The sequence below is a fragment of the Episyrphus balteatus genome, chromosome 3, assembly GCF_945859705.1.
Source record: "Episyrphus balteatus chromosome 3, idEpiBalt1.1, whole genome shotgun sequence".
NCBI lineage: Eukaryota > Metazoa > Arthropoda > Insecta > Diptera > Syrphidae > Episyrphus > Episyrphus balteatus.
The window spans coordinates 15,158,843-15,303,021 of record NC_079136.1 but is presented as its reverse complement, the minus strand read 5'-3'; the positions used below and the strand labels follow the sequence as shown (position 1 = coordinate 15,303,021).

At 32.1% G+C, this 144,179-nt stretch overlaps 1 protein-coding gene and 1 long non-coding RNA gene across 2 annotated transcripts; both read right to left on the bottom strand.

Annotated features, from left to right (window-relative positions):
- Positions 1-33,700: 33,700 nt before the first annotated feature.
- LOC129914451 (uncharacterized) lies at positions 33,701-99,954 on the bottom strand. The gene is made up of 3 exons (XR_008772185.1): positions 99,910-99,954; positions 34,866-34,953; positions 33,701-33,807 (listed from the first exon to the last, which is right to left on the bottom strand). It is a non-coding gene; the product is annotated as an uncharacterized LOC129914451 (long non-coding RNA).
- An 825-nt stretch (positions 99,955-100,779) lies between these two features.
- LOC129915890 (cAMP-dependent protein kinase catalytic subunit 2-like) lies at positions 100,780-102,095 on the bottom strand. The gene is made up of 4 exons (XM_055995589.1): positions 101,841-102,095; positions 101,551-101,780; positions 101,051-101,494; positions 100,780-100,995 (listed from the first exon to the last, which is right to left on the bottom strand). The coding sequence occupies exons 1-4, from the start codon at positions 102,069-102,071 to the stop codon at positions 100,782-100,784; spliced, it is 1,119 nt and encodes a 372-aa protein (XP_055851564.1). The 5' UTR covers positions 102,072-102,095; the 3' UTR covers positions 100,780-100,781.
- Between the last annotated feature and the right edge of the window lie 42,084 nt (positions 102,096-144,179).

Below are 144,179 nucleotides of genomic sequence, written 5' to 3'. Positions count from 1 at the left end.
ATTTATCTATCATTTAAAAAAAAAATTCAACTCTCTACAACTTACCGTTTAGAAAATAGCCTCTATTTTCAATGTCGTGTTAACCCTATTTAACCTATAAAATCACAAATTTTTTAGCCTAAAACCTTCTACTCTTATTCCGCTTTGTTTAAAAAAAAATAAGCAAAATAAGTTAGCCGGTGTGGCCGAATAGCGAACGTACACAAAACCAAACTTTAATAAATAAAATAGATTACCTTGAAAAAAAAGATGAATTTGTATTCTTTGCCCATGACATATCTTTTTTAAATGGACGGTGTGTTATTGAGATATACCTAACATAAACATGCAAAATGCATACAATGTAAAATGACCATAGCAACGCTATCATAGGCGACTTTTAGTTCTACGCAAAATTTCCAAAACCTTCATTAAAAAATTATTTCCGCGGATAAGGAGCTATAACAATTGAAGTACCTAATAATAAAAATTCTAACTTCCATTGGATTCTTCAAAACAATATCACATTACACTTTAAGACCCTCCATTCAGTGTTACAGCTGTGACTGTTGCTTTTCTGAGATCTTTCTTTTCAAAGAATAAAATCTTGCAAAGTCACGCTTTATTAGCTGAATAGCCAGCAGAACGCTTCTAAGGCGAAGAAAAAAAAAACAAAAAGCGGAATTAGTGTTTCTCATAATTGTCTCTATTGTCTAAGCAACTGACATTGTAATCTGCAGCCACTTCCCCATCATAGAATAGAAAAGACATTTCACATAACACAAAAACTTTCGCCCAAAAGAATCTTCCGCGTGGAAAACTTTTATTCAGGTTGTCCAACGTCATCATCATCATTACCATCAGCAGCAGCATAATCCTGATTCCTGATATACCTACTATTTTTCCATCAACAATAAAACAATGCGTCTCCCAAAAAGTTTGTGATATCATAGCATAGGCTAGAAACACATTAAGGACACTAATAAATGCGCGCTAGGGCTGGATAAAAAGTGCGTCATTATACCGGAAGTTGAAGCAGAAGAAAACAAAGATCCTGCCACAGACGAAAGAGTGGCGAGAATAGCATTTGCGCTCCAGTGGGCCAATGAAATTCAGTTGTCATTGAAATAATGGTTTAATGTTCATTAGATTTTGCATTGTTTTCGATTTCTTCTTAAATAGTCCTTTTGGATGAGGGGGCAATGATGATGCCTCACAGGAATTCCAAAGGCAATAAAAACTTTAACAACTTCACTTAAGTTTTATGAATACAAAAAAAAAGAGTGGCATTCTTCAGCAAAAAAAAAAAAATAAAGAACATCCACCAAACATCAAAATCACCCTTGGCACCTTCTTAATCCTTTTGATTCAAAAAAGCAAAAAAAAAATCCTTTGATTAACCTTAATTTTTCCAGACGGATGCTTCTTCAATTTTTAATCCTTACCTTAAGTCATGCTCCAACAAAAAAAAACAAACCTTTTTTTGAGTGCAATTAAATTCGATAGGGCTCTTCAGTGTTATCTTAAAATTGCACTTTCTTTAACGCGTAGAAATAAAAGAAAAAGGGTTGAGTTAACCTCAGCATTCTTTAGAAGATTCTAAATTAAAAAAAAAAAAGAAATAAAGGATAAAGAAGAGAAAAGTTTTAATTGGCGTGATTTTTAAATGCTAAATACTTTTGGTGGATGATGGCAGTTGGTAGGTAATTTTGGCAGCGGTGTAGAAATTGATTACTGAGATTAAAAGGAGAGTAAGGATAAGGACATTAGATTTTAAGCCTTTTAGATGAGCGGCGGTAACATTTGCAAGGCGGTGTTAAAGTTCTTTTAATTTAAAGGGATATTGTTTTTTAACTTACAAAAAAAATATAGCAAAAACCTGAAGGGCTTAAGAAAAACAAGGTTTCTTCATTTTCTATAAAATTTCAAACGGTGCTTCTGCTGATAAATATGAACATGCAAAATAAATACAGATAATGATTTCACTTTCACCTTTCTGGAGAGCATTATCAATATTTAAGTCGTATAAAGTGGCAATTGTTATCACAGAAGTGGTCAGGATTATTAAACTCTTATTGATTTGACAAACGTATGAATTATGCCAGAAGTCAACGGTCCAGAAACCGTACATGATGGTTCGCAGGTGTATTGAAGATCCTATGCCCTTATGCCTATGGAAATAGTGAAGTCTAGTACCTACAAAAATTATTGCAAAATGTTTTTAAATTTGACTGATACTAAATTCCAAATAAAGTCGATTACAAGACGGGTTTTCATTTTCAAACATTTTTTACTGAGCAAACTCTATAATTTTGTATTTTTATATTTGTATGCAAAATAAGTATACAAAATCAATTATTAGAAATTCGTTTAGTTAAACAATATTTATTAGTTTCTTTGTTATTCAAATAATTTTTCGAAATTGTCACTATAGTAGGTACAAAAAATGACTAATTAATTTTTAATGAAAATCGCTTAAGTTGGCTTTGGAAACACACAGTCAGTTTTGTCTGTCTGTTTATGCATGGTGTTACAGTTTCAAACTTGATTCCTATTGAGTTTTTTACAGGTTCTATAAAAGGGTTCTAGAATTAAGTTTTTAGAATCACTTTCTCACTTTCTTCCAGTTTAATTTCAAGAAAAAGCTTTTATAAAGGGTGTTCCACTTTCCACAGTCACCACAACAGAATACCACTTTTTTTTTACCTTTCCATCATTTTGTTCAACAAAGGTTGCGTTTTGTAGCAGCATTATAAAAAAAAAAAAAACATTTAATTTAGTGTGACTAAAAAAACTGAAATAAAAAAAAAATAAAATAATTTATTTTAACACAGTTTTGAGCGGTTTAAAATGTTTTCCATATATTTTTGATCTTCTTAAAAATAAAAACAGCTGAGTCGTAACGACTTTTTAGACATATGTTTTAATTCATTGGGGTAACCCATCTCAGATGACCCAGAAAAGCATTTTTTTATATTTATTCAGCATTTCAATCCTGGGCTTCTCTTCGGATTAGATACAAAATTTGAAAAATTATATCTCGAAAGCCTATTTACAAAAATTTGTTAAGATATGAGTTACGAGTTGTATGGGCTAACATCTTAACGAAAAGTCAAAATGGTCTCTAAATTTTTTTTTTTTGTTGTAAACTAAGAAAAAGAAATATTCTTATATTTCAAACGTTTTTGGAAAAAAATTTAAGAGTTAGGTAAAAACTAAAAAATGAAAGGTTAACATGAAAAAATTCTGTTTTAAGATTATTCTGTTTCTTAACTTTATTTTATCATTTTTACTTGCTCTATAGGGCAAGTATTGGTTTCGTGTAGAGGTTTTAATCAAAACCAACATTACGATGATGGAGAAGATCAAAAAAGTGCTTTTCGTCATGCCGTCCGTCGGTCTGTGCGTCTGTGCGTCCATCTGTACATCGAGCGAGGGCCTAAACGGATGGATGGATTTACTTGAAACTTGGTACAGATGATTTTTGCGTACCTAATAATAGTTTTTCAATATCTCTTTCTTAACGCATACCTCTCATATACCGTTTTCGAGGTATTTGCAATTTTCTCGAAAACGGCTCTAACGATTTTGATTAAATTTGGTGTACGTTATACTCTTATTGATTCTAACAAAACTGCGTTTTTAGTTTTTCTCAAAAAATTCGGAGAACGGAAATATGACGTTGCCGTTTTTCAAAAATTGACATTTTTTAAGTTCATATATTTGATCAAAGCACAAGTCAATTTTATTCAAAATTTTAAGACATCACTTTAAAGTGTAAAATGTATGAAAAAAATTTTAAAAAAAGTTTTTGAAATTTTTTTTTTTTTTTTATTTTGAATTTTATTTTTTCAACTTTCGATTTTTTAAAAAATTTTTTTTTTCTCGACACTAAACAAAATCTTTAATTTCCAATAGATATTTAAGATAAAGACACTTTGAACTACAAGAGCAAGTACGTGCGACCCAGTCGTGCATTTTTTTTAATTTTACACAGAGAAAATCACCTTAAAATAAGATGATGCTCACTTAAAATCTCACCTTCTTAAAACAAAAGGATTTCCGCTTAAAATTAGTGGAATCCACTGAAATTCTTTTAAATTGAAAATAAACTTCATTTTATTTTTATAAGAATTTTCATCTTATAAAAACAGACCTAAAATCAAAAGCTTTTGTCTTAATTCTATGAGCATACTCAATAGTAAAGGATTTTCTAAAAAAAAAATGAAATCATTTACAATTAATGTGGAAAACATCTTAATATTTGGTTGTTGAAATAACTCAAACAAATTTTTAAATTTAAAAAAAAACGAAAATTTTCCACTTACATTAAGTGGATTTCTCTTTAATTTGGGCATTCAAGAAATAAGGAAGATTTGCTTGTTTAATTTAAGACGTAAGTCATCTTGGCAAAAAACATGCAGAAATTAGCTTAATTAAATACAGAATCCGTTTGTTTTTTAAGTGGTTATTTTTTCTAAATGTACCTAGTTTTTTTAATTTCCTTTTTTTTTAATATGGTCCTATAGAACCTTACTATACATAAAATTACCTTTTTATATCTAGTACCTATGAAAAGAATTTGTACACCATAACATAACGATATTTCTTTGAGCAGCTTTTAAGTTAATACTTCTCAAAAAGAAAACACAATCTACAGCGCATCCTATACATTTAGAATATATCAACGCATAATTCATGCCAATAAGATAGCATACTATTTAGTAAAATGTCGGAAAATCAGTGAAATGCAATCTTCTCATTTCTCAAAGGAGTCACAACCGGATATTTACCATCACACACTGCATCATATGTCAAACAATTTATAACCAAACTATGAACGACGACGGAAGTCGATAAGCAGAAAATTAATCAAAACAAACTGCATTGAGGTCTCCCATATATGAGTATATAGAGTTTGTACTCTCTCTGCCAAGCCTAAGCTATCTAGCTGATTGTTTCGCAACTTTTGCAGAGAACAAACTGCATCAAAAACCATCAAATTGCACACAATTCCATTGCCATACGTCACTACAAATATTCTATAAGCTATATTGTAGAATGAAATGTGTACGAACTAGTCGCATGCACAATTGAATGTCAATTGCCCCAAGGGAATTAAGTCATCATAAATATCCTGCAGGCAAGCATCCCGCGCGCTCCACAGAATAAACTAAACATATGAATGAAGCCAAACATCATCAAATGCTATCAATGAAGGAATGCTGTCAAACGAAAATTGTCGGCATGTCATCCAAATGCAACTCGAGTCGAGGATGAAGACGAAACATATGAAAATGATGATGGCAATGTCATTCTCAAGGGACACCCCTCCGGATGGTTGGGTACTCCCGAAAAATTAGAATCTCTATACGTTTTCGTTGTCACTGTGTCGTGGGTCGTCACGCTTTTCGCGGTGCACATGCCTGGGACTAATTTCTTAAAAAACTTCAAAGAAGGAGCTCAGGTCAATCATGATTATTTTTTCGTAGAAAAAATTATACCAAAGGACACATTATTAATATGCAGAAACAATTTGTTCACTAATTCCAATCCTCCGACCACTACGGTTAAGTTTTTTTTTCATTCTTCTTCTTCGAATTAAATAATCGTTCGATGAGATGACAAAAAAAAAGGAAGGAAGCCATTTTTTTTAATTTTATTGTTTTACACTAATTGAACTGTGAGTAATTATTCTATTCTCCTGGATGAGAGGGCGCTGCAGCTGACGATGTGACGAAGATGTTCTTTTCCTTAAAAAAATGACGATGACATTTTTTGAATATTAATATAATTTCATTTTCATTGATATTCAGATTTTTTTTCGCTACGCCGATTTTTTCGTGTTTGGTTTAAGATAAAATTACTTCGCGTGTTAGCGGGTTATCATACAGTGGTGTGTAAAAAAAAATTTACATTTCAAAGACTTTCTTTGCCTGTAGAAACGCGGTACAAAATTATTTGAGGTTTCTAATTGGGCGCCATTTAAGATTATTATCTTCCTCTTATGTACTTTCCCTCTTCCAATTTCTATCTGTGTATCCGATTGATTTCAATAAATATTGATGAGGGTTGGTAACAGTTTTTTTTTTAATTTTTTTTTACACATCACTGTTTCTATGACCCACCCTTTTCGTTATCTCATACTTCAATAAAGTGTTTTTAATTTTTTTCACAGTTTCTTAATTTTGATGAAAAAGGATGAGATGGAAGATTGGCCGCAAAAGTTCATTAGGGCGGTGCGGTGTGTATTTTTGTTTTTTTTTTATTTTTTATTTTGAAAAAGGAATACAAAAATGTAATTTGTGTTACAAGCCATCAGGATGGCGAAAGAAACACAGGAATTTTTTTTTCTTTTGAAGGACGACGTGGGTGATGTTTTAATTTGTTTCTCTTGTCAAAAGAATATAATTTTTTTGTATGTATATATTTTTTTCGAACTGAGCCTTTTCACAGGAAGGGTTTGTGGTTAAAGGAAGTTACTGAAATGTTTTAATTGCATTTTTGTTTTTTTTTTTCTTTTTTTTCGAAAGAAAAAACAAATACCGTCATCAAAAGACTCTAAAATAGCGTTGGTGTAGTTCATAAATAAATTAAATTGTTTTTTGTATAGGTGTGGGAAAGTATTTTAAGTCTTACAAAGAAAATATATAAGCGATATAAAAAGAATTTTAAAATAAATTGATGTTTTAAAAAGTTTTATGAACTTCTCTTCGCTGAGTCACAGAACTTTTATAGAATAGACAATTATATAAGAAAAAATTGTAAAAATATGTATATTATCTTGAATTTATGCACTAATAGGTTTGTTTTGTTGATGATGTTTTTATATATTATTTATTTTTAGTAATGTTGGATTTGTATTTTCCTTCCGTTACAAAAATTGGTTTGCATTTTTCTTCTAAAAATAAGAATAAAAATAAAAATGCGAATTACAGAATACAGAAAAAAACTTTACAAATTGCTTTATTTTGCTGTGTTCCATAGTATAATATAGAAAACAAAAAGGCCAAAAACAAACATAATCTTAATCAAAAATCTGGTTGATACGTGGACTCCAGTCAAAGCGTCGGAAAAAAGGGGCTAAAACCTTGCGCCCAGAGGCACTGTCAGTTTTTATTTCATGGATCAATAGGGGTATATTTAAAAGGCTTAAACCCAATTTCTCATCACCTGATCATTCTTTTTAGCGGGATTATTAAAAAAAATGCATTTTTTGGGATAATTTGCTTCTAAGCAAATATCTTGGCTCCAGAATGTCGAAGACCAAAAACTAAACATTCAATGTCTTCCTTATAATATTTCCTATCGTTTAAAAGTAATTTCATTGTATTTAAGTGAGTAAATACAAAATGGCGATTAAATACCGTTTGTACAATAATAAGGCAAGAGTTTACTAAACAAAAAAACAATTTCGACTTAATATTATTTACTTTTTATTTGTTTTAACATAAAGAATTTGCATAAAATCGATAGGAAATGTTGTAACGAACAATTAATAACTTTATTTTTTGGCGTATTACATCCTGAAGCCGAGATATTATCAAAAAACTATATTTTTGGGTGTTTTCGCAACGGTTTTACATGCGTTGATTTATCAATTTCTCGGCCATATCTTTGGTGATAAAGAGCTGATTTTTTCTTTAAAATTTAGGACATATAAAGGGCTACAAAATAGGTTAGAAAAATATTAATCATGATATAAGCTTTTTTCGAAATAATGACAAAAATGTGTTTTTTTTAACAACAAGAATTTGACTTTAAATGGCTGCCATTTTGTTTTTACTCACTTAAGTACAATGAAATAACATTTAAACGATAGGAAATATTATAAGGAAGACATTGTATGTTAATTTTTTTAATCTACTTTTAAATATACCCCTATCGACCCATGAAATAAAAACTGACAGTGCCTCTGTGCGCAAGGTCAAATGACGCTTAGCTTAGTAAATGGCTCACCAGTCAGGATTCTTGAGTTAAGCTGGTCACTACGTGGCTATACCCTAAGATAAGGTCTTATGATGCTTTCCAATTCTAAGTCTTCATTTTCTTAATTTTTTAATTATAAAAAAAAAAAGATAAATTAAGGGTGAAATTCAAATCGTTACTCTGTTACTTAAGTAAAAATTTTTCTCTAGCAAAAGTTTGACTAGAATTTTAGAGTCTGTGGTCAAGCATTTACGTCAGGATTTCCTCAGTTGCTATTCATAAGCTAAAATTAAAGAAACGCTTACGTTTTCTTTACGGAACTAGGATCTGAAGTGACCAAACGCTTGCTCTTGCGTTTACTTGACACTGAATTCCGCTCTAAAACCATCTAGATCGAGTAAAGAAAAGATTCGAGTTCTTTTTGGAGCAAATTAAAAAATGATGTTTTCTTTTTCGACATAAACGGTTATTGGTTGTGGCCACAGAACTTTTATTAAAGAACGGTTTTTGAGTATTGAAGTATTTTTCGGATTTCTTCCATTTTCGGTTTATTCGATTTTCAAATATTTTTTATTGGAATTTAACAAAACTAGAGATTTTCTCCTCTAGGTTCATTAGGTAAGCAAGTAAAATTGTAGATACTCAATAAGTGTTGGAAATTGTGAAATTATGTTTTGATTTGTCTTTCAACATCCTCGATAGTATAGTGGTCAGTATCCCCGCCTGTCACGCGGGAGACCGGGGTTCAATTTCCCGTCGGGGAGAGAGATGATACGTAATTTTTTTAATTTTTTTTTTATTTTCCAGAGCACACAAACAGAAAAAAATTATTCTATTTTTTTTATATTTTTCTGACAAGACAACATGAGATTAATTATTATAAGTCTGTAACATAAAAACTACCTTACGTCTTCAAAAAAACTTTTTTCTATCGATTTCAAAAATGAGTTTTTCAAAAAAAACGGTATTTTACTGCAAAGTATAAAATTCCTACTAAACGATTATTATTTTTTTTTTTGCATCAAATCTTACCTACTTTATAGAAACGAAAAAATAAAAATAAATTTTATACAGCCAGTCCTAAGTAAGCAAAATTTTAGTTAATCCCTTACTTTTATAAATAAAAAGGTAAGCTTGAAATATACGACGCATAAAATGCAATTTATTCTCCATGATTGTCTCCACTTCCATTCAAGTATCATCCTTTTTTCCTTCAATTAAAAAGAATACACTTAGTATAAAGGTTTTTATCTTAAGATCTCTGTTCACAGTAGCGTTAACAATTAGCTTTCTCACGCAAGGTTCACATTCCTCTTTTAAAAACTGAGCTCAATCTTAAGGTCATAAGGTAAATCTTACCCATAAACTAAATAAGGGGAAAAAAAGAAATGAAAAACAAAAACAACACAAAAAAAAACTTCGCACAGATAAAGAAACGAATTTTATTTCAATTAACCCAAATAACGCAGCATAAGGACGCGCAGATGAAGAAATAATCCCCCAGGATGAAAATAAAGACGATGGGAATCAATGACCCAGTCACACGACACAACTCCATCCCGGTCCCCAGGACCTAATCATTTTCATTTCCACACAAAGATAATCTAGATTTTATTTGCTCCTTCGCGTGAGTACCTTCAGATTTGGATTCAGAGTTTTGTGTTGTATAGGTACAGCACTAGCAAGCAGAGCGACAATTTAAAATAGCATCTTCATTGGCTCCTTATATTTGGCATGATGGCTGGCACAAGGACCATCAAGGACTCTACACAATCATCGCATCGTATCGGTGTGTTCTATTCTGAGTATATTTTGGTTCCAGATTTCTTTTCATAAGTCTCCCCGAAAATTAGATGAGACCAATGGCGGGTGCCAAGACCAATAAAAACGGAAAAAAGGAAAATAAAATTAATCCCGTTTCGTAATGAAACGTGTGATTTAGTCCTTTTGGTTTTTATTTCTACTTTTTTTTTTGTGTTTGGTTCGTATTCATCTATTCTTTTATTCTATATCCTACCTAGGAGAAGAGATAGCACAAAATGAGCAAACTCGCATACAGCAAATTTTCGGCGTCTACTGTACAAATGATATCCTTTTTATTTGCTACACGGGGTGTTGGCAAGGACAAACCTCCAATTGGGGATTTGATTCGCTGGAAGTAATTGCAAGTAAATGCGAATGCGAAGGATATACCAACACGGTTTGGTGCCAAGGATATAGGTAGCTGACTTGTGAAATAGCATATCGCTTGCTGTGCGAGAGGGTGTATGCGAGTGCCGAATGGGTACATCACAAATATCCGGCTAATCTGGCTTGATTTCATTTCATTAGAATAACTTTTTCGTATTTTTATTGTCTTAGGGTTGAGTCAAAATTTTATTTAGCGTAATAAGTGCTTTCGTGCATTTTGGCTTGAAGGTCTTATAAGACGTTTCATTGTTTTAACGTTATGCTCTAGATCTTGGTCGAAAATTGAAGTGGAATTCTTTTATATCTTTTGATCTAAGTAGATATGTAACCTTTTTTTTTTTTTAATTAAAATGAATTAATTAATGCAATCAGTTTTAAAATTTTACTTGTTGTTATTTTAAATCCTGTATTGTTCAAGATGTGAACGTTTTTTTTTTTTAAGTGTAAAAATTAGTATTGTTAAAACATCTTCATAAATTTTGATAAAATTTCCAATCAACTCTTGAGTTAGAGCTAGCAACCATAAAATTTATGCCAATTGTGCTATCTCATAAAATATGCAAGTTAGAAACTATTAATGTTTAAACATCTTGAATAAATGCTTAAGGGGGGAAATCCCTCTGGACGACACCTTTTTCAATATTTTTTTATGAAAAACTGAAAGCACTTATTCAAATTTGGAAAAAGACAAAAAATTACTGACATTATTAAGTATTGAAAAAAAATTTTTTGAAATGAAAAAATAACAAAATGGCGGCTCTGGAGCCTTTCAAAGTTGACGCCTCTAGTTTACGCCGTGCAATGCACAGGTCCAGGAAATCATCTTAAATCAAAAAGGAAATTTTTTTCCGTTAGATGATATGAGTACGCATTGCATGAACCTAAATTTGTTTTTTTTTAAATGAAAAATAAAAATTAGAAATCAAAAAAACGAAAAAACAATGTTTTTTTTACAAAGAAGTAGTTAAAAAAATATTTACTGTACAAATTTTATTCAACTTTTAGGTTCATGTTGTGGCCAATAAGTTAAGGAGTAATTTGCTTCAAATTTCAAGTCGATAGCTTCATTAGTTTTTGAGTTACATTGCACGGCGCGGAAAAAAACTAGTTTCGAAAAAAATGCGTTTAAAGTTTTCGTTTTCGTACTATGGTAGGTTCGGAGCGCATTGGTTTCGGGACTATCTAGGCACTTTTGAGGCTTAATTTAAGGCTAAGACCACTGAAAATAGTTTCTTTGGTTGATAAATAAATTTACTACGCAAAAAAAAAATAATGCAAAAATAAAAAATTCCAGAGGGATTTCCCCCCTTAAGAAAAAAAAGAAATATCTGTTAAAATTTTTCATATTAATAATCTTTTTTATCAAAAAACAAAACCGACTTTATGGTTTTTTTAATAGTTCCTTTGGCTATAACTGAACGAAATTGAAACATTGCAGCCACCAGCTTTCCAATACAAAAAGAATTATCAAAATTGGTTCACTCAGTCCAAAGATATGAGGTAACAAACATAAAAAAAAAAAAAAATACCGGCGAATTGAATACCTCCTCCTTTTTGAAAGTCGGTAAAAATAAAAGTAACACATACACAAACTGAAAAACGGTTGAGTATTCCTAAGTGTCAAAAATTATACAAGTAGGGGAAGTGGGGGCAAGACCGCCCATTTAGTGTTTAACCGTCTTAAAAACCAATAAAAAACATCTTTTAATTAAAATAAAGTGTTTATTCATTAATTTTAATGTTTTTTGTAGGAAATATCATCATTAGAAAAAAAAAGAAATAAAAAAATACTGAACAAAAGATAATACGTTTTGAAAAATCAGATAACGGGCTCTGTCAACTTCTGTTTCTGTCCATACAACAGTACAAAAACGGTCTTACCCCCATCGGCGGCCTTGCCCTCACTTCCCCTATTTACGTAAAAAAATCAGGTTAAAAAATGGCGGAATTTTATGTAGGTACCTTTTGAGATATACATAAATACATTTATATGGTATACGGGTATACCTTGATCCACGAGCCAATGTCATCAAAAGGTTTGAAGTAAAACGTGTCCAAACATTTTTTCACACTCAATTAACCTTAAAGTCGCCATTTAAAAGAGGAAATTTTTAAAAATTTGTATGCAATTGTACATAAATAATGGATATAGCGCTTTACTGTTCAACTTTAAGTTCAGATGACAAGAAAACATAGTGAGGCTTCTAGAGGACTCAATTAATATAGCTTTTAAAAGGCATTCATTTTAAATATGCAAAATTTTATTAACAGTCTTCAAAACGATGTGGGACTCTGCAGAGAACTTGAATAATGGTAAAATCGAATTTTCTTGAGAAAACTTCTAAAGGAAACTACCAAACAAATGAAAATAATAGTTTGGCATTGAAGTCAAAACACGAGTTTGTTTTAGATTAAACCTCAGATTTTTTACACAATTTTGATTTAGAACCTAGAAGACAATAATTAAGGGCTCTCCCCACACATCATATTTTCGGAAATTTTGATTTAAAGAAGAACTTTTTAGTTTGTTAGTAGTCTTGAATTATATTCCAGCATTCTAATACTTATACGTAAATGTGTGGGTATGATAATTTTTGAATACTTTCGCTATTGTGTTTAGCTTGCGACTTTCCATTTCCATTTTTATTGTGGTTTCAATTCGTGGCTAACACAATGACCATTAAAATTCCTAAACAGTTGGCGGCATGATGGCCGCGACGTCATCGTCATCATCGTCTCGTCAGCGGAAGTTCGCCGAAAAAAAAAAAATAGACAAAAAAAAAAAAACCAAACGAACAACAACAATAAAATCGCCAACCAAATGGTGTTCCGGGTGCGATGCTAATTATACAAAAATGTCTGTACGTATAGAAAAATATATATTTTAATGACGCGAAAGGAGTGAAATTTTAATTAGAACTCATTCCCAGACTCAAAAAGAAGCTAACCAGAGAGAGTCAGCCAACCAGGATACAGGATATGAAGTTGCTCTGTGGTTCAGCAAAAACACAAAAAAAAAGTATCCACATAGAATCAAAAGTGAGAAGACCATCACTAACAAAAAGAAAGACAACAAAAACAAAAAAAAAAAACGCATTTCGAGGCGCGAATAAAAATGTAATTTTTTATTCGCATTATAGTGAAGCGAGCTCTTTGTAGCAAAAAAAAGTTTATTAATGTTAAAATGAAAAAAAAAAAAAAAAAAAACAAATGATGTTTTTGTTTGTGTCCTGTTTTTTATTATTTAGTTCATTTTTATTTAAGGGCATATTTTATAAATTAGGATATGATGTTACAAATTATTGTGTTTGTCTTCATTTTTAATGAATGAGTTGGGATTTGAAAGTGGTTTGAAATTAAATATTTAAAAAATTAAAATTATAAATAGTTTTGAAAGCTAATTTGAAAAAAATGTTTTCTTTTTTAAAAGGATTTATTACAAACTCCTGATATTAGAAAAAAAAAATAATACATATATTACCATTCTAAAATTGTTATTAAAATTTTATTGATTTTCAGTTTGTAACCAAAACAAAAATATATTATTGAAAGGATTAATTCTAAACCGTAAACGCAAAGTAAAAAAAACTATAAATAGGTAGGTATTCTGTGTTATTTATGAGAGTTAATTATGACAATTCTAGATTGTACTTAAATACATTTTTATGTGAGCCACTAAAATAAATTTATCATACAAATCCGCAAGATAAAAAAATACTTTTTATTGATCTAATATTCAATACATATTTAAAAAAAAAAATAAATTGATATTTCTACTTTTGCACCCAACGAAAGCAATGAATGATGACGGATTTATAGTGAAATCTTCAAGGAGTTATGATTCAATTTTAAAGATTTATTACGTATTGATTTTGAATAGCTTAGTCGAACTGTGAGAGAAACTCATATAATAGAAATGGATAGGGAAATTGTATTTTTTTATGACTTAGGTGTAACAATTTCAATGCTCTATGGATAAATTGGAATGGCATTTTTTCGAAAAATTGATTTATTTTCTATTTTTACATTCTTTTATGAAAAAGTTTCGTCTTGAAATACAAAATTATCTCCTTAAAAACTAATCTTAAATTACATTTTTAATTGATAAATAATGAGTTTGCATGAAACTTTTGATGTGATAAAAAATTTCAATTCAAAATTAAAAATAAACTATTAGAGGTACAAAAATCTTTTATAGCTTATTTGAAAGATAATAACCTAAAGCTCAATTCAAATGAAGGATTTTTAAAAATTCCTTCATTTAATAGGGTAAACAGGGGTAAAACGGGAAGATGAAATTTGGACTAAAATCTAAACGCGAAATCGTAGAGAATTGATTTTTTTAAAAATTCCTTCATTTAAAAGGGTAAACAGGGGTAAAACGGAAAGATGAACTTTGGACTAAAATCTAAACGCGAAATCGTAGAGAATTGATTTTTTTTGCTGTAGATAGATGAGATTAATTTAAGAATAACTGCATTTAAGAAAAAATTCTAAACAATTTTGAAACTAAGCTACAACGTTTTGTTTGAACGTTGTACACGTGTTGGGGCTATGACAAAATGATGATTTTGGGTAGGGAATTTTTTTTGACAGTTCTAAAGATGCCAGGTGAAAGATGAGAGAAAAAAAAATTAGGTGTCTCATACGGATATTTTTCCAACGCTCTGCGTTTCGAAATATGAATTTTTGAAAAATACCTTGTTTTTTAGGGGTATTTTTGGGTAATTTTTGATTTTTAGCTTTTTTTTGGAGCGTTCAAAAAATCTCAAACTTATAGGACATGTAGGTTTTGGCCTTATGCATACATGTGCGTTCATATCGTTTAGTAAATTTTGACTCAATAACAGAAGAAACAAGTTTTTAAAAAACACGTTTTTTGACTGTTTTCAACCGATTTTCATCGTTTTTTATTTTTATCTTTTTTTCTTGAATAGATACAGGAATAAAGTATATGGAGTAATGATAGACCATGAACACGACTAAATGTGTGCGAAGTTTCAATCATTTTCGTAAACACAATTTTGAGATAACGGTAAAATAAAATTTTTAAATTCAACAGGTTATAACTTTTGACCAAGAGCAGATAGAAATTTTATTAAACTTTTATGACCATCCTGATACAATTACCTTTCATTTGGTATATCACACATAACAGTAGACTAACTACAAGCTACACAATGTTAAATCAAGAAACTTGCGAAAAACCTTAAAACACAAGTGGAGATCTGTTGCCCCCCGAACAGCCCAGTGTCTCAGTCTGGAAATTCGACATGGTTGACTTTAAAAAATTCTTACCTCTCTTGTCGGCATCTTTGAAATGAGATTGATACGTCATATGAAAGGTAAAATAATAAGCTTTCACATGGTATATATTTTATAGGTTGTCAAAGAAAAAAATTGATTCCATAGCCTGAGAACATAAAAATAAATGTTTTTTTTTTGCTTTTTTTAATGAAATTTGATCGAGTTCAAAAAATTCTAGCTCTTTTTGTAGATGTCTCATAGACCAGTTCGATATATATATTTTGAGCTAAGATAATAAGCTTTCAGATGGAAAAAAATGGAATTAATGACTTGAGAAGATAAAAATTCATGTTTTTTTTTTTGCTTTTTTTTTGGTGAAAATGATTGCTTTCAATAAATTATTTTTATACTTTTTGCGCATTGTAAAAATTTAAAAATGGTTTTATTCTTAAAAAGAAATACTTGGCTTTTAAATTGCATAATTTTTTTTGTAAGCTTTTGAAATAAAAAAATTAATATATTGAGAAAATAAAAAAGGTATTTCTTTTTAGCTTTTTCTTGTAAATTATGATTGTTTGAAAAAAAAAAGCAAACTCTTCAATTGACTCATTTTAAACAAAAACACACAACCTGTTTTCTGACGACGTTATCACGTAAAATCATCGTCCGTAAACCGGCTTTACAGACAACCTCTTTTTTTTTTAACTTTGTCAAACTAACCCTTTTTTTTTTATTTCTTCAGTTTGAGAAATGTTAAAATTGTTCGAAAACTTCGATATTTTTTTTTAAATCCACTGGTTTTATATCAGGGGTCTGTGCAGTTAAGTATTTTTATCTTATCTTAAACTACAACAGCTGCAAAAACGATAAAAAAAAAATTCCAAAAATTGTCACAACAATTCTCGAAAAAACAACCATAAACACCAAGTAAAAAAAAAACTAAGATTAGACACAAATTTACATCAACTTCGTCAAATAAAAAAAAAATGAAAAATATTCACCATTACGACTTGAGCTCTATTAACATAAAAAAAATCAATCAGCTATAAAACATCTTTCCAACAACAACAACAGAAAAAAATAAGCCCCATAAAAAAAACCTCCAACTAAACTTATATTTTCATTACTTCAATCATTCATCATTCTAACGAAAAACCACTTTGAGGACAGCGCAATAAAAATCTAGATAAACATTAAAAAATACAAAAAAAAAAAAAATAAGACTCTATACACTTGAAACGTTATTGTTTCACCCCCAACCCCTGCAATGTCCACAAAAGTAATGTTTATTTCGATGGCACCGGTATTTACCCCAGCGTCAGTCAATCGTTGTTGCCCCGACTCATAAGGACAACTGTCAAAAGAGCAGTAAAATCATTAAAAAATACAACAACAAAATAAACCGCACCCCAGCCTTCGCGACTTGAAATCAAAATATAAAGAAAAAAAAACGAAACATGAAAATCCTAATAACATTTTCGGTAACATGATACTGACACAGAAGGATATTTTCATACAACCCATCATTCACACGGTATATCGTATCGGCATCCCTCGAAGGCTGAGGTCAATTTTCATTGACAAGCTGGACCCCTCTCCTTTTATTCCGTTTCGGTTTGGTTTTAAAATTCGGAGTGAGGAGTTCGGAGATGTAGACAAACAAAAATTCGACTAAAAAAGTCAGATTTTCAAATTTTCCTAGCACTTTGTAAACACCACAAATTGTGATTGTGATTTTTTATTTTTTTAATGGCTTCATCTTGTGTATGTCCTTTCAGTTTCAGGATCGACTGGCGCGGCGCGGGGACAGAACGGAAGAAAATAAAACCAATCGGTACACCGATATGATGCCAGGTGCGTCTGGACGGACTGTACGAAGCATGGGGTACAAATGGGCAGAAGGGTAAAGGGGGCCCTAGTTCCTTCAAGTCGCAGTGGATGCCTCACGCCTCAGATTCTGCTAAAATATGCCCATTTTGTAACCAACAGTAAAATATCTTAAACACCCGTTTTATATCTATCAATGACATTCGGACTTCCCAACAAACAATTTTGCTCCAATAAAGCTTTACAGAAGCAATTTTAGCTTGTGAAAAGCTTTTAAGGAGCAGATTGTTTTGGAGTTGTTTTGTTTTCTTTTTTTGGTAAAAAATTGGTCACAATTGGATTTGTATTCGGGCCTTCATATGACATAATGCGCCCCTGTTCAAATGTTGATGGCGATAGATGATGAGGCGACGAAGAAGGGCGCATCACATACTTTTTTATGACCAGGACCACCATTTAAATTAGAATTTTAATTATTCGACGACAAGGATCGACAATGGAGCGAGTGAAAGATAGATTTTGTGGTTGCACATCCTAGGATAGGGAGATTTTTTTTTTAATTTTATTTTTCCCAAATGGTTAATAATTTTCCGTTTGGTCATATTGAGGGTATTTTTTTTTTAATTCTTCGAGTTTTTTGTTTCGATTTATTTCTTTTGTTAAATAGAAAATTATTTCTGCCGGAAAATTAGCTCAACATGTTTATTTGTATTTTATTGAGTGAAGTGAAACAACAGCAGGTTAATGTAGGTACTGGATTTTTATATTTTAATTTATTTCCTAGGAATTGATATTGTTTTTTTTATTTTTTACTGAGAATTGACAAAATGAAATAGAGGGCACTGAGATAATGGCAATGAGTTTTTTTTTTTTCATTTCATGATAATAATTTGAATAATTTTTAATGACTTTCTTTTTCTTTGATTAGACATTGGGGATGCATTAAAAACTAATTTGGTTATGGTTTAACGAGCCACAGAGTTATTATTTCTTTTTTTCTAAGGAATTTTATTGACATTTCTGCAGAAAAAAAAATAGTAGGTAGTGTATTGTTTTTCTCAAGGGAGTGTTAATGTTGAAATTAGTTCAATTGGTTAAGATGAGAGATATTTCTGACAGAATTGTCAAAAATATTTTTGGCGGCGAGTTCTGTCAAGAATTACAAGGAAATTTGATTTAACTTAAATATTTTTTCCAAATCTTAGTAAACAGAGAGATGATTATAAGAATTTGTGTAAAAAACAGGAATTTAGAATGATGTGTTTCTAAAAGTTTGAAGCAATAACTGGAAATTTTTACAATAATTGATTTCTCAGAAGTAATTTTAAAATTTTGAGTTATAGGCATTTGATGTTTTTTTTAACCTCCATATGAAATTGTGCGTAGATTAAAAAATGAAATTTTCGTTTTGGTGACTTTTTTATATTTTTTATCAGCCTTACCTGCCTTAATGTAATTTAGTAAAAAAAAAAAAACAAGGAAATCTGTTCAATACAATGAAGTTCTTTATTTTGACTTTGTTTTGCTTCAAGGGTCTTATAACATATTTTGACGTGATAACGTCTTATAAATCGATGAACCATGGCAGCCACCACAAAAAAAAAAGACGCCATTTTCTAACGTTACACTCTCGCACTTTCGCAGTGCGGCAAAAAATTTCAATTCAAAATTAAAAATAAACTATTAGAGATACAAACATCTTCTATAGCTTATTTGAATGATATTAACCTAAATCTTAATCCAAATGAAGGATTTTTAAAAATTCCGCCATAGGGCAAACAGGGGTAAAACGGAAAGATGAAATTTGGGCTAAAATCTAAACGCGAAGTCGTAGAGAATTGATTTTTTTTGCTATAGACAGATGAGATTAATTTAAGAATAACTGCATTTAAGAAAAAATTCTAAAAAATTTTGAAACCAAGCTATAACGTTTTGTTTGAACGTTACAAATGTGTTGGGGCTATGACAAAATGATGATTTTGGGTAAAGGAAATTTTTTTTCACAATTCTAAAAACGCCAGGTGAAAGATGAGGGAAAAAAAATTAGGGGTCTGATACAGATTTTTTTCCAACACTCTGCGTTTCGAAATATGAATTTATGAAAAACACCTTGTTTTTTAGGGGTATTTTTGGGTAATTTTTGATTTTGAGCTTTTTTTGGAGTGTTCAGGACATGAAGGTTTTGGTCTTATGCATACATGTGCAAAAACTTGGAAACGTTTAGTGAGTTTTGACTGAATAAAGGAAGAAACAAATTTTTAAAACACACGTTTTTTGACCGTTATTAACCGATTTTCTTCGTTTTTTATTTTAATCTTTTTTTCTTTAATAGATACAGGAATAAAGTATATGGAGTAATGATAGACCATGACTACGACTATATGTGTGCGAAGTTTCAATCATTTTCGTAAACACAATTTTGAGATAACGGTAAAATAAAATTTTAGAATTCAACAGCTTATAACTTTTGACCAAGAGCAGATAGAAATTTTATTAAACTTTTATGAGCATCCTGATACAATTACCTTTCATTTGGTATATCACAAATAACGGTATACTAACTACAAGCTACACAATATTAAATCAAGAAACTTGCGAAAAACCTCAAAACACCAGTGGAGCGAACAGTGGGAAGTACCGTAATCTCAGTCTGGAAATTCGACATGGTTGACTTTAAAAAATTCTAACTTCTCTTGTAGGCATCTTTGAAATGAGATTGATACGTCATATGAAAGGTGAAATAATAAACTTTCACATGGTATATATTTTTTATAGGTTGTCAAACAAAAAAATTGATTCCATAGCCTGAGAACATAAAAATAAATGTTTTTTTTTTTGTTTTTTTTTTTTTAATGAAATTTAATCGTGTTGAAAAAATTCTAGCTCTTTTTGTAGATGTCTTATAGACTAGATCGATATATGTGCCCTTAATTATGAAAGTGGACTAAGTCACTCCTAAAAATGGCATCAAATTAAGCCTAAAAATTATTGTTATTTTAGGGGTAAAGTTTATTTGAAAGCGAAATTGCAGTAAATAAACTTCTTTATTGCTCCTCTAGTGATTTCATAAAAGAAATATAATTAAATCGTTATAAGAAAATTATTATGCAAGTTTTTCTTCAAACAATGCAAAAAGTTCACTTTCATAATCATGGGCACATATATATTTTGAAGTAAGACAATAAGCTTTCAGATGGTATATTTATAGGTTGTTAGGGAAAAAATGGTAGAAGTTAAAAATTCATGTTTTTTTTTTTGCTTTTTTTGATGAAAATGATTGTTTTCAATAAATTATTTTTATACTTTTTGCGCATTGTAAGCATTTAAAAATGGTTTTATTCTTAAGAAGAAATACTTGGCTTTTTGTAAGCTTTTAAAATAAAAAATTAATATAATGAGAAAATAAAAAATTATGATTGTTTGAAATAAGTAAACGCTTCAATTGACTCATTTTTAACAAAAGCACACAACCTTTTTTCTGACGACGTTATCACGTAAAATCATCGTCCGTGAACCGGCTTTACAGACAACCTCTTTTTTATAAACTTTCATAGATCTCTTTTTTTTAAACTATTCCGAAGTTTCGTTTTTACTTACGAAAATATATTATACTTCTATATTCTTTTTGTTTGTTAACTATTTAAATCTCTTTAGTATATCATTAGCCCCCTCCAATTTGAACAAATCACCTTTTTATTTGCCCAAACGCTTAACACCGAAACGCAGTCATTGGGATTAATTGACAGCTTAGTCACTAGCAAACATCCAATTACATCCTTCGGCACGCAAAATCTATATAAATGATCCACCATGTCAATTAGAAGGTATTAAAGTTAATCCCTCACCTCCAACTGACATTATTCTGGATGATGGTAGGTAAGGTATAGCTTATAGGCAGCCAGCTCATGCTGTCAGGTATTAAATTCCTATATAACCCACCTTCACCCTATATTTACCCCACTTCCACTGAATGACTAGAAATTCGATACACTAGGAGTGTAATGATAAATTTACGCAAAGTGAGAGTTGGTATCCTCAGCAAACACACACACAAAAGAGTTATTTTGTCAATGCGTTCCCCATTTTGTATATCCTTTAAAAGATGGCCCAAAGTATCTCAGCCAAAATACCGAGACCGATGTACACCATCGAGACACAATATACTCGCGTCAAACTGTCAGAATGTGAAATGACCAGCTGACGTTGGACTGTATACCTACTGGAGTCATGGACACTACTAGTGACACCTCCCATATAGCTTTTAGACTCTCTATGGAACAGGACTATAGCAGGAACAATTGCGTTAATTTACACACCTATACCGTTGGCTCGGCTGGTAAAAAGCCACCGTTGCCACTGTTGCCACTAATCCAATAAAATGTGTATAATTAAATTTCTCTTCATTTGAATACGTCACTTGTGTTTCCAATTAAAACCTGTTGGATGTTTTTCACAGGACCAAAAAACACGAAAACAACAAAAACACACTCAACGTAAAACGTGGTGGTTCTTTGGACATGGTTCGTATGAGCCAGAGCCACCGTATAGGTTGGCTCATTTGGCTTTGTCCAGTCTTGTTTTTTTATTTTACTTGATCCTTTTGGTGTAGGGGTGGATTCTGATGATGGCGAAGAGGAATCTAATTGATTATCCTGGCGATTTAATGAACCACGTAAATAATTATAAAGCTATTTTTAGTACACCAAATCTACACCGTAGCGTAGGCGGCAGGCGTAATTAAATTTTCATAAAATTTGCGATGTTCTACGTTGCTGATGACGTTCGTCCTTGTCGTATTAAACAATAGGCAGAGTGATTGCTTGTTGTTGTAAAAGGTTTTAAGGAGCTTACGAAAGTAGAAAAGACTGCCTTTTGAGAATGTGAATTGTAATTTGGAGAAAAAAAGGGCACCTTAAAATAAGATGATGCCCACCTTAAATCCCAACCTCTTAAAACAATACAATTTCAGCTTAAAATAGGCGGAATTCGCTTTAATTCTGTTAGTTGCAGTTTATCATACAAAAAAGTAAGAAAAGTAGTATGCAATTACTGATTAGAATTAACAGAATTAAAGCGAATTCCGCTTATTTAAAGCTGAAATCGTATCAGTAGTTGCAGTTTATCATACTTTATTCCAACAGTTAGATAGACTGATGCGCAAGCACTCATCTACTGACCCAACAGTTTTAGATTCGATTCCCAGTGGCCAGTTAATTTTTTTAATTAAATTGTTTGCACATATAATAATAAGACGACTTTCCGCTTACATCAAGTGGATTTCTTTTTAATTTGCGCATTCAAAAAAATAATAAGATTTGTCCGCCTTATTTAGCTGTTTAGTTTATTTAGAAGTCATCTTATTAAAAAAAAAAACCATAAAAATAAGAAGATTTTCCGCTAAATTAAGTGGATTTCTTTTAAATTTGAGCATTCACGAAATTAAGAAGAATTGTCCGCCTAATTTAAGACGGAAGTCATTTTGGAAAAAAACCATAAAAATAAGAAGATTTTCTGCTTAAATTAAGTGGATTTCTTTTAAATTTGTGCATTCACGAAATTAAGAAGAATTGTCCACCTAATTTAAGACGGAAATCATTTTGGCAAAATACCATACAAATATGATGATTTTCCACTTAAATTAAGTGGATTTCTTTTAAATTTGCATACTCAAGAAATTAAGAATATTTGTCCGCCTAGTTTCAGGCGGAAGTCATCTTGGCAAAAAACCATACAAATACATATGATGATTTTCCGCTTAAATTAAAATTTCAACAGAATTAAATTGTTTCCACATTAAAATTAGATGATTTTCCGCTTAAATTAAGTGTATTTCTTTTAAATTTGAGCATTTTTAGAAATTAAGCAAATTTATACTAGCAATATAAGACGAAAGTCATCTGGCAAAAAACCATGCAGAAATCCGCTTAATTTAATACAGAATCCGCTTGATTTAAGGTGTTATTTTTACTCCGTGAAGTAACTTCGATTTTACATAACTTTGACGATATAAGACTTTTTGGAAAGCTATCCTCATGTCCATGTCTTTTGGCAGGATCTTCTTCTAACCCAGGAGTCGTGCATAAAGCTGGGGAGTTGTCTAAATAAGCTAAACTCTTGAACAAAAAAAACTTCTTCAAGGAAAGATAATCGCAACAACCCTTTCATTAAAGGAACTCTTAGATAGAGATCCTCCAGAGTCCTTCAATCACATTTTAGGCAAATGCTGACAAAGACTTTCGATTCCTTCAACAATAACAAAAAAAAAGACTAAATATAAAAATGCTCAGTTTTATTGCCTTTTGCTGTCAACTTTGCTCACTAGGTGGAGTGTAGGTATATAACAAATTTGTGTGAGCAAAACCATGTTCGTCGTCTACCATTTAGCATTCAAATGACTATTATTTGCATATCATCCTTTGGAAATCAAAAAGGATTTTGTTTGAAATTTGTCGATTTGTGACAAAAAGACGATCACACATCGTCATAAACACCTCAACATAAACTAAAAAAAACAGAAACAAAAGGGAGAAAGGAGTTGTTTGTGATATTTAAGCTTTTTCATCCCTTCTTCACATCGAGCACAAATCTCTACAAAATGGAGCCAAAGTAAAAAGTTGGTCATTTGATGGCAACATAAAAGACAATATCTGAAACAATAAATTGTATCTCCCACCTCTTTGAACTTGGCTAGGATACTATAAAGTATTGTTTTACACTGCTACTGGGGGTTGTTATATAGATGATGCTAAGCTGAGATATACCCCAACCCCTTCCAGGATATAGCGTCCTGTGTGAATAGTTTTTCGTTTTAAAACGAATTTTTTTTTATTGTTTTTCTATTTTTGGGCGATTGAAATCGTGCAGGGGCCTTTTTCTGCATATATGTATGTATAACATTGCGATGTGTGAAAATTTTATACACTTTAAATGCTAAACGCTTTTAAGGAATTTCAACATTAGGAGGACCAAAAATTTTTTGATTTTTTTTTTTATATTTGACTTCAAGTTAAGGAATGAGGGATTACTTTGTAGCACATTTGAAGTTGGAGAAAAAAATATAAAAATAGTAGAGTGGGTCAAAAGTGGCTCAAAAAAGATGTGATACCACCCCCAAATTTTTTCCTCATTCGATAGAGCATTGGCTGAATATAGTTACCTTGATTTTCCGCACTTGCGAAATTCACCTTTCAGCCGCCATCTTGGATTTTAGTTTTTGTTGAATATCTCGTTTTCTATTTATCTTACATAAAAGTTGTATAAACAAAAAAGATAGGCAATTAAATTTCGCGTCGAACACTTTTTCGCTATTCTGAATATTAAAAAAGTTACAAGCCATAAAAGTAAAAAAAAAACAAAAAAATGACAATTTGAAAGTTTTGAGCACTTTTTACCAAAATTATGAAAAAACGTTCCGAGAAAAGATTATATACAACTTTTTTTGTATCGCTATAATTAACCCTCTGTCAGCACACGGGTGCGAGTTTGGCAGGACAAAAATAAAAGGTGATCACAAAACAGTGTCTTTATAAGGGTGAAAATTGGGTGGAATTGTGAATGCAATATTCGAATTCCTAAGAAAATTCTACATCAATTTCATACATGATTCTCTATAAAATATTGAGACCGAAAAAAGTTCTAGGGAAATGAAAAAGTATAAACCAAATTCGCAAAAAAGAGGTGTGTCTACAGAGGGTTAATAAGTTATTAATACTTTTTTATTAAAAAATAATCCCAATACATAAAAGACGCGAAATTTAATTGCCTATCTTTTTTGTTTATACAACTTTTATGTTAGATAAATAGAAATCGAGATATTCAACAATATTCAAGATGGCGACCGAAAGGTTAATTTCGCAAGTGCGAAAAATCAGGGTAATGATATTCAGCCAATGCTCTATCGAATGAGCAAAAAAAAATTTGGGGGTGGTACAAACTGCTGGGTCGCCCATATATGAACATCATAAATGCACTGGACTATGATTAGAACGCAGCTAATTTTTGAGCTGACTTAATAATAAGTTTTAGAATGATTTTTTTTATCATAATTCATAATTTTCATAACATTTACCTTCAACTTAAATCCGGGTTGGAAGCAAAAACAGAGTGCAATTTACGAACGTTTTAAAACGAGATTTGATGAATAAATGTACTCAGAAATTATGCCAAAGGAGCCGATTTAGCACTAGAATCAAGAGAACTTTGAAACAGTATCAATTCAGATTGCAATGGATTGGACTACTGGAAAGTGAATTTGAGGTCTATATATGCGGTTGCTCTAGCGGGAAAGGCAACTAGGGTAACGAAAGGCTTTCATTTAACATGATTAAGAAGATCCAAAGTGCAAGTTTTATGATCAAATGAGTAAATTATTGTGAGGTTATTTTAAAACTAACTTGGTACTCATTGACTATTGTAATTTGTTAATTGTAGAGCTGTGATAGAAGGTTGGTTCTCAATATTGTTTGGTTGGTTTGGAATCTTGGAAATTCTAGTTTGTAGCTCTAAACCCTCAAAGGTACCTTAAAGGCACCAAAATATTTAGGATTGTGACCAAATTTTTTAATCTTCAGTATTTACGTTTCAGAAAAATACAAATTCTCACCCTGAAAATAGATTTTATCCATCATGAAAGATAGCGGTACCTCGTTATACAAATGGATTCAAATCCAACCTCAATAACTTAGAATTCATGTTCAAACGTAGGTACTGTTTCTCGCGAGGAGCTGACAACTAAGCCGTTGGGAGTTAGTGGAAAATTGAAAATTCTCTCCATTCCAGGAATACAAACCATTCACTGTAGGTCACTAGGAAAGCACCTTCATTAAACCATGCCTTAAATTTTCGTCGGTTCAAAGAAAAAACTCACTTACTCAGTGGCGTAGCTAACCCTGTGGGGGCCCTGTATCCAAATTATTTTGGGGGCCCCTCCCATCTTTATTTAATTTTTTGAAAAAAAAAAGTTGAAAGCTGGAATTTTTAATCAAGTGTTAATCAACTTTAAAAAAAATAATTATCCCATTTTCAAAAATTTCATAGTAATCCAGTCAAATAAGGGTTTAACCTCGGAAAGAATGCTAGTAGAAATTTTTTTGCTCAATACCTTCGTTTTGGCATTCTATAACATACCTCAAAAGTCTAGAAACATCTCATGTCCGCAAGTCGCGATTTTCAAGGTCAAAGCGCGAAATGGAGATTTTCAAAATTAGCAAAAATAGACGATGGCATTAAATGCACATATGATAAAGATTTCAAGGTATTTTTTAATGCTGATTCCAAAAAGTATTAAATGCTATCGTCTGTTTTTGCTAATTTTGAAAATCTCCATTTTGCACTTTGACCTTGAAAATCGCGAATTGCGGACATGAGATTTTTCTAGACTTTTGAGGTATGTTGTAGAATGCCAAAGCGAAGGTATTGAGCAAAAAAAATTTCTACTAGCATTCATTCCGAGGTTTACCCCTTTTTTCACCTTATTTGACTGTATTTCATTCCAAAATTTTATTTTCAATTTATATTTAAGCTATTTAGTAGGTAAATGCTTTTGTACTAAAAACTTAATTGAATTAGTGGCTTGTTGACTAGTGAATATAATTTTTGAAAAAAAAAAATATTAGCAGCATATGGGTGGTTGGAAAACTCGATATCTTGGCACGATAGAGGCATTCTAGTGCTAGATTTAAATTCAGAATGTCAAAGACCATTAGAAAAGTATAATTGAGTTTCTGTTGAAAATTTTTTCTCGCCAATATCACTATCATTTATGGAAAAATCGATCTTAAAAATCGTTTTTTTTTTTTGTTTTTTCAATTTTTCTCAATATTTTCTGAAATAAAAGTGTAATTTTTCAAATCAAAATTTTTTTTCGGTAACCTTTTTGATTGAAAAATAATATTTTGATAAAACAACATTTAAAATAGGTAAAAAACAAACCCAATAAATCTCATTTTTTAATTTATCTCAATATTTCTGAGGTTATTGATAAAAGTTTTAGATCTTTTTATTATCCCCAAATTTTTTTCAACTTTAGTTCAGACAAATAGACGAACTTGTGAGACAAACTGTTGTGTTAATTTGCGTGTCTTCGAATTGAAAAAAGTGATTACATGTTGAATAACAGTGGGGGAAAAAAACTATCGACGCGAAGAGACATAGACGAGTGCACAAAAAATAATTATCATAATACTTTTAATAATAAAATATTTTAAGTTTATAGATTTTAGTGTATGTTTTTGCATGTGTCTTGTGTTCTGTATCTTTGGGGGCCCCTATATCCCGGGGGCCCTGTTACATGGATACAGCTGATACAGCGGTAGCTACGCCACTGCACTTACTGCTATTGAAATCTTATGTAGTTAGTGAGTTTTTTATCTGGACCGACGCACATAGGAGTATTGTCATCAAAAACCTGGCCATAATTATTTTTCGTGGTTTTTGTTATTATTTTTGTTTATAATGAGTATTCCTACAAGAAAATACAATATAAACCTAGTTTTTGTAATTTTTATTTTTTTTTACCAAAAACTAAAAAAATTGATTAATGGCCTGTACTCCGCTCCGCCTGTCGACATTATTTTTCTCAATTTTTTTTCCTCATCCCTAATACGCAATTCTAAGTTTCTTTTCTCTCTTCCCCAACCTTAATTAAGATCACCCAAAATAAAATACACTAATAACATCAGTAAATTTAATTTAAAAATAAAAAACGTTGCATAAAGTTAGGAGTATTTTCTATCAGAAAGTGAAAAACTAATTGATCCTCAATTCTCTAAAGAGCACCTAAGAGCACCCAATTTTTGTTGCATTATGTTAAAGAATATATAAACTTACTCATAAGTTTCAATTCATCGTAGAATAACGGGGTATACTAAAACAAAACCATTAATGTTCAAATAATAACTTACCAAAAATATCAAGCTTTTATACTAGTTCTAAGCCCGAATTAAAATAGAAAAACCCATATAACATTTTCAAAACTTTATTAATATCGTTAATAAATAACTGAAGAAGAATTCTCCATTTAAATTTTTTTAGATTTCTATCACAACACTTCGATATCGCATATAGAATAACACTTACCAAAATAATTCGCATTCAAGTAAAAATGAGGTAGATGCAACATTTAACTTTGAACTCATTTTTTAACAAGACACGATCGAAAAACAAAAAAATTAGTGCAGAATATTGACACATGTTTATTTTGCACCCACTTTGCCAAACTTTTTGGTGTCAATTTTGATTTTCAGAAATCCGACTTATGACCAGGTTTTTACTGCAAATACTCCTATGTGCGACGATTTGAAATTTAGATCATAATTTTTTTCCATTTTATTTCTCAAGGGGGAAAGAACTTGTAAAACTGATTTTTGTATTTTTCTTGCTGGAAAATTACATCTGCAAGTTCTGTTTTCGATTTTACCACCGAATTCAGAAGAAAAATGTTGCTGAACCACGGATTAAATATTTGTACAACTGGCCCTTACACTTAACGACATTGACAGATATTTCCTACTCGCTGTACAAAAAAAGTTTCCTGATTGGTGTTTATATCTTCGAATTCCTGACATGTATCTACGTAATAATTGAAGAATTGTTTTCTGCTCTCCTCTTGGTACATTTTCCGAAATACGTTTTGCAAGAACCAAGTCGCGCGGTGTGCCTACATATTGAACACGGCCTGGTCATGATATCTCTTTTGGAGCTTAACTGTTATCTGCTCATCAAACTTTTGGAGAGCTATAGACTCAGCGTTTTAATTCGAATATTTACTTTTAGCATATTTTCTTACCTGGCTACGTTTAATTGATTTTTGGTACCAACAATTTAGAGTTTCTTAATGCATTTCAAAACAAGAGACCTTGGATTTACCTAAACAAAAATCTATAACTTGAGCTTGGGATTCAAACTGAAAGATACAAAATACGGTATCATTTCGTCAATATTTACTAATATCATTTTTTGGCAATATTCTCTTTGAAAGATCCTAAGCTCCTCTAAAATGATTTTAACAAATTTGCATGGCTCCAAAGTGCTTCCTTATAATACTCCAGAAATGATTTTTTCGGTGTCCTGGTCACATAGATTTTCGCCAAGGGAGCTAACATCAGCTAATTTTTTTCGATTTTTTGAAATGTGCTTCATTTAAAATCATCACCTCCCCATCTTTCTATTTTTCTCGAAATCTCATACATTGCCGGTATTAAAAGTCAATCACCATTCAACCGTCCTATAAATCGTAAAGCTTCTCAATACCATTGCACGAAACACCGTGCATATAGAGACAAAATCCTGTCCAAATTAAAATTCTCAAAAAAAAAAAAACAAACAAAAAAAAAATACTCACACATTCGGATTTGTTTGACAAAATTGCTGATTTCTTTAAAATTTGTTTGTTCGCAGGACTTCGAGGGCAATGATGGGCAATAAAATGAGAAACATACTGACTACATTCACAGTCGAAAAGCTGGAAAGTTTTTTTTTTTTCCTCTTTTATTCGATAAAACGGAGTTGGGGGAAGGAGGATGTGTTCAAAAGTGTTTAAATTCCAATTGATTTGAAATCGAAACATATATTACACGACGACAACACAACAAACAATGAAACGACTCACAAACGTTTGATTTGATTTTTATTTATTTTTTTCTGTGTGTTCTTTTATCCTTTGTACCTTTTGCATATAAGGATACAAGATGTGGAATTTCTCACTTGAGGCGTTTTTCGGGCGTACGTAAATGGTTGTTTTAAAAAAGGCAGGGCTAAGGGATTTGCTCAACTCGACATACAATCGAATTAAATCAATCGAAAGCGGGTACCGTTATCCATCCCTGCCAAATAAGATAATATTTGCATACAAATAAGCACACGGGGAAAGGACTATTAAATTCGCTCAAATAATTTAATCAAAATATAATCTCTATATCTTTTCAAAGCTATATCGAAGAGGTAGGTATCTATCGGTAGCAGTATAGTGGCGGGCGGAGGCAGTAGAAGCTGGATCCTTGAGGCAACCGAAATACCTTCTTATTCCTTCCGTCGAAATCGGAAGGAAGCTATTGTTCTTGTTCTTCTTCATCTTTGACTTTTTGATGCGTTGTTGTTTCTATACGAAAAATTTTACAGCGCATAGATATTGTGGATAAAAATGTTTATTGGCGATGTACAAACAACTACCGCATCTTGAAAGCATTTTATCCCCAGGATATTGATATTATTCGTTCCAGGAGCTGGATGAGGAGGGTAGGGCGGTTGATGGAAATCGTTTTAGCATACCTTTGTGCATTGTAAAATGAATGCACAATGGGGCTTTCAGGGGTAGACTGTTGGGAAGGAGGACAGGGAAAAATCGACCGTTATTAAAATATTTTAACTTTTATGGTTTTTGCAAAAATACAAAAAATATTAGATATAGCCAAACCGACGAAGGATAAAAGATTTTTTTTTTTGTTTATTTTGTTCCTTTGGGATGTATCCTTAGTTCGAAGAGATGTGATATCATGGGTGTGAGGGATTCTTCTTCACTCATGGATCTATTTAGATTAAAAGCTTGTGAAAACATATTTTCCTTATTGTTGATTTTTTTGTTCGAATAGATGGAAAAATATGTGTCGTTAATTGGAATTTATAGCTTGGAGAATGTGGTTGTAGAGTAAAGTTATTTTCAAGACATTGCCAATATTTTGAATTGGATGAAGAGAGGAAGTCATTTGTTTGTTTATTTTTTTTTTTAGTCCTGGAATACTCATGGGAATTTTTCAAAGTACCTATATCCCCAGGAGGACGAAGAGATATTTATGATTTAACTTTGTGCATTAATTTATCCTGTTTGATTCTATTTAGAAACGTTATTCAGGAAAATATTTCAAAGATTTTCTAGTCTGAGTTTGCAGTCAGTTAGTACTGAATAAAATAATTTTAAGGTACTTACACGCAGTGACAAAATTATAGGGGGCAGTTATATTTGATGCATTTTAACATAGCTATAAACGCATGAGGAGGACAATGCAATCAATTGTCCCAAATCGAATTTGGGACTTTTGTACCATTGATTGCAATAAGGATTAAGATAAATGTGGCTATTTTTTTTTTGTACATAAATGTGTAATTAACCCCAATTTTTTGTTATCCTAAAAAAACAGCTTTTCGTGCTTACACTTTTTTTTGGGAACTCATTCTTAAAAAAAAGAGGTTGTCTGTAAAGCCGGTTTACGGACGATTTTACGTGATAACGTCGTCAGAAAACAGGTTGTGTGCTTTTGTTTAAAATGAGTCAATTGAAGAGTTTACTTATTTCAAACAATCATAATTTACAAGAAAAAGCTACAAAAGAAATACCTTTTTTATTTTCTCAATATATTAATTTTTATTTTATTTTAAAAGCTTACAAAAAAAATTATGCAATTTTAAAGCCAAGTATTTCTTCTTAAGAATAAAACCATTTTTAAATTTTTACAATGCACAAAAAGTATAAAAAAAATTTATTGAAAACAATCATTTTCATCAAAAAAAGCAAAAAAAGCAAAAAAAACATGAATTTGTATTTTCTCACGTCATTAATTCCATTTTTTTCCCTTACAACCTATACAAAATTTTAAACCATCTGAAAGCTTATTGTCTTAGCTCAAAATATATACATCGATCAGGTCTATGAGACATCTACAAAAAGAGCTAGAATTTTTTGAACTCGATCAAATTTCATTAAAAAAAAGCAAAAAAAAACATTTATTTTTATTTTCTCAGGCTATGGAATCAATTTTTTTGTTTGACAACCTATTAAAAATGTTATTGCATGTGAAAGCTTATTGTTTTACCTTTCATATGACGTATCAATCTCATTTCAAAGATGCCTACAAGAGAAGCTAGAATTTTTTAAAGTCAACCATGTCGAATTTCCAGACTGAGATTACGGTACTTCCCACTGTTAGCTCCACTGGTGTTTTGATTTTTTTCGCAAGTTTCTTGATTTAACATTGTGTAGCTTGTAGTTAGTATACCGTTATTTGTGATATACCAAATGAAAGGTAATTGTATCAGGATGCTCATAAAAGTTTAATAAAATTTCTATCTGCTCTTGGTCAAAAGTTATAACCTGTTGAATTTAAAAATTTTATTTTACCGTTATCTCAAAATTGTGTTTACGAAAATGATTGAAACTTCGCACACATATAGTTGTATCTATCAATACTCCATATACTTTATTCCTGTATCTATTAAAGAAAAAAAGATGAAAATAAAAAACGATGAAAATCGGTAAATAACAGTCAAAAAACGTGTGTTTTAAAAATTTGTTTCTTCCTTTATTCAGTCAAAACTCACTAAACGATTCCAATTTTTTGAACATGCATCCATAAAGCCAAAACCTACATGTCCTATATGCTTGAGATTTTTTGAACGCTCCAAAAAAAAGTTAAAAATTAAAAATTACCCAAAAATACCCCTAAAAAACAAGGTGTTTTTCAAAAATTCATATTTCGAAACGCAGAGTGTTGGAAAAAAATCCGTATTAGACGCCTAATTTTTTTTCCCCATCTTTTACCTGGCATCTTTAGAATTGTCACAAAAAAATTCCTTTACCCAAAATCATCATTTTTTCATAGCCCCAACACATGTACAACGTTCAAACAAAACGTTATAGCTTAGTTTCAAAATTTTTTAGAATTTTTTCTTAAATGCAGTTATTTTAAATAATTAATCTCATCTATCTATAGAAAAAAAAATCAATTCTCTACGACTTCGCGTTCAGATTTTAGCCCAAATTTAATCTTTCCATTTTACCCCTGTTTACCCAATTAAATGACGGAATTTTTAAAAATCCTTCATTTGGATTAAGCTTAAGCTTTCAAATATATAAGATTTTTGTATCTCTAATAGTTTATTTTTAATTTTTAATTGAAATTTTTTGCCGCACTGCGAAAGTGCGAGAGTGTAACGTTAGAAAATGGCGTCACTTTTTTGTGGTGGCTGCCATGGTTCATCGATTTATAAGACGTTATCACGTCAAAAATCAGTCGAGAAATAATTTAACACATATTTTGTGAAATTATGTCCCATTAAGTTGGAACAAAGTCCATAATTTAATTACAGACTTATGTCCTTTATCATTATGTCCTTGTGCCCTTAAAAACTAAGGTTTCAGAAGGTGTCATCTCTCCTTTTGGCTCCACTCAGTTTGGTATTGAAATGTCTTATTTCCTTATTTGTATCACTTCTTGAAACTGGCTTAAGTTAATAGCTATAAGGTGGGACTTGCTAAAAAATTGTGATTGAATAAATATTTTGAAGTCAATAAAACTTAAAACTAAAAACTACATGCACTTTTATTATACCTACTGCCGGTTCATTAGCAATGACAAAAAATTAAAAATTATAAACATTTAACCCTTACAAATACATAATGTCAATGAATTTGAAAGAAAAAAAAACAAAAAAAACATTGGTTCAGATGTCAACTTTCGCATAATGTACCTATAGCGATTTTAAAAAAAGGACATTTGAGCATCAATCGAGGGTTATAACAATTCACAAATAACACAAACCTCTAAAGTGAACAACAACAATTTGTAACACTCCATTGAATTGAACATTGACGAAAGTACCTTTTGCTTCTGCTTGCTATACTTACCAGGGATGAAAATTCGCTCCCTATAAAAAAAATCCAGTAAAATAAAAAAAAAAATAAATAAAAATTAAATAATTTTATAAACCAAAACAGTATTAATTTAATAAAAAAAAAAAAACAATAACTTTAAATGATTAAAGGCTTAAAGAAAATTAATATCACATAAACTAATTTTTTTAGTTAATCATAAAAACAAAAAAAAAAAAAAACCATCCCTGGCCTAATATTAGCTCAACACAATGTTTTCAGATTGTGTTGAGGAGGTTGTATTATAGAACCACTTGCACTTTCTAATATTATTTGTTTTTATTTATTTTTCATCCCTTTTAGCTTTCAACTATGACATAGTAAACGTTTAGAAGAGAGAGGGTGTTCGTGTTTCTGCTACAATTTATAGAATTGAGCAGAACAACACGCATAAAAACAAGTGCATTTTTCATCACACAAATTGAATGAATGAATTTCTTTTTTCAATGTGATGTGATAGGATGAGGGTTGACGATTTACTTTGGTTTGGTTGGTAAGTGTAACAGGATTCATCAAATTGAAAAATATAAGTGCTCACTGCTCACCATAAATCATCACCACGATCTGCAACCATTTTTATATATGCAAAAAGTTTTTTGTCTTGTTTTCTATATCCAAAGGGAGTAGATTCATCCCTTCATCCCTTAACTTCTAGTTCGTTTACTTTTACTTTTATATTTTTTTTTTCTTCGTTCTGTGTTGAATGCCTTAGCCACGACATCTAATGATGCCAATTTAATTCGCTAATGTAATGTTATGTCAACCAATATTCATTGTAGGCTAGAGAAATCCCCTTTATCTTCTGGTTTAAAAGCCCCCGAAGACCCTTTATTCTAAGCGAATGAATAAAAATGAGACATTCATACATAAATAACAACTGTGCGAAAAAATCTATGAGATTTTATTTCGTGAAAGTAAATAGGTAACAGTGGCAAAAATAGGAACATTTGTACGGCAATATTAATTTAAAGAAATAACTTTAGCGATTAAGAGATTTTCAAAATCACTATTGCAAGGGGTAAGTTATTGGTGTTATATGCAACAATGTACCTACCTATAAGATAGTTTTTCATCGAATCCCCATACCTTGATAATTTGAAAAATTTTTTTAATATTCATTTTTATCTGTTGAATTATTTAATCTGAAAATATTAAAAAAAAGGTTTTAAATGTTAAATATTTATGAAAAAATAATTACTTTATTAATTTATCAAATACCTAAAACGGCCTGATAGTAAAATTCTGGTTGATACTTTTCGATATAAGCGTTAGCGAAATAAGCAAACTTAGCTCAAATTTTACTATTTCGTATATTTTAGTTCCATTATCCTATAAAATTGAAATTTACTTTTTAAAGCCGATAAATAATATAAAATCAAGCAAAAACGATAAGACTGATTAACAGTTTTTCCGAATGCAAAATTAAAAATAATGATGCTTATTTTTTGGTCTAAAAAAAAATTTTTGTAGTTTTTTCCAAAAGCAAATACAGTAGAATCCGCTTAGAAGAAACACGCTTAAGAGAAAAACCCGCTTATCTAAAACACTTTTCTGATCCAAAAATATTTTTTTCGGTTAAATGGGATTCGTTTAAGTGAAAAACAGGCTTAAGTGAAAGAGGGACTGTGACATTTTGCAGTTTCTCTTAAGCGGGTTGTATTAGAGCGTTAAAAAGAAATAAAAATTTTTTACTTTTATAAATTTCCCACTTTTTCACTTTTTAGGTAATTGTAGTTAAAGCTTAAAGAAGTGTATTTTTCATATAAACCTGTGAAAAAAGATGTTGTCTGCAAAGTTGATGTACCTACGAACGATAACGATTAGGTACGTCATAAGAAAACATTGGTGAAAAATTGCATAATTTTATGAATTGAATAATTATTATCACTGAGTTATCGTTATTTTGTATAATACAAATAAGTTATTTTTTCTTTGAAAAAAGCCAAAAAGTTCTTCAAACTAAATCCGTCATTTTTACCTAATCCAACAAAAACTGTATCATTAAATTACCCCTGGGTAACTCCATTAGTTGTTTTTTGTTCATTTTTCAGTTTTTTTTTGTTAAAATTAGAAAAATAACGAAATAAAAAAGAGGTTGTCTGTAAAGCCGGTTTACGGACGATGATTTTACGTGATAACGTCGTCAGAAAAAAGGTTGTGTGCTTTTGTTTAAAATGAGTCAATTGAAGCGTTTACTTATTTAAAAGCCAAGTATTTCTTCTTAAGAACAAAACCATTTTTAAATTTTTACAATGCGCAAAAAGTATAAAAATAATTTATGGAAAACAATGATTTTCATCAAAAAAAGCAAAAAAAAAAAACATGCATTTTTAACTTCTTACGTCATTAATTCCATTATTTTCCCTAAAAAATTTTATACCGTTACCTCAAAATTGTGTTTACGAAAATGATTGAAACTTCGCACACATATAGTCGTAGTCATGTTCTATCATTACTTCGTATACTTTATTCCTGCAACTATTAAAAAAAAAGGTAAAAATAAAAAACGATGAAAGTCGGTTAAAAACGGTAAAAAAAACGTGTTTTTTAAAAACTTGTTTCTTCCGTTATTCAGTCAAAACTCACTAAATGATTCCAAGTTTTTGCACATGTACGCATAAGGCCAAAACCTACTTGTCCTAAGTTTGAACGCTCCAAAACAAAGCTAAAAATCAAAAATTACCCAAAAATACCCCTTAAAAACAAGGTTTTTTTTCAAAAATTCATATTTCAAAACGCAGAGTGTTGAAAAAAAATCCGCATCAGATTTAAAATTTTTTTTTCTCTCATCTTTCACCTGACATTTTTAGAATTGTCAAAAAAAAATTTCTTTACCCAAAATCATGATTTTGTCATAGCCCCAACACGTGTACAACGTTTAAACAAAACGTTATAGCTTAGTTTCAAATTTTTTTTTAGATTTTTTTCTTAAATACAGTTATTCTTAAATTAATCTCATCTATCTATAGCAGAAAAAATGAATTCTCTACGACTTTGCGTTTAGATTTTAGCCCAAATTTCATCTTTCCGTTTTACCCCTGTTTACCCTATTAAATGACGGAATTTTTAAAAATTCTTCATACGGAGTAAGCTTTAGGTTATTATCTTTCATATAAGCTATATAGAAGATTTTTGTATCTCTAATAGTTTATTTTTAATTTTTAATTGAAATTTTTTGCCGCACTGCGAAAGTGCGAGAGTGTGACGTTAGAAAATGGCGTCACTTTTTTGTGGTGGCTGCCATGGTTCATCGAATTATTATTTGTTTGGCCTTTTTTCTCCAAAATGAAATGTGAAAAATAAACCCGAATTTATTAATTTGTAGGCACTTTTTCCAAAATGTTTGGAAACTAAGCCAGAATGTATTATTTTATTTTTCGATTTTTTTTTTCATAACTGTCTAACATAATTTCCAAAATTTCTTCTTTTTTCCCACATTGCAATTTTCACCAAAAGTAAAAATTCTGGCATTTAAAAAAAAAAAAAAATTAAGGGGTTATTTCTAAAAAAAAATGCTACTTGAATAAATGATGCTATAGAAAGATGTAAATATTAGCGCAACAATTAACTTTCGCATTTCTTCTCTTTACTAACCATCACATTTCTTTTTTACTATTGACAGTTTATCTGATATGTCAATCAAAATTTGTTATACAAAATAAAAAACCTACCAACCAATCTTTTTGACATACCGAAATAGTATGCGGGATATGAAAAAGGCCCTTACCCTTAAGCTACATTCATATAATGCAAATAGCAAATGAAATAATTTTTGCTGACTCACCTTTTTTTGGAGAAACCACTTTAATTTTCATTAGACCGCCCGCATTCTTTAGAGACATTTATTCCTCTCCAACAGCAATTAAGGTAAATTGAAAAATTAATTTTCAAGCAACAGTCTGGCCAGGGAATATACAATAAAATAACTTTACCCTCAAATTTACAACCCACAATGCTCCCATATGTGATATTGTTTTGTAGAAAGAATATTCAATTCCAGGTTATATGTGTTTCCCTAAAAATATTTAAAGACCCAAAACCGTAACGAAGTAAGTAGAAAAAAAAGTGTATATTTGTGTGCTGCTCCCAAACTCCAGTCCAGTTCAGTTCTTTTAATTGATTTTAATTGAATTTGATGAACAATCCAACTGACATCAGAGAGAAAGAACGATACGTACGCTGCAGCAGGAACAAATTTTTATATAACCGTCGTCACCGGTGTAGAACTGCCGTGCAGCAGCAGCGTGAAAGATTTCATCAGCAACAATTGGTTGTTTGTTTGTTTCATGTTTCAAAGAGAGAGAAAGAAGAGAAAAAAAAAGTTAAATAAAATAAAAACGTGGGGAACGGTGGCAGGTTTTCGATTTAATTTTTGTTCAGAATAAAATTCCTCGAAACGGTGCGGCAACGCACCCGCTTAATTGAGAATAATGATAGCAAATTCATCGCATCAACAAAATAAAGTTGAAGGGACCACAAGAGGGATACAGAAAAAAAGAATCACTAACCACCACCGTCACCGTAAGATATCAACAAAAGTATGTATGGAACTTGAGACTCGCATATAGCAAATGGACCTTATTGGAAAGTTCATTCTTCCTTAGGTCGATCGTTACAGTTTATACGCCCAGCAGCTATGGAATCAATTAAGGTGATCATCAAGTTAAATTGAAATGAATTGAATAACGGTATCTATACAACACACAGCAGAGGTAATTTTGTGAAATACGAGTTGAAAAGTCGAAGCCCTTATGCGAATGCAGCACTTGGAGAATTCTGGGAAGATTTATGTGTCTCAGCGTAGGGCCTCTTATTGAGATCAAGATCAAGAGAATACTTCAAAACCTTTTCATTAAGAGAACTTTAATTGAAGTCAAAATCCCGAAAACCCAAAATCATGAAAATCCACAATCCCGAAAATATAGAATCCCGAAAACTCAGAATCCCGAAAATCCAAAATTATACGAAAACCAAAAGTCCTGAAAACCTAGAATCCCGACAGCCCGGAATCCCGAATGGGAGCCCGAAATCTTAGCACTTTTTACTTGCGATATAGGTACTATAGGGTAAGTTTGGGATTCCTAAAACAAAAATCGAACTCGAGATAACAATTTTACATGACATTACGATGATGGAGAATGCCAAAAAAGTGGGTCCGGCAATTTTGTCTGTCTGTCCGTCTGTACCTCGAGCTATAGCCTAAACTACTCGAGCGATTTTCTTCAATTTTGGCAGTTTGTAGTTTTGAGTGATATAAAATATTTTTTGTACCGTTATTAACTGTACATGCCATAGAACGGTTTTTTTAGGCTAACCTCATTTCAACAAAAATTTTTATAAAAAAGCGTTTTAGTAAAGGTTATAATAAAATTTTCGAAAATTTTCGAAAATTTTCGAAAAACATACTTTTGGATTTTTAAAAAATATTTCAAATTTTTTTTTTGAAAAATAAATTTTTCGAAAACAGGTTGGTAAAAATTTTGAAATTTCTTTTTTATATACAAATTAATTATTTCTTAAAAATGGCATAACAACTTTTATTTTGAAAAATGTTGGAAAATTTTTATATATAAAAAATTATTTTTTTTTAAAACGATTTTCAAAAATTTTGTTTCTAAAAATTTCTTTTCATACAAGAAATCAGATGGCATACTTTTTTTTGTGATGAAAATCATTAAAAACGGTGTTTCATTAATTATAAAAAAAGATTTTATGTATTTTTTAGAGTTACTTTTACCATAAGATCAAGTAGGTGCGACCGCAGTCGTGCATTTTATTTTATTTGGAAATGAAATTCATGTTTTATTTTTTGTTCAAATCAAGCTTTCGCTGAATTAGGGTCTATTACTAAGGGCCAATACAATTAAGAGTTTTAATATTTAAGTTATAATAATATTGTATGTTTAAATTGTTATTTATCTTGTGTAGGTAGGTACCTATTATTTTTTATTTTTCTGTTTTATTTTCGGGATTTTGGCCTTTCTGGATTTTGGGTTTTCGGGATTTAGGATTTTCGTTATTCTGAATTCAAAATTTCGGGATTGTGTCTGACTCCCAGAGAACTTTTATACGGGAAAAATACGGTTGGTTGTACCCTAACCTTCTACAGAAATTTTAGATAACCGATGTTTGAAGAAATTCGACCCAGTCGCCCTGGAGCCTTGGAAGAAATTCAAAGAACTGCCCATTCTACATTTTTAAAACTTGTTCATTCTGTTAATTTCCCGAAAAATCTTCTGATCCCCTCTTCCAAATTAACAATATCTACTGATGATGCCTTGAGAATATTAATAAATTTCTTCCCATCAAGAAGAAGAAGAAGAAAATCAATTCAATTTTACCAACTTTACATAAGTAATGAGTTTCAGGAATTATCTTCAAAAGCCTAATGCCTGCTTCTTGTATATCCCAACTTCTCCCTCATGTGTGTCTTGTGGTTAGAGGTATCTTTTATATTGAAAGAAAACTTGACCACTCGGATCAATTTGCAGCTTCAATTTCAAGAAATTATACCACACGAGTCGCATATTAACATACTCATAACCGTACAACAGTAATTGCTAGTTTCCTTCACATAAATTTTAAAAAGCCCAAAATTCATTGTCAAAGACGACACTTGATCTGAATAGTGAATATGTTAAACAGGATAGCAATTAAGTTGGAAGGACCCTCAATATAGAGTTGTTATAAGATATATAAATATACGAAAAAGGAATTTTCCTCTAATTGGTAGTTACTCTGGCTCACTGGATCTCTCTTGAATGAATTTCTTCATTAATTAATAAAAACAGGATAAGCATCCCCCTCCCCTATACTCTTCTATACGTAAGAATGTTTCATATAACTGATACATTTCGAAATACACGTAACAAAAATACAAGATATGTCCTGGAAATTTTTGGAAAAAGAAAATGTCCGCCAAGCTCGTAAAGATTTCTATCTTTTGGAATATCAACTGAAAGACAATTTATTTACTCTTGTACTTTTGTATTGAATCACCGCACCCTTCTTCTTTTCTTTCTTAACTGCTATTACTATGCTACCGAATGCTGGTCAAGTATAAATATATAAATATTCTGAATAAATTGTCCAGTTTCGGGCAACGAGTAATTTAAATTCTGTTAACACATTTGATACTTTGAGATGGAAATGTTACATTTGAGAGGGAAAAGGGATGTTAATATTATGATATGACGAAATTGCAATTTGGAATGGGAAAAACAGTAATTTTGTAGATTGTTATATTAATTTTTATTTTATAAAATAAGATATTGGTAGTTAGCCCAGGGTCGATAATTTTTGAAACCAAAAAAAATCATAGGAAAATGAAACCCATTGGAAAAGGAGGTGAATATGATAAAAATGAAGGGAAAAATAAATTACTAGCGAGCCGAGTTCGGGAAGTGGTAGGGTTGAGTTTTTAATGGTAAAAAATGGTATATCTTGATTTTCGTCAAAACTACAAATCCAATGGAAAAAAGTTGTATGGCAAGGTTGTAGGTAATAAAAAGATCTAAAACTTATGTATTAACAATTTTTTCACATAAGATCAAAAATTATATGAAAAATTCAAAAAACCGAGTTTTTGGTTTTTTATTTTTATCTTTTTCAAAAAATATGTTTTTTTTTACGAAATTTGGTGAAAACTTACCTTACACAGTAATTTATTTGATTTAAAATATATATTTTTTAACCTTTTTTTGACTTTATACCAAAAAAAAAACCCTAATTTTCAATCGAAAATTCACGTGTCGAAATATCAGCTTTTTTCAAAAAATCGGTGGGCATTTTGTTCGTTAAAATCTCTACTTTCCAAAAATTGTAAACAATAATTTACATTAGTATACCATAGTACATGTTCTCGGTAAATGTAAAAAGCTTGAATTCGAAAATTTTGTTATCATTATTTAAAATTTTGGACTATTTACTAAAATTTACACTTTAATTACTAAAAAACCGTAAGATTTTATGTAACATTGATTAATGTTACGGTTTTTAAGTAATTTAAGTGTAAATTTTAATAAATAGGCCAAAATTGTAAATAATGATAAAAAAAATTCGAATTTTAGCTTTAGTATACTAATGTAAATTTTTGTTTACACTATTGCAAAGTAGAGAGTTTAACTTTTTACTTTTAATTGTTTTTGAAGGCTTCGGCACTTGTCTAAGTTCGTGAGAATTGAACTTATTTTTTGTGAACAAAAATTCAAAATTCAAAAAGATTTGTGTTTTTTTTTCAATAATCAATAGCAGCAGAAAAATAATAACCATAATATATATGCATATTTCAAAATAAAAACTAAAATCTGGTTTTTAACAACTAGAATTGGACTTTAACTGGCTGCCATTTTGTAGTAACTCACTTTAATACAATGAAATTACATACAACGATAGAAAATATTATAAGTAAGAGAATGTATGTTTATTTTCTATTAATCCAGTCAAATAAGTTTTTCAACCTCGGAATGAATGCTAATAGAATTTTTTTTTACTCAATACCTTCGTTTTGGCTTTCTATAACATACCTCAAAAGTCTAGAAAAATCTCATGTCCGCAAGTCGCGATTGATTTTCAAGGTCAAAGCGCGAAATGGAGATTTCCAAAATTAGCATTAATAAACAATGGTAGGTATTATACCTATACACATATCATAAATGATTTCAAGGTATTTTTTAATGCTGATTCCAAAAAATATATGCACTAAAAACATCCTGGTATAATCTTGAAATTATTGCTAAAAGGTTAATTTTTTTGTTTTTATCTTTGCTTGGATATTCTATAACTTATGTCAAAAATCTAAAAATATCTCATGTATGCAAGTCCAAATTTAGACCAGTGCCAATAATTTTTGAAAATAAAAAAATTATTAGCAGCATATGGGTGGTGGGAAAATTTATGATAAATGGTATATGAAAGGGGAAAAATAAATTGCCCACAAAAAAATTGGGGGAAAGGGGGTGGGTGGGCGAAAAAGTGGGGTGGGTGTCAAAAATCATGGTTTCAGATTCAAGCTCAGCACACAAAAAACCATTAGAAAAATATATTTTAATTTCCATAAAAAAAAACTTTTTGACTAGTGAAATCAAACGGGCAGAAAAAATCGAATGCCTTGTTCGATTTCAATAGTCAAAAAGTTTTTTTTTTTATAGAAATCAAAGTATATTTTTCTAATGGTTTTTTGAGTGCTGAGTTCGAATCTGAAGTCAGAAAAATTCTATCACATCACGTTTTTGACATATTACCATGCCAAAAATCAGAAAAATAGTATTTGCGACGTTCAATACTCAATATCTCAAAAACTTTGCACGTTAGAGCTATTCTAGTGCTTGATTCAAATTAAAAAGGTCAATGACCATAAGAAAAGTATAATTTGGTTTCCATGGAAAATTATTTCTCGCCAATATTACTGTCATTTACGGAAAAATCAATCTTAAAAATCGTTTTTTTTTTGTTTTTTTCAATTTTTCTCAATATTTTCTAAAACAAAAGTATAGTTTTTCCACACAATCTTTAAAAACGGTTTTAAGCTTAATAATTGCATTCCAAACTTTTCAAAAATCAAAAATTTTTTCGGTAACTTTTTTTTTTATTGAAAAATAGGCTATTTTTTCAAATTAAATTCGTCAAAAATCCAAAAACTAACTTTTTGCTCAAAAAACGTTTTTAATAGATACAAAACATTACAAAGTAATTTTTAAATAAGTTTTGTTAAAATCCAACTATTTTTGTAAAAGATAAAAATAAAAAACAAAGAAATCGTATTTTTCATTTTTTTCAATATTTTTGAGGTTATAGAAAAAAAAAATGTTTGAGTAAAAGTTGTAGACATTTATACTACCTACAACTTTTGCATTTGACTTTTTTCGATACGACGTCTAATTTTGACAGAAATCGTAAAAAACCATGATTTTTGCCACCCACCCCACTTTTTCGCCCACCCACCCCCTTTCCCCCAGTTTTTTTGTGGGCAATTTTATATTTGTGTCAAATCAACATGAATAAGGTGCATTACTTTTAAGGGATGGTCAGGTTGACTTGTTTGTGAATTTTGTTAGAATAAGTGTTAAAAATACCTTTAAATCATGTCGTTTATGTTGGTATACATATACAAATTTAAACTTTTCTTATTATTTTTTTTTTAAATCTGCACCTAAATTAGTTTAACCTGCAAAATTAGGACTTGCGGACATGAAATTTTTTTAAGATTTTTTACATAAGTTATAGAATATCCAAACAAAGATAGAAACAAAAAAATTAGCCTTTTAGCAATAATTTCAAGATTATACCAGGATGTTTTTTAGTGCATATATTTTTTGGAATCAGCATTAAAAAATACCTTGAAATCATGTATGATATGTGTATAGGTATAATACCATTGTTTATTATTGCTAATTTTGGAAATCTCCATTTCGCGCTTTGACCTTGAAAATCAATCGCTACTTGCGGACATGAGATTTTTCTAGACTATGTTATAGAATGCAAAAACGAAGATATTGAGCAAAAAAAATTTTCTATTAGCATTCATTCCGAGGTTTACCCCTTTTTTCACCTTATTTGACTGTATTATATTTAGAGTTTTCGGAATGACTTCAAAATTTCTGGGTAGCTCCGCTGACATATTTTCTAAAAAAAATGGCATTCAAAAATCGTTTTCGAAAAAAAGTTGGAGTTACGAGGTTTCCTTATGAGACCGACGATAAAATCGTCTATTGATTTACTATTTTAAAACCAAAATTGATTTGATTTTTTTTTCGCACTGGAGGAGGGAGAGGGAGGCCTTATTTTTCTTAGTTCCGACTGTAATTCATTTCAGATTTATATTATAAACATATCAAAATATAATTTTGCAATCTTTGTCTTATTAAACATTTTGTAGTTTTTTTTTCTTCTAAATTCTCGCACCCTCTCTATTGAAATAAATGATTAAAAATTTCTAACCATGAATTTATGGTTTTTTATTACTTCATCTTCATCTTTTATTGTTGCATAATACTCATTTGTTAGTTCGATGGTCGTAAGGCATTCAACGCCCCACATCTTCACATATGGTTTTAATTAGATTAGCATTCCTTTCTCGCGGTGGTTGTGAATACGGATGTGATGGTTTATATGGCCATTTTACTCAATTCAAATGATTTTAGTGTCTTCTATTGAGTGAAAAAGGGGTCTAATTCTGATATAGTATCTCCTCCTGCTTAAAAACCTCGTCATTGTCATGTGTGTGTTTGTTCGAGAGGCTATAAAATGATATTTCGAATTTGGTGATATTATGTTTATTATATTCATTGGGGGTTGATGGTGATATGGTTGATGGTGCTGGTTTTGTTCAACTTAATTACGGTGACTCTCTGGAAATCGACTCTAAGTGAAGATGAACTATAAAAGTGTCATGGGAAACGATTAAAACGACTTGAATATTATATCGAATATTCATTTGGGGACACTCATGAGTATGTTGACATGAAAATCACTGTGGTTATAATGAGTTATAGAACCAGGAAAAGTGTTGTGGAAGATAATAAAAAAAAAAAGAAGATCAGAGTATCTGATATGTTTTTGGGAAACAAATATGCACCTCGAGAAAACATCAAGAGTATATCAGTGAAGTGATCTATGGTATTTCAAATGATTTGTATCTTCTCATTGATACACTGGTTTTGTTCATGATTATAGGGATGAAAAGGAATGTTTATGCCACTGAGAGTGGATTTATGGTGTTTCACAAAATTGAAGCACATGTGGTGTTTAACCTTAAATTGTTTGGAAAAGATTTATCAAATACAAGATTCGGGGACATTTGTAAAGACATGTTAGTATGTTTTTTGTACAGTAGGTGCATAATAATAATCCAGTCAAAGCCTTGATAAAAAGGGCGATTTTTTTTTTGTTTTTTTTTCTTAGACCGATAAGAGCTTGTTTGAAAATCGAAAATCCGAATTTTTACTATATGAGAAGCCTTTACCTAGGTTTTGCACAAATTAATACCCAACAAATAGAATACATTTTTTCGGCGTGAAAACATCTTATAAATCGATGAACCATGGCAGTATCCACAAAAAAGTGACGCCATTTTCTACCGTTTCTCATGAAATTTTTAGCAGTATCATAAATTCCAATTCAAAAAATCTTCTATAGCTTATTTGAAAGGTAATAAACTAAAGGTGAATATTAATAAAGGAATTTTAAAAATTCAATCATTAAATAGGGTAAATAGGGGTAAAACAAACTTTCAAAACAGTGGCTATTTTCTAAACGCAACGTTAAAGAAAGTTGAATTGTTTTTATCGATAGATACTAGTGATGGGAACTATCGAATAAAAACTATCAAACTATCGATAGTTGCAAAATATTCATTCATTCGATAGTTTTAAATCATTCATTCATTTAGTTACTATTTTCATTCGAATAGTTTTTTCATTCGATAGTTTAGTTACTATTTTCATTCGATAGTTTAGTTACTATTTTCATTCAAATAGTTTTTTTACGATAGTTTTGTCATTAAAATATTTTTTTTTATTTGATAGTATTTTCTTTTGAACATTATTCTTATTCGATAGTTTTTTCATTCAAATAGTTTTCTTAATTGATAGTTTTTTCATTCGAATAGTTTTTTTATACGATAGTTTTTAATCGATAGTTTATTTGATAGTTTTTATTCTATAGTTTTTATTCGAATGAATAAATGAATGAATGAATGAACTATTCGATAGTTCAAATCATTCAATTACTAACTATCGATAGTTCAAATCATTCGATAGTTCCCATCACTAATTAGATACATTTATTGTTAGGTTTTAAAAAAATTAAAAAAAAATTCAAAATCAAGTTATGAAGGTTTTTTTTAGAACAAAAACATGAGGTAGAAAACCAGGCTCTCCAGGAACTGCGACATGCCAAGATGAACAAGGGTGCAGCCATCTTCAAAATTGCCGCTCAAAGGAGAAGGAATGCTCAGGAAATACGTTCACCAAAGTTCATTAACGATGCTCAAGGCCTACTACTTGTGAATGACGACAAAATTCTCCACAGGTGGCGACAGTATTGTGATGAACTCCTAAATGAGCAATTTCCCAGGATATACTTTCCAACAGCCGAACCTAATTTAGACGAAGCACGAAGTACCCGACCTTACAGTCGAAGAAGTTAGCGTGGCGGTGAAAAACTCCAAGAAAGGAAAAGCTATTGGTCCAGACGAAATACCCTCTGAGTTCTGGAAGAAGATGGGAGACATTGGGTGTAAATGGCTCACGATTCTCATCTCCAAACTCATTAGCGGTGACCAAATGCCAAATCAGTGGAGAGAAAGTTTCCTTCTCCCAATCTACAAAGGAAAGGGAGACACACGAAACTGTGATAACTACCGATCGATTAAGCTGATGTCACACACCATGAAGATCGTTGAGCGGATTTTGGACGGCCGACTGCGAAAAATAATACGGCTGTCTGATGACCAGTGCGGGTTTGTCTTGGGTAAATCAACCACAGATGCCATACAGAGTTTAAGAATCCGAATTTAAAAACACCGTGATTCCGCAAGGGATTTGCATATTGTGCTGGTTGATTTCGAAAAGGCATTCGATAGACAACCACGAGATCTGATTTGGGTGTCCCTGAGACAGCGAGGGGTTCCGGAAATCTATGTACGGATGATCAAGGACATGTACGATGAAGTAAAAACGAAGGTAAAATGCCCCGCAGGAGTCACCGAAGAGTTCCCAATCAAAGTCGGTGGGCACCAGGGAAGCGTCCTGAGTCCGAATATCTTCTAAACGGTTAAAGCAATCAATTTGATTCCAAGCAATTTTTTGTAGAAAGTTTAAGTCCCTACAAGAATATACCTTGCTAATTTGAAAATAATGAAGTTTCAGTGAATTGGAAATTTTTTAAAAATAGGTATAAAATGTTTTTATAATTTTTTTTAACTTTGACGTCGAATATCTTTAGAATGAAAAAAGTTAACAACACCTTTTTTTTTTCTAACAAGAATATGTCTTGCGCGTTTGATTATTATAATTTTTCAATTTGTTACAAAATTAAGAACAAAAAACGAATTTTTAAAGATTTTCTCGATTTTTGGACCTCAAATATCTATTCAACGGTTAGATAAACGAAAAAAGTGTATGAGGCCTTTTTTGTAGAGCGTTCAATTTCCTACAAGAATATGAAAAGAAATTTGCTAAAAAGTCAATTAATAAAAAAATTATTTTTTTTTAGTAGAAGCTTGATGTAAAAATGGAAAATTGAAAAGCGGAGGACCTTCCCATTAAGATAAAGAGCTCATATTTGGTGTGTATATTCTAGAGGGGTCTAGCAATCGATTTTTCGGAGTACTAAATCAAAAAAAAGAATTTCGATTTTTTTAACCCACCCTAATATACATACATATGTACAAAATTTAGATCAATCCCGTATTTAAAACTTTAAGATAACGATAAAATGAAGTTTTTTCTTATTAACACGTTATATCTTTTGACGTAGAGCACATACAAATTCGATTTAACTTTATTTCGCATATAAATAATATAACTTTTCATTTAATAGGTATAACGCTACGTGTACTAGAAGCTTCTCAATCTTTCAGATTAAAGCTGAAATAATAAGAAGTTCAGATGTTATCAATTTTACTATAGGTTGTAATATAAAAAAAAAATTGACATTAGGGTGATGAAAGAAAAATATGAAAGATTTTTCTGTTTTTTTTTTTTTATGAAAAGTGATTTAACTCAAAATATTCCAACTCTTTTTGTAGATGTCGTGCAGACATGAGTGCGGTGAATATAACGTTTTATATAATATAAAATTTATTCAAGGTTGTCCTTTTAAAAAATGGATTTAAGGGTGACGAAAGAAAAAAAAAGATTGATTTTTTGCCTTTTTCGTAAAAAATGATTGTTTTCAACAAATCATTTGTATTATTTTTATCTTACGTATAGAATTGAATGCATATTAATTCTTAGTAAGAAATATTAAACTATTTAATGGTATATTTTTTTTTTTGTAAGATTTTCATATAAAAAATTGATATAACGAGAAAGAAAAAAAAGGTATTTTTTTAACTTTTTCTTATCAAATTATGATTGGATTCAAAAAATTATTCCGTTTTTCTACAAAACATACAAACAAAAATATTTTTAAGTCTTAGGGCCAATTTTCCAATAATCAGTTAAACAGTCAGTTAGTACTTATTCCTGAGGATAGAGAAAAAATCAATTTTTCAACAAGCAGATATAGCTTATTCCTAAGAATAAAACTATCTGCTTCTTTCAGAGACGAATAAAAATTATTCTAAGGAATAATCTCAACAAAAATATTGTGTCAGTTGACAAAGCTTTTTTGAAAGAATTTTGAAAAAAATACAGTGGAAACAAGAAAACAAAAACAATCATGATGATTAAAAATGACGTTTATTTTTAAATATTTTTGAATTTGACAATTTTTTTTTGTTATTCTGTAGAGTAAATTATTCTTGATTGAAAAATTCAATGTTTTTATCTGATTGTTTATGAGCCTAATAACTTTATTCTTCGAACAGTTAACTGACTGTTTATTCGAAGATTGAAAAATTGGCTCTTAATCTTAAGTTTAAGTATCTACTATAGGGACTATGAGATGGTTTAATTATCTTATAAATTTTTAGCAAGAAAGTTGACAAAAAAATAATTTTTAAATAATTTTTTTATCAAAAGCCCACAAACTGTTTTCTTATGACGTTATCACATAAAATTATTGTCGGTAAACCGACAGCCACTTTTTTGAAAATAGTCTTATAGGTAATATGGTTTTTCCAAGTTTTCACGACCAAACCGACTACCATACCAAAAGTTACCTTCATTTCATTCATGATACAATGTTCATTTTATCTAAAATATCATCTCAATTGAAGCGTACAACTACCCACTTAAATCCATGTGTGCACTTTTAGCATCCTTTTCGACACAATCGCAAGGTTAATTGCATTCTCTTTCTCTGCCTAGTCCTTGATCAATGGAAAAAAGAAATGAAGGTGTGTTGAGCCAGAGCTCTGCAACACAATTCTACCCTTAAAACACTAGGGATTTCGAAACCCAGTTCCCTTTTCTGTTTGAAATACAAAAGAAATTATAGAAAAATTTAATCCATCCAAGCGTTCAACCCTCAGATTGCACCAAAAGATACGCAAGGTAAATCAAGGATCTACTGATGCATAGATTTATAGATACGTAAAAAGGATACACGATATCAACAGCATCACACATGCTAAAATAAAATTTGAACTGGCATGACTCGCTCTTTTGCATTATCCATTTAAATATTCTTCGGGAGCAGCAGGACATTTATATTATAACTCAGAGAGTGCAATTTTGCTATAGCCTTTCATTTAGATTGGATTAAGTGGCCATTTTCACCATTTTCCGCATTTTCACCCGTGTCTTTCCAGACCAGTGCAGTGTGTCAACTTCCCTCATTTAATAGCTGAATGAGTGGTTTGCCTAATGGAAAAGGAATTTAGAAGGTCTTACTTCCTGTAGATATCGCGTTTATATATAGTCAAAGCCGGTGTGGTGATGATGGTGAAGGGAAAAAATAAAATTACGGCAGGTTGGTATACTAGCTGGTGTGGTGTGTTGATGTGTGCTTGTAATGACGGTAAAATCCCAGCTTGAACATCTGCCAAGATTTTTAATGTTGAAATTGTTTTTGATATTTAAAGGACGATGAATAAAAGCGTAAGACCACAGCAGGGTGTGAACGGACCCATTAGAGTTTCAAATGTCATCGCTTTAGCTTAATTGTAACATTCCGGTTGATTGATAAGGTATTGGGCGGTGAAAGACTTTTTTTATATTCTGATTTAAATAAATGAGTTTAAAATGAAGGTTATACATGTACCAACTAATTAAATCAGTAAATTTCTAAAGAATTTTCATTTAAGGTAAAAACTGGTTTAAAGTTTCAAAAATTAGCCTTATTCAGTGAGAAGTTAAACCCTTGATTAACAAAAAAAAGTAAAAAACTTCAGTTTTCTGCTTGAATTATAAAGCATATTCGAGAGCCCAGAGATCATTTTTACTTATAGCCTTTAGTGCAAGTGTTGGTTCCATGTCAAAAGTAGTAATTTTTTTACTTTTTATTATCTCCATAACAAAGGATATAAAATTTTCGAGGTATGTATAATTTTGGTTTAAAAAATTCAGGTGTTACTTTTTGCCAAATACTTCCTTCCTCCCATAGACCTTTTTATTTTTGACAAGTCAAATTCAAAAAAAAAGTGAATACAAAAATTTTCAAAAAGTAAATTTAGGAATGCAACGTGGAATTGTTGATTAATTTTGTTCAAAATTAGGACCAAGTTGGCATCGGGTAAGTTGATTTGTAAAACATTTACTGCGACATAAGGTCCTACTTTTTATACAGAAAAAAAAAAGGTTTTTTTTCGAACCGTTGCATTGGGAACCAATTTTATATTTCTGGCTTTTTCTCGTAAACGACTAAACTGATTTTATTGAATTTCTTTTTTTAATTAAATCTATAGTGAAAGTGGCAAAAAGTGTGTGTTTGATTTAATAAAACAACAAATTATTCATGTGAAGGAATTTTTTTGTAAATGTGTTTTTGTGTCACAATAATAGACAGAAAATAATTGATTGGGTGCAGGGTCAAAAGTCCACGGGCCAAAAGTCCATAATGGACTATTGGATCACTTGTGTGGGTCATAGCTCCATAAATCAATTATGGACTTACAACCCAACCAAGTGGGTCAAAAGTTCACACAAAATTCCTGTGGACTTTTGGCCCATCGATTAAAAATTTATAACCAATTAGGAAAGCAAAAATTCATTTTGCGGCTGAGTTCTCATATTCTAATTTTTTTCCCAATATCTCTCCAAAACATTTATAAAAAAAAGTAATCAAATATCTTTTAAATTCGAGTGAATTTATGAAAATTAATTTAATAAGTATTCAAAACTGGAACAATCGTCAATTTTCGAAAGTTTCTTCATTAAATGTTCAATTGGTGTCATGAAATTAGTCCAAGTGAAATAAGACCAACTTTCAAAAATTGGTTTTACTTCAATTTTCAACATTTATAAATATACAATTATTCAAAAGCTTTTTAAAATATTTGAATAAACATTGAAAACATGTAAATGTAAAATCCCGTTTTGGCAATTTTATGATAACACCGCACACCAAAGATGTTTATGTTATAGGTAACTCGGTAAACGCGAAGCGGAAAAAAATTTGCTTACATGAGAATCTATTTAAATTGCACAAGCCAAAAGCGAAGCGGAAAAAAATTTTGCCCACGAGAGAATCAATTTTGAGGTGTGAAAATAAAAATTCGCGCGAATTTTTATTTTCACACCTCAAAATTGATTCTCTCGTGGGCAAAATTTTTTTCCGCTTCGCTTTTGGCTTGTGCAATTTAAATAGATTCTCATGTAAGCAAATTTTTTTCCGCTTCGCCTTCCGCCAATTAATTGGGATTTATTTGTTTTTAACCTACATGTGATAATTAATTAGGCCGCTTTGTTTGCGAGATAGTTCCCCAAATAAGTGGCGATTATCACTATGAGACTCCAAACTAGTCGTCTTTTGAACAAAATTTTGTTCTTCTTTGCTTTGTGCGAATTTTCGAAAATTTCTTCAATAAGCTTTACAAACAAAACTCGAGTCAGTTAAGAAAAAAAAACATAAAATTTTCAAAAAGTTATAAAAAAAAACTAAAAAATCAATTTACAAATATTGTTGAAAAAAAATTAACGTTTAAACATTCTTTACAAATTAATATTCCTTAAGCACCTTCCACATCTTTTTCGACATTATGGAGTTCTGGCTCACTTTTTTGTGGGCTTCTGACACCCTTGGGTGGGTTGTAAGTCCATAATTGATTTGTGGACCTATAACCCACCCAAGTGAGTCAGTAGTCCATTATGGACTTTTGGCCCGTGGACTTATGACCCTGCACCCACTTTTATAAACATTTATGCGACCAATTGTACCATGGTTAACATGTCGCACTAGTATTAAAAGACTGTTGTAACTCGAAATTTTTTTTTTTCGTGAGGTGACGTCATATTTTACACAATAACCTTATATATTATTATATATTATATTATATATCTAATATTTTAAATAATTGCTTAATAGTTAATTGCATTATTTTTATAAAGGACCTTGATAAAACAATTATTTTTTTATAATTTGGAACAGTTAAATAAACATTTTTTCTCTAATTCAGCTAGACATTTTTTTTAGTTACTACAGTCTTGTAATACTAGTGCGATGTATAAAGTGAGTTAACCATTTCTTATTAATACCTAACTGATGTTAATTTTAATGACAAAATCATTTTTAAAGGGATTTTATGGCTTTTTTTTGAATTAAGATTTCTTATGTAGAACATAAAATCCTTATGTTCTACTATTTCTTTCCCCTACCCTAAGTTGAGTTAAACTTAAATAAATTTATGACACAATTTGAAGTTCGTACAAGTAGTCCAAGCGGCGACCGTCGAGTTACTTAGCTCATAAGGTTAGAGGTTAAAATTGGTGTCAAATGAAAGATAAGTTGATACTGAAAATAAAAAAATAGGGTTGCCACTTCTAAAATGGGAACTTCCGTGTGGCAATCCTATTTGAAAGGAAAAATTGGCACATAACTAATACATTCATATCTTTGTTATTTGGCCAGATAAATTTTTTTTTTTAAATGCCAAACGAAAGTCAAAATATTAAAAAAAAATAATAAAATAATATAAAGAACGTAACTCTACAAATGTGGCAACCCCATTCAAATGAATACAACACTGACAAAAATCTTCTTTGAACAAAACAGTATAACTTTTTATGCACTAGAAAGCTAAGGCAAGTACTCGGCAACCCTACTAAAATGCTTAAAAACGCAGAAACCACTTGTTTTTTGGCCAAAGTGTATAATAATTTTAATAATTTTTTATTATTTTTGTTATTTTTTATTATCAAAGTGTATAATATTTGATAGAGTTAAAGGCTATAAAATACATCCTGTTTAGCTTAGACTCTCTTCTATCTAAAAAATGTCGGGTGCCACCTCGCAAATGCAGACAAGTTATCGGCAACCCTATCCAAATGCTAAAAAACGCAAAAATCAATTGTTTTTTGGCCAAAGTGTATAATATTTGATAGAGTTAAAGGCTATAAAATACATCCTGTTTAGCTTAGACTCTCTTCTATCTAAAAAATGTCGGGTGCCACCTCGCAAATGCAGACAAGTACTCGGCAACCCTATCCAAATGCTAAAAAACGCAAAAATCAATTGTTTTTTGGCCAAAGTGTATAATATTTGATAGAGTTAAAGGCTATAAAATACATCCTGTTTAGCTTAGACTCTCTTCTATCTAAAAAAATGTCGGGTGCCACCTCGCAAATGCAGACAAGTACTCGGCAACCCTACCCAAATAACAAAGATATTAGTTATGTGACAATTTTTCCTTTCAAATAGGGTTGCCACATGGAAGTTCCCATTTTAGAAGTGGCAACCCTATTTTTTTATTTTCAGTATCAACTTATCTTTCATTTGACACCAATTTTAAACTCTTACCTTATGAGCTAAGTAACTCGACGGTCGCCTCTCCGACTAAAGCTATTATGTAGAACTAAAGGGTTTACTTATGTTTCACATAAAGATTTAAGTTCCGTTTCAGCAAATGGGCCTTAATAACCTTAAAATTAAGAAAAAATTAAGAAAAAATATTTTTCGGATTTATATAAAAATATTAAAACTTTGATTTTGAAAATTCAGTTACATACATACCTATTTGGAAACGGAGCAATAAATTTTCTCGAAATTTCATTGTTATGTATCGATGTATATTTTCTTTTTCCTGATAGGTATATCAAATTAATTTTTTTTTTAATTTTTTGAAATTTTTTATGACTTAAAACTAAAACAAACTGCAATAATTTTGAACATTTTTTTTTTTTTTAAATTTATTAATTTCATTTAATGTAAGAAAATAAATTGCATACTTAGATGTTAAAGACCATTTAAAAAGATGTTTTTGTAATTTTATCTACTAATTTTTTATTATTTTTGAAGTTTGTAGCTACTAAATTTCTTTAAAAATTAAATTAAAAATATTCTTGTTTGCATTTTTACACACAAAATTAAATCTTTTTCATAATTTAAATAGTTTTTAAAATTATAAAAAAAATCTATTTATAAATGGGATATTGGTTAAGCCTGTAATTTTAAAAATTATAGGTACTTGGTTGCAAATGTCGTGAAAAATGTCGATTTTAATCAAAAGCTTTTATCTATCTGTATTAAATTAAAGAAATCCAGATTTGCGACTAATTTTGAGAAAAGTATAATTTTTCCCTGTTTTTATATAATTCATTATAGCTTTTAAACATTACGTAAAGTGAATTTCTCATATAGCATTTTTGGTTTGAGAATTTTTTGGGCGCAATGAAAATACACGATAGGTAAGTATTTTTTTGTCTCTTTGGCTTCACATTGTCGACCTGAATTAGTTTAAATTCCTTTAAATCTACCATTCAACCTCACCTCCATAAAAGTGTACGATTTATATTTCATTAAATACATAATTACAGCACTAATTCGCTTGAATAATTTCAACTCCTTAAAATAAATAAATCTCAGAAAAAAAGTTAATTCACAGTCCACCAAACCACTTAAATGCTTTCAACCCTAATCTTCTTATAAATTCAAATAATTCAGGTTACATTGAGTTGAATTTAAAGGAATGAGACTCTGATGGGGGAATGTGGAATGGGGTTTTCCAAGTAACAAAATTTTGAATTCCCTTTTTCAAAATAGGTGGTGTAGCGTTGTGCTATTTGCTATTCCCAAAAATATAAAAAACCACCAAAAAAATAGATATAAAAAGTTTCTGTTAGAAAATAAAATTGAAATACTTTTCCCACCATTATTTCCCTAATCCCAAAAATCCCTCAGAAGATTTACGAAAATCGTTAAATTAAAACAACACCGCATTAAAAGATTCCATCGGTGGTGGCTGGATGTCGAGGCCGATGCGAAATATATAAACTCGCAACTCTCGCAACTCGTTTTTCTTATTTGCCTTCAATAAAAGTAAATTATTTGTACTTACGGTCTTGATTAGAACTAATCCTTTAACTTAAGCATTATTTTTAATTATCATCCACAGCTATGTGTTTTTTTTTGTGTCGTGTGGTACACGAAGAGAGTTCTTTTTCGCGACCACTGAAGCAAATTTGAAAAGGTTTTCAAAAAGAAGCCGCATTATCCTGTTGGGTACTGTTCTATAGAGTCCCTGGGATATTGCCTTAAGGGGCAATTAAAATTGAGCTTGATCGAGAGGAAACAAGACACAAAAACGTAATTTATATCACTTCACATGCGGATAGAAGGAATTTTGAAATTCCTTTGCGGATATAAATCTCCCAAATAAACGAACAACACGCATCTCTTTTTCGAAATGAGATCTTTAGGACAGGGTCACACGGCTACGATATACGTAATACGCCCATGTGTAGTCTAGTTAAAATAATTTATTGCGTTTTGCCCTCTCGATGGATAGCTTGTATCTATAAGAGATAGAAGAAAATTCTGCGAGACGATTTGGAATCTAATTAAAATATTTACATTTTGGGGATGGGGAAAAACGGTACTGGAACTGGAATTTAATTGAATACTCTTTTTCTTATGATGTCGTATACTCTGACTCTCCCACGTGCCATTCAAGAAGAATCTGTGCCACTGGATGCGATAGAAGATATTATTTAAAATTGATTGGAAATTCTTAAGATACTTTCAATTTTCTTTTTGGACGCACGAGACAAGACGAGTGCAAACGATTTAAATATAAAATGTTGCCAGATGGAAATAAGACATGTGTTATGTTGGGACGATTCTAAATATATTGAGGTCAGGTAAGATGGATTTGTTCTATAAATTAAGACAAGAAAGATATTAATGCAGTTTAAGGAGGCCAAATGGGTGAGGCCTTTAAAAGGGAGAAGAGCAAAAAGGCTTTGCTCAACTCACCGCAACATTGTTTAGAACAACCAACTCTCACTTTAGTTCCATTACATCATGTCGGCACCAATCTATAGTTCGACATAAAATAAAATAAACAATCTTTTCGGGAAATTGTATATGCAAAGAGAGGAATTTCGAAGTTGAATTCTTTTGAGTTGGGCTTTATTTATTAAGTTAGGATTTGAGCTTGGGAGCAAAATTGTGTTGACAGAGTGTTGAGAAGAGTTGACCTTAGTTGATACGAGATTTTCTCCTACAAAAAGACATCTCAAACCTAGGTACCTTTGTGTTTCGGATATACTGGATAAGCACATAATTTCAACACGTCCCTTATCTTGGCGGACACTTTGTGGCGGAATAAAACCAAATTAGTCTCATTAATTGTAGCTAATTAAATGCTAATTTGTTGCGCAAACCAAAAATTTGTAGCTCGTTTAGTTTTTGAGTTATTGAATTTTCCGCTAAAATAAGACTGAAGTTAGCGGACAAAATCTGAAATAATTAAAATAAATGAGTTAAGTTGGCCTCCGAATTTGTAGCTTTTTAAATGCTTTTCAATTCCATAAACTTGGATTTTGTAGCCTTAACAGTTTTTTTGATATTAAAAATTTTGCTAAAATAAGACTAAAGTTAGCGGACGAAAGTAGGAAATTTAATATTTTTTTGATGCCCAAAATTGTAGCTAATTAAATGCTAATTTGTTGCGCAAAAATTAATTTTGTAGCTCCACCCAGTCATTTTTTATTTAAACTTAAAGATTCAGAAGTGCACTTCCGGTTTGACGAGGCCAGTGGAGACTTTTTGAAAAAATCACTTTTTTAAATTTTTTCTTTTGCCATTAATTGTAGCTTTTGAATACATTATTTTTGATACAAACCACAATTTTGTAGCTCAAACCGTTTTTGAAATATTCAAGATTTTGTTTTAAAAATACACCTCAAAAGTACCCTTTCAAAATCCAAAAAAATGCCAAATTCCAAAATTTTTTTTTCCAGAAATTTGAAGTAACCTAGACTAAGACGAAATCCAAAAACCTCGATTTTGTAGCTCGATTAGTTTTTTTGTTATTCAATATTCCGCTAAAATAAGACTCAATTTCATATGTAACGGTCAAAATTTTCAAAAAAGTTGAATTTTCAAATTTTTTTCTTTTCTAGAAATTGTAGCTTTGCAAAACAAAATTTGTTGCGCAAAGCTACAATTTCTAGAAAAGAAAAGGTTTTTTTATTTCGTCTTAGTCTAGGTTACTTCAAATTTCTGGAAAAAAAAATTTTGGAATTTGGCATTTTTTTGGATTTTGAAAGGGTACTTTTGAGGTGTATTTTTAAAACAAAATCTTGAATATTTCAAAAACGGTTTGAGCTACAAAATTGTGGTTTGTATCAAAAATAATGTATTCAAAAGCTACAATTAATGGCAAAAGAAAAAATTTAAAAAAGTGATTTTTTCAAAAAGTCTCCACTGGCCTCGTCAAACCGGAAGTGCACTTCTGAATCTTTAAGTTTAAATAAAAAATGACTGGGTGGAGCTACAAAATTAATTTTTGCGCAACAAATTAGCATTTAATTAGCTACAATTTTGGGCATCAAAAAAATATTAAATTTCCTACTTTCGTCCGCTAACTTTAGTCTTATTTTAGCAAAATTTTTAATATCAAAAAAACTGTTAAGGCTACAAAATCCAAGTTTATGGAATTGAAAAGCATTTAAAAAGCTACAAATTCGGAGGCCAACTTAACTCATTTATTTTAATTATTTCAGATTTTGTCCGCTAACTTCAGTCTTATTTTAGCGGAAAATTCAATAACTCAAAAACTAAACGAGCTACAAATTTTTGGTTTGCGCAACAAATTAGCATTTAATTAGCTACAATTAATGAGACTAATTTGGTTTTATTCCGCCACAAAGTGTCCGCCAAGATAAGGGACGTAATTTCAACGGACGAAGAGGAAACAGCGGGTCTGAGAACACATCGAGGACAACATAGCCAGACTTGTTAAATTAAAAAAAATTCATTTAGAACTTCTTATAGGTATCTCAAAAACGTGACGTCAAAGATTCCTTTATGACAAAAATATTTTGGTTTACAAAAAAAAAAAAAAAAAAAAATTCATAGTGAGTTTTATTGAAGATTGTAATTTTTCATTAGGTATATCATGTTTTTACTTGCGATATAGGTTCTATAGGGCAAGTTTAGGATTCGTAAAAATAATCGAACTCGAGATAACAATTTTACATGACATTACGATGATGGAGAATGCCAAAAAAAGGGTCCGGCAATTCTGTCTGTCTGTCTGTCTGTCCGTCTGTCTGTCTGTCTGTCTGTGTGTACCTCGAGCTACAGCCTAAACTAATGGAGCGATTTCCTTCAAACTTGGTACTTAAGAGTTTTGGGTTATTCCCTAGAGGACAAATAGAATTTTTTTTAAGACCAAAACTAACGGTACCTGTCATATAACGGAAATAGAAAAGTTAATTTTTTTCAAAAACGGCTCTAACGATTTTGACTAAAAATTTTGTGTGTAGTGAAGCGCATAGAAGCTTTCATTGGAAATAAAAAAAATATTTTTTGATTAATGAATTTCTCGTAAACGACAAAACATATTTCGACCAAAATTTTTGTACAGACAATATTAAACTATCGTTATTTTAAAAAATTTTAAATTTTTCAAAAAACACATTTTTGAATTTTTAAAAAATATTACAAAATTTTTTTTTGAAAAATCAATTTTTTTGAAACGGGTAGGTAAAAAATTTTGAAATTCCGTTTTTATATGTAAATTAATTATTTCTTAAAAATGGCATACCAACTTTTTTTTTTTTAAATGTTTGAAATTTTTTATACATATATAAAAAATTATTTTTTTAAAAAACGGCTCTAACGATTTTAGAATTTTTTTTTTTCTAAAAACTCTTTTTAATACAAGAAATAATATGGCATACTTAGTTTTTTGTAAAATATCATTTAAAACGGTATTTAATTATTTATAAAAAAAAAGATTTATGATGTCGTCTCTAATTTGTATAAGTATGATGTTGTTAAGAGTTCTTATTTTTTTAACAACAAATTACTTACGTTTTAGTGCTGAAATGTATCGATTTTTTTTTTTGACGTGATAACGTCTTATAAATCGATGAACCATGGCAGCCACCACAAAAAAGTGACGCCATTTTCTAACGTTACACTCTCGCTGAAAAAAATTTCAATTAAAAATTAAAAATAAACTATTAGAGATACAAAAATCTTCTATAGCTTATTTGAAAGATAATAACCTAAAGCTTTCTCCAACAATTCTAAAGGTGCCAGGTGAAAGATGAGGGAAAAAAAATTAGGTGTTTTATACGGATTTTTTTCCAACACTCTGCGTTTCGAAATATGAATTTTTGAAAAACACCTTGTTTTTAGGGGTATTTTTGGGTAGTTTTTGATTTATAAAAATCTCAAACTTATGTATATATGATTTATAAAAAGCTCAAACTTATGTATATATGTGCAAAAAATTCATATCGTTTAGTGAGTTTTGACTGAATAACGGAAAAAACAAGTTTTTAAAAAACACGTTTTTTGACCGTTTTTGACAGATTTTCATCGTTTTTTCTTTAATAGATACAGGAAAAAGTATAGCGAATAATGATAGACCATGACCACGACTAAATGTGTGCAAAGTTTCAATCATTTTCGTAAACACAATTTTGAGATAACGGTAAAATAAATTTTTTGAATTCAACAGGTTATAACTTTTGACCAAGAGCAGATAGAAATTTTATTATTACTTTTATGAGCATCCTGATACAATTACCTTTCATTTGGTATATCACACATAACGGTAGACTTACTACAAGCTACACAATTTTAAATCAAGAAACTTGCGAAACTTGCGAAAAACCTCAAAACACCAGTGGAGATCTTTTGCCCCCCGAACAGCCACTTGTGTGGGAAGAACCGTAATCTCATTCTGGAAATTCAAAATGGTTGACTTTAAAAAATTCTTACTTACAAGAGAGCGTCTTTGAAATGAGAAAAAAAAATTGATTCTATAGCGTGACAACATAAAAATAAATGTTTTTTTTTTGCTTTTTTTACTGAAATTTGAACGAGTTCAAAAAATTCTAGCTTTTTTTGTAGATATCTCATAGACCTGATCGATATAAATATTTTGAGCTAAGACAATAAGCTTTCAGATGGTATAAGATTTGTTATAGGTTGTTAGGGAAAAATATGAAATTAATGACGTGAGAAGATAAAAATTCATGTTTTTTTTTTTTGCTTTTTTTTGATGAAAATGATTGTTTTCAATAAATTATTTGTATACTTTTGAGCATAAAAATTTAAAAGTGGTTTTATTCTTAAGAAGAAATACTTGGCTTTTAAATTGCATAATTTTTTTTGTAAGCTTTTAAAATAAAAAAATTAATATAATGAGAAAATAAAAAAGAGGTATTTTTTTAGTTTTTTCTTGTAAATTATGATTGTTTGAAATAAGGAATACCCTTCAATTGACTCATTTTAAACAAAAGCACACAACCTGTTTTCTGACGACGTTATCACCTTAAATCATCGTCCGTAAACCGGCTTTACAGACAACCTCTTTTTTTTTTTTAATTTTGAGGACTTTTGAATTTTTGTCTAAATTTTGTATTTTGAATATTTCCTTAACGTAGGGTAAACAAACGACGATTTTTGGTATATTTTAAGAAATCAAGGTGGAAAAACTGTTGCAATTGGCTTTATACGTCTATTCCAGAATTTGAGTGTTTTACACGATTTTACATATTTTTCAGAATTCCTATAAAAAAAAATTTTTTAAAGGAAATTTTGATTGGACAGACAAAAAAATAAGACTAGTTTGGCTCAAAAATTTTGACATCGAAGTTCTGGCTTCACGAATCCTTTTCCATTAAAATAAAACAAATATTATCGATAACAATAATTATTTTACTTGTTGAAAAAAAGATGGGCATATGAATTTAATGTTACCAACATTCATGCTCTACGAATCCTCCGAATAAAAATGTTAAATCAAACTTGAATTCAAAATATTTGTTACTTATCTCAAAGTAATTTTGATTATTCACCGCACATTGTTAGCCATTCATTCCACGTTAAATCTATTAAATAATTCAAAATTTTACGCCTGCAGAGTTGACTCTTTGTATAAACTGTTTGATTACACACATTTTACACGATAGCAATTCTTTCAAAGAAGTAACAAAATGGTGCGTGTGTCTGTTTGAACAGAATAGAACATACACAACACATCTCCATACCACAAATCATCCCCATTAAAATGCAATTTCTTCACCATTTCAATATCTCTAATTAATTTATTATCGCTTATCGCGTTCGACACATCTTCCCGAAAGCAATGACGGTGTCGAGAATGGAATATACACAGCCACAACACAGGGCGCTCTCTCTCATCTGCTTGTTGCACCACAACCAAACCAAACCATAAGTGTCGACCAATAAAAGCCTTGTATGACTGTGGACTGTTAAAAATCAGTACATTAAGAGTACCATTCGGCTCGTAAAATAGATACGCAGATAAAATGCTTTGTCGTTTTCCCAACATTTTCCCATTCGCACATGTTCCACATACATTTTAGGCCGATAATCCTATCGTTTGTATTCCAGTGTTTAACCGTTAGAGGCAGCGAAGAAGGTCCATCGTAAATTTGGTGAGTGAGTCCTGAACGCCCACCCACAACCCCATCCAGTTTTCAAGGCTTCTAAAAAACCCCCACATCCACATTCTCGGGAATGGTCGGTTTTTCAAAATTCGCAGTGTGTGACTTTTCATCCCTTTTTTGTCGTTCTCTAAAATGACAATATACACACAGGACACAGAGAGTAGAATGGGAATCGGTTTTTGGTGTAATTTAAACGTTATGCATTTTTGAAGGGAAACACAAAGTCTTGTTTGCGAAACATTGTCAGGACTCAGAGGAAGCGGACGAGAGCATTTGTATATGGAGATTTTTCGGGCATATGTTGGCCAGATAACACACATTGAACTAAATCAATACCCAGAACACAAAACACAACGTATAGTGTACAGAACTCAGAACTCCGCACTATCGGTAGTTGGAAATCTAAATGAATGCCACAGGACACAAATTTTCTACTGAGATTTTTGAACGCAAAAAAAAAAGGGGTTTTCGAACTAAATGAAGAGCTTTTGAGATAAAGAAAACGAGCCGAAGTCCGTTTATAGAACTTGGGAATGCGTAACGAATTGACGAGGCAATTTACGAACTTCTAGCATGAAGTTCGAATTGATGCTACCGAGACGACTAAAACGACTATGACGATGGAGATTTGATTTGTCTAAAAGAAGAATACAATTTTCGTTATCAAATTATTGAGTTAGGGTATAAGTTTTTTTTTGAGAATATCTTCAATTTTAAGATTTAGTTTCAACATTCAACTGATAAACTGTTCTTTTTCAAAGGTGCTGAATTAACACAACGCTTTTCTTTAAGGAATCGAAAGGATTTTTTTATTATCAGACACATTTTGTTGTTTTAAAGAAGGATTTTATTTTAGTTTCTTTAACACATACAACATACTTGTAAATGCTTTTAAGTTGGGTTATGTATTATGTTGGGTGGAGATACCTTCAAACAAGTTTTAGAGCAAATTATTTTTTTTTTGAGGAAGTATTAATGAAAAATCGACTGAAACGCTCAAATTTTTAGATTGATTGCAATCGTTTGTCCACTTTTAGTTCCTGATACATACCAAAATTCATCGTTTATTTATCCTACACGTTTCGGAGATATCTATTTAAAATATAAAATTTGCACTGAAGAATTCAAAACCCTCAAAATTCCCAAAAAAAAAAAACTTTTTGCAAACATTTTAGCACTTACACTTGAGCCGTTTGTTGTAAAATATAAAATGCACGACATGGTCGCACGAACTTGTTCTTGTAGTTAAAAGTACTTTTATATTCGCTAACTAATTTCTCAAAATCTTCTGTTTAGGCAAATATTTAGCAAGTCTAAAAATGGAGAAAGCATGATGAGCAATTACTCTATAAGCCCATATAAACACTTTTGCTAAATGCTTGCCTAAAATATTTTTAATGAAATTTTGAACATCAAAAAACGTTTTTTTTTAAAGAAAGTGCTTTTTTGATTTTATGAAAATAAATTACAAAATCATTCTTTTATAAAAATCATGCGCTGATTACTTATAAACAATGTTTTTTTTTTTCTTTTTAAAAGTTGTTTTCTTTTTTTATATTATTATAAGAAGTTTCGTTGAACAGGGCGATTTGTTATATAAAGTTAGTGCTTTTGTTTTTTACTTTTTTTTTTATTAAAATATTTTTTTAATTTAATTTATTATTAATTTTTTTTTAATTAAAATTGATGCGGCTATAAGGTTTTTTAAAAAAAAGTCGCACCTCACTAAGCAAATTTGAAAAAAAAAAAATAACTTGAACATCAAATTTGACAATTTATTTCAAAGTTTTGACTTTGAAATTTAATTTCACAAAAAGTATTCGCGAATACTACTTAAATCAAAAAGTATTTGAAAGAATGGACAATAAGCTTTCAAAAAACCTATTGCACAGTATTCTATGTCTTTTTCTTGATTTTATGTATTTTTTTTTTATTTAAGGTTCAATTTTCAGAAAATTTCCCCTCCCACCGGAACGAGGGGTGATACAGCCCCCTTCCTATACAATTTTTTTCTTAGGTTAAACTGAAGAACTATTTCAAAAAATAAAGTTCACTTTTTAAACAAAAAAAAAACATAATTCAAAATTATAGGTTTTTTCAAATGTATTAATATTTTGTCCCCTTATTTAATTTCCTGGAGAAAAATAAAACTTTCAATGGAAAAAAGTTCATAAAATTCAAGAAGTCTGTTAACTTTAGTTACAAAACCAAATAAAGTGACAAAAAATGTCTTATTATTAGTAGAAGTTATTAATATCACAAATCGACCTATTCTGCCCCACTGTGCAACGACGCACAGACCGACGGACTTTATGACGAAACCCTCTTTTTTAACTTATCCATCCTCGTAATATTATCTAGCTTTGATTAAAACCTCAAAAATTTTTTTTTTGACACGAAACCAATACTTGCCCTATAGAGCAAGTATTACATGTATACAAAATAGAGAAGACATCATCCAAACCAATTTTTTATATTTTTATTTTTTATCGTTTAAAGCCTATAGGGCTCCAACTTTACGATGATGGAGAAGTCCGAAAAAGTGGGTCTTGCAATTCCGTCCGTGCGTCCAGCGGTACACATTTCCAAAGCCTAAACGGGTGGACGATATTTCTTCAAATTTAGTACAGATGATTTTTATAGAATTCTGAAAGTTGTTTATTGAAGTGAAAACTGCTTTAATATCATAGTGATTTGAAACAAGATGAAACGAAAAAGCGACACGAAAAATCAATTGTTCATAACTTTTTTGTTTTAATAGATCGATAAATGAAATTTATACAGTAGATAGGTAATTAAATAAATAATAATTGTGCAAAATTTTAATTTATTTCATTTCCAAAATTCTGAAATATGTATATATATAAAATTCTGAGGTGAATAGATGTTCTTTTTCTAAACACGTTATATCTTTTGATCTAAAACACATAACAAATTTATTTAACTTTAATACGCCTGCAGATAATATTACCTTTCATTTAATATATCACACATTATGGTACGTGCTCTACAAGTTATATAATCTTTAATTGAAAAACTTGAAAAATACCTCAAAACACCTGTGAAGATCTGTTGCCGATGACCAGCCACCAGTGTAGCAAGTACCGTAATCTCAGTTTGAAATTTCCACATGGTTGGCTTTAAAAAATTCTTACTTTTTTTGTAGGCATGGTAGAAATATGATTGAAACGTCACACAGTGTGGCCAATGGTATCAAAAGCTGGCAAAAATAGCTATTTTCAAATTGTACCGAACTGCCAAATACAAATTTACTTTAATAAAGGGATTAATAAGCTAAACAAAACCGGTTTTTATTCCACGGTTTAAGTCTAACGCGGTGAGTAACTACACTTTAAAATGTCGCCATTGACGAAATTATTCGTTATTTACCTTTTTCTAGCTCCCGTCTGTGTTTCAAGTTTTAAGTGCTATTTCGTTAAATCAAAAGATTAAAATTTGAAATAAATATGGAATTACAAGCAAAAGGAAAGCTTTCGATTCTCATTCCTCTTTTGAATTATGAGTGTCTAGTTTGTTTGAAAAAAATTATTCGAATTCGGTGTCTTTAAAATCATTCGTTTTTTGTGTGCGTCATACAAACACGTTAAGAAAAAGTTCACAAAGGTGTGAAGTGGCGCTTTGTTTTTGGTGTCCCTTTATTGTTGAGAGTGTCGTCTTTCGTGTCAATTAAAAAAGTGGTGCCCATGTTTGCCCCTTTTTGAGTAAACACTATGTGAAGTTATCTAAAAATAACGATTTTTTTGTATATATTTCTCAGATTCCGGAAGTACTGACAATACAGTTCAACAGAATTTTACTTTTCTGAAGGTGTTAGAAATTCTGAACTCGTATCCATTGTCAGAATTATTCTATTAGCCAAAACTTAAAGTGTGTACGGTTAGCATTGTGGCTAAAAATTTAAGGAAATAGTGTTGATCTACACAATGGAGACGCAGGCGCAGCTTGAGACATCTCATACATAAAAAAAGATCGGAAAATTTGAAACGGTTCTCTGAAGAAGATGACCGCGTCAAACAATGCTTAAAGAAATTACCACACTTTTTTACCATAACCTCATAAACATTCAAAATAACGTGTTTTTTTGCATTTTATAACGGTAATATTCCAAAAAACGGAAGCTAATAGAATATTTCATTCGTGGATTCGAGTTCAGCATCCCTAAATCTTTCAGAAAAGTATGTTTTGGTTCTTCGGACAAAAAAAGTTGAATTTTGTTGACTAGTGTATTTTTTCATTAAGAAGATTTTGCTATGACTAAACCGTTGAGTCAGGTCTAAAATCTATTTTTAAGAATAATCTTATTTAAAAAAAAAAAAACAGTAAAATCTAAGTATTGAACAAATAAATAACAATTTTCTTTCTCAAACAACTTCAAAGTTAAAGGTAACAGATACTTATGTCCTTAAAATGTGCGTTTTTGATAATTTTTCATAGAATCACAAAAGTTGTCTCAGTTTTGTGCTTTAATATAGTATTTTTACCCATAACAAACTTAGAAACGTAGAAAAATAATTTTTGCCAACTTTTCCTACCATCGGCCACACTGTGCGTCATATAAAAGGTGAAAAAATAATGATATAAAATATATTGTCATTTAAAAAATGGATTTAATGGCATTAGAAGAGAAAAGAGATTGATTGTTTTGCTTTTTTTATGAAAACTAATTGGGTTGAAAAAAATTCTAGCTCTTTTTGTAGATGTTGTATAGACATGGTCGATATAAATATTTTGGGCTGAAACAAAAAGCTTTCAGATGGTATAAAATTTATCGTAGGTTGTCATATAAAAAAAGTGATGGAATAAAAAAAAGTTACATTTTTTCGATTTTTTTAAAATAATTTTTAAGATTTCACTTCAACCACGTGTGAATTGCACACATAATTTTTTTTTTTTTTGTTTATTTTTATACCTCGCTTAGAAAGCGTACCTCTCATAAAAATTGTTCAAGTTATAGCAAATTACTCGAAAACGGCTCTAACGATTTTGATTAAACTTTGCAATTGCAATAAAACTGTATTTTTAGTTTTTCTAAAAAAAAGTCAAACACAAAAACAAATTTTTCATATAAGACAAATTTTGTCCTGAATGTCGGCTCTCTCTCTTGCAAGTGTGGAAAGCGAAAGCCATCGAAAAGACACAAAAATTCGAATCTATCTGTTCCCATGAAAAAAAAAAAAAAAAAAATCAAATAATTTGTATGATATACCTATTTTAATATTTTCCTTCATTTTATTATTAACCTCATCGTGAAAATATTTGAGTTCATTTGGCTTTGATCCGTACAATTACCTTGTTTGAACTCTTCAACAAAAAGAAACCTCTTCAAAATATTTTCCAATTTTACAAATTAAATGTCAGTTTTCATCCTTCATCGGTATTCTTTTTTTTTTTCATTTTCAGTAGCTATTCAGCTGTCAAAATCATTTAACGTCAAAAAAAACAAGATGCAACGATCACTTGAACATGTTGAAGAGAAGAAAAGACATACAAAATCAGAATACAATATTCTATCTCTGTATTCTGGTGATGGGAAGACATTTGTAAAAAACACTGTCATCCGGTATTAAAAAAAAAAAAAAAAAAAAAAACATTTTTTGGGGATCAAAAGAATGTGAAACGTTTCTTTTACAGTTTCAACAGGTCGAGTGTTTTCGATTAGCGTAATTGTTGCACCCTTATGTGGTTGTACCGCGATGATGGCACAAAATTTGCTTTGATCGTCCGTTCGCCTGTCAAATTTGAAGTGTGTGAAGCTTCAGAACAAACAATTTGGTGTATATTTTGAGTTCTGGATGATTTTTCATTAAATTTTGAAAAACCAACGAATGTTCATTTCAATATGCAAAAATAAGACATAAACTAAATTTTGTTTTTGAGAATTAATGAATAGGTTCAGCAATAAGGATTTTTTGTTAAATGAATGTACTCAAATCCTTAACTCCACAACACTCAGCTGAAACGTAGAACTAAGTCGTCTATGGCCTATGGGAAACTGAACCCACATTGAAAAAATGCCCGATACGGTCAATTTGTGTGGTATATATTTTCTTTTCTATGGGTTTAGTTCAGTTAGGTCCTTTTACAAAAACAACACAACACACTGTTGGTTTATAGTTTCTCATTTCAATAATCATCATACACTCAGAGAAGATTGGTTTCCTTTTTAATTAATTGACTGGTAGTTAATTTTATGGCTTCATTAATTTTCAATTTAAGGACCGATTGACGTTCATTACTTTTGTTTTGTTCTTTTCTTGTTTAGAAGTATTTTTTTTTTTTTTTTTTTTTCAAAAAGGAGTAAAAATAGAAACTAACACATGTTGTATCGTATAATGAAATAGGTTTTCTAAAAAAAAAAAATTAAAAAAAAACAGAACCGACCGATTATATTCTGTGGTAGAGTTCTTAGTAACTTCTTTAAAAGGTATTTTTTCCTTCAAGTTTTGCAATCTTCCAGTTGTCATTGTCACCTCTCTCAAGACTCTGAAGAATCAAATTTATAGATCAAAAATGTCCTTCTAATAGATATTCTCTAAAACACACCTCCATAATTAATCTTTCTACATTTCTTATTTTCCATATCAAAAATATGAGTTAATATGCCTCATCGGGCCATTAATCTACCAGAGCTAAGACCTAAAAAAGACGCCGCAGCCAAATGACGATATATCACAACACACCCCCTTCTACTAGGTGAATTTTTTGTTGTGAGAAACGCACATGGCATACAATAAATCGCCATTAAAAATACAAGTGCGTGGACACGCAGTAATTAAATTTAATGAATCTCATGCAACTGTACCGTGTGTCTCACTCATAATGAGCTAGAAATAAATGTGTCCGCCGAAGACGTTAACTCCTAAACCGTTCATCGTCTTCGTTTTCGTCTTGTGTCGTTGTCGTGATCGTCATATATTCGTTGGCGCACTTTATATTTTTTTGCCAATTCCATACAAAAACCTGGGTGCTATATGATCCTCACTAAAAAGCTAGAAATTCTACGCTCCACTTGGTCGAGACATCGTGACAACAAACTACGATATTCTACCTGTGCCTAGTTCCATGTTGCATGGTGTATAATTTAGCACCTAGCACGATGAACGCAAGACTGGTAACACGGTCTGAGGCAGAAAACATCTTATACAAGATGTCATAACATCCGTTTTTGAGTTATGAAGTGAGGCCATGGCCGAGCCGATGGAGCAGTTGTTGTTGGACGCCACAGTGGCTGCTGGCTGCCACAAGAAGAACGAACAAATATTTTGTTTTGGTATCCAAAATTCAATTCAAGAATTGCAGGCAGGTGCAGTGAAATAAATTTGGACGCAATGAAATGAGATTATTGGTGATGGGACTCTGGTAAGGGATTTGTATAGTTTTGTGGATATATAGGGTGAGTGTGTTGTGTTTTATGTTTTATGTTTTATGTTTTATGTTTTATGTTTTATGTTTTATGTTTTATGTTTTATGTTTTATGTTTTATGTTTTATGTTTTATGTTTTATGTTTTATGTTTTATGTTTTATGTTTTATGTTTTATGTTTTATGTTTTATGTTTTATGTTTTATGTTTTATGTTTTATGTTTTATGTTTTATGTTTTATGTTTTATGTTTTATGTTTTATGTTTTATGTTTTATGTTTTATGTTTTATGTTTTATGTTTTATGTTTTATGTTTTATGTTTTATGTTTTATGTTTTATGTTTTATGTTTTATGTTTTATGTTTTATGTTTTATGTTTTATGTTTTATGTTTTATGTTTTATGTTTTATGTTTTATGTTTTATGTTTTATGTTTTATGTTTTATGTTTTATGTTTTATGTTTTATGTTTTATGTTTTATGTTTTATGTTTTATGTTTTATGTTTTATGTTTTATGTTTTATGTTTTATGTTTTATGTTTTATGTTTTATGTTTTATGTTTTATGTTTTATGTTTTATGTTTTATGTTTTATGTTTTATGTTTTATGTTTTATGTTTTATGTTTTATGTTTTATGTTTTATGTTTTATGTTTTATGTTTTATGTTTTATGTTTTATGTTTTATGTTTTATGTTTTATGTTTTATGTTTTATGTTTTATGTTTTATGTTTTATGTTTTATGTTTTATGTTTTATGTTTTATGTTTTATATTTTATGTTTTATGTTTTATAAAACATGTTTATAAGACTAACATTACCACAGCACCCTATATTTTAATTGCCAACTCACCTCAAAGCACTTGAGTTGATCCGTAAAGACAAATTATTTTTAGAAAATTTTTCGCCAAACTAACGCCTTAATTAATACCTTAGAATTTTACAGCATACGAATAGATGTGACGTTGGACAAGATTGCATGCATGCATGTTCTTTTTCGCACCTCAGTGATCCCTGTTGGAATGAATGCTGACTTGCAGCTGCTTTTTCCTCACAGAAGAGGCACTTTGTATACCTTTTAGCAAACTACAAGAAGCTAAAGACTTTCCAGTTCAAATGAAGGAGATATTTATAGAACAAGGTGCAAATCTCATTATGAGTAACGCACATAGTATTTAAAGGGATTTATTATAGAATGAGTCATTGGTTTCTCGCGGTTCGGGAGAGACTTTTCCACTTGTTATTTCTTTTTGGATAGCTTCAAGAACAATACCCTTATTCTCCTTTGTCATGTCGATGACTGGTAAAGCGACACTTTTTTCCAATTTGTGGTCTTCTAAACACACAATCGACTTTGCATCTGTTCTGTACAAAATCAGTTCCAATAGTTTCTCCACTCACACTTGTCGAAAACTGTTAGAAGATGGATGGTTTTTGGTTGTGCCTCTGAAGATAATACGAACATAAAAAAAAATGAAAATTCTTTACTCGCATCAATTGATTTTTATGGCCAATGCTGGGCTGGAATTGGGATTGGGGTTATTCAAATGAAACCACAACGCGTCGACTTGTCACAGAGGCATCCATATATGGGGAGAAGATATAGAAGTTGGGGGTGCCGCAATGTCGAGGCCGATGATGCCGAATCTGGAATATGTCAACGTGGAATTTCAAAAGAAAGCGGCTCTCCTTCTCGCTTGGAGACAAATTATCGAATGAAGCATCGAAGCGAATGAATGACACTCACTATAACATTTAGCCTTAGACTTAGATACACTTTTAATATGAAATCCATGTGTGGTTCTGATGAGTTTTTTGTTCAGAGAAGACTCGGGAGTAAGGGTGACATTCGAGAGAGCCGTGACGGGATAGAATCCATATTTATTTTTTTTTTTTTGTTACTTGTCTTATTGTTTGTCGAATTTCGGAATTTCCAATGTTTTCTTAATAAAAGCGTTTTAATTTTCTTATATTGAAAAAATTATAGGGCGGAACACTTGTTAGGGGCTTCTTGGCGGTCTGTTTTAAATCAACATTTTAAGTGTTTTAGAACATGTTCACAATGATGAATGGCTTACTATATGGCCAAGGATAGTTAAATAGTTTAAAATTCGGTGAAGAATCTATACATAAAAATGTTATTGACTTGAGAGTGAGAGCTCTTTTAATTACATAACTAATCATAAAACCAGAATAAAATCTATACAATCTGGAAGTGTTTATTGATATTAGGTAGGTACGCTAAATATTTTGATTTTCTGAAAGATTTATAGAAAACAGAGGGCGAGTTCATAAATGCAGAACTGCAGCAGTTCTGCAAAAATGAATTGATAATATTGTTATAATTATAATTACGAGTGAATAATTAAGTACTCGTTCTTAGAAACAAAGATAAATAGTTGTAGGTAATAAGTTGAATAAATTTTTCTACAGACAGTCCTTGGCTGAATAAATGGAAGTTCTATTTTGCAGAACTGCTGCAGTCCTGCATTTATGAAATCCCCCAGCTTCTAATAATTCTACCAACATTAAACTTTACGTCCTTTTGTTTCACAAAACAACCCCAATGGGTGCCCAATGTTGCCGAAATCACTGCCGAAAATATAGGTACTTGGGCTGATCGATTTCGTAAAGGAAAGTCTGTTATACCATCATCAAAACGGTATCAGGAGATCCAGAGATCAACAAAAACTCAACCAAATTGATGATCTATTGGGACACCCTATATTTTATTCTAATTCCCCAATCGGTCACAAAAATAACTAGACCAATGAATAATTTTATGCATAGCACACATATACAAGACAATATGTATATAAGGGTGTGTCACTATTGTATGGCAGAAAAAAAGGAGTCTAATCATGCAACGTAATAGTGGTCAAAAGCTTTATTAGGGTCTAAGGTTTAATAATTTGTAAAAAAAATATCATAATATCGTGTTGACTTTATATGAAAAAATGTTTTTTTTCCTTCGCATATTATTTTGCAGCTTCTTTACAATTCCAACATACATATTATAAGCTTAAAAGTTTTTGACGTGATAACGTCTTATAAATCGATGAACCATGGCAGCCACCACAAAAAAGTGACGCCATTTTCTCCCGTTCCAGTCTCGCGGCAAAAATTTCGCAAAAATTTCAATTCAAAATTAAAGATAAACTATTAGAGATACAAAAATCTTCTACAGCTAATTTGAAAGATAATAACCTAAAGTTTAATCCAAATGAAGAATTTTTAAAAAATTCCGTCATTTAATAGGGTAAACAGGGGTAAAACGGAAAGATGAAATTTGAGGTAAAATCTAAACGCGAAGTTGTAGATAGTTGATTTTTTGCTATAGATAGATGAGACTAATTTAAGAATAACTGCATTTAAGAAAAAATTCTAAAAAATTTTGAAACTAAGCTATAATTTTTTGTTAGAACATTGTACACGTGTGGGGGCTATGACAAAATGATTATTTTGGGTAGGGAACATTTCTTATGACAATTCTAAAGGTGCGAGGTGAAAGAAAAAAAAAAAAGAGTGTGTGTACACATGTACACGCGACTGAAGTTATACTTCTCATTCAGTATATGTAAATGAATTTCATTTGATATTTTTAATTTCTATTATTAAATTAATTAATCCACACATCGTTTTTTTACATTTTTATCAAGTGCACAATAAATTAATTCTTTCATCCTCCTTGCGTCCATGTAGTTTTCAATTTATTCTGTGAAATTTACACATGTTGTGCGGTTCAGAACGTACGGTATACGCTTAACGAAACTAAATGAATTGAGCATAAAATGTGCGATATGGTTATTTTATGAGAATTGTGTGTGCTTCAGCACTAGTAGTAGCAATATGGAACTTGCAGAGTTGCTACAAAGCTCAAAAGTGAGCTGAGCTCAGCTCACAGCTCAGCTCAAATTTTGAGCTAGCTGACTTTTGAGCTATGTACCATAGCTCAGCTCATTTGAGCTGAGCTGAAAGTCAGCTGAGCTGATGGTTGAGCTGAGCTGTTGGGTGAGCTAAAGTAAAGTGAGCTGAGCTGAGCTGTGATGGGTGAGAGGATACATTGATTTTTATTTGGAAAGTATAATGAAATATGAAGATATTTTAAACTTTTATAAAACACCATAGCTCAAGATGTTTGGTTCTAGTTATTAATGGAATTATTTTAACACATGGATATTTTTATAAATAAAACAGATAATTTTTCGTGATCTTTCTCTTGGTTTTTTTAACCCTAGAAAGATAATCATAATATACGTCTCAGAGACGTGTGATTCTAAAAAAGATTTTTGGTCTTATGTTAACACTTTTTGTCATATTTATTTAACTCATTACTTAGATTATTTTAAAGAAGTGATATAATAAATGAGATCAATTTAACAAAAACCCAGAAATTTGAATTGAATTAGATAAAACAGTTCTTTACACGCCATACGTCTTACAGACGTAGATTATCTTTCTAGGGTTAATAGTAAATATATTTCTATTTTTTTAGTAAAATATTTCTTTTTTAATCATAAAAAAAATCAGGTACAATCCGGTTTTACGACTTTTTTCAAAATTCCGAGAAAATCGCGTTTGAAAGTTGGGGTAAATTTTTTTTTCGAAAAATCCCCGAATCTTTGAACGCTCCTGGAAGCTAAACCGCTTGAGAGCAATTTTTGGGAGTGGTGCCAAATGATAGCTTGTGTCATGGGCCTACGCTTTGCACATTATCAGATTTTTAAAAAATCGCCTTCCATGTTAAACCGCCACATCATGCCTTTTTTTTCAGAATCGGGCTTAACTTTTTTTTTACCTTTAAGTTCTCCTGGTTTGAGAACGCGTGTACCTACAGGGATGGAAGTTGTACCCAAATGTAGGTTAGAGTCCCCGCTACCTTTTGGCATCAAAAAAATTTTTTTCATTTTTTTCAAAATTCCGAGATATAGGCGTTGGAAGGCTTTGATCTAGAAACAGGGGAGTGGTGCCATATGAAAGCTTATATTCTCAGCTACCCGAAAGTGGTATAATCCGGTTTTTCGATTTTTTTCAAAATTCCGAGAAAATCGTGTTTGAAAGTTGGGGTAGATTTTTTTTTTCGAAAAATCCCCGAATCTTTGAACGCTCCTGGAAGCTAAGCCGCTTGAGAGCAATTTTTGGGAGTGATGCCAAATGATAGCTTGTGTCATGGGCCTACGCTTTGCACATTGTCAGATTTTTAAAAAATCGCTTTGCATGTTAAACCGCCACATCATGCCTATTTTTTCAGAATCGGGCTTAACTTTTTTTTTACCTTTAAGTTCTCCTGGTTTGAGAACGCGTGTACCTACAGGGATGGAAGTTGTACCCAAATGTAGGTTAGAGTCCCCGCTACCTTTTGGCATCAAAAAAATTTTTTTCATTTTTTTCAAAATTCCGAGATATAGGCGTTGGAAGGCTTTGATCTAGAAACAGGGGAGTGGTGCCATATGAAAGCTTATATTCTCAGCTACCCGAAAGTGGTATAATCCGGTTTTTCGATTTTTTTCAAAATTCCGAGAAAATCGTGTTTGAAAGTTGGGGTAGATTTTTTTTTTCGAAAAATCCCCGAATCTTTGAACGCTCCTGGAAGCTAAGCCGCTTGAGAGCAATTTTTGGGAGTGATGCCAAATGATAGCTTGTGTCATGGGCCTACGCTTTGCACATTGTCAGATTTTTAAAAAATCGCTTTGCATGTTAAACCGCCACATCATGCCTATTTTTTCAGAATCGGGCTTAACTTTTTTTTTACCTTTAAGTTCTCCTGGTTTGAGAACGCGTGTACCTACAGGGATGGAAGTTGTACCCAAATGTAGGTTAGAGTCCCCGCTACCTTTTGGCATCAAAAAAATTTTTTTCATTTTTTTCAAAATTCCGAGATATAGGCGTTGGAAGTTGGGGCGCTCACTTTCAGCTCAGCTCACTTTCAGCTCAGCTCAAATGAGCTAAGCTATGGTACCTAGCTCAAATTTGAGCTGAGCTGTGAGCTGAGCTGAAATGTTAGCTTTTTGCAACCCTGGCAACTTGCCACACGCAACTTGCCACATACAACTTGCCACATGCAACTTGCCACATGCAACTTGCCACATACAACTTGCCACATGCAACTTGCCACATGAAACATGTAACTTGCTACGTGTTGTGTGTTTTATGTTTGCCGTACTGTGGCGTACTGCATTTTTAAATACTAAAGTACTGCGTACTCTAAAGGTGAAACGACAGCCCTGCTACCCAGGGTGATCGCGTCATAATCCCTTTGACATTCTTGTCAAAAAGTAAATTTTCATACCCACCCTCCCATAAGAAGTATAACTTCAAAAATTAGGTGTCTGATACGGATTTTTTCCAACACTCTGCGTTTCGAAATATGAATTTTTGAAAAACACCTTGCATATTTGGTATGGGGTATTTTTGGGTAGTTTTTGATTTTTAGCTTTTTTTTTGAGCGTTCAAAAAATCTCAAACTTATGACATGTAGGTTTTGGCTTTATACATACATGTGCAAAAACTTGGAATCGTTTAGTGAATTTTGACTGAATAACGAAAGAAACAAGTTTTTAAAAAACACGTTTTTTGACCGTTTTTAACCAATTTTCATCGTTTTTTATTTTTATCTTTTTTTTTTAATAGATACAGGAATAAAATATATGGAGTAATGATAGACCATGACCACGACTAAATGTGTGCGAAGTTTAAATAATTTTTCAAAACACAATTTTGAGATAACGGTAAAACAGGTTATAACTTTTGACCAAGAGCAGATAGAAATTTTATTTAACTTTTCTGATACAATTACCTTTCATTTGGTATATCACACATAACGGTAGACTAACTACAAGCTACACAATGTTAAATAAAGAAACTTGCGAAAAACCTCAAAACACCAGTGGAGATCTGTTGCTCCCCCGAACAGCCCAGTGTGGGAAGTACCGTAATCTCAGTCTGGAAATTCGACATGGTTGACTTTAAAAAATTCTAACTTCTTTTGTAGGCATCTTTGAAATGAGATTGATACGTCATATGAGAGGTGAAATAATAAGCTTTCACATGGTATAATTTTTTTTACAGGTTTTCAAACATAAAAATTGATTCCGTAGCGCGAGAACAAAGGCTTTTTTTGCTTTTTTTTTAATGAAATTTGACCGAGTTCAAAAAATTCTAGCTCTTTTTGTAGATGTTTCAGAGACCTTATCGATATATATGTATATATTTTGAGCTAAGACAATAAGCTTTCAGATGGTATAAAACTTTTTATAGGTTGTTAGGGAAAAAATTTAATTAATGACGTGAGAAGATAAAACTTCATGTTTTTTTGCTTTTTTTGATGAAAATGATTGTTTTCAATAAATTTATTTTTATACTTTTTGCGCATTGTAAAAATTTAAAAATGGTTTTATTCTCAAGAAGAAATACTTGGCTTTTAAAGTGCATATTTTTTTTTTGTAAGCTTTTAAAATAAAAATATTAATATAATGAGAAAATAAAAAAGGTATTTTTTTTAGCATTTTCTTGTAAATTATGATTGTTTGAAATAAGTGCGTTTACTTATTTCAAAGAAATGACTCATTTTAAACAAAATGATTTCTGACGACATTATCACGTAAAATCATCGTCCGTAAACCGGCTTTACAGACAACCTCTTTTTCTTAAAAAGATATCTATATATTTAATATATATGTTTTTGTATTCAAACGGGCGGCGCAATTAAAAAAAAATATATATTTCAAAAATCTCTAAAAATTCAAATTTCTTCGATTTCTTCCTATATTTTGAGCGAGCCAAAGATATTAATTAAAATGAAAATTGTAAACGCAGGATTTATTTTTGATAAGTAATGTAACTTTTAAAAGCTATTACATTTGAAAATACCATACTTTAGCATTTTGACACACCCTAATGTATATTCCGAGTTTTCATTTTTTTTCAAGTTCGCGCAGGAGAGGAACTGTCACTTTTCTGACATTGTTATTGGTCAGCTCTCTTGTTAAAATTTTTTTCATTAGTAGTAGTTTTTTTTTATTAAAAAAACATGGAACTTGACAGTTCCTCACTTTTGATCTTCTTTCTTTGTAGGTATTACCTTCTATAAGTGTACTGTGAATTTTATGTATACAGAAGTGTAACTTAGGAAAAAATCCGCTATGAATGAGATGTAAGGCTACAGTCGCTTTACAGGATTGTGTAGATTCTCAAAAATCAATAAATGAAAAAGAAATTTTTGGTATCTTTGTAACCATTTCGTTACTAAGTAACCAAAACTATAATCCAAAAAAACATACTAATTCTGAAATGGTGTACGTCTTGAATATAAGAAACCATGTTCAGAGATTAAGAAGAACCAAGCGCAAGCCTCATTTGCTTATAGTCTAAAAAACATAGGAAAGTATTAAAAGTTTAAATTTCCCCCAAAGTGATTTTACAAAGTTAAGAAAGAAAAATCTGATGTCGATCTTTCAGGATTGGTCCTGATTAAGAAGTGGTTAAGACAGGAGACCCACACTACTTGGTGTCGAATACTGCCAAGTGTCTGTTGAAGATTTCCTTCTGTCAAGAAAAAAAAAAAAAATTAAAATATTTTGAGTAAAGGGCACTTTTTATTGGGATTGAAACCTGTCATTTGCTGTCTTTGACTTGCTTTTTAGTAAATTTTAATTTCCGAATGACAATGTGTATATGACGATTAAGAGTTAATGAGTTCTTTCTTGGCTAATTTCTTACTCAACTTTACAAAAAATTGCCTAGATTTGAAGATATTTTTGACAAACGTTTCTGAACCTGCCTAAAATAAATGAATCAATCAACGTGATAAATTATAATTTTAATGTTCCTGGAAAAAGTATTTTTTCGAGTATTATGAAGATGGTGTTAATATGACTTCTCTGCGCTAAATCAAAATTGAAAAAATAAAAATAAAGGCTAATCCAAAGACTTTTAATTAAGTTACAGCACACATTTTGGCCTTAGTTTATAATATTATAGTGAAATAAATTAAATTTTTTCTTTCAAAATCTGCTTTGGTTAGATAAAACACATGTTTTCGTGAATAAATACTCGTAATTTTTCAAAAGCTTTGAAATAGACTCCCTATCACTCGTTTTCGTTCCAAATTCACCACAATGACAAATCACAAAAGTGATTGTAATTGATGAAAAGCGAAACGAAACATTACCACATAATATACAGCTGGTATCACTGAGGAACACCACATATGGTGACTTCAAAACTTTAAAAACAGAAAAAATTGAATACCCAACTTGTCACAAGCAGTAAAACACTCCCAAATTCAACTTAATCATAGTCAAGTCTTATCATAGAAAAATAATGTAGGTATTCCTAGATCAATGGACCCTATATTCGAAAGTTGATTTTAATCGACAAGTCGAAGAGGGACGCAACATCACACACAAAAAACACAAATCCAGTTGGTAGGGAGATTAAGTGACACAACACATGTAACAATTTTTATTTATTGAAATGTTGAAATATGTTGACTTTCATGTGCGATGAAAATTAGTGTGGCGCACTTGAACTAATCAGAGAGGCGAGGCAAAGGCAGTGTGATCTTATACCGAGACCAAGAAATAACACACAAAGAGAATATAGTTCCCCATATGGGAAAACTATTTCAAAATTATTCATGGTGGAGAAATCTATGACGAAGAAGTTTATGTTCGAAGTCAGTGCATGGAGTCGATCAGAAAAACAGAGGGAATCTGAGTGATGAGTGTTTTTTTTTTATCTGACAACTAATCGCTGTCACTTTGTTTCAAAAATCAAACCATGAAATGCTTCCATAACTAGAATTTGGAAACTGTGAAGGGGGTCTTAGAAACCTGCCTTAAGTTTGGAGTCACTAGAACAAGGTCTCAAAGAAACTTGAAGAAAGCAGATAATAAACCTACCTACACAGAGAGAAAATAACACAGGAATAACTTTACTTCTGGTAATTTTAACTTTATTTCTGGTAAATTTAACTAGTTTCTGGTAAATTTAACTTTATTTCTGGTAAATTTAACTAGTTTCTGGTAAATTTAACTATATTATGATTAAATATACCAGAAGTAATCGTTATTTTTTCTCCGCGTACCAGTCGGTGGTCAATGAGGTCAATTCCGTAGGGCACTCTACTCGAATGTAAGAATACCATTTGATTTATAAGCTTCCGGTCTATATGCCAGAAAACTAAATGAAATTTCCTCAAAAACACCAAACTCTTTGCTAAATGGGAAAGTCTACCGGTGTTTTTGAAATTACAAATGAAAATCCGCTTTTAAATACTCTCCCACTGAGTTTAAATATCAAAGTCCGACAGATTATGATCGAAAACACCGCTTTTTGCTGCTTAAAATTAATTTCAATTTTTTGAAAAATTCCAAATGCAATATTATTCCAAAATGATCATTTTCATTATCGCATCGCACTAAAAACACCAAAGCAATCTTCACCTCGTCTCTTCACTTTGCACAGCAATCAGATTTGGTAAAAATGTTTATTTAACATCCGATTCTTACTTTTTATTGCGTTGCGTTTTCGCTTTGATCCCATCAATCGTGATCATCATCATATAATAAAGAGGCACACACCGGTCGGTCCCCCGATCTTATAGTACCTATGCTATATAGCAAGCGGTACCACATTTAATGTAAACATACCCATCATTTGAGTATAGCGAGAGAGAAAGAGTATATTCTATAAGGAAACTGCAGGGAGTTTTTTGGGGCATGTGATTGCACCGCGCGTTTTCAAATCTCATCATCATCGCCGCCAATATAGAAAATGATCATAAACAAACTTTGCTCACATCTGAAGCCCCCCGAACAACAAAACGAGAAAATCATAAAGAGTTCTCGGCGGGCGGGGTGCGATATGAGAGATGTGTGTAAAAACGTATTCAAAACACTCATCATAGTCATAAGCGATCGTAAGGAAGAAAAATAATACTCCACCAAGTCGGCATAAAACGCCCCGGCCGAGAGTACATTCAAAAACTGACAGACAAAATCTGCACGAGTAAATATTTTCTACACAAAGTCGATAAGTAAATATTTTGACAAATATCGCTCCCACTCGCGCCCGTGATAAATGATAAATCGGGCATTTGAGCAAATTGTTCAATCGGTTTTTGTATGCAGCAGCTAAAAATAACAAGCTCAAGACATCAAATGCAAGCGTTTTGAACGACTGCATGCAGTACCTACTCTAGGATCTTGTTTCTGGTATAGTGGAAAGGCACCTGAAGATGAATGCGTGCTGTTTGTTATTTGATGATTTATGGGCTATAGGTATGAGGTGGGATGGGCTGGGGTGGCGGTATTCAAGTGTCTGATGCGAGTGCAGGTTTTTTAGGTCTGAATAAGATGAGTAAGATTATAATATAGCAGACAATGACTTGTATATCAAGGGGAAGAGTTTATCCATTAGTTACGGTGATGTAAAAAAATTTGAAAACATTGAAGACGTAGGTAGCTAAAGTCGTCAGCAGCAGCGGTGTGCTTTTGTCAAAAGTTTGTATTTTGATTTGACTGTGTTTTGAGATTTGCTATTTTGTAACATTTACATTCTTGGTGAGATGAAAGGTGTAGGGTAAGGTGGTATAAGAGTGCGCATTTTAGACAAAACACCAAATAAAACAATAACAAAAAGAATTTAACTACTTTTTTTATATATAGTTTTTAGTTTATAATCAAAGCAACGAAAAAAACTTAAAACTGGTAACAAAAATGTATTAATTCAATAGTTATAAACAAAATACCACATTAGGTCATTTGCGCACTCTTATACACAATATTGTGTAAGAGTGCGCGGCTTAGTTTGTAAGAGTGCGCAGCTGCGTACAGGTGTAAGTTCGCACAAAAGTCGCAAATAAAACTGCCTATCTTTAAATAAACAGAGTATTTTTCAACTCATCACTTCTTGCATGAGGAACAATCAATTTAGTCTTCGATTAATGGTTCCGAGAAAATTTCAACATTTCCTAGTTACTTTCATTCGCTTGTTTTTTGTAAAACTTGTATTTGGTTTCTTTTTGGTTGGAATTGCTTTTTCTAGCTGCTGTTTGCTGGTATATGGACAAATGCCAGTTATTTTGAAGCCTTGGATAGCATTTACTGCTTTTTTAACCCGCGCACTCTTATACATCATCATGGTGCGCACTCTTTCACGTCCAGACATGTAATCGAAGAATATATATGTATTTCACAATGCACTTTATGACCAATCTTACGTGTTCCTTAAATGTTTCTTTTTGCCGACTTTTCAATGTCCCATACTTTGTTTATTGTTATTTTTTGTTGTTAAGCGCAAAATTTAATTTGTTTGGCAAGAAAAATTGGAAAAAAAAGTGCTAAAAAACTTAAACTTAACTAGGACCTATGTTTACAAACACATTTACATGAAATTTTGACAGCAGATCAAACTCACTTAGATCTTTCCAAAATAAGTGCATTCAGTCTTATATTTCCTTTCAAACCGCAGAAAATCGCTTTGCGCACTCTTATCAACCGCGCACTCTTATACCATCCTACCCTAGGTACCTATAGAAAATTGTAGAGGGTCTCAATTTTTAGTACAGGAGGTTAAGCCTCCTTTCTAATTGGAAATATAATTATCTTTATAAAAAGAAAGGTAGGCCTAAAAACTCCTGGTACAAGCAAATGCAAAAACACCAGCATTCAGTTGGCCTTAGAAACGGAACAATACAAAACCGGGAGGCTTGCCGCCGATTTCTGATGTCAACCCGGCGAACCCCACAGGCGGATCACTAGTGTGAAGCAGTTACGTGGGAAGGCTATGATCCCCTCGACATCGAGATCATAACAGCGCCGAGAAAAAAGGAAGAAGAAGAAGAAATCTAGAAGAATGTGGCCCTTTTTTTAACAATATTGTTTTTTTTTTGTGATTGCACTACTTTTTGCAAACTATTGCTGCAGAATTGACTTTTATTTTGGTTATTCAAGCACCTTTTCTTTAAAAAATCTGAAATTTTCGATATTTCAATATACTTTTAACGCAGTTGTGTGATTGAATTAGGTAGGTTTTATAAATTTCGAATATTAAAAGGTATGAGTACCTACCACGCCCTCTGATTAGAGAATGTCTATTTTAAAAATATTTATTTTTCCTAAGATTACCAAGCTATTATATTCAATCAGAAGTGCTCTATAATATTTGATGAAAATTCAGCACCACCGCACAATGGGCCCAAAAGGACCATTTGCGTCTCAAAAATGGTTTTTATGAAATTTTAATTTTTGGTAATTTCTTTACGGAAATGAATCAAGGGAAAGTCAATCTATATGTTTTCATTAAAAATTGATTTTTAAAATGAGTTCCTCTATTACAAAATTGTATCTGAAGTCTCCACTTGAAAATACTTTGTTTGAGTAACAAAATAAACCAAATCTTCACTATACGTTTTCAAAACTATATTTGAATAAATTATATAAGTGTTGTATGTCGTTGGAAAGCTTATTTTAACTGCTATTTATATTGCTGAAAATAAAAATTTTTAAAAATATATTTTTAATTAATATTATTTTTTTCACACAACAAGCTTTTATTTGCAGTTTTTTAATTTCGAATTGAGTTTTAAATGTTTCCGCTGTCTTCCGCTGTCTACTTTTTTTCACAAATTTGTTCTTTGGTTTATGTACTAAAAGATACAAAAAGAATTGGCTGCTTTTATCTGCTTTTCTTTGATAGAGAACGATATATCTGTCGAAAGACATAGTACAAAAAAACGTATTTAGGTGCACCCTGACCTGTTTCAATACATATCTTGAGTTCTATTGATCGCACTGTCAAGATTGATGTCTTCAGGCCTTGGGGAAATGACAGAGCATCAGTCCTTATATTCAGAATGTGATTTTGTGTTATTTTAGCCTACTCACATTAATTGGAAAACTCGAGATATTTAACCTCTCGGAAACCATATAAAGCCGCGATTTAAAGCTGCCAGACTTTTGAATTCGTTATTAGAACGCATAAGGCTATAAAACTGCATTCTCACATCTTGGTTATACGCTATACCTCAACTCCCAAAATTTGCTGTGGGCTCTTAGACTTAGTATATGCACCCGAAATTGAAGAAATTGAAGATATTTGTATTTTGAACAATTCAGTAATTGTACTATTAGAAAAAGTCTAAGGTAGCAGAAAAATGTTAGAATTTAATATTGTAATTGTTGAAAAAAATTTCATCTATGGAAAAAGTTAGATAGAGATTATATTTACTGATTTTGATTTTACCCGAAGATTTTCAAAAGAGCCGTTTAAAGTATTTAATTAAGAAGGATTTTCGTGAAAATTGAGAACCATTTTTTTTTGTGATTTCTTTTTTTTTTGCTCTTTTCTCAAAAGCGTATCTACTATTTCACTTTGCCTTACAAACGACTTTATTTAAAATGAGTATAATCAATATTTTCTTACAATTTTTCAATAAAATAGCTTTAATTTCAAATAACGTAACACAAACAAACTACATTGAAATGTATTTTTTCTTTATTTTATACTCATAAAAATAATTAAGTAATTTTAAGACACGAAGGGAAGGCCTTTATAAAATTAAGAAACCAGTTTTATCTTATTTTGCAAAATTTGAGAAAATAATCTTTTAAGATACAAAAGTTACAGATTTTTGAGACGTTCTAGCCTAGTCAAAATCGTAGTTTTTTAGCTTTGAATAAACGTTTAATACTTAAATAAAAATATTAGCTAAAAAAACAGTGTGTCAAATAATTTATTAAACATTTCAGGTAATTTATATTCCTAATTTGAGTTAATTATTTTCAGACGCGAAGAAATGACATAGTCGAGCCAAAATTGTACTTTTTGAACTTTGCCTAGCTTTTCAAAGCTCAAAAATAATTTGCATTTAAAAAAGCTGCGCTCAATGATTTCTGATACATTAAAGATTATATGTTCCAAATTTGGTTTAATTATTTCAGGAGACAAAAAAGTTACAGATATTTTTAAATACCCAAATCAAGCGAAAATCGTACTTTTTGAACTTTGACTAATTTTTAAAAGCTTAAAAATAATTTTAATTTAAAAAAAAAGTAAGTTGAATGATTCGTTATATATCAAAGGCATTATGTTCCAAATTTGAAGCAATTATCACAAAAGACAACAAAGTTACAGATTTTTGAGACGCCTAGGGCCATATGGGCCCACTGTGCACCGTGCCAAATTACAAGTTTCTACGATAGCGGGAAGTTCTCCATAATTTCGATGATCTGTCAATGAGTAATTGAGTTAGTTATGGTTTTCAATTCAACTACTCATCGTAATTCGTAAGTAGTTGATATTTTGTGTAATTTTTTTGGTTTTGAGCAGATCAAATGAAGCGAGTTTGAAGATTCTGGCATCTTTGGTTTGGAAGTTTGATAAGGGTCGAAAATGACCTGAGTTTTTTCCTGTAAATAAGGGTGTAGTGCCAAAGTTACTAGAGAACTTGGCTGGGCACTACCGTGGCCCTCGATATACAGGGTGTCCCAAAAGTAATGGATCAAAAGAAATATGCTGATAGGCCAACTTGAGGGCTCTCAGAATTTGGTAACTTGTTCATCCCAAATCCTTAAGGTTTTTGATTAAATGCAGTTTTTGTGAAATTTCAAAAAATCCTGACTTCGCAACAGTATTTTGCTTCCTCCGCTCATAATTGATTTTTGTTTTTTACAATTCTTTCACTAAAACATTGCCTAATAATAAGAAATAATTAATTATAATCAAAATTTTTTTTATTCCATACGCCATTTTGCTGCAAATTAATTAACAGTTCCTTATTTTATAAAAACTCAATTTCTTACTTTTATTTCAGAGCAACAACCTGAAAAAAATTTGTAAAGTGTGACTCTGGTTTATTATTTTAAAAACTTGCCGTGTTATTGCAGTTTTCAAAAATGTACAAAACTTTTCAAAGTTGAATTTAGAACTAAAGATATTACAATTTTAAAGCAATAAAACAGGGATTTTCAGAGAAAAATAAACACATTTTCTGGACTGTTGTTTGTTTATTTCTTTTTGAATAAAAGCCTCGATTTTTGTTTGTTATTTTGCTCTGAAAATCTCTGTTTTTTTGCATTCAAACTGTAATATCTTTCGTTCTAATTTCAACTTTGGAAAGTTTTGTACATTTTTGAAAACTGCAATAACACGGCAAGTTTTCAAAATAATAAACCAGAGTCACACTATACAAATTTTTTTCAGGGTGTTTTTTGTGTTTTTTTTTCTAAGCCAATTTTGAAGTGATTTTCATAAAAAATACCTCGATTGATTGAGAAAAAGATATAGTTTTAGAATATATTTTTTAAATAGCATGTTGTTTTGAAAACATATACTTTAAATTGATGCCGAAGTTGGGCAAATGACGAAAAAAATGGAATTTTTGAACTTTGACAGCTTATAAATTCTAAGTGGTTTAACATTTTATACATTGTTGAAAAGGTATATTTATCTTCTATCAGAAACTGTAAAAAAATGGGTAAAAAATTGTCGAAGCTAGATCTTTTTCAACCGTTTTTTGCCCGTAACTCTAGATTTTGGGGGTGTTAGAGGATTTTCAAATACCGTTTCCTATTCAGTGCGACTAGCTCTACAAAACCTGATAGGTCTCCGCCCGCGTATATTTTGAGTGTTTCACCGTGAAATAGGCCATGATGAAGTAAATTATTCTGCTAGATAACCTCGCCTCAGGCCATGTGGTACTGAATTGGGAACAAAGCTTAAGGCAGCTGCTTGTTACGTATACACAATATCTGTCTGGATATAAAACATGAAAAGTCTAAAAATTAGCGAAGGCAACACGTTGACAAGTGAGTGACATCCACATCTAGTCTTACGTTGGAATCTGAAGGTTCAACTTGCTTACTAAAATAAGTATTAGGGTAGAGCGATTTTATTTTTGTTTTTTTATTTTCGGATTGGCATAGTAATAAAAAGTTGCGCTGTTTATAAACAAACAAAACTGTATAGTTAAAATTTTTAAATAATTTCATTTTGATGAGCCCCAAGCCCTCTGAATGCTTTAAAAGAGTACTTTTTGACCTTTAAATTAACTGGGGAAAAATAAAGTTCAAAATGAATATCAAAAAAATAAGTTACTTGACTTATAGTCTAAGAGCCGGCAGCATATTTTGGCAGTTTTGATATAACCGAAATTCGAGTGTGCACATATCTAGATATGCACCACAGTATGTCAACGGAACAAGTCTGGCAGTGATCTTTTTCAGCTTTCCCTTGCCAGACGCATCCAAAGTGCAGCAAAAAATCAATTTTTGGCGTTTTGGTATAACCGAATAAATGATACACCAAAAAATCATAAAAAATCCCCTGATTTCGAATCTGTGGGTACCGCAAGTTTCTTTTTCAGCTTTCCCCCCGCCAGACCGCTTTAAAGCATTTTTAAGTGCATTTTTCTAATAAAAACCTTGATTACTTATTTTCTGTTAGGTATAACCGTATGATGGTAACAAATTAATATTCTATGTCTATTCCAGGTCTAGAAAATATAATTTTTAGCCAGATATTTTTCAGCCTTCCCTCTGCCAGACGCCCTTAAAGGTTTCCCAAATAGGTTTTTCCATAGAAAAAACACCTAGTTTCTGTTTTTTTCTTATAAAATTGAAATAATATTTTTTTGTTTAGAGTAACCATATGATGGCCAAATATTAACTTTCTCTGCCTTTTACTGATTTAGAAAATGTAAGTTTAAGCCAGTTTTGTTTCAGCCTACCCTCTGCCAGACGCCCGAAAAGGTATTTCAATAGTACGGGAAAGTTAGATTTTGCTATATGGGGCATGAGGGTCTGGGAAAAAATCCGAAATGCATTTTGACTTCAGGGCTCGAAAGGCATAAAGACACGAGTCGTAAACCAAATTTTGTTCAATCGCACTTAGAGTCATTTGGCCGCCATTTTTTTTAATACAAATTTTAGTTTTTCACATAACTCGCGTATTTTTGAACCTACAAAAAAAAAAACAATGTATGACAAACTTGAAATAATTTAATTTTCTACAATATATGTTAAGTAACATTTTTCGATTATCCCTTTGGTTTAAAAGTTAGGGTGTTTTTTTTTTTAAACACGTCAAAAAGTGATTTTCTTATTTTTGTCATATCTCTTTTACTTGAGCGTTTTTTAAAAAATTTGTTCGTTGTAAAAGTTGTAGATCTTTTAATTACCTTCATTTGTTACAATATTGGTTTTTCGATTTGACAGACCGTTTTCGATCTGTAGGCAAAAAACTTCAAAAAATTGCAATTTTTTGTATAGGGACAAACAAAATATGATTCTTGGTGCGGTTGTACAAAATGTGGTTTTAGACTCTTTCGATCCCTGGGTTTGTGCTCTTTTAATCCCTAAAGTCAAAATGCATTTCGGATTTTTTCCCAGACCCTCATGCCCCATATAGCAAAATCTAACTTTCCCGTACTATTGAAATACCTTTTCGGGCGTCTGGCAGAGGGTAGGCTGAAACAAAACTGGCTTAAACTTACATTTTCTAAATCAGTAAAAGGCAGAGAAAGTTAATATTTGGCCATCATATGGTTACTCTAAACAAAAAAATATTATTTCAATTTTATAAGAAAAAAACAGAAACTAGGTGTTTTTTCTATGGAAAAACCTATTTGGGAAACCTTTAAGGGCGTCTGGCAGAGGGAAGGCTGAAAAATATCTGGCTTAAACTTATATTTTCTAAACCAGGAATAGACATAGAATTTTAATTTGTTACCATCATACGGTTATACCCAACAGAAAATAAGCTATTAGGTTTTTAATTAGAAAAATGCATTTCAAAATGCTTCAAAGCGGTCTGGCGGGGCGAAAGCTAAAAAAAAACTTCTGGTACCCACATTTTTAAAAACAGGGGATTTTTTATGATTTTTTGGTGTATCATTTATTGGGGTACCTAGTAAAACGCCAAAAGTTGATTTTTTACTGCACTTTGGATGCGTCTGGCAGAGGGAAGGCTGAAAAATATCTGGCTAAAAATTATATTTTCTAGACCTGGAATAGACATAGAATATTAATTTGTTACCATCATACGGTTATACCTAACAGAAAATAAGTAATCAAGGTTTTTATTAGAAAAATGCACTTAAAAATGCTTTAAAGCGGTCTGGCGGGGGGAAAGCTGAAAAAGAAACTTGCGGTACCCACAGATTCGAAATCAGGGGATTTTTTATGATTTTTTGGTGTATCATTTATTCGGTTATACCAAAACGCCAAAAATTGATTTTTTGCTGCACTTTGGATGCGTCTGGCAAGGGAAAGCTGAAAAAGATCACTGCCAGACTTGTTCCGTTGACATACTGTGGTGCATATCTAGATATGTGCACACTCAAATTTCGGTTATATCAAAACTGCCAAAATATGCTGTCGGCTCTCGGTCTATTACGAAAAGTATGAACATCGAAATTTAAGAATTCTAGATTTTCGACTAACCGCACCTTTGTTAAGATTTTTGATTGAAATCTCAATTAAAAGTGAAGTGAAACATATTTTTTTAGATGATTCAAACTCAGTTAAATATGAATTTAAAAGAAAATTTATATTGAACTTAATTTTTCTTAAAGGTCAAAAAGTCCAAAAATTTTAAGTATATATAAACAGCACAACTTTTTATTACTATGCCAATTCGAAAATAAAATCACTCCATCCTAATAAGTATCTCGCTTTTGAAATTCAGGCTTAAAAAAAAAAGCTGGTGGGTCATTCCGTAATTTTGAAAACGATAATCGAATCGATGATAATCGTTTTACAGTTTGAGAATCTTCAAAGCTATTTTAAGTGAATTCTGATTCAATATTTCCTAAATAGTTTATATAAATAAAAGTTTTCGTATCCTTAGAAGTCGTGTTAGTCTAGGTGATTTAGTAAACTACTCAAAACAAAATAGGGCCCACCCAAGATTCATCTTGTATTTTGCCTAAAAAATACTTATTTGGTGAACATTATCGAAGCGAAGCATTTTTTTGTAGAGTTTGCATGTGTATGAATCCATATCAATGCTTTGAACAATAATTTTACCGTTACCTCCAAGTGAATAGGCAAAAAAAGCCCAACGCTCGGAAAAAACAATCAATGCAAAAATTTATTGCATTTCTTTTCTCAGTCCGATTCCAGCGTTGTTGCAAAGTGTTGCTTTGTTTAATTGTTGTTTCTTATTTTTTGTGATTAAACGTGATTATCATGCCCGTTTCTAGACGTCATTTGGATACTGAAAACGCAATTAGAGCGGTAAATATGCTGGAGCAAGGAGTGTCCCAAAGGGCTGTTGCAAGTCGTATCGGTGTCTCGCGGCGTGCTATCCGAAATGTGTGGGAACGCTTCCAGGAAACCGGGAGTGTAGCAAGGAGACCTGGAGCAGGAAGAATTCGAGCCACAACTCATCAAGAAGACCGGTACATTCGAATAACTGCACGGCGAGAGCGTACTGTAACCGCCCGGACCTTACAAACTCAACTGCGGCAGTCAACTGGTACTCAAGTCAGTGATCAAACCATTCGAAATCGACTCCATGAAGATAATCAACGATCCAGAGTGCGTGCAATTCGGGCGAAACTTACACCGGCCCATCGGGCAGTGCGATTAAGGTACGCCCGTGAGCATTCAAATTGGACCATGGACAACTGGAGGTCTGTACTCTTTACAGACGAATGCAAGATCAAGTTTTTTAATGATGATAAACGAGTACGCGTATGGAGAAGCCCAGGTGAACGTTTTAGCGAACCGTGTATTCACGGAAGTGACCGATTTGGAGGGCCCAGTGTTATGGTATGGGCTGGAATAAGTTTGCTAGGCAGAACAGAGCTGATAATTTTGGATGAGGGCACCGTTACCGCCGCCAGTTACATTGAGATGGTAATACGACCTGCTGTGATCCCATTTTCACAAAGAGTTGGCGACGGGTTTGTTCTTATGCAAGACAATGCTCGCCCACATACGGCCCGTATCACCCAAGCAGCTCTTTCTGACGCCAATATTTCACTTTTGCCGTGGCCAGCAAAAAGCCCAGATCTCAATCCCATTGAGCATTTATGGGACCAGTTAAAAAGAAGCCTCAAAGAAAACCACAGCAGCGTCAACACTAAACAGGAGCTCATAAACGCGTTAAAAGCCTGTTGGGAGCGCATACCCGAACAAAACGTGAAGCATCTTATCGAGAGCGTACCAGATAGGCTTATACAGTGCATACGGAGTAGAGGAGGCCCTACTCGCTACTAAGCAAAAGAAATCAACACTAAATCATAACAACAAATAATGAAATGTAAATTTTTCTGTTTCTTTATTTTTTTGTAATTTTACCTATAAAATGTTTTTTCTGTGTAATTTGATTAAAGAATTTTTTTCAGTGTTAAAAATGTGTACATTATTATTTAATACGACGCTTTAACATAATTACCAAAAAAAAAAAATATAAACACTAATATTTTTCAGATGAGGCACAAAAAACCAAGTAGGCCCTATTTTGTTTTGAGTAGTTTAGTTGCCTCTTACCCGGGTGTCCGAGGATCGATTCCCGAAATTGGAATTGTGTTTTTTTTTATTTTCTCAATAATCGTAATCGTCAATAATCGTCAATAAATAAACGATAGCTAAATAGCTCTTGTTTTTGGAGAATTTATTCGTTTTTGGATGCAATATTTGATTTTTTAAAAGTGTTTATTAATTTATTCCAATCACCGATTAATTTGCAAACTCCACAAAAAAAAATATTAATGATTAATTTCTAGAAATAACCATAATGTTAGAGTAAATTATTTTAATATGTGTAACAAAACACCTTACGCATTTTCCAAAATTGTATTCAATGTATAAGAATTTGTAAGTTTTGACTTTTGGGACATTAAAAAAATTCATATTGGTTCAGCAATAGCAAAATTTTTTTGACGTTTAAACGCACTCATTTTGGAAAATGAAAATTTTGTATAGGTACGATACGAATAAGAAGGCAACTTAGAGACAAATCAAATCCTTTGTCTCTTCCAACGCATATTAAGTGTACATGACCATTTTGATAATAATTCTCACAGATTTTTTCAAAACTTTCGCCTATCCAAAGAAGTGTCGTTTTAGAAACTATTTATTTAAACAACGGCCACCGTTCAACATACATTCCGCCTATAAAACGAATAGTGTTTCGATACACATTAAAATAATTTACTCTAATATTATGGTTATTTGTAGAAATTAATCATTATTTTTTTGTTTGTTTGTGGAGTTTGCAATTTAATCGCAGATTAGAATAAATTCCTAAACACTTTTATAAAATCAAATATTGCACCCAAAAACGAATAAATTCTCCAAAAACGAGACCTATTTAGCTATCGTTTAGTTATTGACGATTATTGAGAAAATAAAGAAAAAAAAAACAATTTCAATTTCACGAATCGAACCTCGGACACCCGAGTAAGAGGTAACTACTAAATCACCTAGACTAACACGACTTCTAAGGATACGAAAACTTTTATTTATATAAACTATTTTAGGAAATATTGAATCAGAATTCACTTAAAATAGCTTTGAAGATTCTCAAACTGTAAAACGATTATCATCGATTCGATTTATCGTTTTCAAAATTACGGAATGGCCCCCCTGATTTTAAATCGCACTTAACCTTCCGAAGGCAAGTGGGGTTACCCATCACCTTACCTCTTGAGAAAGGGTATATTCTTTTGGTTCTGTTTTTGTAATTTTCTATCGAAAGGTCTAGAACTGAATTATATTGAAGTCAGTTAGTTAATTTGTCTAAATGTTGTTGAAAGTTTTTATTTTTTATTTCATCAACAAAATAATAATTATGTACAATGATGATGTTATTCACGTAGAAAAAAAGCCTTGCCTTCGGAAGGTTAATATTCATACATGAACCTATTCTCAACTTACTTTTATGAGGATTTTTAATATAATTCATAAAATAAAATTGGTTCTTATGTTCATGATTGCTGACAAATCAGTGCATCAGAAAATTCTTAAAATCATTTGGGATTTCCAGCAATGAATCTGATGTTTCATTTGCAATGCTATGTAGATTTTTTAATAAGTTCAAAGGGTTTCTTAGAACAACCCCTTTGGATTAAATAAAAACACATACATACTCTACTCCTATAGAGATCATATATTGCTTGTATAATAAATCCTTGTAACATTCTCCGATTTCAACTGATTTCTGCACATTTTTTTATACAAAGTCTTACAAAAAACCTGTAAAAACCACACTTTATCATCTAGAACCATTAAAAGTTATTTCTGCACCGCATTTCATAGTCAATAATTCACATGTGTAAAAACTGCTTATGGTAATAAATGACGTCACTTATTCAATGTCCAATTGGTTAAGGGGTTGAACTATCAACCAGTACTATAAATTACTTCTAGACACTATTACTACAGAGGTATTCTTTTTCATCTATCTCTTGGGACTCAACCCAGTTTACCTTTTGATCCGCCTTTGATTCAACGACTAAAAATCCTTTCATTTAAGGGTTGAAAATTCAATTTGTTTCATTCTTTTTTTTATTTTTTGTAACTTAGGCACTCAAAAATAATGTCCACAAAGAAAGGTATAGAAAAGACAAGAAAAAAAAATATAAACCTAAAAACAATCGATAAACCACAAAAAAAAGGATTCACTCTTCTCTAGGGACTTGTTTGATGATAGTATTACATTGACAATATTTGACATCATTGAAATTGGGTATGTTACCTTTAAGTGGACGATATTCAAACAAAATTTGGAATTAACAACTTGTCCCAAATAGACTTAATACAACACAGACCGGAACTCGGAAAATTAGTTCAAGTATGTCAAAAATTCAAAATTAGAAATAGTTCTGAGATCATCATTAAAATTAGATCAAATTCATAAAAATCAACATGTTGCTCATAAGCCATCATCATCATAATAACACGACGACAAACAGAAAATACAAAAGTCATAAAAATAACCCACCTAATGGTTTGAATTTTTTTCTATAATAAATCATCTGTCTGAAAAATTAATTTGAATCTTAGAAAAAAAAAATTATATCCATGTTGCCATCATTTTCCATTCCAGCCTTCCGCTTTCACCATCATCTCTACCAAACGCTGTTGACACAGTCCCAATCGATTTTTCATCTTTCAAAATTAGAAATCAATCCCCCATACAGTAGCAGTAGCAGTCCCAGGCTATGTTATAAGCTAGGCGCAGCCTCTTGTTAAATTTTGTTTCCTTTGGAATCGCGGAGGAGGATCGTTCGAAATTGAACGACAAGTCAACGCATCAGTCTGACATCATTAGTCATTTTTAATGATTGAAGGATTTTTATACAGAAGACGAACATCCCTCATGTCGGGGCTAAATCATTACAAATGACCGCACGTACGTAAACATACTCGTACTATTTTTTTTTTTCGATTTGAGCAAAAATAACTCAAAGTCGAAGAAGCCCACTTTCAAAATACATACTATACTCGTTTGTGTGTAAATGTTTGTATAAATGGACTGCTGCATCCTGTGCCTCAAGGACATTAAAGAACACCACTCAAGGCAGCCAGAGCGCATCACATGCTTCGAATTGGGTTTCTTGAATTAGAAAAAAACAAAGCATATCCTTGAGGTACCCGTACCTTCATCTTTTCTGTCAGAAAAAAGAAAAGGAATTAATATTAATTTTCACAGCCAGCAGAGCACACACACAGCGACAGCACACTATTATTTTTTTCCCTCATAATTTAATTTACCTTGAAAGAATAATTCCCTTTCTAGTTCGCATATTGGGATATGGAGTGTGTTTGTGTATATAAGGACAAATAATATATAAAATCATTGAAGAATAAAAAAAAAATTATCTATTTGCCAGAATGAGACATTCAGCTCATCCAATTTCCTATTTCCATAAATTTTAATTCTTTCTTAGTAAACACACGCCAGAGGATTCAGGAATCATAATATCATCAGCAGCACAAGCAGCAGGAGTCAGGACTTAGGAGAACAAAAAAAAAAAAAAAAAGGAGGACATTGTGCCAACAAAAGAGCATGCAGCGGATATGAATTATAAGACACGTGTCGAAGTTATCAATGGTAATGGTGGTACTTGAAGGGTGACAAAAACATAGAAAGAACAAAAATTTATCAAAAAGGTGAGAAAGTTTGCATTTCAGGTCAAATTGCCGATTTATAAGATGGATTGAGTGAAAATGTTAAATTTATCACTTTGGTATTTTTTTTTTCGAACATTTCCGAACCACGAAGTAGTAAATTAATTATATAAATTTTTTTGTTTCTAAATTGGATTTAAAATAAGTTTTCGAAGAATATAAGATCTATCACATCTGGTGTGTGTGATGGAAAACTCTGTAGGTATTTCTTTCCCAGCAAATCCAGATTTATGGAATAAGTGAGTTTAATTTATGAGTAGCGTACCTTAAATAACTGTCATTCCGGGAACGCTTGTTTTTATCTCGCTGTGTAAAATGAAATATTTTTGAGATTATATTAAAGTGACTAAGATTGTTGATCATAATATCGCCAAAATATAAAATTTTAATATAAATATATGTATACCTATAAAAAACAAAAATTTATTATTGTCGAAACATCATTTCAGAGAACACTTCATAGTAGAGTAACAAAAGCAAATTATTAGGGAAACCGGCCGAACAGCTCTGATTTTGACGATTTTTTTTTCAAACGTAGGTAATTATAGATTAAAAACTGCCGATGTTGCCGTATTGCTTTTTAAAATTAAAATTAAATTTTTTTTTAACAAAACCATTTTTTTTGCTTAAATTTCATAAAACAAATGATAGCAAAAGATTCTCTAGGTAATTTAAGGAAACAAATAAAAGGGAGTTAGGGACAATCTTCAATCGTTTAAGCGATAAATGCAATTTTCTCGCAATCTGACTTCAAACACAAAAAAAAATATTTTGAAAACAACGGCAACACCTACAATATTTTAAAATACATTTTTAAAAAGCCAGAAGCTCATTCTTATCTCCTAAATTTAAATCCACTAAATTTAATTAAGAGTTTTTGAAAAAATGGTCCTCAAACTAAGAATTAAAAAAAAAAATGTTATTAAAAAAAATTTAAAATGACTTTTTTCCAAACTTTTTTAATAAAATATGAAAAAAATTTTTGGCCATAAATATAATTATCAGTTGAATTCCGAAGCAGAAAAGGTAATATATACCACACTTTGAAAAAAAAAAAATTTAAATTACTTCAATTTCAATGGATTTTTTTGATAAAAACTGAATTTTTGCATTGATTTTCTCAAAGATTTTGGCAAATAAGAACTTTAAACTTTTGCTATTTAACTTTCAACAATAAGGGCTATGGAATAAATAAAAAATAACTTTATATATAAATGTTGATCTTTAAAACAAAAATAACTTAAATTTAAAAAAAAAAAGTTCATCGAAAATGAAATCCTTTTTAATTTTTTTCATTAACTGTAATACATATTGCCATTTCTTTTTATAATTTCAAATCATAATAAAAGTTTTATAATTACGAAAAAGTTTTAAAAACGACATGTTAAAATTTTGTCAATAATTTTTTTTTTTTTTAAACTGAGTTCAATTACCTACCATTCTTTTAAAAGCCGTTCATTCAATTAACTTAATTTTAATTTTCCAAATGTGACTAGGTTTCTAGCTTTTTAAAAATGTATTTATATTTAAATATTGTAGGTGTTGCCGTTGTGTTCAAATATTTTTTTTTTTGTGTTTGAAGTCAATTAATAAGAAAATTGCATCTATCGCTTGAAGATTGTCGCTCACTCCCATATATTTTTTCCTTGAATTTCCTAGACAATCTTTAAGCATCAATTAATTTATGAAATTTAAGAAAAAATTTTGAAAAAAAAATTTGTTTGTTCACAAAAATCTTCAATTAAATTTAAAAATCAAAACGGCAACACCGGCAATTTTTAATCTATAGATCTTAACGTATTTTTAATTACCGAAAAAAGATCATCAAAATCTAAGCTGTTCGGCCGGGTTCCCTAATATTGCCAATTTTTTAGCTTTAGTTACTCCACTATCAGAAATAATAAATAACACTAGTTTACACTAGTTTGGATACCAAGTGCCGTTATACTTTTCGTATAGATTTGAGCCCAGGAAACTCGAAAATCTTATATAAAAAAATATTTTTGGATAGGTTTTCGAGATATGATTTTTCAAAGTTTTTTGTTTTTTGTCGTTTTTTTTCAGCATATTTAGTTTTCGGGTCGAAAAAATCTTTTTTTCGATTTTTTAATAGGCATTATGTTCTACCATATAAGCATAGTATATGGTATTTTTTTCCGATTTTAATATTAAAATTAAGGGGTCGCTACCATTCACTAAAGATTTAAGTAAAAATAAAAAGATCAATTTCAACAAATTTTTTTTTGTTACAATACAAAGTACGCTTAAGACCCGATTTTTCAATCTTCTAATAAACAGTCAGTTAACTGTCTGTCGAATAAAGATATTAGGCTCATAAACAATCAGATAAAATCATTGAATTTTTCAATTAAGAAAGATCACTCAGTTAGCTATTTTACAAAATGACACAAAACAAAATTTCAAATTCAAAAATATTCAAAATTAAACTTCATTTTTATTTCGCTGCATTTTTATCAAAATTTCTTTCAAAATAGTTAAAGATTTAATAAAAAGTACTTAATTCTGATTAGATACAAATTTTAAAATTTTCTGAGAAAAAAAAACAAAATTTGGTGTATTTTTCAAAACTTTGAATTGTGGTAGCGACCCCTAGAACGTGTTTAAACTGGACCAAATTTTACCCAATTTATATTTAAGGCAGGAAGAACAAAATGAAAGGGTGTCCCATTAAAATTTCGAAAATTGATTTTTAAGCTGGTCAAATAAGCAACAAACACTGGAATAACTTTTTTGGGTGGAAAAAAAAAATAGTGGGATTGAGTGTCCATTTTGGCTGTAAACCAGTGTAATTAAGTATAACTACTGACATCATTGTGTCTATTTTTGGATTATCCTATTAACGCATAAGTAGTTGGAAAATAAAATTTTATTAAATAAAAACTACCTACAAATTTAAAACAAACCATTTTTATGGACTGCTATTTCTGAGATGGAAAAAAACCGGATTATTTGTATAACTATAAAGAATATTTGAGCATGAATTTTTATCATAAAACAAAGTAGATTTTGTTTAATAATTCGGACCTCAAAATTTCCCACCATGATTTTGACCCTTTAGAATGATACTTTCAATTTCAATGCTTTCCAAGAAGTGACTGAACTGCTGGGTGACCGACCAGAAAAAAATTGGTGTGTATTTCTGACCGGACCTATCAATATTTTTCTTTATGTATTTTTACGCGCTGAATCTGAATCTGAAGTCAGTTTTGCCCTGACATCCTTAAATTTTGAGTATATGGTAAAAACATTAAAATCGCCATAAGATCCGGCGGTTTCTTGCATTTTACTCAAAATTTTGACGATGTTTGTGGATTGTCCCAAAAAGCTATAACTACCTAACTGAATAAATACAATATTGACTCAGCCGCACAACTAAAGATTGGTGGGGAATAGCGAAGACGTAGGCATCAATGATTCAAAAACCATGGGATAGCTTGGATGCCAGTAAGTTCATGATTTGGCTAAAGAATATTAAACGGAAACAAGCGGGATAAGTCACTTCACTTATATTTTCCCTAGGGAACGTCGCTAAGGGACATTGTCTAGGGGGAAATTTCATTTTGGGACATGTACCTATCCTTGGTATGTTAATTTCACTAGGGGACATGTTGCCCAAAAACATAGGTATGCCAAAATAGGACATTTCGCTAAAAGAAATTCCACCGGACCATTTATAGATGAAAAATTTTGAAGTGAAAACTTCTTTAGTATCGTAGTGATTTGAAACAAGATGAAACGAAAAAGCGACACGAAAAATCAATTGATCATAACTTTTTTGTTTTAATAGATAGATGAATGAAATTTATACAGTAGATAGGTAATTGAATAAATTATAATTGTGCAAATTTTAATTAATTTCATATTCAAAATTCTGAGATAACGGTGAAAAGATGTTCTTTTTCTAAACACATTATATCTTTTGATCTAGAGCACATAACAAATTTATTTAACTTTAATACGCATGCTGATAATATTACCTTTCATTTAATATATCACACATAATGGTAGGTACTCTACAAGTTATATAATCTTTAATTGAAAAACTTGAAAAATACCTCAAAACACCTGTGAAGAGTTGTTGCCGATAACCAGCCAGCAGTAGAGGAAGTACCGTAATCTCAGTTTGAAATTTTGACATGGTTGGCTTTAAAAAATTCTTATTTTTTTTATAGGCATGGTAGAAATATGATTGAAACGTCATATAAAAGGTGAAATAATAATGATATAAAATATATTGTCATTTAAAAAATTGATTTAATGGCGTTAGAAGAGAAAAGAGATTGATTGTTTTGCTTTTTTATGAAAACTAATTGGGTTCTAGCTTTTTCTAGATGTTGTTAAGACATGGTCGATATAAATATTTTGAGCTGAAACAATTAGCTTTCAGATGGTATAAAATTAATTGTAGGTTGTCATATAAAAAAAGTGATGGAATAAAAAAAAAGTTATATTTTTTCGATTTTTTTTTGCAAGAAAAATGATTTTTAATTTTTCACTTCAACCACGTGTGAATTACAGACGTGATTTTTTTTTTTTACTTAAATGAATATTCTTGGGAGGTCTGTCGATATGATCATGACGGTTTCTAAAAAAATAAATAAATTATAATATCCTAGAATTTTCTTTAAAATGAAGATATTAATTCAAAAAAGTAAGGCAGTTCTATTGATATATTTTTAGTTTCCAGAAATGTCACTTGATACAATCTGCTAAGGAAGGGTTTGTATTTTAAATTGTTTATTGTGCAAATTTGTGTTTGTAGTTATTTTCGTGCTAGAAAAAGGACAGTTTTCCAGAAAAACAATAATTTTAAACTAGAAAACAAGAAAAATCTTAATAATATTGATAGCTTCTTACCTTTGTGGTGCAACAATTTTAATCCACGTTTTAAATGATGATGTTATTATTTATAAAGAACCTATTTTTGAGCCGAAGATTACATGTCCAAAATCTTTTAAGAAAGTTTTGATTTTCAGTTTTTTTTTTTTATTTTGATTTGACAATAACTTTAAAATAAAAACGATAAAAACGAAACTTGTAAGAGCAAGTGTGTGAGGATGTGACGTAATTTTTTTTTTTAATACAGAATAAATATGAACATTTATGCATTTAGACCAATAGCAACAATAGTAATTATTTTTAAATAAAATGTAGGTATAAATACAAATCTTAATTGAATGCCACCATTTTACTGACCCATATCTTCCATTAAAAAAAAAGTAGAGAAGTTCACTTAAAAGCTAATAAAAACAACAACTGCAAAAGAAATTCAATTTTACATTCCATTTAGCCTTAAGTATTTTGGTAATTATTAGTATGGGTGTTTTTCAAGTCAAATCTACGCACGAAATCTTTAGTCAGAAAAAAAAAAATAAATCTTTAATTTTTTTTTGTTTTTTTCGCTCGTTAAACTTTTGCTAATTAATAGTTTGGTCTTTTTGCGTTTGGTTTTGCAACAATGTTGCAATCGTAAAAGTGCAAAAACTACGTCTAAACGTGATGTTTTTCGGTGAGGATCATAAAACAGTTTATAGCTTTCATTTGAAGAGGCAATTTAGGCTACAGTGTGGTATGATTTAAGTTACGAAATGACACTGTAAGTTTTAAGAATTTAATTATGATGAAGGAACAGCTGAAAATAAGATAATTTTTGTTAAATAAAAAAAAAATATTTTTAATATTTTTAATATTAGAAGTTTTTCTTTAAAAGAATTTATTAGGTATTATTCTTAAAAATCTGCGAAATATTCTTCAAACTTATTTAAATTCGAGTGGACCATCGGGACGTTTGGATATTTGTCGAAATTACTAGTATCTTCCAGATCGGTTGTGGTAGGAATGTAAGGGGCTTCAACTTCTTGATTATACAAAGCACACCAATCCATGGATTTAAACCAATTATGCCTCTTGATGTCCTTATTTCCATTCATCATGTTACCAAACCTTAAAAAAAAAAACCATTAAAAGCTGAGAAAATGGGAGGTTTCTGTTTTCTTACCTCTTCGAAAGATCAACTTGTAGAAGATTGCCAACCAAATCTCTAAGATCCTTACTAAAATATGATGGCATCTTATAATCGCAATCACAGATTTTGGCATACATTTTCATGGGATCCTTGTTATAATGTGAAAATGGTGACTTTCCGCTAACGAATTCATAAATAAGGATGCCAAAGGCCCACCAGTCTACACTACATCCGTAAGGTTTGGCCTGAATAATTTCTGGAGCAAGATACTCAGGAGTTCCACAAAGTGTCATTGTTCTGTCCAATACTCTTTTGGCAAATCCAAAATCGGTTATACGAATGTATCCTTTATGGTCTAGAAGAATATTTTCAGGCTTTAAATCTCTATAAAGAAGTTGTAATGTATGCAAGTACTCAAGACCAAGAAATACTTGAGCACCGTAGAATTTTGCTTGTTTTTCATTGAACTTTTTTAGTCTGTCAGAAGAAATTCACTAGTTTCAAAATTTCATTTTGATTTTTAAAAAATTTACTTTCGATGAAATGAAAAAAGTTCTCCACCATTAATATATGGCATTGCCAAATAAATATAATCATTATCCTTTCTAGCAAATTCCAATGTCATCAAGACTGGAAAATTGATTGACTGTAAGACACGTTTTTCTTGATGAACATGTTTAACTTGTTTATGCTTGACAATGTACTCTTTGAGCATGACTTTGACGGCTACATACTTGCCCGTAGCAGGGGCTTTACAGAGTTTCTATAATTTTAAGTAAGAAGAAACCTTAGTATTGAGTTAAGTTCTTAACAAAAAGCTTACCACTCGCCCAAAAGAACCAACTCCCAAAACTGCTATTTGTTCATGATCATCTAATCCACCCATTATTGAAAGATTATTGTGTTCCCATTTGGTAAGAAATTCTTTTTTCATGTTATCCAAATAATCATCGTAGCTTTTATCCTTTTCACATATAAATGATGGAGACGTTTCTGTCAGCATTTTTGAGAGCGTGATATTTCGAAAAAAATATATGTATGTAAAAACTTTCATGTGTCATTTGAATAAAATAAAATATTTTTTTTAAATTAAAAAAAATTAAATACAATTTTGGGAGTTATCAAGACCGTTTTTTTTTTTTACTTTTCGGTAAGATTCTCTGTGAGGAATAGGTTAGATAATGTTGAAGACTTCCATTTTCTTTTTGTTCTTCAAAACAATAAAGATGATTTATTGACCAATTTGGAGTTTATATTCGAATTAGTTTAGAAGATTAAAATCTTGTTTTCCTTTGCCTTTTCTGGTTCTTCAAAACAGTACTATAAAAAAACAGATTCTTCAGGAGTTTTGGTTGTGATCGAGCTAACCCTTTTGATTTTGGATTCATTAAAAATGTTCGATTGACTCAGGCTCTATCCAGAATCCATCAAGCATATCTTCATGGAGATTGGATTTTTTTAGTGAATCTGGATTGCCTGGGGTACTTCAAGCTCAAAACTACAATTTATTTATGTTTAAAGAGTATGGCCTGAAGAATGATGGTAGCATAGCTTGTACTTTCCACGTCCACGTGCACTGTGGCGTATACGTGCTCTATTTTGGAATTTAATTCCATTTTTTTTCGTAACTATTTCATCAAAGGTCTACCTCATATTTTAGTTTTAGAAAAACATTTATTGCTTAGTTTTGAAATTTTTTAGAATTTTTTTCAATACTATTGTCAGTCTTGAATTTATCTATCGATTAAAAAATAAATTGCACGACTGGGGTCGCACGTACTTGCTCTTATGCTTAAAGTAACTATAATGTTAAAGCTTTTCATTCAAGAAATTTAAAATTTGATATTTTGAAGAAATTTCATAAGTAGTAAAAAAATAAAATCTGTTTTTATAATTAATAAAATATAGTTTTAAATGATCTTTTACAAAAAAACGAAGTACCTATGCCATTTTGTTTCTTGTATAAGAAGGTATTTTTAGAAAAAAATTTTCGAAAATCGTAGTAGCCGTTTTTTAAAAAAATAATTTTTTATAAATAAAAATTTTCTAACATTTTTCAAAAAAAAAAGTTGGTATGCCATTTTGAAGAAATAAATAATTTACACATAAAAACGAAATTTAAAGATTTTTCGTCAAACCGTTTTCAAAAAATTGATTTTTCGAAAAAAATTTTTGAAATATTTTTTAAAAATCCAAAAGTGTGTTTTTTTGAAAATTTTGTATAAAAATTTTCGTTGATAGCGGATAAGTCTTGTACGAGTTATTCATTAATTAAAAAAACCGTTCTATGACAGGTACCGTTAATAACGGTAAAAAAAGTATTTTTTTATTTCAAAACTTGGCTCTTATGTGTTATACTTCACACAAAAATTTTAATCAATATCGTTAGAGCCGTTTTTGAAAAACATTAACTTTTCTATTTCCGTTATATGGCAGGTACCGTTAGTTTTCGTCATAAAAATAAAATTCCAATTTCCCCTCTAGGGAATCACCCTACATACCAAGTTTGAAGAAGATCACTTCACTCGTTTAGGCTGCAGCTCCAGATAGAGACATACACACAGACAGACACACAAACAGACAGAATTGCCGGACCCACTTTTTTGGCATTCTCCATTATCGTAATGTCACGTAAAATTGTTATCTCGAGTTCGTTTTTTTTTACGAATCCTAAACTTGCCCTATAGTACCTACATATATCGCAAGTAAAAATTCAGCTCTTTACATTGTCGCGTTTAGAAAATATCCAATTTTTTGCAATTTTGTTTTACCCCTATTTACCCTATTAAATGACAAAATTTTTAAAAATCCTTCAAATGTTTTTAACTTTAGGTTATTATCTTTCAAATAAACTATAAAAGATATTTATACCTCTAATAGTTTATTTTTAATTTTGAATTGAAATTTTTGCGGCACTGCGAAAAATTTCAAGTGGAACGGGAGAAAATTGCGTCACTTTTTCTATTCTATCTCCTCCCCCCCCCCCCCCCCTCCCCCGTTTCGGCCAATTTTCTAAAAAAAAATATTTAAAATCAAAAAAATAATTAAAAAAGAATGGCAACACTTACAGTTATGAATGATACTTTTTTCGAAAGCTAAAATTATACACGAGCTTATATTATGCACGAGTGAATCCTTTTTGGGAATCACCAAAAACTACCAAGTTTGAACCAAATTGCATTACTCGCTTAGGCTGTTTGCAATATTGCGAGAAAACGAAGTTTCCGTCATTATACAAAAACTGCTTGTTTTTAGTTTTGAGTTACTATAGATACGTAAAAAAAAGTTCAGAGCACATTTGCTGAGTTAGAATCCGAAGTCAAAAAAATTCTATCACATCAGGATTTTGAGATATGTATTTTTTTTTTTTGGGTTCGGATTCAAAATCAGCACAATAAAGTCCATTAGAATTGTATACTTTTGTTCTAGGGAGAAAGATTAGATTAAGATTAAGAGTATTTATTTGGCCTCCAACACTAAAAGGTTTTTAGGCCCTGATTCATTTAAGTAATTACATTTCACTTAATGCTAATTCTTACAATTATATTTATAAAGGAAACATTTTTATTTTTCATTTAAAACTCAAAAAAAAGAAGTAATAATATGTAGGTACATAATATTTGTCATTTTTTAATTTAATATTTCTGTTTTTTTTTTTTTTTTTTTTTTTTTTTATGTAACTAAATGAATTATTAAATAAGGATGAGTGTATCTGTAAATAATAACCATAAACAAATTAATACAAATTCAATATTATTAAACAATCGTAATTTAAAAACAAAACAATTCAGAAATTAAAGATTATTATTATTATTATTTTTTTTTTTTTTTTTTTTTTTTTTTTTTTTTTTTTTGGTTCATGTATTAAATTTTTTCATATAATTGAATAGATTTCAAAAATTCTAAAATGTTCTCAATATCAATAGCTTTTTCTGAGCCAATAATATCAAAATTATTTATTTTAAATACTCTTCGTGAGTTTATGTAATGAGTACATTCCGAAAAAATATGTTTGATAGAAAGTATATTAGTACATAAACAATGTACTGGATCAGTTCTATTAATTAAAAAATTATGAGTGAGGTTGGTGTGCCCTATTCTTAATCTTGTCAATACGACTGAATCTCTTCTTTTAAGATTACATGTTGTAAACCATTCTTCAGTTGTGGCTTTCAAGGACCGAAGTTTGTTTGTAAGGGGAACGTCTTGCCATTTGTGTTTCCATTTATCGTGTATAGTAAATTTAATTTTTTCCTTTAAGTCTGTATAGAAAAACAAAAAGGATTCATCTAAAGGTTCAAATATTGACTGTTTTGCTAGTTCATCTGCTCTTTGATTATAACCAATATTCATATGGCTGGGAACCCAAAAAAGTACGAAGTTTTTAGGGGATTGGTATATAAGTTCTTTTATTTTGTAAGCGATTGGATGACTGCTATATATTTTTTTTAGAATTTGAATAGAACTTAATGAATCCGTACAGATTAAGAAATTTGAATATCTGGTTGAAACTGCGTAAGCTATCGCATTTTGGATTGCGTATAGTTCTGCTGTGCAAATGCTTGAAAACTTTTGTAAGTGGAATTTTCTTTCAATTGAGTTGTGCTTGAATGCACAGCCCGTTTCAGAATTTATAACGGATCCATCTGTAAAAATCTGTTCATAATCGCGATATTTTAAACTACACCTTTCTTGAAAAGAAGCCATGTATTGTATAGGAAGTGTTTCCTTTTTTTTTAAATTTGAAAGAACTGTGTCTATTTTAAAGGAGGTGGAAAGCCAAGGAGGGGAAATCTGGGTTTTTTCCTTACTGAAGATAATATTTTGGGTAATGTTTTCCTGATAACTACATTTAAGTCGGACATATGCTGGCTGGTAATTTAGTGGCCGTGTCTTAAGTTTAGTGAACATTTGCTCATTTTGAATTTTTTCAGCTAAAGGATGACTCTTAAAAGAGCTTATTTTAGCATAGCAAAAAAGTTCTTGCTCCAGTCTTCTACATTCCAATGGGTGTTGTCCTGCAGCCACCATTACACTATCAATTGGACTGGTTCGAAAAGCACCTATACTAATTCTAACACCAGCATTATGAACAGAGTCGAGTGATTGGAGTAATGATTTTCGTGCAGAAAGATATAAAATGCTCCCGTAGTCTATGATTGGTAAAACGATCATATTATGTAATCTAAGTAACAGCTTTCTGTCGGACCCATAATTTGTGTTAGCAAGAAGTTTCAAAAGATTTAGACTTTTCGATGCTTTAGATTTTTTTTCTTTGATATGTTCAGTCCATTTCAATTTTTTGTCAAAAGTCATTCCTAAGAACTTATATGAGTCAACAAACCTTAACATAGTTTCACTCAGGTATAAATTAGGTGGTGTTATAATGTTTCGCTTTCTGGAAAAAAGCATTCCAACAGTTTTTTCCTGTGAAAAACTAAAACCTTTTTGATCACACCAATTTTTCAATTTATTAAGACATGCTTGTAATTTAATTGTTAAAGTATTTATGTTTTTAGACGAGCTAAAAACGACCAAGTCATCGGCATACATAGCAATTTTGATCTTCCACTTGCGAAAGGATACTATTTACAGCAATCAGGAACAGTGTCACACTTATGACTGATCCTTGAGGTATGCCATTTTCGAGTATATTTTCATTTGAAAAACAATCGCCGATAACAACTTGGAATGATCTTTCTGTGAGGAAATTATTTATAAATTTTACTAAATTCCCTCTTAGTCCCATTTGCATCAATTCATTGATAATATTTCTCCTCCATACGGTCTCGTAAGCCTTTTTCATGTCAAAGAATATAGCTATGAGAAATTTTCTAGCTGCGAAAGCCTCCATAACTTCAGATTCTAAATACAAAAGGTTATCGATTGTGCTTCTATGTTTACGGAATCCAGATTGAAAATTATTAATTACAGAATTACTTTCAAGGAACCATTGAAGTCTTTTGTTTATGATTCTTTCTAAGACCTTGCAGAGGCAATTTGTTAGTGAAATGGGTCTATAGTTATTCGTATTAAGAGGATCTTTTCCTTGTTTGAGTATTGGTATTAATAACGCTTTTTTCCACATTTTTGGGAAAGTCCCAGTACTAAAAATTTTGTTGTAAAAATTGAGTAAACAGGAAAGGTCAAAAGTGTTCATATTTTTTATCATGTCATAATGAATCATGTCAGGGCCTGCAGAAGATCCCTTGCATTCTGAAATAGCGTTTTGAAGTTCTTGAAAAGAAAATGGTCGGTTACAAATATCTGATTGGTTTGAAGGGATATTCAAACTGACTGATTCGATATGAATTTTATGACTTAAAAAATCTGTACTGTAGTTTTGTGAATTAGAGTTTTCAGAGAAAATTTTCGAAAATTCTTCCGTAATGTCTTTCTTATTTGTTAATATTTGATTGTTGGATATAATAGATGTAATAGCTGTAGATTTTATTTTTCCGTTCATATTTCTTATTTTTCTAAAAACTTCTGAGGACGGTGTCCGGCTAGTTATTGTACTTATGTACTCCTCCCAAGATTTTTTTTTAAAAACACGAATCATTTGTCTTGCCTTATATTTAGCTGATATAAAGTTTTTGAAATCGGTTAGGTTTAGTGTTCTATTATAAACTCTGAGCAATTTTTTCCTTTTTTTTAAAATAATTTTAATTTCACTGTTCCACCAAGGAACCTTTTTGTTTGTAGGGGGGTGAGAAAGTGACAACGGGATAGACTTGTTAGCTGCTTCGAGAATATTTGTACGTATGAAATTTTCATGTTGATCAATGTCATCAAAATCAATGTTCTGAAAATCTAAGGATAAATTTTGTCTGTAAATGTCCCAGTTTGCTTTTTTAACCAAAAATTGTTTACGTTTGTCATCTCCATTTGTACTATCTATGATGGGTATTATGATAGGGAAATGATCGCTACTGTGCAAATCATTACAAACAAACCATTCGAAATAATTTTCTAAAATAGGTGAAACAATTGTTAGGTCAATACAACTATATGTTTTATAGGCTAGACTGAAATGTGTAGGATCGCCATTATTTAGGAGACTTAATTGATAACTATTTAATATATCTTCAATCATTTTTCCCCTTCTATCTATTTTTACAGATCCCCACAAATTATTGTGGGAATTAAAATCTCCCAATAGTAAAAAAGGGCTGTCAAATTGGTTAATAATATTTTCCATATCAAATTGAGAAATATTTTCAGATCCGGGTAAATATATGTTACAAATAATAAATTTAATAGGAAAAAACATTCGAATTGCCACAGCTTGAAGATTGGTTTGTAAATCTATTTCTTCACAACAAAAGGAATCTCTCACGAGTAAGGCAACACCACCATGTGAAATAGTATTGGAATTGAGATTTTTATAAAATATTTTATAATTTTTTAGTTTTGGATCGTGATCAATTTTAAATTTAGTTTCTTGTATGCTACAAACTAAAGGCTTATATTTACTGGTAAGAAGTTGAAATTCATTATAATGGCTATAGAAGCCATCACAATTCCATTGAATTATATTTAAGTTATTCATAATTATATAAATTCTGATTCTGAGTGTAAGTCACTGGACAGACTATAGTTATCGTTGGTGTTATTTTTGATATTTTTTTTATTTGTATTTTTAAGGTTACGCTTTGCTCTGTTCGATAGCTTAGTAGGAAATATTTTAAAAGTACCTTGATCTTTAGTAATAATTTTCTTTATAGGAACGTCCAAAGAATTTTCGTCTGACGATTTTATGGGACGTTTTGTTGTTGTTGGTGAAGAGCTGGTACACATATCCATGGGTGTTGTTGTTGATTGTGAACTTGCTTCAGAATGTGATGTCATCTGTTGTATTCTGCTTGTTTCTTGATTTTCTAGTGGTTCCAGTTGTATTTTCTCTGAGCGATAGGTTGAAAGCGATGATCGAACAAAAGAGAGCGGATTTCTCTCATGGTATAGTTTTTTAGCTTCTCTTATGTCTACTTTTTCTAATACTCTTATGCGCTGAATGTCCTTCTCTTTAATGAAGATTGGACATAGCCTTGAAAAAGCATTATGACAGCCAAGACAGTTCACACATTTACTTGTTTTTTTGCATTTTTCCTCATCTTTTAAATGGAATTTCTCGGAACAATTAGAACAGGTTTTTGTTAATCTGCAAACAACTGCGATATGACCAAAATGCAGACAATTCATGCATCTAAGTGGGAAAGGTATAAAAGGTCGCACTTTTGCTCTCATATAGCCAATGTCGATGTATTCGGGAATACATGAGGTAGAAAAAATTATTGTGTACAGACTGCTGTCTTCTAAGACACCTGTTGATTTATTTTTTTGCTTCATGCGTCTTATATCGACGACATTTTGATCACTTAAATTATGCAGAATATAATTTTTTTCCATATAATTAAATTCAGGGCATAAGATAATAAGATAACCTACTAAACTTACTTAAATTAAGATATCTCTGAGAAGAAAAGAGATATTGAGAAGATTGAAACTGAATTTGAAAGAAAAAAATAAATTATTTTATAAACCGTAACAATTTTAATTGAAAAAGATTACATTATGCCAAAATATTTCTTCGAAAACAGCAAAACAATGTTTTTTTGAGATTTTCTAACGGTAATATCTAAAAAAAACGTTTCGTGCTAGGTCAATTCTGACTTCCGATTCGGAATCAGCATACAAAAATCTCTTAGAAAATTATAGTTTTATTTAAAGGAGGATTTCCTTGCAGACCAGTGTTATTCAATGCTTATTTAAAAAACTTTAACACAATTCGAGTTGAATCTCACATCCAGACATACCTTATTTTACAAATGACCATGACAAATCAAAATGTTAAGACCGATTTTGTTATAACCTAGTTGTTATTAGTATAGGTATTTACTTATTTAGTGCTCAGTCTTTTAACTTTATTCGCTGAATTACATTTATAGCACCAATCTACCATGAAACTGTCAACATAGCTCTCAGGGACATGAGACTTCCTCATATTTCTTGTTATTCATATATGTTCTAGGTATCTATTTAGTTTCAGGGATTCACTTAAAATAAAGTCCAATATTTTATCAAAACAACCCTCATAACTTCAATTGAGGTCCCATAATATAGCATCTATTTGGTATAGGTATCATAAATTATTCCGATCAATTGCAACGGTTGTTGTATCAATTAGTTAGAAGTGCTGTCCAAACTTAGATTCCATAAAATATTATGAATCACAAGCAAGAGGGGAAGCAGCGCAAAAATATGTACCTATACAAATACAAGCCTGAAGGAGGGTTGATATTGCAACAAAATTCGCATGCATCATAGATAAGCTTTTATTTTACTCTCTCATAATAATACGTGTACCGTGCTATCCCAGAGGCATCACAGGATCAGGAGCAGGACACGTCTCGTCGTTGTTTTGCTGTCGTCGTCATTCAATACGAAAATGCCAAACTCTGTTTGATTGTAATTCAATAATTGGCCACGGATGACTTTTATTTCCGGAAACACACTGCGTGTCCCCAGATCAAAATCGATGACAACAAACAAAATTGCAAAAATGACAAGGACGACCGAACGACGACGCACAGTCGAAGGCAAGCGGCGTTGTTATACCAGTGTAGTAGTTGTAGTTGTTCGCACAGATTTGCGAAAATGATAATAATTTTTCGAAAAAGGGAAGAACGCGCAAACAGGATGTAAATCTAGTGCATTAGCTTGTAGAATCTAGTGAAGCGTAGAACACCGGAATGATGCCCAATATAGTATAGCAGCCATCATAAGTGCACAGAACTAACGTTCCACTAGCAATCAAATTTATTCCTCTTGAATTTTATGGGACGCATTTTCAATCCATTTAGAAATCTTCTTTTTCCAAAAAGATGACAACAAAAAAAAATAAAAACCTATTTAAGGACAAAGGGGATAGAGAGTTGGAAAATATATATGAAGGATTCGATATCGGTGTGTGATGCGGTGTGTATGACGTTACAGTTTTGACATGTCAATATCTGTCGATATTTATTTCCAGGTCATTACATTTATAGCGGAACTTTTCACATGCGTTACAAATGACAAAAAGTAATATTTTTATCGCTTTTTTCCTTCCTCTCTTCTTCCCGTGTAGAGACGGTAATGGGGTTGGTTATTTATACCTTCAAGACTCAATAAGGACATTAATGGTCCTGTTTTTTTTTTTACTAGTTACTGACAGTGCATGTTTTTGAGGATAAATGTTTCAAAAAATGAATTAAAATATTGGAACTTATTGCTCAAAATTTATTGACCGTAATCCTTTTTGTAGTTTTCTTTCCAGGACAAATTTTCGGTAGTAGCATTGAATAATTATATAATATAATATATAATATAATATATAATTATTCAATGGTAGTAGGATTTTAGAACTTTGTCATTTTTTTCACTCAAAAACTAAAAAAAATTGCCTTGAAATCACTTAAAGAATAATTCCCTTTTTCTACTTTAAACAATTTTGATTTGAAATAAATTTTGGAATGAAAACAAGAGCAAGGACACTTAAACAAATCACTCTGGCATTGTTTCTTTAAACGAAAATATCTTCAGGACATTTTTGTGTGATGACAGAAAACCTATAAGTCGACCTTTTGCATGATGAAGAATAGATTCTAATAAATTCCCATTCCAATTTTTGATTTCGAAGGCGCATTGACTCGAAGAAAAAAAAAGAAAAAAATAAACCAAAAGAAAATACAAGAATATCAATCTCTGTAATTGCTGTTATTAAAATTGTTTCCATTTTGCCGCTTGGACCATCACAACCCCATCCCCGCCTTATATAACTTCACCAAAACCAAAAAGCAACAAAAGGGAAAAGTCATGGTAAAAATCCCTCCAAAGTTTAACATTACTAATCACGCTGAAGCAATTAAGTGGAAAATTAAGAATTTTTGAAAAAAGGTATATCCCTTCGGATTGGATGGGGGCGAGAGCGTAGAATAGAAAAAGTGAAAAATTGCATGAGATTTGTTCTTTAATTTTTTTAACTTTTCTTTTATGTTTTACGCTTTTAGTTCTTTTTTTTTTAACTACCATGAGAAAAGGTTGTGATTTTTCAAAAAATACACAAAGAATAAAAAAATGGAAAATAGAAAGAAATGCAGCTTTCTAGAACAAAAAAAAAAAAAAAAAAAAAAAAAACGGATGAAGGAACCCACATCGAACTCTGCGGAAGGAAAGATATTTCTAATTTCACTGAGTTATTAATCAGTGAGAAACGAAAAGAAAGTTGAGAAAATACTTTGTTGAGTAAGAAGATCCTTGGTGAATATATTTTTTTTTTGTTTCCTTTTTAACGCTAATTTTTTTTTTGTTTGTATTTCAAGGGTTTTTTTCAAAGCCAACACCCCTTAAAACAAACGACTCTCATTTAAAAAAAAGAAAGAAAAAAATAATAATAATGATGATGTTTGTCCTGGATGGAATACTGGATACCTATGTAGTTTAATTTATTTTTTAAGCTTAAAAAATAAACAAGAGATTTTGTGGCTCACCAAAAGATAATATCACATTAATTTATATAAAAAGTAACCACATAATTTGTATTACCAAGGATATTAGATTTGTTTTAAACATGCTGAGAAAACATTTGTCTGTACTAATGCAAGAGTCGCATGCAAGTTTAAATAGCAAATTGAAGATGATTTTGACTGTAAAGCAATGAACATTTTTAAAATAAAATAAAAGAATTTTCTTTTGTAATTCAAGTACCTACATATTTTCTTCTTCTCAATTCTATATGGTCACGTATTTTTGTTCATTAATGATAAGAATCTAAAATTTTGATTATGACCAAGATAACTGAAGTTTGTATATATATATTTTTGAATGAAAAATTGATGTGTAATCAGGGTTGTAAAAATATCAATATCTGCATTGAAAAAAAAATCAATGTAAAATATGAGCATTAAATATATTTTTTTTTTTATATCCGTCGATTTTATTACAATCTTGGCTATTTCACCAAACAATAGTTTTTTTTTTAATGCAGAAAATTTGTAATTGGCAATAAAATTATTTTTGTTTCCTTAAGAAATCCTATGTACTTAGAATAATTTTGCTTTACGCCGAGGATATTTACCTACTTACATTGTAGGTAAATTGGGATTTTATAGAAAAAAGAGGTTGTCTGTAAAGCCGGTTTACGGACGATGATTTTACGTGATAACATAGTCAGAAAATAGGTTGTGTGCTTTTGTTTAAAATGAGTCAATTGAAGCGTTAACTTATTTTAAACAATCATAATTTACAAGAAAAAAATATTTTATTTTTTATTTTCTCATTATGTTAATTTTTTGTTAAGAATAAAACCATTTTTAAATTTTTACAATGAGCAGAAAGTATAAAAATAATTTATTGAAACAAATGATTTTCATCAAAAAAAGCAAACAAAATATGAATTTTTATCTTCTCACGTCATTAATTCAATTTTTTTCCCTATTTGTAGTTAGTCTACCGTTATGTGTGATATACCTACGGTGACCATATTTCTAGAAGCAAAACCCGGGACAGTTAAAAATTGGTTGAAAATCTCGATTTTTCAAAAAAAAAAAAAAAAAAAATTAATTTTTTTTAAATGACTTCATAATTTTTCCTTTTTTGAGGTCTAGATTTCTATAATGATATTTATGGAAAATTTTCTTTGAAATCATTGAAACGTTTACAAGGAAGTCAGAAATGAAGAAAACGGTTTTATAACAGGTTCTGTTAATAACTTTAAAAAAATATTTTTAATGCTTTTATCCGGAAAATAAGAAAAACTTTTATTTTCCAACCACTGTTTTCTTGTTTTCCTTACAAAGTAATTCAAATTTTGAATAAAAAATCAGGGAATTTGCAAATACGGGACAATCACGGGACAAATTTCAAAATACGGGACACTTATACGTCCCGGGTTTCATAAATAAAAACCCGGGACAAGCAAAAGAAATACCGGACAGTCCCGGGTAAACCGGGACGGATGGTCACCGTAGATATACCAAATGAAAGGTAATTGTATCAGGATGCTCATAAAATTTCTATCTGCTCTTGGTCAAAAGTTATAACATGTTGAATTATAAAATTTTATTGAAGTTATACTTCTTATGGGAGGGTGGGTATGAAAATTTACTTTTTGACAAGAATGTCAAAGGGATTATGACGCGATCACCCTGGGTAGCAGGGCTGTCGTACCACCTTTAGAGTACGCAGTACTTTAGTATTTAAAAATGCAGTACGCCGCAGTACGACAAACATAAAACACACAATACGTAGCAAGTTGCATGTGGCAAGTTGCGTGTGGCAAGTTACATGTGGCAAGTTGCCAGGGTTGCAAAAAGCTAACATTTCAGCTCAGCTCCCAGCTCAGCTCAAATTTGAGCTAGGTACCATAGCTTAGCTCATTTGAGCTGAGCTGAAAGTGAGCGCCCCAACTTCCAACGCCTATATCTCGGAATTTTGAAGAAAATGAAAAAATTTTTTTTGATGCCAAAAGGTAGCGGGGACTCTAACCTACATTTGGGTACAACTTCCATCCCTGTAGGTACACGCGTTCTCAAACCAGGAGAACTTAAAGGTAAAAAAAAAGTTAAGCCCGATTCTGAAAAAATAGGCATGATGTGGCGGTTTAACATGGAAGGCGATTTTTTAAAAATCTGATAATGTGCAAAGCGTAGGCCCATGACACAAGCTATCATTTGGCATCACTCCCAAAAATTGCTCTCAAGCGGCTTAGCTTCCAGGAGCGTTCAAAGATTCGGGGATTTTTCGAAAAAAAAATTTACCCCAACTTTCAAACGCGATTTTCTCGGAATTTTGAAAAAAGTCGTAAAACCGGATTGTACCTGATTTTTTTTTATGATTAAAAAAGAAATATTTTACTAAAAAAATAGAAATATATTTACTATTAACCCTAGAAAGATAATCTACGTCTGTAAGACGTATGGCGTGTAAAGAACTGTTTTATCTAATTCAATTCAAATTTCTGGGTTTTTGTTAAATTGATTTGATTTATTATATCACTTCTTTAAAATAATCTAAGTAATGAGTTAAATAAATATGACAAAAAGTGTTAACATAAGACCAAAAATCTTTTTTAGAATCATACGTCTCTGAGACGTATATTATGATTATCTTTCTAGGGTTAAAAAAACCAAGAGAAAGATCACGAAAAATTATCTGTTTTATTTATAAAAATATCCATGTGTTAAAATAATTCCATTAATAACTAGAACCAAACATCTTGAGCTATGGTGTTTTATAAAAGTTTAAAATATCTTCATATTTCATTATACTTTCCAAATAAAAATCAATGTATCCTCTCACCCATCACAGCTCAGCTCGCTTCACTTTACTTTAGCTCACCCAACAGCTCAGCTCAACCATCAGCTCAGCTGACTTTCAGCTCAGCTCAAATGAGCTGAGCTATGGTACATAGCTCAAAAGTCAGCTAGCTAAAAATTTGAGCTGAGCTGTGAGCTGAGCTCAGCTCACTTTTGAGCTTTGTAGCAACCCTGCAAGTTCCATATTGCTACTACTAGTGCTGAAGCACACACAATTCTCATAAAATAACCATATCGCACATTTTATGCTCAATTCATTTAGTTTCGTTAAGCGTATAAAGTACGTTCTGAACCGCACAACATGTGTAAATTTCACAGAATAAATTGAAAACTACATGGACGCAAGGAGGATGAAAGAATTAATTTATTGTTCACTTGATAAAAATGTAAAAAAACGATGTGTGGATTAATTAATTTAATAATAGAAATTAAAAATATCAAATGAAATTCATTTATATATACTGAATGAGAAGTATAACTTCAGTCGCGTGTACATGTGTACACACACTCTTTTTTTTACCGTTATCTCAAAATTGTGTTTACGAAAATGATTGAAACACACATATAGTAGTAGTCATGGTTTATCATTACTCCATATACTTCATTAGTCTATCTATTAAAGAAAAAAAGATAAAAATAAAAAACGATGAAAGTCGGTTAAAAAACGTGTATTTTTAAAAACTTGTTTCTTCCGTTATTCAGTCAAAACTCACTAAACGATTCCAAGTTTTTGCACATATATGCGTAAGGCTAAAACATGTCCTATAAGTTTGAGATTTTTTGAACGCTCCAAAAAAAGCTAAAAATCAAAAATTACCCGAAAATACCAGTAAAAAACAAGGTGTTTTTCAAAAATTCATATTTCCAAACGCAGAGTATTGGAAAAAAATCCATATCCCTCATCTTTCACCTGGCATCTTTAGAACATTCAAAAAAAATTTCCTTTACCCAAAATCATCATTTTGTCATAGCCCCAACACGTGTGCAACGTTCAAACAAAACTTTATAGCTTAGTTTCAAAATTTTTTCGAATTTTTTCTTAAATGCAGTTATTCTTAAATTAATCTCATCTATCTATAGCAAAAAAAAAACAATTCTCTACGACTTTACGACGCGTTTACATTTTAGCCCAAATTGTTTACCCTATTAAATGACGGAATTTTTAAAAATCCTTCATATGGATTAAGCCTTGTGTTATTATCTTTCAAATAAGCTATAGGAGATTTTTGTATCTCTAATAGTTTGTTTTTAATTTTGAATTGAAATTTTTGGCCGCACTGCGAAAGTGCGAGAGTGGAACGGGAGAAAATGGCGTCACTTTTTTGTGGTGGCTGCCATGGTTCATCGATTTATAAGACGTTATCACGTCAAAAAAAAAAACCATGCAGAAATCTTATTCCGCTTTAGAGTGTCTTTTTCTCTGTGTATAAAGTAAAAAAATAACTGATTACTAATCGGAATAAAAATTTTAATTCAGGGCACACGGGAAACCGACAAAGTTACGAATACCAGAGTTACGAGCGTCAAAGTTACGCGAAACCGAAGTTACGAAAACTTAGAGTTACGAATTCTAAAGTAATGTTAAGCTATGACATGTGATTTTTGGGTTGGCAACAATTGCGAGGAACGATATGGAATTATGGAAATACAAACAAGAGATTAACATTTTTCTCATTGGTCAGAACTAAATGAGTAAAGCGAAAATGGGTGTTATTTAATCTTGTAAAATTTTGATTGGATAGGTATAGATATACATATATGGTTTTGTTTTTGTGAGAAGATCGCAAAAACGTTGAAATAGAAAAAAAACATAAGTATACTTATGTAAGTTTGGGGGTCATAATTGAAATGAACTTCTTATTTGTCCAACTAATATTGCACCTACGTATCGATATTCTCTTATTTATGGTTTCATAATTCCATATCGTTCCTTGCAATTGTTGCCAACCCAAAAATCACATGTCATAGCTTAACATTACTTTAGAATTCGTAACTCTATTTTTTCGTAACTTCGGTTTCGCGTAACTTAGACGGCCGTAACTCTGTCACGCGTAACTCTGTTATTCGTAACTCCGTTACCATTTCAGGGCACACAAATCTAACTACAGTTTTTGACTTATACAAACTAGAGCCTTAATAAGATAGGATAGAAAAAAAATATTGTTTTGTGTTTGACACATTCAGAAATCTATTCCCTTTCCCCAAATTCACGTTAAAATAAACTCATATCTCACATTCTATTTCAATTTCTATCTAACCTAAAATTGTCCCATTTATCCCATCATCAGTTCGGTAACAAACAAAAAAATTTAACGAACGTGTAAAAATAATTACCTTCTCTATTGTCTCCAAATCGAGGAAGTCATAATGAAAACTTCCGATTACTTTCACTTCCATAAGAGAAGACACACATAATATTTCATGAAAAACACCACACTCTCCAAAAATTTCATACATATGAACAATAGGACAAAATGGCATCTCCATAAAGCATAAGTTCGCACGAAATGAATTCCACTACCCTCAGGGTATTCTCAAGTTGAGGTAAAGTAATGAAGAGAAATTGCTCTTTAGAAAATGAAAAAGGATATGTTTTTGGTATTCGTTCGTATTTGGTTTACATAGGAGAGTATGTCATCAGCAAGCAGCCAAAAATATCTACCGAATGAACTGAAGTGAATTGTTAGGTTTTTGAGAGATGAAAGATAATAATTTTCGCGACAATTGTTTGTTTGTCGTTATTTTAGCCTCGAGGTATAGGAAAACTCTGAAATGTGGATTTTAGTTACTTTTGTCTGATGATTGGAATTTTTTGAACAATACCTTGATTTTGTGTTGGAAAACAAGAAGGAAGGAAGTATGTATTAATTGAAACTTTTGAAGATAATTTGTTTGACGCAGGTATTGGAGGAAATAGGGTTTAATTGCGATAAAAGTCTTCAGAGTTCAAATACCAAAAAGTTGTTCCTTATAAGTATTTTTAAATTTAAGTAATTTGTTCGTGATTTTTAAATAAAAAGATGAATCTCAGTCTTCTTTAAGCCCCCAATAGCATTTACTCCAATTTTATCATCAAGAAAACATTATCATCCGAAGGGATATTTCGTATCTAATTTTCATAAATTCGTTTATGACGAAGAAACTCATAAACATTTGTTCAGTGTGGTCGTATAATGAGCCTAGACAAAACACCGCAGTCAAGTTGGATTTCTTTTGTATATATTCGACAAAACATATGTGGGTAAAATATCCACACATGTCGGTCGGTGAAAGGTAATCCAATATAGGTACCTTTTCATTCATAAAAGCAAAAGTGGTCCTTAAGGAATTCGTTTAATTTAAGCAAAAGGCAAGAGCAAACATTTCATATATCATCAATCTTGAGCAAAGAAAAATCAATTGTGATTGTCTGGATGTCAGTCAGGAGGACTTGAAGGAGAAAATTACTTTTTGACTCTTGAAGTTGGATGACCCTAATATTTTCTTTAGGTAAAATTAAAGTAAACTTTGTCAGTCTTAAAGGAAGTACATATATCTATATCGGGATTTTGGGTTTTCTGGATAGTGGATTTCAGAAATATGGGCTTTTGGGATTTCGGGTTTTCCGGATTTTCGATTATCGATATTTCGGGTTTTTGGTTTTCGTTATTTTGACTGCAATCAAAAATCAAAAATTTGCGCGAATTTTTAGTTTCTGGATTTTGGGATCCCACATTCGAAATTTTGGGTTTTCGGGATTTTAAGTTTTCGGGACATTGGGTTTTCGGGATTTCAAAATCCCGAAAACCGAAAATTCAAAATGCAGAAAACCAGAAATCCAGAAAATCCCTCCAAGACCCCAACCGCACTGTCCAACCAATTACAGATTTAACTGTCTCTTCGAAAAAACACCCTTTAAGCCATTTTTTTTCTTGAAAACTCTTTATTCTTGCTTTCTATCTTAAATTCGACGATTTTACCAAATTTCATTAGGTTGGCCACTAAAAAAACACACTTCTAACCATAATATTTTTATAGACAGTTAAGATTTTTGTTTCCAATCCCAAAAGTATTATAATTGCTGAATTTCAATGGGGTACCACTATAATTACTTAGTTTTTGGATTATACTCACACTTTCTCTACACCTAAAAAAACACCCTTTTACATGAAAAAAATTTAAAGACACAATTTATTCGTAATTTCCATGGCAAAGACAACATTTTTAATAAATTTCGTAACGGTAGGTACCTTTTATACCATTAATTTTATCGGACTTATTGTGGATTTTCCTTATTTCTCACAAAAACACCCTGTCAAGTGTCAACTAAAATTTTTAATTTTTGACCTTAACTTTTCCCTTTTTTGCGCGAAAAAAAAACCCTCCCATCCAATTTTTTCTAAAGACTCTTTGGATCTAGGTTCTTATCCAAAAAGTAAACTTTTGCCAAGTTTCATGAGTCTGAGTCAGAAAAGGGTTTTAAGTACTTAAACCCGCAGTACCTACACTTACAAAAATATGAGTTTGTTTATTATTTGTAATCAATTTCAAGATAACTATTTTTGTCTTCCAACAATTTTCCTCCTGCACCCTACCTAAATATAACATTCGCAACAAACAAATAAAAATTATTGCAAATAATTTCAGTAACGCCCCTAGATTCAGCCCAAAGAAAGTACCTTAAAAATGAAGTAACTTGGAGATATTATAAGGTTACAAGAAGAAAATAGAAAAAAGTTCTTAAATGATGTAACATTTTGCAAAAATATTATACGGGCACATGTTAAACAAATGATTGATTACCGTTACACATTGCAAATAGGGAAAATGTAATCAAATGCGTGTGGTGCTCATATGTTTTGAAGGTGTTTCTTTGAATAGGACTTCAATAAAATAACGACGATGAAGACAATATAGATGATGATGCTGATGAAGATGAGGGGTAGATATCTCCGCTCCACCCACTGTCAATCACTCACCGGGGATTCGAATTGGAGGATTAAATTCTCTTGTCTATATCAAATCAGGCAATACGTATTATGTGAAAGAAGGTATACAAAAGAGGGAATTGTTATAAATCCTTACAAATTTAACAACCATCACCCGCGATTGCCTCGCAATATGATGAGTCTTAAAGGAGCACTGTTGTTATGGATGGTACTTTAGTATAAAAGGTTATTGTTGTACCGTGATTTTTATAGCTTTTTAAGGCTTGTCAAAGTTCCATTAACAACATCGGGTTTCTGGAAGTTTTTATGGCAAAAATAAGTGTTTTCGTGTTTCCATCAGGCTTTTTTTTTCTTCTGCGCGAAAACTGAACGGAGTTTGGTCGTAAAAACCAAAAACCAATAAAAATCAAAGTTCAAATCAGGTATATCAACGCAACTTTGCTTTTGGCACTGCTGGTGGCATATAAACAGAAACAAAGCAAATGAAAACTCCTGAGAATTGGAAAAACGCATATAAATTCTTGAAGTAGGAGAGGGAGTTACAATCTCTTCCCTTTATAACTTCGCACTTTGCTACAAGATGTAGGCGTGCTGACATCGTAAAAATGAAAAACCTAGATTTCATCACCACATATTTGGTGTACCTTTTGTCGAAAAATTTGACACACATCTTTGGTACCCAAAAGTCACATTTGCAGTCATGTCAAGTGGGATATTAAAGTTAAGTAAACAACCATTTTGGCTTAAATTTAGGTGATATGGTATATTAAAATAGTAGGGTAGAGTTGCCTAATTCCGGCCCTCTCCAGTAGCCGGCCACCTTTCAGAAAAATCCTTATAACTAGTGATTTCGTAGGATTTATTCCAAATTTTTGCTCTTATTCTGTTCTTTTAAATGTCTTTACTAAAATTACAATATTCTTATTATTCTTGTTATTCAGTTTTCTTAGAAAAAAATAAGTTTTTGTGAAGTGATCCAATCGGGTATGGTTTTTTTAAATTTTTCTGCCGAAAGCTACTATCGTAATTAGTGTTTTGTGGAAACAATTTCAGAGCTAATGCTTTGAAATGTTGTTTTTCTTATTAAATATACACTTAGGAGCAAAAAAACGGAATCAAATAAATTCTTATATTAAAAACAAAAATTCCAATGCTAAAATATTTTTTCTTTAAAGTCTCATGGTCTCATTTTAAAGCTTGAATTTCTTACTTTGAATTGTTGGGGAAAATATAAAAATGCATACGATAGTATTAGCGCTATCTTCCAATAAATTGCACTTAATTTTTTTTAAAGTTAATTTTCCAGAAACTGTCTGTTTCAAATTGCAGTCTTTTTTTCCTTACGATAGTATTAGCGTTATCTGTCAATAAATTGCACTTCATTTTTTTAATGTTAAATTTTCTAGAGGAGGTACACTCTGTTTCAATTTCAGTCTTTTTTCCTAACATGATTCATTTATGTTGATTGGATCTTTATAAAGTGAACAGATTTTTAAGTTCATTTACTTAAAGCTTTTATTTCAAGCTTTTCAATGAATGGTACCATTAACATTCATGTGTGTCAACTACATCCTGATCAATTTCCGTTTTTACAAAACCCAGTTTGATTCCATTTTTTTGCTCCTAAGTGTAGATCATTCTTCAAATAAAATAGGTTTTAAATAGGAAAAAGATGTGAATTTTGGTAATTTTAAGGGGGGCCGGAGATAGAACACAAAAAAGCTTTGAAATTCAAGAGTTTCCTGTATTCGGCCCCCTCTTATTGATAAAAGTTAAAAAAATGGTTAAAAATAAATACATTTTTAAATCATTTGATGTTATCACTTATCAACAATCAAAATTGTTTATAAATTCTTAAATAACAAAAATTTAAATAAAAAACATTCAATTAATTTAAGCTTGACCTTATAAAGTCAGTGGCCGGAAATGGGACACTAGATGGCCGAAAATAGGAAACAAAGGCCGGATTTAGGAGAATCGGACTTTTTTATACAAAAACTTAAATAAAATATTTTTGGGAACTATTATTAACTATTTTTTTTAACCAAACTGAAAAATTATTATAAAAAGTACATTTTATTTCAAGAATTATTCGAAAATGTTGATATTTGACGTTTCTGTGCTTTATTTTATGAGACAGAATCCTTAAGGGGCCGGCTACTAGCAACTCTACCCTAAATACTTTTATTCTTTTAAAGCAAGGCTTACTAAATGTTTAAACTTAAAAAAAAAAAAAACAAGATTTGGATAATGAAAAGTGTTAAAATATACGTCGCTGATATTTTTTGTTTCTTTGACGCTACTGAAAAATAAGGTTTTAACATGAGGTTTTAAGTTGGAACCAAGATTCAAAAGTTACAAAAAGTATGAACTTAACAGTTACTCAGATTATTTCTCACTGATTAACAGCCATATCCAACGATTATTTCGACCCTGAAGTCGATGCAATCTCGTTTAATTTTGGATATATGTACCTGTTTTTGACTTTAAATGAAAAAAATATTTTTTTTCTTATTTGACTGATATTACAATATCATTTTTGGTTTTTGCTCTTTATATTCCCAAAACCCTGTTTTATTGAATTCAAATTCATTCGTTTAACTTTGAAAATTTGTATTTTGAAGACTTCAATACCAAGTCAAGTTCTTAAAATTCTTAAAATAATAAACCACTGTCAAAAAATAAAACTTTTTCATGGAGAGTGTAATACAGACAAAAATTCGGTTTTAGATTTTTGAAAGCTTGCAAAATGTATTTGAAACTCTTAGATGAGTTTCCGAGAAACTTTTTTATCGTTTTCGTTTCGTTTTAATTTTATTAAATTAAATTAAATTACCGCCCGTAAAGTGTTTTTACAGAAAACCATTTTTTTTAATGCATTTGATTTCCATTACAAATTAAAAAAAATATTTATAGTTAATGGAAACAAATTTGCATTAAAAATAGTGTTATTGCAAATATGAAAATGCAAATTGAAAAAAAAAGAAAAAAATCAATGCAAAATGTCTGCATTTAATATTTTTTTTAATATTCAAAGAATTTCTTACAATGTTTACTCTTTGGCCTGAAATAAGCTTCAATATTATAAATGAAAAAGCTAATGTATGGTCAAAAAGCTAAAATTGTAAGAAATTCGAACATTAAAAAAAAAAAAAAAAATATTTAATGGACACATTTCGCATTGAGTTCTTTTTTTTTCAATGCAGAACATTTTTTATTTGCAATAAAATTTTTTCCTTAATACAAAATATTTTTATTTGCAATAAAAATTTTATTTTCAATACCTACAAATATTTTTGAGTTGCAATAAAAATTCTTTTCTAATGCAAATTTTTTTCAGTTATAATAAATATTTTATTTGTAATGCAAATATTTTTCAATTGCAATAAAAATACCTTTTAAATTGCTAATTTTTTTTATTAACCTCAATATCTTATTTATTTATTTATTTATTAATAATTTTAACTCCATACATAAATAGGAATTACATTCTTTTTCTCTTGTACAGGAAAATAATTGGTTTGAAAATTTAAATTTACTAATAAGTAGTTAAAGTAATCATATAAAACAAGTATTTAACCCTAGTTTACATCCCCAAAAAACTTACTACTTTTCGTGTTTTTTTGCGAATTTCATAGTTTTCAACATGCTTTCAAGAGGTTAACTAGTGCTTTTCTTGCTGAATAAGTCCCAAAATTGTGTTTCCTAAGTCTCCTGGGAATCTTTGCTTTCTGAGGAGGAATTCTTCCCTAGGGATTTCATTTCCAGCTCCATGATATAAGGGTTCAATCTGGGACTCAAAGTGAACTACGCAAAAAAAAAATTGTCTTTTTTTTTGTGTATTTTTTTGTTTTGTACAGATTCATGGCTGATTCTACTCAGTACTCGTACTCTTGTGTTTCTTTATTAGCTAAGACATACTTTGACGCAAACAAATCAGTTCTCCATTGATTTGTTTAACAGGTAACGGGAATTTTAACTTTTAACAATAAATGCCCTAATTTCAATATTTATTTGCGAAATGTTTCCAATTTTTTTCATGAATCTGAGCCTTAACATGTTCAACAGTTGGATACATGCTTAAAGTAAGCAAAATGTATTACTTTACCTTACCAAAATTGAAAAAGAATGCTGGTCAAAATACTTATGCCGGTCAAAAAATAGCACTTCTAATATTTGTATTAGAAGTGCTATTTTTTGAGCGGCATAAGCTGCCTGAAAGCCAAATTTCACTCATATGACTTACTTTGACCACCATGAGATTCACCATAACATACTTAATAAATAACCACTAACTTTACTTATATAAAGTTTAACCGTAAGAAATTATTCTTATCAGATCGAGAATTGTAAAATAGTCAAAATAATTATGCCGACGACTGTATACCAGAATAATGTAACGCATCGAAGTGTTAATTATAATTTACTTGTAATTCAAAGAAAAATGAAATAAACACTAAAAAAATTGATATATTTCAAATTTTGATCATTGGGGTGTAACACACCCCAGGCAAATGTGGACGACCTTTTTTCACACGAAATTTCCAAAAAATCAAGTTGAAGCTCTTTGATAAAATAAAGAAGAAAAGTATTTAGAAAAAAGAATTTTGTTCACTGATTTTTTATCCCAATTCGAAAAACTGATTTTCAAAAAAGTTACAAGCATTTAAAAGTCGTCTGGGGTGTATCACACCCCAGGATGTAAACTAGGGTTCTAAAAACAAAAAAAAAAATACTAAACAAAAAAATTAAAAAATAACAAAATTGCATGTACTCGAGTCAATGCATATATTATTAATCAGTAGCGAAATGTTGAAATATTAAGTTTTTGTATGCACTTACTCTCCGTAGATTTTGAGGGAGATTATTCCAAAGGTGAATTGCATAAACAAGAAACTGTCGACTGCTGGCCAAAGATTAATATCTAGGTGGAACTATTGCACTATTTATTTCCCAGAAATTTTTTTTTAGTTTGTAATGAAAAGCAAATATGCATTAAAAAAATGATTTTTTACAACTATGGTTCCATTTCATTTAATTCATTTAATAAATGATAGAGTAAAACTGTAAGAGTAAACAATATTCACCTTTAAATTTAAAATTTGTATCACCAAAGTTAGACTCTCTGTGGTTACTCTAGCAATCTTATTAATTTAAAACTCTTATCTTCTTTTCCATTAATCTTTTGTATTAATTTTACATAGGTACCTGCAATACTTTTATCAATCACCAACTCTATCAAACTATAGGGGGAAGTGGTCACCCTTCGTACAGTTTTTACTTATTTTCTTTTAGTTATTTATTTACTCACTCCAGCTTCGAGAAAATGGACTTTATTTGTAATATGTATATTATTACACTTTACAAAAAAATTTGACACTTCTAAGTCAAAGGCTTAAATAGTTATAGCCATTTTACTGGGATTAGATTTTTGTACGAATCCTCCCCACCCGTGGGGTACCTTCGTACAGCACATGGGGTACATTCGTACAGGATATTTAAAACGTTAATTTGACTAACTTTTGATTTGTCAAATGCCAAATATGAGTCATAAAACATTTAATTACTTATTAATTTATTAATTAATTGAACTTGACTCAGAAAAAAACAAAAACAAAACAAAAACTTAATTTTTCGCGATTCGACGATTCTGAAACAAATTATTATTTACATATATAAAAATACCAACCTTAATTTACTATAGAATGCGAAAAACTTATTATAGAGGTTTAAATTTCATTTCATTAAAACTGTAATTCCGTGTTTTGATTGTTATCTGCTCAAGAAATTTTACTGGCGGGCATACTTATGCGTACGAATGTGCCCCATGTTTGACTGTACGAATGCTCCCCAAGCTGTACATAATGCAGAAAAATCGATTTTTGAAAAAATGTACTGAGATTTTGCAATATTTATAATTAAAACACAAATTTAACACTTTAAACAACAATTCTTCATTACTGTTTAGCCAAAAACATACTTAACTTAAACACAACATGACATCAAATGTACATAAAAAAATTACTCAGAGCACTAAAAAACACTAAAAGTCTTGTGGCGACCGAATCCGTTGCACTTAGGATTCAAAATTTATCTAGCAGCTCGGCGCCTACTATGTCTATGCACACTAGTAAGCACGTGTTTGAATACCGTTTAGTTTTTGTTTTAAGCTCACTGTACGAAGGGTGACCGTGTACGAAGGGTGACCACTTCCCCCTAGGTATAATCATTCAAAACTTCCCCGAGGATTTAGCGAATTTATTTAGCTTCTTCGGCATTTTGCTATTATGTAATGTTTTTTGAATCACTGCGCATTTTAAAATACGCAGAATTTTCAGTTACAGGATTCTGATTTTACAGTATTTTGAAATATACAGTTTCAATTATACAGTATCGTACAGAAAAAATAGAAAGCGGCCAACAATAGATTCAGAAGTCGGTCTTAGCATACCTTCTTCAAATTTGTTTGGCCTATATCTTTTTTGTTATTCATTTCAAGAAACAAAGTCATAGAATTAGAATTTAAGACTTAATATCGTAAGTCAGAGTAATTGTTTCTGCTTTGCTAATCGATTTGGGGTCCTATTGGAAGATTGAAAGTAGTTTCATAATTTTTCCCATAGCATTCGAAACATAACTTAGGAACTCAGGTTAAGGTCCTCCTAACTTAATATGATCTAGCTAATATCACGGTGTAACACTCAAAAAATACGCGGGCGGAGACCTATCAGGTTTTGTAGAGCTAGTCGCACTGAATACGAAACGGTATTTGAAAATCCCCTAACACCCCCAAAATCTGGAGTTACGGGCAAAAAACGGTTTTTTGGACCTTCACCCATTGAAAAAATTCTAGCTTCGACAATTTTTTACCCATATTCGATTTTTTTACAGTTTCTGATAGAAGATAAATATACCTTTTTAACAATGTATAAAACATGTAACTCGGTTAAACCACTTAGAATTTATAAGATGTCAAAGTTCAAAAATTCAATTTTTTTTGTCATTTGCCCAACTTCGGCATCAATTTAAAGTATATGTTTTCAAAACAACATGCTATTTAAAAAATATATTCTAAAACTATATCTATTTCCCAATCGATCGAAGTATTTTTTATGAAAATCACTTCAAAATTGGCTTAGAAAAAAAAATTTTTCGATTTCAACCCAGATACAGAAATTCGAACTTTTAGGTATAGAACAAAAATGTTGTTTCGGCACGTAGTAAGATAAGTTGGGCGCCAGGATTTGATTAAAGGTTTTTGTAGAGAAGCTCAATACAAACATTTTTTTTCTTTGGGAGGGGGGTCTATCTCCCCCCGTTTAGGTGGGAGGGGCATTTTTCTAAAAAAAATTATCAAAATAAAAAAAAATTATTAAAAAACAACGGCAACACTTACAGTAATAAATGATACCATTTCCAAAAGGCAAAATTGTGCATTTGGTTCTAATTTCTAAATCAATATAATATTACCAATAGTTTTTGAAATAATCGATTTCAAAGTTAAAAATAGGCGAAAAAAAATTTGTAAAAACTCATTTTATACTATTTTTGTCCAGACTGTGAATTTTAGTAAATAAATTACTTAGACAGAAAACTGCCTCAATTAATTCCTTATCGAACAGTGAAAACTATATGTTTCTATGTCTTCTAGTTTTTGAGAAAATTGAAAAATAAAAACAAATAAAAATAAAAAATATTTTAAAAAAAGAAAAATCTGATAAAATAATTTTTCAATTTTCCCAAAAACTAGAAGACATAGAAACATATAGTTTTCACGGTTTGATAAGGAATCAATTGAGGCAGTTTTCTGTCTAAGTAATTTATTTACTAAAATTCACAGTCTGGACAAAAATAGTATAAAATGAGTTTTTACAAATTTTTTTTCGCCTATTTTTAACTTTGAAATCGATTATTTCAAAAACTATTGGTAATATTATATTGATTTAGAAATTAGAACCAAATGCACAATTTTGCCTTTTGGAAATGGTATCATTTATTACTGTAAGTGTTGCCGTTGTTTTTTAATAATTTTTTTTATTTTGATAATTTTTTTTTAGAAAAATGCCCCTCCCACCTAAACGGGGGGAGATAGACCCCCCTCCCAAAGAAAAAAAATGTTTGTATTGAGCTCCTCTACAAAAACCCTTCATCAAATCCTGGCGCCCAACTTATCTTACTACGTGCCGAAACAACATTTTTGTTCTATACCTAAAAGTTCGAATTTCTGTATCTGGGTTGAAATCGAAAAATTTTTTTTTCTAAGCCAATTTTGAAGTGATTTTCATAAAAAATACCTCGATCGATTGGGAAATAGATATAGTTTTAGAATATATTTTTTAAATAGCATGTTGTTTTGAAAACATATACTTTAAATTGATGCCGAAGTTGGGCAAATGACAAAAAAAATTGAATTTTTGAACTTTGACATCTTATAAATTCTAAGTGGTTTAACCGAGTTACATGTTTTATACATTGTTAAAAAGGTATATTTATCTTCTATCAGAAACTGTAAAAAAATCGAATATGGGTAAAAAATTGTCGAAGCTAGAATTTTTTCAATGGGTGAAGGTCCAAAAAACCGTTTTTTGCCCGTAACTCCAGATTTTGGGGGTGTTAGGGGATTTTCAAATACCGTTTCGTATTCAGTGCGACTAGCTCTACAAAACCTGATAGGTCTCCGCCCGCGTATATTTTAAAACCTCATTTTTGTAACACCGTGTATTTATTGCCATTCCCACTCTTTATGCAGTGCAAACTATAATTGCAGATATTTCTGTACCAAAAACATATTAAATATTTATCATTTATTACATTGAATTTGTCACACTTACACTTTCCCACGAATTTTCCCACCAAACACACGTCAGCACTAGAATCACATCAAAATAAAATAATTCAAATGAATTATCACATTTTGAACGCCTCTGAGAATCATTCATTCGTTCATAAAAACTCCAATTGTCGAAAACCCATTACGATGAATAATAAACAATTACAATAAATAATAAAAACTGCAACACTGTGTCAAGTCGAAAAGGGATGGAAAAAAAAAAACGAAACAAAACGGACAATAAGTTCACCACTTAAAAGGATAATATTTCATCCATCAATCGTCGAAGACTGTAGTGAAAAACTAGAATGCAACCCTTGAGATCTCTGCGATAGAACTCTTCAACTGGCAGCATGCAGAAATTAAAACAACTTCCCCTACGATTTATCTTACAAAGTTTGACTCGAGAGACTGATGATGTAGTTTTGTCTGCCACGTGACCACTAGCTCTTGTTTTGTTTTGTCATTGTGAATGACAATAATTTCAAAATTTGTTCTTCAAACCGGTGCGAAACGGGTATAAAGTGAAATTCCAAGCGGAACCAAAATTCAGCAACACTCAGTTCAGTACCAGGATCTTGCAAAAGCATCTTTTCGCCTCAGTGAATTCTTATTGTTTCGATGAGAACTTTTAAGCGTTAGTGTTTATTTTTGAATGACTCTCACCGGGGTGGCTTGAAAGAGAAGGTACCTCTCTTCAACCTATATAGAACGCGAGTGACTTGCTGAAAATTGTCAACATCCGGTCGAACGGTGCGATAATAGAAAAGTTGGTACATGTGTTGCTGCGGAAGTTGCGTTACGTTAAAGTAATTTCTTTAAGGACTTCTGTGCGCTCCGCTGGATGAGAAACTATTTTCATTCAGGAAGAACTGTTGCAAGTACGGCTTTTGATGTATAAGAACCTGAAGGGCCTGAAATTGAACTCGAGGAAAAGGCATAATATTGCCTTATAAGCAGACGAATAACTCCTTTTATAGAAAATTGTATGTTTTCGAAGGTTATAGAAAGCATGGTTACAAAAAGATCATTGATATAACCGTCTTTTGACCAGAGACCAATTATTCTCTTCTCTTTTTCTTCTAATTCCGGTATGTTTTCCCTCAAACTTAGCAGTACTTCGACCATTATAAAAAAAGTTCCCTATATTCCCATTTCCCGAGTAAAAATTGGATTCCAACGAACCACTGTCCCAGTCAGGGCTGCCAGAAATCATGATTTAGCATGATTTTCATGTTTTTTGAACTAAAATCATGTTTTAATGTTTTCGTGCCCAAAATCATGTTTTTTTTAATCCAAGAGAAAAACCAACAATCTTTTCACTAGATGAACTGTTATTTTTAATGGGGGTTATCATGAATAAAAATTTCCCTCGAAATATTTCCCATGTTTTAAATATGGGAGCGAAAATGATCATAAAAAATTTCCCTCGGAATTTATTGGTATTAATTCCAGAGGAATTTAGACATCATTTCTTACGATTTTTTGCTTTCTGGAAATATATTCCGAGGGAGATTCAGGATCGCACAAAAAATTCCGAGGGAAACAAAATTCCCCTCGAGATTCACGTTAGGGCCAGTCATTCAATACCTACATAAGGTATGTATATATGAAATTAGCCTTAAATGAGTACAAATTATAAACTGATTTATGTTTTCAAGTTTTATTCCCGCCATTTTTGTAAGTTAAGTTATAATTACAATGGCCACCTTTTGAAAAAAGTGGGTAAATTACAAAAGCAAATAATTATTTTTTCCTTCAAAGGGCAATTTTTCCCGAAAAAAACTATAAACGTTTTGAAGCCAAGATCTAAGAATTCTCCATCATAAAATGAGTTTGATAATTTTCACTTTAAGAATTTTTGCAAAAAGTACCCTGTGTAGTTATACCTCTGATACTTTATACTATTTTCTAAAATGAACTCGAAATAATTTGTTTTATTCCCCCCTAGTCACGATGTAGTTGTTCATTTTCTTTCAAATTTTGCTTTTTTTTATAAATCATGTTTTTTGAACTGAAATCATGTTTTTTATCATGTTTTTTTAAATTTCGAAATGGCAGCACTGGTCCCAGTACCACCACACGGCTATTGGAGAGTCGAAAAACCACGTGCCGCGCCGCCGCACCACAGCCGCACCATATTCGATAAATTACAATTCCGCCGCCGCCCTACCGCTTCAACACATCCGCACTATGGTCAAAAATTTCTATTCCGCAGCACCACCGCCGAACCATAGCCGCACCAAGATACAAATTTTTTAATCCACCGCACTACCACTAAACCAGATCATCACCAAAAAGAGCCGCAGTGCAGCCTTGCCAAGATTCTCGTTCTTATACGAGGCTATGTTTCGGCGGTGGTGCGGCGAAATTTCCCGTCAAAAGGCGATGGTGCGGCTGAGGTGCGGCATCCAAGAAATGTTTTTTTTTTTCTTTAAAAATTCAATTTCTATTTTTACATGGGTTCGGATGAACTCCTAGTGTTTAAAAACTACCAGTGTTCAATTCTCCCGGAAAAACCATAATCAATTAAATTCTGTCAAACACCAAGACATTCCTGAGATTGTTTTCATAAGATTTAAAATTGATTTAAAGTAAAACGGATTCACTCAAGCAGCAAAAAAAAAAAAACAGGAGAAAACTTTGATTAATCACACGGAGAATTGTGGGCTTACCTTGTGCCCTACTAACTTCCGTCAGTATAGAATCTACCATATCCAACCATATTGGTAAGTTGTCCAAAAATGCTTGGATTAGCCTATATCCGGTATGATTTAAGGCCAATTCTTCGAAAGAGCACACAGTAGAAAATTGTCAAATTACGTAATCTTCACTTGAGCAATTTATCAACTGGACATATGTAATTTTTCTTCGTTTCCTTGAGCAATTCACTGACACACAAACAATATAAACAACTTCAGTTCAGATAAGGTATACACGTTGAGAGGAGAGAGTAGAGTAGATAAAAGATGTTTCGACTTGAAGTCCCAAAAAATAATATGGATGTTTCTCATATCTGACTAATGTGGATATTTCCGTTAGCTTGCGTCTGCACAACGTATTCCTGTCACACCTTAATTGAAAACTACCCAAAGTCCATCACAAAAGTACGAGTATAGTGATGGGCTTTTGCTCCTTTTCGTCCTTTTAAACGATGAAAGCGTGATGTTGTTTGGGAATATTTTTTGTCCTCCAAGGACTGACATATTGACTGTATCCGGAATTGTAATTGACTTTCTTCTTACAAAGATATTGTGTGTAATCAATCAGTCAAGTTTTGGGGAAATATCTCAAGCACAAAAATAATGAAAGGATCTGTTTTTCGTCTTTTAGAAGAAGGTGTATTCTGTTTTATGTCCTTTATTGTGTCGTATGGATAAAAGCCTGGAATATTTCAAATTTACTGATGGAATAATTATTTTTATGGATATTAGAGTGCGTGATGCACTCGAATGTAATAATTCAGGAGAGGATTAGGCATCAAACAATCATAAGAAAATGACAAGATTAAATAATTGGGATAGTGTTTGAGAGCCATCTGGCGTATATTTGAGTGTCGAAGATTGATATTAATGGATTTTATTTTTGTAGATAAACTTTCGAAAGTGAGTGGAAGGAAACGATATTAGTTCTATATTTACATGGTCGAGTTTTAAATAATTGTTTTGCTTGATAATTACTGAAATAAAAAAAAATTTTGCTTTAAAATTTTGTCAAATCTTTGATAGTCTGTAGTAACGATTTTCCAAAAGGTGGCCGGAAACTGGAGCCGGCAGCATTTGGAAATGCCCCACGTGGGTCATTCTGAACGCCCCACGTGGGTCATTCTGAAATGCCCCAAGTGGGTCATTTTGAAATACCCCACGTGGGTCATTCTGAAATGCCCCACGTGGGTCATTCTGAAATGCCCCACTTGGGGCATTTTGAAATGCACCATGTGGGTCATTCTGAAATGCCCCACGTGGGTCATTCTGAAATGCCCCAAGTGGGTCATTTTGAAATGCCCCACGTGGGTCATTTGGAAATGCCCCATGTGGGTCATTTTGAAATGCCCCACGTGGGTCATTCTGAAATGCCCCACGTGGGTCATTCTGAAATGCCCCAAGTGGGTCATTTTGAAATGCCCCACGTGGGTCATTTGGAAATGCCCTACCTGGGTCATTTTGAAATGCCCCACGTGGGTCATTTTGAAATGCCCCACGAGGGGCATTCTTAAATGCCCCACTTGGGGCATTTTGAAATGCACCATGTGGGTCATTTGGAAATGCCCCACGTGGGTCATTTGGAAATGCCCCATGTGGGTCATTCTGAAATGCCCCATGTGGGTCATTTTGAAATGCCCCTATTGGGTCATTCTGAAATGCCCCACTTGGGGCATTTTGAAATGCACCATGTGGGTCATTTGGAAATGCCCCACGTGGGTCATTCTGAAATGCCCCACGTGGGTCATTCTGAAATGCCCCAAATGGGTCATTTTGAAATGCCCCACGTGGGTCATTTGGAAATGCCCCACGTGGGTCATTTTGAAATGCCCCACGTGGGGCATTCTTAAATGCCCCATGTGGGTCATTTGGAAATGCCCCTTGTGGGTCATTTGGAAATGCCCCATGTGGGTCATTTTGAAATGCCATACGTGGGTCATTCTGAAATGCCCCACGTGGGTCATTTTGAAATGACCCACATGGGGCATTTCCAAATGACCCACAAGGGGCATTTCCAAATGACCCACATGGGGCATTTAAGAATGCCCCCCTTGGAGCATTTGGAAATGCCCCACGTGGGTCATTCTGAACGCCCCACGTGGGTCATTCTGAAATGCCCCATGTGGATCATTTGGAAATGCCCCACGTGGGTCATTTTGAAATGCCCCACGTGGGTCATTTTGAAATGCCCCCGTGGATCATTTTGAAGTTCCCCATGTGGGAAATTCTGAAATGCCCCACGTGGGTCATTTTGAAATGCCCCACGTGGGTCATTCTGAAATGCCCCACGTGGGTCATTCTGAAATGCCCCACGTGGGTCATTCTGAAATGCCCCACGTGGGTCATTTTGAAATGCCCCACGTTTGTCATTTTGAAATGCCCCACGTGGGACATTCTGAAATGCCCCACGTGGGGTATTCTGAAATGCCCCATGTGGGTCATTTGGAAATGACCCGCGTGGGGCATTTCAAAATGACCCACATGGGGCATTTCCAAATGACCCACGTCTGCCATTTCCAAATGACCCACGCGATGCATTTCCAAATTTCTGAAATGCCCCACGTGGGTCATTCTGAAATGCCATACGTGGGTCATTCTGAAATGCCCCACGTGGGTCATTTTGAAATGCCCCCCGTGGATCATTTTGAAATGCCCCCCTTGGAGCATTTGGAAATGCCCCACGTGGGTCATTCTGAACGCCCCACGTGGGTCATTCTAAAATGCTCCACGTGGGGCATTCTGAAATGCCCCATGTGGATCATTTGGAAATGCCCCACCTGGGTCATTTGGAAATGCCCCACGTGGGTCATTTGGAAATGCCCCACGTGGGTCATTTGGAAATGCCCCACGTGGGTCATTCTGAAATGCCCCACGTTTGTCATTTGGAAATGCCCCATGTAGGTCATTTGGAAATGCCCCACGTGGGTCATTTTGAAATGCCCCACGTGGGTCATTCTGAAATGCCCCACGTGGGTCATTCTGAAATGCCCCACGTGGGTCATTTTGAAATGCCCCACGTGGGACATTCTGAAATGCCCCACGTGGGGTATTCTGAAATGCCCCATGTGGGTCATTTGGAAATGACCCGCGTGGGGCATTTCAAAATGACCCACATGGGGCATTTCCAAATGACCCACGTCTGGCATTTCCAAATGACATACGCGATGCATTTCCAAATTTCTGAAATGCCCCACGTGGGTCATTCTGAAATGCCATACGTGGGTCATTCTGAAATGCCCCACGTGGGTCATTTTGAAATGCCCCCCCGTGGATCATTTTGAAATGCCCCACGTGGGGCATTCTGATATGCCCCACGTGGGTCATTTTGAAATGCCCCCCTTGAAGCATTTGGAAATGCTCCACGTGGGTCATTCTGAACGCCCCACGTGGGTCATTCTGAAATGCTCCACGTGGGGCATTCTGAAATGCCCCATGTGGATCATTTGGAAATGCCCCACGTGGGTCATTTGGAAATGCCCCACGTGGGTCAGTTGGAAATGCCCCACGTGGGTCATTTGGAAATGCCCCATGTGGGTCATTTGGAAATGCCCCACGTGGGTCATTTGGAAATGCCCCACGTGGGTCATTTGGAAATGCCCCATGTGGGTCATTTAAAAATGCCCCATGTGGGTCATTTGGGAGTGACCCACGTGGGTCATTTGGAAATGCCCCACGTGGGTCATTTGGAAATGCCCCATGTGGGTCATTCAAAAATGCCCCATGTGGGTCATTTGGAATACCCCATGTGGGTCATTTGGAAATGCCCCATGTGGGTCATTCTGAAATGGGCTACGTGGGTCATTCTGAAATGCCCCACGTTTGTCATTTGGAAATGCCCCATGTAGGTCATTTGGAAATGCCCCACGTGGGTCATTTGGAAATGCCATACGTGGGTCATTCTGAAATGCCCCATGTGGGGCATTCTGAAATGCCCCATGTGGGTCATTTGGAAATGCCCCACGTGGGTCATTTGGAAATGCCCCACGTGGGTCATTTGGAAATGCCCCATGTGGGTCATTTAAAAATGCCCCATGTGGGTCATTTGGAAATGCCCCACGTGGGTCATTTGGAAATGCCCCATGTGGGTCATTCTGAAATGGGCTACGTGGGTCGTGGGTCATTCTGAAATGACCCACGTTTGTCATTTGGAAATGCCCCATGTAGGTCATTTGGAAATGCCCCACGTGGGTCATTTGGAAATGCCATACGTGGGTCATTCTGAAATGCCCCATGTGGGGCATTCTGAAATGCCCCATGTGGGTCATTTGGAAATGCCCCACGTGGGTCATTTGTAATTGCCCCACGTGGGTCATTTAGAAATGCCCCACGTAGGTCATTTGGAAATGCCCCATGTGGGTCATTTGGAAATGCCCCATGTGGGTCATTTGGAAATGCCCCACGTGGGTCTTTTGGAAATGCCCCACGTGGGTCATTTGGAAATGCCCCACGTGGGTCATTCTGAAATGCCCCACGTGGGTCATTCTGAAATGCCCCACGTGGGGCATTCTGAAATGCCCCATGTGGGTCATTTGCAAATGCCCCACGTGGGTCATTTGGAAATGCCCCATGTGGGTCATTTGGAAATGCCCCACGTGGGTAATTTGGAAATGCATCACGCGGGTCATTTGGAAATGCCCCACGTGGGTCATTTGGAAATGCCCCACGTAGGTCATTCTGAAATGCCCCACGTGGGTCATTTGGAAATGCCCCGCGTGGGTTATTCTGAAATGCCCCATGTGGGTCATTTGGAAATGCCCCACGTTTGTCATTTGGAAATGCCCCACGTGGGTCATTTGGAAATGCCGCATGTGGGTCATTTGGAAATGCCCTATGAGGGTCATTCGGAAGTGCCCCACGTGGGTCATTTGGAAATGCCCCATGTGGGTCATTTGGAAATGCCCCACGTGGGTCATTTGGAAATGCCCCACGTGGGTCATTTGGAAATGCCCCACGTGGGTCATTTGGAAATGCCCCACGTATGGCATTCTGAAATGCACCATGTGGGTCATTTGGAAATGCCCCACGTGGGGCATTCTGAAATGCCCCATGTGGGTTATTTGAAATGCCCCACGTGGGGCATTCTGAAATGCCCCATGTGGGTCATTTGGAAATGCCCCATGTGGGTCATTTAGAAATGCCCCACGTGGGTCATTTAGAAATGCCCCACGTGGGTCATTTGGAAATGCCCCATGTGGGTTATTTGAAATGAACCACGTGTATCATTTGGAAATGACCCACGTGGGTCATTTGGAAATGCCCCACGTGGGTCATTTGGAAATGCCCCATGTGGGTTATTTGAAATGAACCACGTGTATCATTTGGAAATGACCCACGTGGGTCATTTGGAAATGCCCCATGTGGGTTATTTGAAATGAACCACGTGTATCATTTGGAAATGACCCACGTGGGTCATTTGGAAATGCCCCATGTGGGTCATTTAGAAATGCCCCACGTGGGTCATTTGGAAATGCCCCATGTGGGTCATTTGGAAATGCCCCACGTGGGTCATTTGGAAATGCCCCATGTGGGTTATTTGAAATGCCCCACGTGGGTCATTTGGAAATGCCCCATGTGGGTCATTTGGAAATGCCCCACTTGGGTAATTTGGAAATGCATCACGCGGGTCATTTGGAAATGCCCCACGTGGGTCATTTGGAAATGCCCCACGTGGGGCATTCTGAAATGCCCCATGTGGGTTATTTGAAATGCCCCACGTGGGGCATTCTGAAATGCCCCATGTGGGTCATTTGGAAATGCCCCATGTGGGTCATTTAGAAATGCCCCACGTGGGTCATTTAGAAATGCCCCACGTGGGTCATTTGGAAATGCCCCATGTGGGTTATTTGAAATGAACCACGTGTATCATTTGGAAATGACCCACGTGGGTCATTTGGAAATGCCCCACGTGGGTCATTTGGAAATGCCCCATGTGGGTTATTTGAAATGAACCACGTGTATCATTTGGAAATGACCCACGTGGGTCATTTGGAAATGCCCCATGTGGGTTATTTGAAATGAACCACGTGTATCATTTGGAAATGACCCACGTGGGTCATTTGGAAATGCCCCATGTGGGTCATTTAGAAATGCCCCACGTGGGTCATTTGGAAATGCCCCATGTGGGTCATTTGGAAATGCCCCACGTGGGTCATTTGGAAATGCCCCATGTGGGTTATTTGAAATGCCCCACGTGGGTCATTTGGAAATGCCCCATGTGGGTCATTTGGAAATGCCCCACTTGGGTAATTTGGAAATGCATCACGCGGGTCATTTGGAAATGCCCCACGTGGGTCATTTGGAAATGCCCCGCGTGGGTTATTCTGAAATGCCCCATGTGGGTCATTTGGAAATGCCCCACGTTTGTCATTTGGAAATGCCCCACGTGAGTCATTTGGAAATGCCGCATGTGGGTCATTTGGAAATGCCCTATGTGGGTCATTCGGAAATGCCCCACGTGGGTCATTTGGAAATGCCCCATGTGGGTCATTTGGAAATGCCCCACGTGGGTCATTTGGAAATGCCCCATGTGGGTCATTTGGAAATGCCCCACGTGGGGCATTCTGAAATGCCCCATGTGGGTTATTTGAAATGCCCCCCGTGGGTCATTTGGAAATGCCCTACCTGGGTCATTTGGAAATGCCCCATGTGGGTCATTTAGAAATGCCCCATGTGGGTTATTTGAAATGAACCACGTGTATCATTTGGAAATGACCCACGTGGGTCATTTGGAAATGCCCCACGTGGGTCATTTGGAAATGCCCCATGTGGGTCATTTGGAAATGCCCCATGTGGGTTATTTGAAATGAACCACGTGTATCATTTGGAAATGACCCACGTGGGTCATTTGGAAATGCCCCACGTGGGTCATTTAGAAATGCCCCACGTGGGTCATTTGGAAATGCCCCATGTGGGTCATTTGGAAATGCCCCACGTGGGTCATTTGGAAATGCCCCATGTGGGTTATTTGAAATGAACCACGTGTATCATTTGGAAATGACCCACGTGGGTCATTTGGAAATGCCCCACGTGGGTCATTTGGAAATGCCCCACGTGGGTCATTTGGAAATGCCCCATGTGGGTCATTTGGAAATGCCCCACGTGGGTCATTTGGAAATGCCCCATGTGGGTTATTTGAAATGGCCCACGTGGGTCATTTGGAAATGCCCCACGTGGGTCATTGGGAAATGATCCATGTGGGTTATTTGAAATGCCCCACGTGGGTCATTTGGAAATGCCCCACGTGGGTCATTTGGAAATGCCCCACGTGGGTCATTTTGAAATGCCCCACGTGGGTCATTTGGAAATGCCCCACGTGGGTCATTTGGAAATGCCCCATGTGGGTCATTTGGAAATGCCCCATGTGGGTCATTTGGAAATGCCCCATGTGGGTTATTTGAAATGCCCCACGTGGGTTATTTGAAATGCCCCACGTGGGTCATTTGGAAATGCCCCATGTGGGTCATTTGGAAATGCAACACGTGGGTCATTTGGAAATGCCCTATGTGGGTCATTTGGAAATGCCCCATGTGGGTCATTTGGAAATGCCCCATGTGGGTTATTTGAAATGCCCCACGTGGGTCATTTGGAAATGCCCCATGTGGGTCATTTGGAAATGCCCCATGTGGGTCATTTGGAAATGCCCCATGTGGGTTATTTGAAATGCCCCACGTGGTTCATTTGGAAATGCCCCATGTGGGTCATTTGGAAATGCCCCATGTGGGTCATTTGGAAATGCAACACGTGGGTCATTTGGAAATGCCCCATGTGGGTTATTTGAAATGCCCCACGTGGGTCATTTGGAAATGCCCCACGTGGGTCATTTGCAAATGCCCCATGTGGGTCCCCATTTGGAAATGCCCCACGTGGGTCATTTGGAAATGCCCCACGTGGGTCATTTGGAAATGCAACACGTGGGTTATTTGAAATGCCCCACGTGGGTCATTTGGAAATGCTCCACGTGGGTCATTTGGAAATGCCCCACGTGGGTCATTTTGAAATGCCCCACGTGGGTCATTCTGCAATGCCCCACGTGGGGTATTCTGAAATGTCCCACATGGGTCATTTGAAAATGCCCCACGTGGGTCATTTGGAAATGCCCCACGTGGGTCATTCTGAAATGCCAGACGTGGAGCATTCTGAAATGTCCCACATGGGTCATTTGGAAATGCCTCACGTGGGTCATTCTAAAATGCCCCACGTGGGTCATTTGGAAATGCCCCATGTGGGTCATTTGGAAATGCCCCATGTGGGTCATTTGGAAATGCCAGACGTGGGTCATTTGGAAATGCCCCATGTGGGTTATTTGAAATGCCCCACGTGGGTCATTTGGAAATGCCCCACGTGGGTCATTTGGAAATGCCCCATGTGGGTTATTTGAAATGCCCCACGTGGGTCATTTGGAAATGACCCACGTGGGTCATTTCCAAATGCCCCATGTGGGTCATTTGGAAATGCCCCATGTGGGTCATTTGGAAATGCCCCATGTTGGTCATTTGGAAATGCCCCACGTGGGTCATTTGGAAATGCCCTAAGTGGGTTATTTGAAATGCCCCACGTGGGTCATTTGGAAATGCCCCACGTGGATCATTTGGAAATGCCCCATGTGGGTCATTTGGAAATGCCAAACGTGGGTCATTTGGAAATGCCCCATGTGGGTCATTTGGAAATGCCCCACGTGGTCATTTGGAAATGCCCCATGTGGGTTATTTGAAATGCCCCACGTGGGTCATTTGGAAATGCCCCACGTGGGTCATTTCCAAATGCCCCATGTGGGTCATTTTGAAATGCCCCATGTGGGTCATTTGGAAATGCCCAACGTGGGTCATTTGGAAATGCCCCACGTGGGTCATTTGGAAATGCCCCATGTGGGTTATTTGGAAATGCCCCACGTGGGTCATTTGGAAATGCCCCATGTTGGTTATTTGAAATGCCCCACGTGGGTCATTTGGAAATGCCCCACGTGGGTCATTTGGAAATGCCCCACGTGGGTCATTTGGAAATGCCCCATGTGGGTCATTTGGAAATGCCCAACGTGGGTCATTTGGAAATGCCCCATGTGGGTCATTTTGAAATGCCCCATGTGGGTCATTTGGAAATGCCCAACGTGGGTCATTTGGAAATGCCCCACGTGGGTCATTTGGAAATGCCCCATGTGGGTCATTTGGAAATGCCCCACGTGGGTCATTTGGAAATGCCCCATGTGGGTTATTTGAAATGCCCCACGTGGGTCATTTGGAAATGCCCCACGTGGGTCATTTGGAAATGCCCCACGTGGGTCATTCTGAAATGCCCCACGTGGGGCATTCTGAAATGTCCCACATGGATCGTTTGGAAATGCCCCACGTGGGTCATTTGGAAATGCGCCACGTGGGTCATTTGGAAATGCCCCATGTGTGTCATTTGGAAATGCCCCACGTGGGTCATTTGGAAATGCCCCACGTGGGTCATTTCCAAATGCCCCACGTGGGTCATTTGGAAATGCCCCACATGGGTCATTTGGATATGCCCCATGTGGGGCATTTGGAAATGCCCCACGTTTGGTATTTGGAAATGCCCCACATGGGGTGGGCCGGCCGCGTCCTATTAGCACTGTTTATTTTTCACACCTAATTCATCCCAAATATGAAAAAAATATAAAATTTGGCACTTGATATATACGCTGTTGGTATAAACTGTCTCTAAACCCTTCTTGGATTAAAAGTAGGGAATAATTTGTTTGTGTTTTTTTTGTTTTTAATGAAAAATGAGTTACTACTGGGTTGTAGCAAAAACACTGCTTATATTTTATATTGATTAGTAATAATTTTCAACAAAAATATGATCAAGAAGAAGATAATAACCTCTTATTGGAAAAGAATGCTAACTTTGCTAAGTTCAAATAAACATTCTCAAGAAGAACAAGAAGCAAAATAAACTTATTTTCTGTTATTAGGTTTATAGTTGCCTCTATCAGGAGTAATTTACAAATTCTGTTTGACCATTTGTTATAGAAGAAGACTGACTAATTCTCACTCCTCAGCAATATTCCAACTTCCACTTCATCTTGATTTTTCATCACATCACATAAGAAATTATGGAGGTAGATTCCTGCGTCGGACGGTCGAGTCGGTCCGTGTATATTTATCAGAATACACAATACAATATCATCTATCTACGTGTCCACAGTCCGTATCTATTACCTCCGGTTCGTGCACGTCCGCCAGTCTGGAGCCACTTGACACTCCATTAGTGTATAGTGTATAGTTGGGGAGGCTCACGCAGGAATGAACACACCATCCACCAGCAGTAGAATGTAGTAGAATATAGAGTCTGCTCTTGCTTCTGAATGACGCCCGCCCTGTCACTATTCTACAATACACCCCAACTCCGAACAATGTTTCCCCCCATTCATAGTCAACCTGATTTCTTTTTTTTTTTTCTTTTGCTTTCACCCCTGAATCACCTTTTGTATATCTCGAAGTTGAACCATAACCAAAAAAGATTCCTCTATATCTACTTCAGAGATATTGCTTTGAGATGGGAATGATATTTCGCCAAAGTTTATATTTCGTGAGTATCATATTCCTTTAGTCTTAAGCACACATAACAATAATGGCCGTGATTTTTGTTATAACAGCGCTTGTTTCGGTTCTATGGTTGTCTAAGGGGAGGGGGGATGAATCTGGATGGAAAAGAAATCAGACGTTCAGACATTCAGAGGTGAATTGGATTTTTGGGGAGAGTTCAATCAAGGTTGACTGTTTCAAGTGGTTCATTGTTGATTTCTTGGAATATTTATGAATATTTTTCCGCCTGGGAAAATGATAAAATTGTTTATTATTTAATAATTCGATATGACGACAGAGATAACGATGATGAATGATTCGCCATGTGAAGTAGCAAACAACTAATTCTGTACGGAGAAAATTAGAAATAATCTTTTTTATAAAAAAAAACAAAACCGAGTTCCATGGATCAAAACTGGGTTTTATGGTTTTTCTAATAGTTCCTATGGCTATAACTGAACGAAATTGAAATGGGACCACAGCCACTCCCAACTAACAATTTGATTTCCAATAGTGTCAATACAGGCTAGTTTTTGATTTGTAAAGTAACAACAGCAAATCTTATACAAACCATTTTGGCGTAAATTATCGAGGTTATTTAGTTGCCTTAAGACTTTCTTTCACAAGTGCTATGAAATTAATAAGCTTTTTTAACAACATTTTAACAAGGTCTTTCAAAAGTTAGCAAAGACACATTTAGTATGTTCAGAAAATGCTATTTAGCTTCTTAAAGAACATCATAATATAGTATGATTAAGGCTTTCATAAAATGTTAAAAAAAAAAATTTTAACATGTGAATTTATTTATTTTATTTATTTCTTTTATAATTTGTATTTTTTCCCTTTTTAGGAACTTCTTCTGCATTTTTTTCTTCTTCCTGAAATGAAATAAATTTATTTTAATTGAAAAAACATAACTTTACTTACATGCCCCAGGTAGGAATTGAACCCACGTATCCCGCATACCAGCCCAGCACGCATCCACCAGACCAAACTCAATGTAATAGAGAAGTGGAAAATTGTGAATATATTGATTTTGTCATTTGTCTTTTACTATATTCTCCAAAATTGAGATAGCTAATACTTTGCAAAATTATTTTGTCGAATAAGCTGAAAATATATATTTGTTTGCATTTTTGTTTGCATTTTTGTTCAATAAAAATAAAATTGGGTAGGTTTATTATTTATAACTTTTTTTTATTCAGATTTTCCACTGTTATTGTTCATATACATATGTATGTAATTCATTAAATATCCGACTTTCTTCTTAAGTTGAGTTTGGTGATGGAGCTATCCGACTGCAAATATCAGCGAAAGCGATTAATATTTTGCTAATTACAATTTTATCATTTCATGATAGCCACAAAACCAATTAAAAGTGCTAAAAAGAGATTTAATTCACTAACAAAAAATATTAAAGTAAAATTCAATTGGACACCATTTATGTTTACTCACAAATTGGAAATGTCACAAATTAAACAAGCAAACATTTCTATTAAACGTTTACTTACAACAGCAAATAGCTTTATTAACAAGGCGTTGATAAAATGGGTTGTGTATTTGGTGAACCTTTTTAAACAGGTCTTAATGATGCTTAAACAAACAGGTCTTTTTGTAAGTATCTTTAAGCTGTTCTTAAGAAGACCATTTGTAATTTAAATATACAAGTGTTGTTCAGAACTCTATGAAAAGGCTCTAAAGAGGCCTTTTTTTACTTCCAAATGGTTGAACTGCATAATTAAACTTTAAATAAACTTTTTATTAGCTATACCTTGCCGAATTGAAAAAATCGAACCTAATG

What these genes read in the sequence shown, in the direction of transcription:
- LOC129915890 (XM_055995589.1), bottom strand. Translation starts at nt 102,071, where the DNA reads ATGAAAGTTTTTACATACATATATTTTTTTCGAAATATCACGCTCTCA. An exon ending in TTGGTTCTTTTGGGCGAGTG is followed by an intron (nt 101,781 to 101,840) that starts GTAAGCTTTTTG and finishes TTAAAATTATAG; the next exon opens with AAACTCTGTAAAGCCCCTGC. An exon ending in CTTTTTTCATTTCATCGAAA is followed by an intron (nt 101,495 to 101,550) that starts GTAAATTTTTTA and finishes TTCTTCTGACAG; the next exon opens with ACTAAAAAAGTTCAATGAAA.